At 36.1% G+C, this 144,179-nt stretch overlaps 2 protein-coding genes across 2 annotated transcripts in view; one reads left to right on the top strand and one right to left on the bottom strand.

The window, feature by feature from the left end:
* Nucleotides 1-22,660, top strand: part of dsx-c73A (doublesex cognate 73A) — a 144,459-nt gene extending 121,799 nt beyond the window's left edge. The window contains exons 5-6 of the mRNA XM_089086831.1: nucleotides 5,763-5,918; nucleotides 22,366-22,660. Coding sequence (XP_088942957.1) covers nucleotides 5,763-5,918; nucleotides 22,366-22,421 — 212 coding nt within the window. The 3' untranslated portion in view covers nucleotides 22,422-22,660. The remainder of the gene's footprint in view (nucleotides 1-5,762; nucleotides 5,919-22,365) is intronic.
* A 9,607-nt stretch (nucleotides 22,661-32,267) lies between these two features.
* mRpL44 (mitochondrial ribosomal protein L44) lies at nucleotides 32,268-118,349 on the bottom strand. The gene is made up of 6 exons (XM_089086830.1): nucleotides 118,226-118,349; nucleotides 112,160-112,298; nucleotides 104,817-105,074; nucleotides 88,863-88,947; nucleotides 64,801-65,104; nucleotides 32,268-32,503 (listed from the first exon to the last, which is right to left on the bottom strand). The coding sequence occupies exons 1-6, from the start codon at nucleotides 118,281-118,283 to the stop codon at nucleotides 32,376-32,378; spliced, it is 972 nt and encodes a 323-aa protein (XP_088942956.1). The 5' UTR covers nucleotides 118,284-118,349; the 3' UTR covers nucleotides 32,268-32,375.
* Nucleotides 118,350-144,179: the final 25,830 nt, after the last annotated feature.

The following is a 144,179-nucleotide window of genomic DNA, read 5'->3' as shown; positions in this document are numbered from 1 at the left end:
GGCTAGTTGCCCTCCAATAACTTTCCACTATTAAAAAGGGCACTAGCACTCCAATTTCCAATAGAATGAACCCTTTTCTAAGTTTCTACGACAACTCCTTCGATACGAAGTGCCAGGGTATGGAAACAAAATAAATAATACATTGTGTCAACATCGTTCTTTACTTAGGCAGCGCTATTTCACTGCCTATGATATAAATAAGATTTTACCCTTTAAAACTATAATTCCTGAAATATTCAGAAGATTTAAGGTCGTTTAAATCTACTAAATTTTTTTTTTGAATATTGTTCGAGAACAAATGTTGAGTATCTAAAACGAAACATAGTGCTCAAAGCCGAAGGTTAGAACTCATGCACAAACCCAGGGCACCTCAATGTTCCCTCAATTCCAAAACTGTATTATTTGTTCCATGTTTCTCATCAGAGTTGTCTTTTTTGGGAATTTTTGACGATTATACCCCCCTCCATACCAAGATGAACTGCGAACTCTGGTGGCGGATTCTGCAAATTTATTCTCAGTTCGGTTACAAGGTTGCACTTAAACTTGTAAATCAGAGGCAAAGCTATAGCGTTGCCTATAGTAAAGGCCATACGGCTCCAATGTTTCATTATTATTATTATTTTCTCCCAGAGACACTTCATATGGAAGGGGTGACTGTATAAACTTCAGAGGGGGGACATTCGATTGGAAATCAGAACTTCTAGTTCCCTTCTTAAGAGTAAAAAGTGATTGGAGGGCAACTAGCCCCCCAAGCCCTTTTTCCCTAAATGCATTAGATAACAATTTTAAGATAGCAGTTTAAAAAAAAAATAGTTCAAAGGTCAGATACAAAAACTCCGGTGTCGGCACAACCCCCAGGGCCCGGGGGTAGGCGTTGTAAGTTATGTCCAGGGGGCATATATGGTTCTCAGGGAGGGGATGCCCGTATAAACTTCAGAAGGGGCTCATTTGATTGGAAAATGAAAACTCTAGTTCATTTTTGAGCGTAAAAAAGAAAATGTGATCTGGCGGAAGTATTTTCTTTACCATCGATTGTTCTTGCCTTTCAAGTCCACTATCACCTGACCTGAAGCTTGTGGAGGCTACCTTTTCCAACATACTCTTAATTAGAAGGAACCTTGAATGATCTTATTTCGCTAGGTTTTTATTCGAACACTAAAAAAAAACTTTTCAAGGTCATATGCCTTACCAATCGATAAAAAACAATATTTGTGAATGTATTGGCTATTTATTACACCCCAACCCCGGAGTTTCCGTTGTTTGATCTTCAAAGTATTTTGAACAAAATGGCTATATCAGAATTCTAATCGGATGCATTTGGGAAAAAAGCGCCAATGACCTAGGTTTAAGAATGTTACAATGAGAAAGGGATGCGATACCCAAACTCTTGTTTGTAGTGGTTTCTGTTCGTTTCAAGCTTGATTTGCATATTCAATTTAAGTTTCACTCGTTTTAAGATTTATTTATACATTTATATTAGTATCTATTGTATGTTTGTTTGCATTTATTGTTTATTTAATTTCTTTTAGTTTTGAGTTTCATTTATACTTCAATAACAAAATTTTTTTTTTTTTGTTTTAAGCTTTATTTGCAAATTCAATTTAAGTATTGATCTTTTCAAGATTTATTTATTCATTTATATTAGTACGTGTTGTATGCTTTTTTTTTGGCTATGATTGTTTATTTAATTTCTCTTCGTTTTTGGTTTCATTTGTCCTTTAATAGTAATTTCTGGTCGTTTTGAGTTTGAATTTTATTAGGTATTCGTATCTGCTGATCTTAGTTTAATATGGCCTTTACTTTTCTTTGAGAAACCTCTTTTTCGGAAAGTTTTTTTTCACAAGATATGCATGAAGACAGTTCTCCAAACCTCGTCACATGTCGTCGCCCTTAGTCTCATTTTCAGAAAAATATTTCTCGAGGAAATGATAAATGCAGAAGGAGATAGAGAAACCGAAACTACATATTATCAAACAGTTCGTGGTAACGAACTGTAAGTAAGGAGCAACCCGGTTCAATGGTAACCGAAACTCTAGAAAACGGGTTTTTGATACCAATAGATACATCAAAAGAATCAGATTTCAATGCTGACTTAAAATATATAAGTTTCATCAAGTTTAGTGCTACCCATCAAAACTTACGCGCCTGAGAAAATTTGGCTGATTTTCAAAAATAGGGGGAAAGACCCCCTAAAAGTTATAGAACCTTAATGAAAATCGCACCATCATATTCAGCGTATCAGAGAACCCTACTATAGAGGTTTCAAGCTCCTATAAAAAAATGGGGGATTTTGTATTTTTTGCCAGAAGAAAGATCACGGATGCGTGTTTATTTGTTTGTTTTTGTTGTTGTTTTTTTCCCCCAGGGGTGATCGTATCGACCCAGTGGTCCTAGAATATAGCGAGAGGGCTCATTGGAACGGAAATTAAAAGTTCTAGTGCCCTTTTTAAGTGACCAAAAAAAATGGAGGGCAACTAGGCCCTCTCCCACGCTCATTTTTTTCCCAAAGTCACCCGATCAAAATTTTGAGATAGCCATTTTGTTCAGCATGGTCGGAAATATGATAAATATGTCTTTTAGGATGACTTAATCCCCCGAAGTCCCCGGGGAGAGGGCTAAAAGTTATGAACTTTACCCAATGTTAACATATAGTATTGGTTATTGGGAAGTATACAGACGTTTTCAGGAGGGTTTTTTTCTAGTAGTGAGGGGGGGGGGGGTCGGGGGTTATGTTGGAGGATCTTTCCATGAAGGAAGTTTTCATGGGGGAAGGTAAATTACCATGCAGGGGGCGCCGGACTTGCCAGCATTATTTATTGGTTATTGGGAAGTATACAGACATTTTCAGGAAGGATTTTTTTTCTGGAGCATGGGGCTGGAGGAGGGGTTACTCGGGATAATCTTTCCGTGGAGGTAGTTTCTTTGGCGTAGGGGACATTTCTATGAAGGGGGCGCTGGATTTCCAAGCATTATTTAAAAAACGATCAGAAATTAAATATAAAAAAACAAGTTTTTTTCAACTGAAAATAAGAAGCAACATTAGAACTTAAAACGAACAGAAATTATAACGTATATGAGGGGGTTCTCCCCCAAGTCAATACCTCGCTCTTTACGCTACAGTTTTTTTAGTGCTTTCAAAAGAGCTATCTATTCTAACTAAATGGCCTTTGTGATTCCGGGGTTTGTGAATTAAATTTGTTTTTAAATTTTAACGTAAAGAGCGAGGTATTGACTAAGGGGAGAACCCCCTCATATACTTAATAACATGTACGTAATAAAAAAACAATAAAAAAACAAGCGATACGGCTCAAAAGTAATCGAAACTTTTAAAAACGGAATTTTGATGTAAAAAAATGTATCAAAAGAATGGGTTTATAGTGCTGATTCTAAATATATAAATTTTATTAAGTTTAGTATTACTCATCAAAGGCTACGAGCCTGAGAAAATTTACTCGATTTTTTAAAGAGGGGGGAACCATCCCCTACAAGTGAAAGAATTTTAATGAAAATCACACCGTCAGATTCAGCGTATCAGAAAACCCTATTACCTAGGTTTCAAGCTCATATCTGCAAAAATCTGCAACTTTGTATTTTTTACTAGAAGAAAAATATACGAATATAGAAGTTAGTTACGTAAGTTAATTTGTAAATTACGTCATAACCAAATTTAGATACATCAATTTAGCAAAAGAAAAGTAACATTTTTATACAATTTTTTTTTACTCATTCAATGACTGTTAGCCAAAATAAAAGCTGAATTAACTAAAAACCGATCAGAAATTAAATATAAAAAAAACTAGTTTTTTAAACTGAAAGTAAGGAGCGACATTAAAATTTAAAACGAACAGAAATTATTCCCTATATGAAAGGGACTGTCCCCTCCTCAACGGCTACGCTAAAGTTTGACTTTGTATAATAACTTTATTTTTTAAAACAATAAAAAACTTTAGCGTAAAGAGCGACGCGTTGAGGAGGGGACTGCCCCTTTCATATACGGAATAATTTATGTTCGTTTTGAGTTTTAATGTCGCTCCTTACTTTCAGTTTAAAAAACTTGTTTTTTTTTATTTAATAATCTTATCGGAGCGATATAATCAGGACATCAACCACAAATGAACTCAACAGCTATATTGTAATGGTTCTATAAGAAAAATAGAGAGAAACGTGAGATGAAAAACAGAAATACAGTAAATAAATAACTTTTTGTTAAGCACCGTAACGTCTATGCTACTTTAGAACTGTCTTAGCAAAATATAGCATTAAAAAAGGTACTACCTGAATGGCAATCTACTCTTCACCAGCTGGTCCGCGTCTCCAAACGTCACGTGTTATAACACAATTGGTATACTTTTACCACACAGAGGTGCCAATTGGGTAGGGGAGAGTAACAAGGCAATTGCTCCCCTAAATTTTGAACAATACTTTTTCTATAATTTCCTTGAAGAAATAAAAAAAACATAAATAATCCCAATCCCTGAATATGATTTTACTCCCAGTAATCCCAGTGCGCGTAAACATAAGCATGTAGTACATAGTACATGTAATTGAAATTCTAGTTACTGCACAGGAACTGTTTTAGTGGGAGCTTCCAAAGAATTATTCAGAAATTTTTTTTAACTGCATCGGAATATAAATTTAATTATTTAGAGTTTCCAATTAGAATAACTATTAATATATAACTAAACAAAACAAAATAATAAAGGCAAGGCAGACAACATTTAAAAAAACTAATTCTGTGATTCGCCCTTCAACTTATTTACGGGATATAACTTACTTTTTCCTTTCCATTAGCAGATATTTGTGTTAGAAAAATGAAGTTGATAATTTTTTCTATTTAATATTTTATTAAAATCTTGCCAAAGAAGAAGCGTGAAAATAAAACCACTAAAATTATTTTAATCAACTTTAGGTGCATTTTTTCATCTGAGAAATGGCATTTTTGGCAAAAGAAACGGGTCTTTTAAATTTATTGCTGGCATATTTTTTTCTTTCTTTTTTTTGCAAAAAAGCTGTATAACAACAGCATCCGTTGTTTGTAATTTTCCGTTACGTTAGACTTCACCATTAATTCTCCCACGGTTATTCAATTGCTGAAGAATTTGAAATATTCTGAGTTGAGGAAGCAGAAAGAAGCTTATAGCGTCTTCGAATGACAACATCTTGTGATATAGGCAGGTTTTGATCACTCCACAGCCAATTCGAATCTTTTCTATTTCGTAATGCCCAAAAGTTTGGACAAGGAGTCTAAATCCATGAACCCTCCCCCTTCTCGAACAAATGTGCATTCAAATAACCTTTGGTTGAGGTAATAGTTCGCACTAGTATTGAACCGCATTTGTAGTACAGCTTTTCGTTTGATAGACAGCAGCTCAACCTATCACCTGAAGATATTCTGAAGCAATTCCTCAATTATTTATCATACTACTGGCAGTAAAAAGAAAAAAAAGATAACTAAAAACTGCGAATTTTAGTCAAAAGCCAGGCATCTTATAAATCATCCTGGTTATGAAGCTAAATATGCAGCTTCAATACTAGGAACATATTTTTTTCCAGAAAGTTTGCAATACTTTATTGGCATACCTTAAGCTCAAATTTATCAGCTACAAAATTTTACGAATTCCAATGCAGATTTTACAAGAATACATACATAGAAGGATTGACTGACAATTTTTGGCACTAAAGTTGTGTAAAAAAAAAAATTGCTGCTGCTTTAAACATTTTATTAATTTTTTTTTTTTTCAAAAATGAATTTTTCTTGCTAGAGGGTCCTATGAGCCATGATCAGCCAGCGTACGCCCACGTTCCAGGCATTAGAGTATACGGTATGATGTGCGTCACTGGAGGACGAAGGGCAGTTTTAAAAAGGAAACTAAGACCCAGACAAAAAAGACTTGCAGATCTTCATTCAGCACAACTAGGTAAGAATTTCTACATTATGCTCATTCATTTTAAAATACTAAGGACAGTGAAAGTGAAGCCTGATTCTTTGAATCGGTTAAGAAGAAGCATTACACATCCATATGTATCTAAAGAAATTAGGAAAAATCAGAGAATCAATTTCTAAAAAAAAAGACTTCCATAAGCATTTACAAAATTTTTCCTAGTAGGGTAGCTGCCACCAAATTCAACAAAAAAATAATAATGTGGATGAAAAGCAATAAAAAAAAAATGCACTAAAAAGATATGACACCAAATAGGTTAAGAAGGTGCAGCTTAGCTTCGAAAGTTATATTAGTCTTTGGGATTCAGCAGTTTGTTAATATTTAACTTTTTACGGACAGAAAGCGTTGTTAAATTCAACTAATTAGTTTTGCTGAGTTATTGTTTGGTTCAACATGACAACACTGACGAAAATGTGATACTGCCCTAATAGCTTCATAATATTGAAACAAGCAAAGGAAAAATCTAAGAAAATCGATGTTTTTAGTTAAGATGGTTGCAGGGTGCAAAAAAAAAATGTTTTGGTTTCCTTGGATACACGGGATTTCTTAAATAAAACTGTCTACAAATTTTAAACTGTATGCAATGCTTTAGTTTTTTCCAATATTGATAGTGTAGTTCTTGCTTGATGTAAACCAAAGTAGTTCCTAAGTAAAAATGCCAGAGCTTAACCTCCTTGGGATTTTACCAGGATTTGGGGATCTCGATTTTGAGTTTTGGACCTTTGGAAAAGCTTATATGCTAAATATCACCCCCTATAAGTTCTATCAAGTGGATAAATTATTTTTTACAATCTCCTGTGGTTTTTTTAAGCCTCAAATAGTGAATTTTGACATATTGTTAAAGTCTCAGAAACAGCCCTTCAAAATTCTCTCAAAAATAGGGTAACTTATTACAAAAATAGGTTCAAAAGGTAATTTCTAGTAACTTTTTTCAGAATATCCAAAATGTTTGAGACACTATGTGAGAAAAATTTGGAAAAACAATAAGTGTTAGAATAACAACACTAATTTCTTAAACCCCGTTTGTGCCATCCCTTGTAAAACCAGAATACATAGGAAGCTCATTATCTGGTAGTTTTTGCAAAAAGTGATGGTAAACAAATTTTTAAGCTTTGCTCCCCTTAGGAAAAACTTTCCACAACTTCACTACTTCATAAGGGTTCCTGTGGGTGCACATGGTGGTAATGCTTTTCAATGCATAACGATTTCACACTTATATATATATCGGACAAAATTGGCTAGTTAAGGAGTTGTTTGACTCTTAGCGCACTTTTAGGATAATAATGACTGCGTTATCAAATTCAAGTTAACATCGCTATCGACCAATTTTATAGAGCAAGCATTGACCTCACCTTAGACCTTAGTTCCTCCAGGCCAAGCGTGGCACAAAGGGCATCAACGAAGCCTCGCCAGACGTCTCGGAGCCGAGCAGCAGCCGTGACGTCCTCCCACTGTGGTTGTAACGACATATGTTTCGGTCGCCCTCTTTTTCACCCACCCTCGGGTTGACGCTTGTAGACAACATTTGGAAGACGGTCTCCTGACATTCGGAGGACATGACCAATATAGGTCCATCTTCTGTGCTTTAGAAGATCAGTGACTGGCCTGCTCGTCTATGTACCACTAAGTTTGTGACCCTGTCCTGCCACAAAATTTTAACGACTCTTCTGAGGCAGAAATTTTCAAATGTTAGGATACGTTTTTCCAGCTGGGCATTCTTCCAGCATTCCAGCATTCACTTGCATAAAGGAAAATGCACATGACGTTGCTAAAGCAAGGATTTAGCCAAAGACAAAAATAATCTGTCTACTGGATTTAGAATAAATGAGGTGACCAAACTGCAAGATAAGCGGCTTTCACATTACATACGTAATTTTCTACGCTAACTGGCTAAGTTACGGTAAGAACTAACTGGTTAAGTTACAACCTTTCACACTTAAATAAGTTCTTTCACACTAGGCTAACGTAAAGGATCCATAAAAATCATAATCATCGTCTAAAATCCTTACAATCACCATAAGCAAAATACTCAAAAATATGGAATGGAAGTGGGGATCCAAGCTCTGATAAAACATGAAAGGCTTTCTAGAAAAGGTTTAGCATTTATTCTTAAAATCTATTAATCATTTTCGAGATTCCATTTTATTGTTGCTTTACTGACTTTTCCATAACGTAACATAACCTTGCGTTACGTGAAATTGTAATTAGAGCTCGCGTCTACTTAGCACCGATTATGCAATGGACAAAATTTGCTCAAAGATTACATTACATACCGTAAAATCTTAAGCTATGCTAGTGTGAATATGGCATCTGGTTCTACGGCGTAGGGTGAAGTAATCCTTAGTCGTCACAAATCTCTTAACAAAAGTTCGTTTGGTAAGAATCATACTTAATTTAAAAAAAATTCCAAAAAAGGGGCTTTTCAAAAAAAAGTAAGAGCCATATTAAAACTTAAGACAAACAGATATACAGCACTATAAAAAGTCAAACATAACTTGACCAACAATTACTATCAAAAATAGATGAAACCCAAAACAAACAGAAATTAAAATGAATAATCACATCTAACATAAAAATGACAAGTACTGATATAGATGAATAATAAAATTCTAAAACTAGTAGAATTTAAAATGAATACTCAAGTCAAACTTAAAATAAACAGAAGTTTGGCTATTGCCCCCCCCCCCTCTAACGATAAACCCTTCTAAGTTTATTGCATCATTTGCTTTTTATTGAAAACTATGTATCTTGAACAATATGTTTTATTTTGAAGATGACTATAATATAAATCAAAATTACTATAATTTATAGATGAATCATCGATGACTGCAATTCAAAATCATAGATGGCTATTATGAATGACTATAATTCAAAATCACTATAATAATCAAGATGACTGGAAAAAAACTAATGAAAAGGAACTGAATATTTAATTTATAAATATATTAATTCTTGGAAATCTCTGCAATTCAATATTTTACTTAAGAGTATTTTAATTATTTTTGTTATAATTATTGAAAACTTTTGAAATAAATTTGATTTTCACTAAAGCGCAAATGACGCAATAGACTTTAAAGTGTTTACATTAATCAGGTTTGCCGTTTCAACTGAATATCCTTAGTAAATCCTTTGGTGTTGCAGATATGCTCTTCTGACCACATCGATGGACATAGTTTCTTTCGATTTAGCTCTACATCTTCCTAAATATTCTCAGAAAGTTTCAACTTAATACCCTTAGAAGTTCTTGAGGTATTGCAGATACTCTCTTTGGAGCACCTGGATGCAATAGTGTCTTTTGATTTAGTTCAGCACTCCATCAATATTTCCTTAAATATTCTACTTAATAACCTTAGTCATTCCTTATATATTGTAGATAGCCTCTCTTGCAACCTGGAGGCAGATAAACTCTTTTATTAGTTTAATAGTAATAGTAGTATTGGTTACAATCGCAGTCAGAGAAGAAGCATCCGCAAGTAGTTATGGTCGCAAGTACTTGCAGTTGCAGACGCAAGTAGTCGAAGTGGAAAGTAGTCAATTGTAACAAGTAATTACAGTAGTAGTCACAAGTAGTGGCAGTCGCAGGTACAAGTAGTCGTGGACGTAAGTAGTGGCAGTCGAAATCATAGGCAGCGCAATCCTGCTGCCTAAGTAAAGAACAATGTTGGTACAATGTATTGTTTATTTTTTTTTCTTTAGACCAGGGCACTTCGTATCGAAGGAGTTGTCATAGAAACTTCAAAAAGGGCTCATTTGATTGTAAATTTGAGTGACTTGTGCCCTTTTTAATAGTCCAAAGGGATTGGAAGGCAACTGACACCCCTTCCACGCCCTTCTTTTCCCCAAACACATCCAATGAAAGTTTTGAGATAGCCATTTTGTTCAGTGTAGTTCATTTTCAAATAGAAATTATGTTTTGAGCAGGGCACTCGCCCACAGCCCTCAGGGCAAGGGTTTTCGTTTATGCCCTGGGGGCGTTTAAGATTTTTATAGAAAGCGTTGTCGTAGAAACTCCAAAAAACGCTCATTCGATTGGAAATCCTAAGGGCTAGTGCCGTTTTTAATAGTCAAAAGTGATTGGAGGGCAACTAACCCCCCTCTCACGCCCACCTTTTCCCCAAACACATCCAATCAAAATATTAAGATAGCCCATTTTGTTCACGTAGTTGAAAGTTCTGAAAATTAGGTCTTTGTGGAAGACAAGCCCCCCCCCCAAGCCCCCAGGGCATGGGTTGTAAGTTGCGCCCTGGAGGCATATAAGGTTTTTATAGAAAGCGTTGTCGTAGAAACTTCAAAAAGGGCTAATTTGATTAGAAATTGAAATGGCTAGTGCCCTTTTTAATAGTCGAAAGTGATTGAAGGGCAACTAACACCCCGTCCATGCTCACCATGTCCCCAAACACATCCAGTCAAAATGTTTAGAGTGCCATTTTGCTCACCGCAGTTGAAAGGTCCAGATATTATATCTTTGAGTAGGACACTCCCCCTACAATCTTTAGGGCAAGGGTTATGAATATTGTCCTGGGGGCATGTAAGGTTTTTTTTTATAGAAAGGTTTGTCGTAAAAACTCGACAAAGGGATCATTCGACTTTAAATTCAAAGGGCTAGTGCCCTTTTTAATAGTTGAAAGTAATTGGAAGGTAACTAACCACCCTCTCACGCCCACCGTTCACCTGAACATTTTTGGGGCCTTCGTATCGAATTATTTTTTTCCCCTACGAACTCCCTAAAGGGCTCATTCGATTAAAATTTTGAATGGCTAGTGCCCTTTTTAATAGTCGAAAAGGATTGGAAGGCAACTAACACCCCTTCCACGCCCACCATTTCCCCAAACACATCCAATCAAAATTCTGAGATAGCTATTTTGTTCAACGTAGTTGAAATTTCTGGGAATTATATTTTTTAGCATATTTTTGAGAGGATAACAACCCCCTTCCCATAGCCCTCAGGGCAAGGGTTGTAAGTTATGTCGTGGGGGAATATGAGGTTTTTATAGAAAGCGTTGTCGTAGAAACGTCAAAAAGGGCTCATTTGATTGGAAATTGAAATGGCTAATGCCCTGTTTAATAGTCGAAAGTGATTGGAAGGCAACCTTTCATGCCCACCATTTATCCGGACACATCCAATCAAAATTTTGAGATAGGCATTTTGTTCAAAGTAGTTGAAAGGTCTGGAAATTATATCTTTGAGGATGACACTCCCTCCACAGCCCTCAGGGTAAGGGTTGTAAGTTATGCCCTGGGGGCATATACAGTTTTTATTGAAAGCTTTGTCGTGGAAACTTGAAAAGAGCTCATTCGATTGGAAATTCAAAGGGCTAGCACCCTTTTTAATAGTCAAAAGTGATTGGAAGGCAAGTAATCCCCTTCTCATGCCGACCTTTCCCCAAAACATATTCAATTGAAATTTTCAGATGGCCATTTTATTCAACGTAGTTAAAAGTTTTAGAAATTAGGTGTTTGAGGATGATAACTTTCTCAGAGCCCTCAGGTCAAGGGTTGTAAGTTATGCCCTGGGGGCATATAAGGTTTTTATAGATAGCGATGCTGTAGAAACTTCAAAAAGGGTTCATTCAATTGAAATTAGAAGTGCCTTTACCCTTTTTAAAAGTCAAAAATGATTGGAGGATAATTAACAACCCTCTCACACCCACCATATCCAGTCAACATTTTGAGGTAGCAATTTTGTTCAACGTACTTGAAAGTTCTGGAAATTAGGTCTTTGAGGATGACAACCCCCTTACCGCCCTCAGGGCAAGAGTTGTAATTTATACCCTGGGGGCAAATAAGGTGTTTATAGAAAGTGTTGACGTAGAAACTCAAAAAAGGCTCATTCGATTGGAAACTGTCGAATAATAGTCGAATAATGTTAATAGTCAAAAGTGATTGGAAAGCTAGACATTTTTATAGTATTAATTAAAAAACCTTTCCGAAAAATAAGTTTTAAAAAATAAGGAAAAGTAAAGGCCATTTTAAACTTAAGCTCGGCAGATACAAATACCTGTTAAAAGTCAGACTCAAACCAACCAGAAATTACTATTAAAGAATAACTGAAATCCAAAACGAACAGAAATTAAATAAACAATCATAGGAAAAAACATACAACAAGTAATAATATAAACAAATAAATAGATCTTGAAGCGGGTAAGGCTTAGATTGAATATGAAAATCAAAATGTAAATGAAACTTAAAACGAACAGAAATTAGATAAACAATCAATGCAAACAAACATACAATAGATATTAATGTAAATGAAAAAATGAATCTGAAAGCAACTGAAACTTAAATTGACTATGCAAATCAAGCTTGAAGCAAAAATCACAACAAACAAGAATTTTGGCATCGCCTACTTCTTTCATTGTTATATCCAAAAACCTACAGTGTCTATGGCACTTTACTGAAATCCAAGTTAACTACAAATATTTTCTTTTGTACCTAAAATTGAAAATAAACATTAAAATTATAGTAAAATTTTGAACTGATGAGCTTTGAGCAATTAATATCATCATACATCAAATATTCAGTTTAATTTATTAGTTCTTTCTAAATTTGTTCAAGACGAATATAGTTTCACTACAAACAAGATTTTGAATACTGCCCCCTCCTTAACTGCGAATAAAAACCAAAAGCCTACTGCGTCATTGGGGCTTCGCTTATATTAGAAATATTTTCTTTTCCTGTTCTTATAGCATTGAAATTAAAAATTAAATTAGAGTGAAATAAATTCTTGAACTGATGGATCTTTCAACAACTAATATCATTACATATAAAATATTCAATTTGATTTTGCTTATACTGTCCAAGACTGTTCAATACGGACGTACCTTTCAGTAAAGCGCCAATAACGCAGTAGGTTTTAGACTTTTACAGTGAGAGAGTGAGGCAATATCCAAGCTCTTGCTTGTCGTGATTTTTGTTCGTTTCAAGCTTGATTTACATATTTAATTTAAATTTCACTCTTTTTAAGTTTTATTTATTCCTTTACATTAAGATATATTGCATGTTTATTTGCATTGATTGTTTATTTTATTTCTGTTCGTTTTAAGTTTCATTAATGCTTCAATAGCATTTTTTTTCGTTTTAAGCTTGATTTTCATATTCAATCCAAGCATTACTCGCTTTAAGTTCTATTTATTTATTTATATTATTACTTGTTGTATGTTTTTTCCTATGATTGTTTATTTAATTTCTATTCATTTTGGGTTTAATTTATTCTTTTATAGTAATTTCTGGTCGTTTTGAGGTTGAATTTTAAAAGATATTTGTAACTGCTGAGTTTAAGTACAAAATGGCCTTTACTTTTCTTTGAAAAACTTGTTTTTCGGAAATTTTTTTTTAAATTAATTTTTGTTCATTTTTGATTGCAAAAACTTTCAAGTTTTTAAAAATTCCTTATTTCAAAATCAAACCTTAAAAAAAAAAATCAAATATTGATCAAAGTATCAAAACTGGTATCAAAGTAACAATATCAAAATGAAAACAGTTTGTCCCCTTTGAAATTTATACGAGGACCTATTCTTAATGAAGTGCGTCTGGGGAAAAAAATAAATGGAGTCGGGGAGGGAGGCCAGCTGCTCCCGAACACTTTTTACTCTTAAAAAGTGAATTAGAACTTTCAATTTCCAATCAAATGAGCCCTCTATGAAGTTTATATGAGCATCCCTTCCATAACAACCATATATGCCCCAGGGAATAACTTGCAACGCCTACCCTCGGGCCCTGGGGGGCTGTGTCGACACCGGACTTTGAACTATTTTTAACAAAATGTCTATCTCAAAGTTTTTATCTGATGCATTTAGGGCGTGGAGGGGAGGGGGGCTAGTTGCCCTTCAATCTCTTTTGACTTTTAAAAAGTGAACGAGAACTTTCAAATTTACAATCAAATGAACTCTCTCATAAGTTTATACGAGCATCCCTTCCATAAAAACAATATATGCTCCCAGAGCATTACTTACAGCGCCTGTCTCCGGGCCATGGGGGGTTGCGTCTACACAGGAGTTTTTCTTATCTGACCTTAAAATTGTTTTTAATGAAATGGCTATTTTAAAAATTTTATCGGACAGGCTTGGGGAAAAAAGGGTGTGTATGTGGGGTGGGGGGGGTATAGTTACCCTCGGATATCTTTTGACTCTTAAAGTGAACTAGAACTTTCAATTTCCCATCAAATGAGCCTTCTCTGAAGTTTATACGAGCATCCCTTTCATAAGGACCATATAAGCCCCCAGGACAACACTAACAACGCCTATCGCCTGGGCCCTGGGGGTTGTGTTGACACCCGAGTTTTTGTTATCTAATTTTTGAACAATTTTTTTAAAAACTGACTTTCCCAATATTTGTAGCGGATGGGTTTGGGGAAAAAAGGGCGTGGGGGGGGAGGGCTAGTTGTCCTTAAAAAAAGGTAACTAGAACGTTCAATTTCCAATCAAATGAGCCCTCTATGAAGTTTGTACGAACATCCCTTTCATGAGAACCATAAATGCCCTTAGGGTATAACTTAGAACGCCTTCTCCCGGGCCCTAGGGGGTTGTATTGACACCGGAGTTTTTCTTATCCAACCTTTGAAGTATTTTTTTTAACAAAATTTCTTAAAATTTTCATGAGATGGGTTTGAAAATAGAACGCGTGGGGGGGGAGGGCTAGTTGCCCTCGGATTTCTTTTGACTATTAAAAAGTGAACTCATACTTTCAATTTCAAATCAAATGAGCCCTCTCTGAAGTTTACACGAGTATCCCTTTCATAAGAACCATATATGCCCCAGTGCATAACTTACAACGCCTGCCCCCGGGCCCTGGGGGTTGTGTTGACACCCGAGTTTTTGTTCTACCAAGAACTCTCAATTTTGCAATCGAATGAGCCCCCTTTGAAGTTTTTACGACGACCCCTTCCATATAAAGTGCCTCTGGGAAAAAATTAATAATAATAAATAATAAAACACTGGAGCCGTATGGCCTTTACTATAGGCAACGCTATAGCGTTGCCTCTGAAAGAGCAATGTGGGTACAATGTATTATTATTTTTTTTTGTTTAGACCTGAGCACTTCGTATCGAAGGAGTTGTAGAAAATTCAAAAAGGGCTCGTTCGATGGAAAATAAAAAGTTATTGGAGGGCAACTAATCCCCCTCCCACGCCCACCCTCCCATTTGTCCATTAGGTTTAAAAACTAAATGTTGCCTTAAGATTAAATCAAAATGCACTGTGTGAATGCTAATTCCCAGTAAGGCATCTCAGGAGTATCCTAAGAACGACTGAGGGTATTATGTTCAATCTTTCGGGGCTACTTCTGCTCTTAAAATTTGACCAAATCAAAATAGCGTAAGTGTATCCAAGCTATCAAACAAAGTAAACAGATTTTTTTGCGAACGGTATCAAGTTTTCTTTTTCAGGTCAGCTAGAGGATGTATGAAACTAAATTAAACACTACTATTTGTGTCCAGATTTTTAAATGGGTATATGTGGTCAAAAATTGCTGAAAATTTTCTCCAGCATACAAATAGCCAAACTATAAATTCTTAAAAAATCGAAAAGATTTAAACTATTATTTTCTTTTTCCCTGAAAAGACTGTGTCAATATAATACGAAAAGAAATTAGTTTAAAAAAATTTCCAAAGAATAAGTTTTTCAAAGGAAAGTAAAGAACTCCATTAAACCAAAAATGAACAAAATAAAATCAAATAATCTACCAAGCATGAAACTACCGCAAATCAGCATCGATAAATAAATGAAACCCAAAACGAACAGAGATTACAATATATAACCGAGTCAAACTCAAAACGAGCAGAAATTAACATGAGTAGGGCTCAAAACCCCTATGCCTTCCCAAGCCTAGAACAATATTTACACTTTACTGAAAAAAAAAATACAAATGAATTTGCATTGTCAGTTTAATATGCATATACTGATATTTATTAATCTAAATGTTAATGTTATTTGATTTATTAAAGTTATAAAAGTAAAAACATATATATTTTTTCATTAAAGTGCAAATTATGTTCTGGCCTTGGGAAGGCACAGAGGCTTTGAGCCCTGCTCATGGTAATTTTTGCTCGTTTTGAGTTTGACTCGGTATTTATTGTAATTTCTGTTCTTTTTGGGTTCAGCGGTTCAGCGAAGGTGGGGCGCGAAATAGAGGATAAAATCAGTTTGCAGAAAAGTGTACAGAACTAGAAAAGAAAGGTAGGTTTAATAAGTATCTCCAGGATGGAAATTGGTTAAAAAAGTCCCAATTTTCTTTTTAAAAAATTTTATGACAGGAAAGATTCACTTTTTTAGCTTTTGCGACTGGTGAGATTAGACCTTTCAATCAAAACTAATCAGTTAAAATCGAAATTCTTTCACCAAGCTTCTCACTATATTAGAACCTGTTACCCTACGTGATGAATCTTTACCCTATGTATTTGCATTATAATCTCTCCACTGCCACCAGTTGTGGTAACGTAGTTCTTATGGTATTTAAGGTGATGTAGTGGTAGATGCCTTTACTCTCCCTTTATAGGGGAGATAAACTATGGCCCTAAGGTAATTAAACTTTGGTAGCGTGCCTTAGACTATGACCGGCCTAAGGAGGCGCACCAGCTGGGTATTTTCGAGGGACTAAATGTAGATTGAAGAAAGGTTGGCTATAATACAATACTTTTATTCAGTTAACATGTACTGATACAAGGTTTGATAATATATATATATTCTACTGGGACTGGTTGTCCCAAGTAGACCACAAGTCTCAGAAAACTACAATAATATGTAATAAGATACTTAGACACTTACAATAATCCGACAAGATTCCAAGGTATTTCTAAATCAATGGACCAGAGGTCAGTCCAGCATAAAGTTAGTATCAGTCTACCCCTTCCCATAAAATGTATCTTTTATACATTTTTATCAACCACACCTTCCTGGACCCAACCGACGCAATAGCTAGGAAGTGGCGATTTCTCAATTTCTCGTTAAGCAGAAACTTGGCAGGATATGTTCCTTATCTTAATAAAAAGTGGTATTTCGAAACTTTGTATTTGCGTCTTAATATTTTTTTTACTAAATTCCAAATTAACTTAATTAGAATGCTTTACCACAATACATACGCTTTACCACTTTACCACATGATATATGCAATGGACGTTCAAAATTATTTAAAATGCGACTCCATCCTTGCCATGCAACGCGACAAAGCATATAGTGCCAGCATATCATTAGACAAAAATCATACGACGGTCACACGGCTTCAGCTATGCAAAAATGTTCCAGGTTTTCGACCAGGTTATATTTCTGCACGGGCGGTGGATTTTGTTGTCAACTGAACCTGTCTTGTGCTGCCAACAGCGTTTTTGTAGTACCAGCGTACGGCGAGCTTCCATATCCACCGATGGCTCTAATGTAATATTTGCAAAGTGGGATCATCGAGTGGGACGCTAGAAAGCTTTCAGAGAAAAGAGTGTTTCCCAACTTTCTTGCACGGAAGGTTCTTACCTGATCGAGGTTGGTGTTCCAAGAGGGACATGTGGAGAACTGGATTCCCAGGAGATGAAGCTCATATCTTCAGTTGCACTGGACATGCACCAGTAAAAGCCTATGCTACATACTCATACCATAGATTCTGCAATAGGGTTTAATATCTTCGTGGTTAAGCACTTCTGGTAACATTTGTGATCCTTTAGTGATTTTTAGTAATCTAGTTTATTTAAGTGATTAAAATGTCCTGAAAAAAGTAGTATAGTCAAGCCTTACATAGTCATCCGGGTTGCAGCGGTATCTAGCAACCTAGTAAGAGACGATAACGTCCAATGCTAAGAAATACAATAGCCCATAGCTCTTGAAAAAAGTGACAGATCAAAACAAGAAGTACACAATTAGAACCGCCTTGTCTGAAACCCCTATATAGGAAACTTATCGTCCCTTGGCATGAACAACGGGGATAATCTTCTGGCTTGAAAAACAAGAAAATTTACTTGAACTACGAAATTCTGCATCGAAGGCATCTTTTTTTCCGTTCTTCCTCCTCAGTTAGCAGGGCACTGGATCATCCTAGAGAGCTTTCTTTTTGGCTCACTTGAAAGGAAATTGCCACACCTGGTGCCTTTTGTAATAACAAATATATTAATATATACAAAAAAACTATATTTTCATGAACAAGCTTGATGAATGACGTCATAACCGTAGGTTGTAATCATACATGACGTAATAAGCGAATGCAACATTTATACACGCTTATCCTTCGAATTCTAAATTATGGTTGCAGTTATTTTAAGGAACGAACTCTAGCCCATAGTAACTAAATATTAAAATATATATCCATAAGCACGATGATGGAAAACAATTATTTTTTTGACAAGATGTTACATTCAGTGAAGCAACTTAACTATAGTATAGGCTGGTATAGTTGTATAAAAGATCGGTATGGTTAATATGACAAAGGCTTGCTACAAACTATTTATCAGTTGTCCTTATGTCTCGTACCCACAGTATCAAGGGCGCCGACAGAAAATTTTCCAGGAGGGGGGGGGGGCAGACGCCAAAATGACAGTGGTGGCTGGGTGACTGGGAATATATTTCAGGATATTTTTTCGTAGAACAGGTTTATTTTGAAATACTTTTAGGAAAAAACTAAAATAAAAAGAGTAATTAAATTGCATGCAACATGAAACAAAATACTATAAATTTTAAACGACAAGGATTCCTGGCAAAGAGATCAATTTATTTAATTAATAATATATTTAATTATTATGCGTTTAATCTTACAAGAAAATCAAACTCAAACCAAAATGACAGAAAGATTTATTGCTTACGTAGATTATAAAAGATGTAGACTTGTCTTTATGCAATTTCCTACGTCTTAGAATAGTTTACAGAAGGAATAGAGATGCTCAAAAATCGTCCTGCCTGCATAGATACCAGTTTTTATTTTATAACGGCCATGTAAAATGTACCTCTTTCATAACAGGACATGTAGTACTTTAATGTAGTTAAACAAATAGGTGTAATGTATTTATCGATAAGAAAATCCTATTGTAGACGTTGTGATGGCTTCAATTATGTGGAAGATCAAATGATTCACAGAATTTCCATCCACACAAACATTAATACTCCTTTTCATCCAACCGAAATTCTTTAGTAGTAATATTAACAAGGACTTGTCACCAAAATTACTGTTCATTGCCAATTTTTTAAGTAAATTCAAAGTTTATCCAAAAATGAAATTGCAAATTTAAACATAGGATGGTACTAATCAATGTACAATTATTACTTTACACATTTAAAAAGTAATTAACCAGTAATTACAGGGACCGGTACCTCAAATTATATCTTGATTAGGCATGGGTATTATTTGGAAAACAATAAGAAATTGTATAAAAAAGAGCTTTTCAACAGAAAGTAAGGAACAGATTTGAAACCTTTTTGAACAAATTATTCTTTATATGAAGGGGGCTGTCTCCACCTGGCTCTTTACTGTGTAGTTTGGCTTTTTTTTAAATTTTGAAATATAATTTGCAATTGAAAAAAAAAATTTATTTTCAAAGCACTTATAAAACTTTTGTTTAATAAGCCTGGTATTGAGAAGGGGGCAGTCCTTCTTAAATACAGAGTAATTTCAATTTGTTTTAAGTTTTAAACCTGCTCCTTACTTTAGCTGAAAAACCTTTTCTATTTGTTTAATTATATTTCATGAAACTAAATTTAAATGAATACAATACTTATGGTAACACATAAAAAACGATCAATATTTCAATGACGTCTGTTTGGATTTTGATGAGTAATTAAACAGTTTGTGGTAACGAACTCTAAGTAAGGAGCTAACCGGCTCAATGATAACCGAAACTCTAAAACACGGAATTTTGATACCAATAGATATATCAAAAGAATTGGCTTATTACGCTGATTCCAAATATGTAAGTTTCATAAAGTTTAGTCTTACCGATCAAAGGCTACGAGCCGGAGAGAATTTGTCTGATTTCGAAAAAAAGGTGAAGACCCCTAGAAGTCATAGAATTTTACTGAAAATCACACCATCTGATTCAGGAATTTTTTAGTATTGGCCAGAAGAAAGATCACGGATGCGTATTTGTTTGTTGTTTTTCTCCCCAGGGGCGATCGTATCGACCTAGCGGACCTAAAACGTCGAAAGAGGGCTCATTCTAACGGAAATGAAAAAGTTCTAGTACTCTTTTTAAGTGACCAAAAAAATTGTACGACAACTAGGCCCCCTCCCACGCCAGTTTTTCTCAAAATTGTCCAATCGAAATTTTGAAACAGCTGTTTTGTTCAGCATAGTTGAAAGGCCCAATAACTATGTCTTTGGAGATGAAATGACCCTTACAGTCCCTGGGGAAAGGTTTTTAATTATAAAATTTGCCCTTTGTTTACGTATAGTTCTTTTTTGAGAAGTATGCGTACCTTTTTCGGGTGGGGAGGGAAGGACGAATTTTCTGCTGGGAGGATTTTGCACGGGTTGAATTTTTCACGGAGGGGGAAGTTTCTAAGGGGTGAACTTTTAAGGGAAAATTTTGCACTGGGTGAATTTGCCAGAATTCCTGTATGAAATTTCTTTTAAATGTCTTGCTTTCTCTTTACCGATTTAATTTTCGGCGTGGAGATGTTAAGGGTAATTGTCCGGGGTAATTTTTCGCCAGGATTAAACTATCCAACGGATATCTCTGTGGGGGAGGAGGATTTTACCGTGGATGTGGAGCCAGATATCTGGGCGTTATTTAAATAGCGATCCTAAATTAAATAAAAAACAATGAGGGGGCTTGCTCCCTCTTCGACACCTCGCTCTTTATGCTAAGACTTAAATTGTGTCCAAATTCTTTAAAAACAACTCCTGAAACACAAGGGTCGTTTAATTAAACAATGAGTAACTTTTTTTAAGTGCCTAAAAATAGTAGCGTGAAGCGCGATGTGTTGAGAAAGGGTACCCCCCCCCCTCATATATGCATTAATTTCGGTTCATTTTAAGTTTTAATGTTACTCTTTACTTTCAGTTGAAAAAACTTGTTTCTTAGTTATTTGATGAAGCTTAGAGACAAATTTTTTTTAGAGGCAATGGAAAAAGTGTGTCAATTAAAGTAAAAGTATATAAAAATCAAAAAAAGTAAGTAATTACAAAAAACACACAAGACAATAATCTACTTACAAAAACTAAGGTATAAACTCCCGGCATTCAGTTCTATTGAGCAATACCGAAGCGTTGGACGGATGTTTTTTTTAACAATATCGACAGTTTTGAACTTGGATATCAAACACCAAAATGTTTAATGCCTTTAGACTACTCAGTGTTTATAAAAAGTAACGCATTATCAAAGTAGGTTTTCAAAGTAAAACACTAAAACTAAGATTAGGAAAATCACAAAAAAAATTTTAATTCAATATTTTTAATTTAGTTTTGAATACCAAAAACCAATACATTTGACACCTTTATTCTTTATAACTGTAAAAAATTCAATCTTTTTCAAAGTGACAACTAGATACATACAATCATTCCTGAAAAAAAATAAATGATAATAAAACATACAAAACGTATCCGTTCAGGGAGAAAATGCAGAAACTCCCAGCATTCCGTTCAGGGGAAACATTTCTGATTATAGTGGCTTCATTTATCAGCTCATGGGTACTCTTGCAATGCAAGCAAAAGCTGATGGAATATTTTTAGGGAAATTTCCCCTTATTAAGTTATTTTCTATAATTATACGAACTTTCTTGTGTACTAATACCTGCACTAATTATTAATAAACAAATACATATTTAGGATCATCAGAAAAAGCTGATTCTTTGATTGAATGCTAGCAATAGTTAGGCCCTTATACTTTAGTTATTGAAAAGGATTGTTATTTACTTACCATTCATTACTGTGAAGAACTTGATTAAACTAGAAAGGGGCCACTCAGTCACAAATTAGAACTTATATTTTCCTTATTAAGGGTCAAAATCTATTGGCAGGCAGCCAACAATGGGGCAACGCACATTTTTTTCATGGGTTTTCCCTATTCTGCTCTCTTTATTTTTGGTTTCCTTGTAATTACTTTATAGTCCCAAATTTACAGGAGGGCACGCCCCCCCTCCGGCGCCCTAACACAGTATTGTATCTTTACTGTGTAATAAGTAAGCGTCCGTAACCTCTAGCAAGTCAATAATCTGAAAACAATTAAGTGATGCTATGCGACATAGCGAGTATTTCACATCAGTAATCTCCCTTACTCATAAGAGATTGAATACTTTTTGCCTTTTATGCCTGTCGTCCACCATACTCCGCTGCCAGTAAATGTCTATTCGGTATAGTAAAAGGACACAAACAGGGGGGTGAGGTTGATTTCCTCTTCAAGCATCCTCCTTATGAAGGATTTGAAAAAGTAAGGCCTCAAAATAAACTTAGTTTGCGACCATCACCCTTTCCCCACGTTTGACTGATTAGAGTTTAAATTGCATCTCTTATATTTCAGGTCTTCCAGAAATCCCCGAAGTGGAATTACAACGTCTGGTGAAAAGTCTAGAATGAAGATTATAGACAAAAAGAAAACAATAAGTAAGGAAACAGCATCTGCAGTGATTTTTTAAAGTTCAAAAATGCGCATCGATGTTGATCTAGAACAGCTGAGTGCAGCTCTAGACATTTTTGTTTACAAAACCAAAACTGTGCAAAAGAACTGTGTGTTTATATTAGTGACCAATGTGTAAATACAGTACAACTTATCGTTTGATATTTATTATATTTAACAGTTAAATAAATTAATAGAATAATTTTTCAACAATTTTCTGCTTGAAAAACAAAAAACAAAAAAAACACACACACACACAAGACAGTGACTTAATAGGTAAAAATGAAAACGCGGTAACAGACATGCGACATTTTGGGGGAAGGAATTAGCCCCCCCCCCCTGCATTCGTACAAGAGAAGTTGCTTTCCACTGTCATATATGACACAAAAAACCTTCCAGCAGCAGTAATCTAAAAAATACCATAATAAATTTCCATCAAGCGAGCTATAGCTACACCTGAGGACAAAGGGGAATCCCGGTCCATTCCAATTAGTTACATCAATATAGTTTAAAAAAAAAATTACAAATGAAAAATGTTGCTTGCACAATAGAGCAAGCAACTACCTTCTGGATAAACTTTTTTTTTAACATTTCAAAGAGTTGTAAAGCCAGAATGCCTCAAGTGTCTTCTAAATATAAATCCCAAAAGTCACTGGACGTTTCATTTACCTAGCTCAACTGCTTATCTTTAAAATATTCAGTAACGTTTGTCCGTAACACGATTTTTTTTTTAAGTGTGAGCGTAGTCTTAAAATTTTCTACTAAGAAGGGAACCAGGAATCCAAATTATAGTTTGATACTTATTGTATTTAACAGTTAATTGAATTATTAAAACAATTTCAAACTGAAAATGATAACAGAACAGTTGACAGAGACGGAAGGAGATTCCCCCTGTCCTCAGCTATGGATGTAGCTCACTTATTGGGATTTGTACTTACAAAAGCAAGTATATACAGAAATTTCCTTTCAGATGAGCCTTAAACAGCTCTCTATGATGTTCCAGTTCGCCCCTAGCAGTGGAAAAAAAACAGAAAAAAGAGGACAAACATGTGCTTTCCATGCAAAAAGATGATTTTCCCTGTTTTTCGAGCCAAGGGGCTGTAGGTTTCCAGTGAAGAGTTTTCGGCCATGAAGATTCCAATAGTGTACATTTTGTTTCGATCCAACGCCATTTTTTAGGGACTTCAGCAAGGGCGTACCCAGGATTTTTGTTCGGGAAGGGTTATTTTTTTTGGTGGGTTTTACAAAAAAAAACTTAACAAACGCATCAAAATTTATTGATATGCATTTTTGCTATGGTTTTACGAGTTGGACAAAAATTAAGGGAGGGGGGGTCAAATCCGGTAAACGGAGAGGATGTAAACAGATGTAAAAGGAGAGGGGCTGGGGCCATGGTCCTTTTTCCAAGGGAGCTACATTTAACAGTTGATCAAACTAGTAAACTAGTTCTTCAATAATTTGCTACCTGAAAAACCAACGGAACAGTAAGGTAATAGATAAAAATCACGTAATCAAAAGTGGTCAACCGATACAAATGTTAAACTGCTTAAACAAGATAGCATGAAGAAATTTGGTTATTTATGATTAAGAATAATTTCAAGGTGTTCCATTTTCAAGACTTTTTTTTATATATATTTCTATCCGTGAATCCAATATCAGTAATAACGGAGTAAATATAATGACATATAATGGAGTAAGGTAGACTAAAAAAAACAAAACAACAAAAAAGAAACAAAAATTCAGCATTTTGGAAGAAAGGAGTTCGAAACCTCCACAGTTGGGCTCTCTAACATGCTGTATTTAATGGTATGATTTTCGTTACGATCGCCTGCCTTTTTTTGGGAGGGGGGGGGGGGTCACCATTTTTCAAAAAATTAGGCAAATATACTCAGGGTCGTCGCGTTTGATGTGTAACATTAAACTCAATAAACTTTATATATTTAGAATCAGCATAAAAAGCCAATTCTTTCCTTGCACTAATTGTTATCAAAATTACTTTATTTTAGAGTTTCGGTTACTATTGATCCGAGTCGCTCCTTACTTACAGTTCGTTGTCACAAACCCTTTGACTTTACACCAGTGGTTCACAACCGATTTACCTAGGCATATCTAAAATACTGACCCCCCCCTCTTGATGTTTCAATTTTGTAAATTTTTACGTGTATTCACCCGAAGGAGCCTTAAAAGGTAATTAACTTGGTTTTTTTTTTCAAATCGTCCTCTTGGCATGTTTTGTGCTAATGAAAAATATTGTCTGTATAAAATATATTTTATACAATGCATTAAGTTATTGCAAAGCTATCATTTATCTTTTTGGCTCTTTAAATACAGATAAATGTGACGCCATTCACATGATTTTTTCCCCAGAATCAAAACTCTAAGGTATAGTCAGCTAAAGGGCGCACTACCTCCTTCTGACCCCTCAAAATGTTGCCGTGCCCCACCAGTGGGGCCTGCACCCACGTCGGGAATCACGACTCTACAGCATATATTCTACATGTATTTTGGAATGTTCTAGAATCCATAGAAAATAGAAAATAGAAAATCCATAGAAAATAGATGTTCTAGAATCCTTTCTTTTCTTCATTCTTTTTATTTGTATTTATTTCCCTCTGGCTGCTTAATTTCACATGTGGGGATAATTTTCTAGAGGGAATTGTCAGGAGGGATTTTTCTGCGGGGGAATGCACCGGAGGTTCCAATGTGCACCCATGGGAATTTTTCAGGAGCTTTTCATCACAAGAAAAGAATAATAAGAAGTGGAGGTTGATGAAAATGAAATACAGATGAGATTTTGTTGAACACAATGAATTTTCAACAAGATATTGAATTTTAGCATTTTAAGTCTGTCTAAAGATTGTTCACTACAACAATCACAATTATCGTCAATTTATGAAAGAATAAATTTTCTCGGGGGGGGGGGAGGGAGATTTGGAAAGGTGATGGAAAAGAGGCTCACTTTATTAATATTTTTTAAAGAATAAAATCCTTATAAACTCTGCAGAAATCAGCACCTTCTTCATTGATTGATGTGGATAAGGACAAAAACCTAGCGGGCTATTGTCCCTTTTCATTCCTAATTGGCACTCCAGTAAGTAATCACGCTTCATTACGATAATTTTGTTAATAATGGGTACTTTTTAATAAGTTAAATGCCAGCCAGCTAATGATAGTAGGTCAAAAATCCCACATGCTGTATTTTTCCACATATTGCACTTTCTCACTTGATCAGATGAACCGCAAAAGCGATTTTCAACCACTTTCATACAGCTAATTAAACAATTATAAAAAATAAGCTGATTATCTTATGTAGAATTAATATTAAAATAGAAACAAAAATGTAATTATTTGCCGTTACTTTTTTATATGGTAGCAAGCCGTTTTGCGTTAACAACTGACAATTATTCAAGTAGCAAATTTTTATCGCAAAGAACGAATATTTCTTGCACAAACATTCAAATGGTCTGAAGCCAAAACAAAATTTGAATTTTTTACCAAAATTTTTGATCCCGAAAGCACAAACATTGTGCTTCATTTGTAAACGTTACTTATCTCCCCTAATTTGTAAGTTAACTTAATCGCACACATTTGTTTTTCTAAAAATACGACAAACTAAACAAACATTTTAAGTACCAAGGACATTAAGATTACAACATTGTTTGCCCCCCCCCCCTGAACCGGTCTATTCATGCCCAAAACCGTGATTTCCTAAGATTTTTCTTTTGTTTGCATCTCAAATTATGAAGTTTTAAGGGCAACACCATATTTTCGTCCATGCCTCCGCGTCGAACCTCCGCGTCGATAAGAAAAACTAACTAGTTAAATTTGACGATGCTTTTCGTCCATAAAAATTTAAACATAAAAAATCTATTAATTCCCAAAGACAACTGAAAAAAAAGTAAATTTATATTTTAGCTGTTTGGTGTTAAATTTTTTGTATCTTTTTTTTCCACGTTACTATTTCTTAAAATTTGGCGCCCACTTACCAAAGACTACATAACGGTAAAAGGAGGTCTTTTTCATCAAAATTTAATTCCCGATTCTTCCCGATTTTTAAGATAACTATGTTGTCTAAGTTTAACCAATTTAAATAATTAGAACGGTGCTCTAAGGTCTTAGTGTGTAAGAATAAAATGAAATCTAAAAGAAACATAATCCTACATTCTAGTTTCACAAGAGGAACAAAAGCCTGTTTTTTTCTAGGCAGTTAAAGCTAAAAAAAAGCAAATAGTCAATCTAGACCGGTTGCTGGCGATTACCGTTGGGTCGCATATTTGGCAAACTTTATTAAGAAACTATTTTGTTGTTTAATTACAAGCCCCCCAAAATTTTGCAGCCTGGGACTGACCCACGCAAAGAAGAAAAAAAATATACTTTGGGAGGAAATGGCGATTAAGGAAACCAGAGTTGCGACTGATCCAAAATGCATTGCCAGACAAATCGTCAAAGACACTGAAGTAGAGAAAAAAAAAATCCCCTTATAAACACAATAGATAAGTAAGTCTAGAAATAGTCGAACTAATTAGAAACAAAATCAGAGGCAACGCTGTAGCGTTGCCTATAGTAAGGGCCATACGGCTCCAATGTTTTATTATTATTTTTTTTTTCCCAGAGGCACTTCATACGGAAGGGGTCGTCGCAGAAACTTCAAAGGGGGCTCATTCGATTGGGAATCGAGAGTTCTAGTGTCCTTTTTAATAGTCGAAAATGATTGGAGGGCAACACGCCCAACATTCCCCCAAACACATCCAATCAAAATTTTGAGATAGCCATTTTGTTCAGCGTAGTGAATTTCCAGATAGAAAATATAATTTTGAGGAGGACACTCCCCCACAACCCTCAGGGCAAGAGTTTTAAGTTATGCCCTGGGGGCACATAAGATTTTTATAGAATGCGTTGTCGTAAAAACTTCAAAAAAGGCACAATCAATCGGAAATTCAAAGGGCTAGTGCCCTTTCTAATAGTTGAAATAATTGGAAGGCAACTAGCCGCCCCCCCCAGGCCCATCATTTCCCTAAACTCATCCAATCAAAATTTTGAGACAGCCATTTTTTTCAGCGTAGTTGATTTCCAGATAGAAAATATGTTTTTGAGGAGGAAACTCCCCCGCAACCCTCAGGGCAAGGGTTTTAAGTTATATCCTGGGGGCAAGTAAGGTTTTTTATAGAAGACATTGTCGTAAAAATTTCAAAAAAGGCTCATTCAATTGGAAATTAAAAGGGATTGTGCCCTTTTCAATATTCGAAAATGATTGGAGGACAGCTAGCCCCCCCCGCCCCTCAGTTCCCCCAACACAGTCCCTCAAAATTTTGAGAGAGCCATTTTGTTCAGCGTAGCTGATTTCCAGATAGAAAATATATTTTGAGGAGGGCACTCCCTCACAACCCTTAGGGCAAGGGTTTTAAGTTGTGCCCTGGGGGTATATAAGGTTTTTATAGAAGGCGTTGTCGTAGAAACTTCAAAAAAGGCTCATTTGATTAGAAATTCAAAGGGCTAGTGCGCCTTTTAATAGTCGAAATTGATTGGAGGGCAACTAACCCCCCCACGCCCCTCAGTCCCCCACACACATCCAATCAAAATTTTGAGAGAGCCATTTTTTTCAGCGTAGGTGATTTCTAGATAGAAAATATGTTTTTGAGGAGGAAACTCCTCCACAACCCTCGGGGCAGGGATTGTAAATTATGCCCTGGGGGCGTATAAGGTTTTTATTGGAGGCATTGTAGCAGAAACTTCGTAAAAGGCTAATTTGATTGGAAATTCAAAGGGATAGTACTCTTTTTAATAGTCGAAAGTGATTGGAGGCCAACTAGCCCCCCCCCCCACGCCCCACATTCCCCAAATACAACCAATAAAAATTTTGAGATAGCCATTTTGTTCAGCGTAGTTCATTTCCAGATAGAAAATATGTTTTTGAGGAGGACAATCCCCCACAACCCTCAGGGCAAGGGTTTTAAGTTATGCCCTGTGGCCATATAAGGTTTTTATAGAAGGCGTTGTTGTAGAAACTTTAAAAAGGGCTCATTCGATTAGAATTTCAAAGGGCTAGTGCCCTTTTTAATAGTCGAAAGTGATTGGAGGGCAACTAGCCCCCCCCCCACCCATCATTCTCCCGAACACATCCAATCAAAATCTTGAGATAGCCATTTTGTTCAGCATAGTTGATTTCCTGATAGAAAATATGTTTTTGAGGAGGATACTCCCCCACAACCCTTGGGGCAAGGGTTTTAAGTTATGCCATTGGATGTATATAAGGTTTTTATAGAAAGCGTTGTCGTATATATTTCAAAAAAGGCTCATTCGTTTTTAAATTAAAAGGGATAGTGCCCGTTTTCCTAGGCAAAAGGGATTAAAGAGCAACTATCCCCCTCCCCCGCATCCATCATTCTCCCAAATACATTCAATGAAAATTTTGAGATAGTTATTTTGTTCAGGATAGTTGATTTTCAGATAAAAATGTTTTTGAGGAGGACACTCCCCCACAACCCTCAAGGCAAGGGTTTTAAGCTATACCCTGGGGGCATATAAGGTTTTTATAGAAGGTGTTGTCGTAGAAACTTCAAAAAATGCTCATTCGATAGGAAATTCAAAGGGATAGTGCCCTTTTTAATAGTCGAAAGTGATGCAGTGATGCCGGAGGCAGGCGTTATAAGTTATGCCCTGGGGGCATATATGGGTCTTATGGAAGGGATGCTCGTATTAACTTTAAAGAGGTATCATTTGATTGGAAATTGAAAGTTGTAGTTCACTTTATAAGAGTCAAAAGAGATTGGAGGGCACCTAGCCCCCTCCCTCCACGCCTTTTTTCTTCAAACCCATCAGATAAGAACTTTGAGATATCTTTTTTTAAAAATAGTTTAAAGACCATATAACGAAAACTCAGGGGTCAACACAGCCCCCCAGGGCCCGAGGGCAGGTGTTGTAAGTTATGCACTTGGGGAATATATGGTTCTTATTGAAGGGATGCTCGTAAAAAACTCAGAGATGGCTCATTTGATTGGAAATTGAAATTTCTAGTTAAATTTTTTCGAGTCAAAAGATATTGGAGGGCAACTAGCCCCCCACGCCCCTTTTCACCAAATGCATCCAATAAAAAGTTTCAGATATGCATTAAGTTAAAAATTTCTCAAAAGTCAAATAACAAAAACTGATGGGTCGTCACAGCGACCCAGGGCCCGTGGACAAGCGGTGTAATTTATGCCCTTGAGCATATATATTTCGTATGAAAGGGATGCTCTTATAAATTTCGGACAGGGATAAGTTGATTGGATATTGAAATCCAGCCCTTTTAAAGAGTCAAAAGTGATCAGAGGGCAACTAGCCAACCCCACGCCCTTTTCTCCAAAATACATCTGATAAAAAACTTGAGGTAGCTATTTTGTTAAAAGTAGTTCAAAGATCATATAACAAAAATCCTTTACGTATTGTCATTTCGTTAAAAATAGTTCAAAGGTCAGATAAGAAAAACTTCTGTGTCGACACAACCCCTCCAGGGCTGGGGCAGGCATTGTAAGTATTCCTTTGGGGGCATATATGGTTCTTATGGAAGGTATACTCGTATAAACTTCAGTGAGGGTTTATTTGAATGGAAATTAAAAGCTGTAGTTAATTTTCTCAGAGTGAAAAAGATCGGAGGGCAACTAGCCCCTCCCACCGTCCACGATTTCGGGCGTATCGGATGGATAAACCCATCTGATAAAAATTTCAGGTGACCATTTTGTTAAAAATAGTTCAACCATCAGATATTGAAACTCCAGGGCCGACACAACCTCCCAGGGTCGAGGGACAGTCGTTGTAAGTTATACTCTAGAGATTTATATGGTTTTTATAGAAGGGATACTCGTATAAACTTCAGAGAGGGCTCATTTGATTGAAAATAGAAAGTTCCAGTTCCCTTTTAAAGCTTCAAGAGTGACTTAAGCTTAATTTAGTCCCCCACACCCTTTTTCACCAAACTCATCCGATGAAAAATTTGAGGTAACAATTTTGCTAAAAATAGCTCAAATATCAAATAATAAAAACTCCGAGGTTGACACAAACCCATTTTTTTACTTTGATATTGTTTATTTGATATCAGTTTTGATACTTTGATGAATATTTGATTTTTTTTAAAAAGTTTGATTTTGAAATAAGGAATTTTTAAAAACTTAAAAATTTTTTGCAATCAAAAACGAAAAAATATTAATTAAAAAAAACTTCCCGAAAAAATCAGTTTTTCAAAGAAAAGTAAAGGCCATTTTAAACTTAACCTCAGCAAATACAAATACCTTTTAAAATTCAAACTCAAAACGACCAGAAATTACTATTAAAGAATAAATGAAGCCCAAAACGAACAGAAATGAAATAAACAATCATAGCAAAAACATGCAACAAGTAATGATATAAATGAATAAATAGATCTTAAAGCGAGTAATGCTTAGATTGAATATGAAAATCAAGCTTAAGACGAAAAAAATATTTTCCTATTGAAGTACAAATTAAACTTAAAACGAACAGAAATTAAGTAAACAATCAATGCAAACAAACATACAATAGATATTAATGTAAATTAATAAATAGATCTTAAAACGAGTGAAACTTAAATTGAATATGCAGATTAAGCTTGAAACAATCAAAAATCCCCAGAAACAAGAGTTTGGGTATGATCTCCTTCTCTCACTGTAAAAGTCTAAAACCTACTGCGTCATTGGCGCTTTACTGAAAACTATATGAGTCTTGAACAGTCTTGGAAAGTATTAAAAAAATCAAATGGAATATTTCATGCATAATCAAAATAAATTTTGAAAGATCCATCAGTTCAAGGTTTTATTTAGCTGTAATTGTGTTTTTATTTTCAGTGCTGTAAGAACTGGAAAAGAAAGTATTTGTAATATAATCCGTTTTCAGTTAAGCACCAATGACGCAGTAGGCTTTTGGTTTTTATTTACATTTAGGAAAGGAGGCAGTATCCACTGCCTTGTTTATAGCAAAACTATATTCGTCTTTAACAACTTCAAAAAGTGCTAATAAATTAAACTGAATATTTGATGTATAATGATATTAATTGCTGAAAGCTCATCAGTTCAAAATGTTACTATAATTTTAATGTTTATTTTCAGAGATAAGTACAAAAGAAAATACAAAAAACAAAAGAAAGTTTCATTTGTACTTCAATAGGAAAATATTTCTTCGTCTTAAGCTTAATCTTTATTTTCAATCCAAGAATTGCTCCTCTTAGGATCTGCTTACTAAGTTGGATTATTACTTTTTGCATGTTTTTGATATGACTGTTTGTTTGACTTCTTGTTTTTTTGGGTTTCATTTATTCTTTAATAGTAATTTCTGGTCGTTTTGACTTTGAATTTTAAAAGGTATTGTATTGCTGAGCTTAAGTTTAAAATAGCCTTTACTTTTCTTTGAAAAATTGATTTTTTCGGAAAGTTTTTTTTAATTAATCTATAGAAAAAAAAATCATGAGCTAAGAAACAAAATCCTTAACACTAAAGCTACACAGGGGAACGTCAAGTTAGCTACCTTCAAACTTAGTGTCAATTATAATATTTGATGGTATTTTGACCCTTGTTAAGCCACACAATGAGCTAAGAAGGTCAAAATGGTTCATAAAAATTCCAGCCCCCCCCATTCAAAATCACGGTTTCGTGATTTGGAGTCTACCTAACTTCCTTTTTTGCTAAGTCCCCTGTTCTAACCTTAAACCTAATTTTCATGGTAATGAAAGAAAATAAAAATAAAATCAAAGTAAAATGAACCAATATCTCCTTCAAACTTGTGATGCTAAACAAGACGAAAGAGGAAAGCAATTGAAAGAGAAAATTGGTATATTCTCAGAAAATTTCTTCTTTCGGCCAAACACAAAAAAATTAAAAGCAGTTGAAACTTAAGAGATCGTAAACAGTTTTATACAAAACACTAAAAAATTATAAAACTAGACGTTCTGCCTTTTTACCAAAAGGGAGTGGTAACATTTTCTCTTCTAGGCCATACATTTTTCTTAGAGCATCATGTGCAGACATGGTCTCTGCGATTTCAGGGGTTTCTCCAAATCCTAGAAAAAAAAAGTTTAACTAAAGCAATGGTTGAATTCACCATACCAGATTACATTATTCATCAACGTCTCAGAGAAAACTTCGCGAATTTCAAATGCGAAAGATAGCATAGTATGCAAAGCACTTCCTCCCGATATTTGGTCGGACCACGGTATCGCTACTACCCACCAACATCTCACAGTAGCACAAGGCCAACCAAAGACAAACTAGCGAAACAAAGCCGTAACAATTTCTTAGTAATATTTACCTTCAGGTTCGAAGCCACTCCGAGAGGGCGAAGATCCGATGCAACAGACAAGATGGAATCGCAGTTTTTAGAATCTCCAGGGCCTAATCAACCCACTGTACTGGCAGGGGAAATACCCAATCCACGAAAAGAAAATTTAATATTATATAATATATTATATAAATAAGACCTCTTTTGAAATAAAACCACTGGTATCCATTTGTTGGTTCGAATCTACGATTTTTATTTATTTCTTGTTTTTATGGGATAAAATTTACCGGTGGTTACTCTGTAGATTTCTTTTGGAATTTGATTTTCGTACCTCTGTTCGTCCTTTGCCTTTTCTTGCGCCTTTACATCTGTCCACCCCAGTGTCCTTTTCATATCAGCTTTCAGCAACTCACCAACCACTAGCAAGTCTTGTACCCGACACACCAACATTTTACAGTAGCACAAAGCCAACCAAAGACAAAACCGCAGGGCAAAGCCGATCAGTTTCTTGGCTATATTTACCTCCAGGGCCAAAGCCACCTCGTGAGGGTGAAGCCCCAATACGAAAGACAAGATGGAATCACAGTTTTTAGAATCTCCAGGACCGAACCAGCCCACTGTATTATCAGGGGGAGAATACCCAACCCATGAAAGTTATTATTACAATATAAATAAGTCCTCGTTTGAAAGCAAAACCCCAATAATTCCTTTTGTTGGTTCGAATCTAATTTTTTATTTATTTATTTCCTTTTTAAATGGAATAAAAATTACCAGCGGTTAATCTGTAGATCTCTCCTGGGCTTTCTTCTTTGTATCTCTGTCCGACCTTCGTCTTTACCTACACCTTTACATCTGTTCATCCCTGTGTTCTTCTCATATTAGTTTGCAGCAACTCAGCTAGCCCCTTACAAATCTATTAGTTTGCATGTTCTGTAATTGGCAAAATCACGACCCTTGCGCAAATGGCTGTGCTCTAGGTTAAAACCTAATAGTACGTTTGAGCACACCAAGGTTACTTTTCTGACAAGGCCAATTATTTATCCATAGTATTTTACGAGACGTAAATGATGTCGGAGACTAGAAGGGTTGCTACTTGAAACGATCTGATTGGATCTCAGATAAGTTAACCTATCAACCCCAGAAAACGCAGGATAAGCTAGGATAAATGACGTCACGTAAACCAACAATTCGTAAGCTGGTAAGTCGGATAAGGGCTGTTCGAACGAGGTATTTTTTTTGACAAGAAGTGGCTTTGTCTGCCCTAAGGGATTAAACGAGATAATCCAAGAAACTGAAACTGACAGTTTCTGTCACCACATTTCCAAGAAACTGACATCATTGTCCTGTATCAAGCCCCTACAACAGCTTCGGTTTGAGCCTGCCGGAGTGAGCACCATAGCTAAAAGGGATCCAAAGAAATAGAGGATACACATAATCAGACAAACAATTGATACAAGCGACAGTAGGGACAAATGATGATCAGTAAATGATATGTAAAGCATATTTGATATGTTTACATATCAAATGATATGTAAAGCATTCTATATATTAAATACATAACCTAACCTAACATAACCTAGGTACCTCCCCCCCCTAAACCCCAAAAACAACAGTTTAAATATCGTATAAGCAATTCAAACCACGCTATGCATTACATTACTTTATAGCGGTGTCTTGAATTAACCCGTTAAAAACGAGTTTTTCGTGACTGGTTTCCGTGACAGGGCCATATAATGCAAGAGTACCAAAACATTAAACATTTTTTATATTTATTTTTTGTTGTGTTTTTACGAGTCAGACAAAAAGTTCGGGTGTGGAGAGGGGGTTCAAACCCCGTAAGCCTCCTTCCGTGGATTGGGCCTTGACCATATTGTAGGAACTGTCGATAAAGTTACCCAACAGAGCATTTGAGAACACAACGAAGAAGAAGGACCCTAGGGTTATTCTGTCTAATTTGACAGAATATTCCTTGCCTATAAGCCACCCAAAACTAGAAGAAAAGTCCTGGGCCAGATACGATCTAAGATATTGAACATTTCAACGGACCGGAGACTCCCATAACAGCTTTCAGGCAAAGACTATTGGGTACTTGTCTATTATATAAAACACACTTGAGAAGTGAAGTTTGGTGAATGCTAATGTAATAAAACAAAATATGATGAAAATACAATGCTTTAGTAACAAAATTGTGAAAGCAACCACAAAGAATTATGGAAAACAAAATATACCTAACAAAAATACCAACTAAATGTTTAATTAAAAAAAAAACTATAATGTGGTTTCTCAACAAGCCGAAGGTCATTGTCTGGAATAGACAGCGTGAAAAACCGGGTATTCGTAAAACAAGTTCTCAAGTGTGTTTTATATTTTAGACAAGTACCGACTATTATTTACTCCTAGTATTCGGGATTTATTTGGCTGCTGATGATTTAAATTTCTATTTTGGTTTGTGTAAAACCACTACCAGAAAATTTTGCCAAAGTTAACCAGATTTTACTTTTAATTTTAAATTTATTTATAATTTTATAATTATAAAATTATAAATTGTAACTTAATTTTAAACCAGATTTACTTGATTCGCTAAGGCTACCACTGAAACCCAATAGGTATTTCTTTTCCAGCAGCTTCAATCGTTTTTCTATTAACCCTTTTGCGACCGACGGGATTTACAGGTCCCGGCTGAATAAAAGCTGGATTTGGCATCTCGGATTGAAAATAATGAGATATTATAGATACTGTCCAATACTCCTCTCAGAGACGATTAGATTAATACGTCATTCACCTGTAAAAATTGGATACAAATTGCGCGACATGATCAGTAAATTTGTCATTCGTACCAAAGTTAGATAGGGAAATATCTTATTTTGCAATTAAGCATTTTGGTTGTTGTGATATAGGTAGGTAAATGCGATTTTTTTTTCGCATTTAATAAAAACTGATTTATAGTGTGTGTTACATGAAATCGGGTCTTTTTTCCTAGGTTTGGGATAACAGAACTATTTTGCTCTGAGACCCCAAGGTCCCGTCAGTCAGTAAAAGTACTTATTGAGTCAAGTATGTTTTTGATCTGTTTTTGCACAATTAGTGACATAAGATCTTTTAAAACTAGCTAATATATAGCAAGATACCTGAGCAATAGTAGATGGGGCAGAGGGGAACGCACCATGCATTTGTCTGTCCCCTTAGATCAGTGGTGAATCCAGGTTTTTTTTTAGGGGGGGGGGCGCAAAATAGGTTGATACGACAAACTTGCAGTAGCATTAGGAGCAAGTTTAATTAACGCAAACCGGCGTTAATTAAGTAAATTACACTACTTTAGACCATGTTAGGGGGGCGCGCCCTCCCTTCTCCTGGATCTGTCACCGCTTTAGATTTTTATTGTTACCTTTTTTGTATCTTCTTGGAAAAATTACCTTTCTTGGCATTTCATTTCTTAGAAATATATTGAGCCCCTTTTCCCTCCTCAATTTTCATGAGTCTGCCATTTTGCAGGAGAATCCTTTGCTTAGAAAATCTTGTTTTTTATTTTATAATTCATTAATGTTGCTTTTAATAACTTTTTCGTCTTTATTATTATTTCCCCTATATTATTTCGTTGTTTACTGCTGCACTTTTTATATTTATTCATTATTTTTTTATTTTTAATGTTTAGATATATTTACATATTATTAATTATTAAGCTTATTTTTTTATATGAATATTTCCCTATATATTTCTCTATCTTATTAATGTCATTTATTAATCTTATTTCTTAAAATCAATTTACAATATCATGCATTACCTTACCTTAATTGTTGTGTACATTATTACAAGGGTTTCTTACCTTGTACAAGAAAGACTAATGGAACCTGTATGCATCCCTTGTAGTTAGTTACAGAATTTTTTTTTCCACAGCGAGAAGAAGAAAATAACCCCAGAAAATCTTTCAATTTTACTAGACAAATTGCCTTCTGACTATGACTCGGACACAGAATTAGTCAGATTGCAGCCTGTCTGATGATCAAGGCGTCTTTCCTGAGTCTGGCCTCAGCATTGAAGTGCTGGATGCAGTTTTAATACCAGAGATTGGTTCTGAAGAACCAAAAAGTAATACAGCAGCACCTAACTCCAAATTGCTCCAAAACAGCCGACCTCAAACCATACCACTGGCCATTCCAGTTGGTAATAAGTTTGATAGGAGCCCTGCAAAGCTTACCATAAGAGCTGTTAGATCTTCAGCTGTCACATCTACCTCTTCTATTGCCATGAAAACTGCAAACGAAAATTCTTCTTTCGATATGCTTTTACCCAAATTGAAGAAGCGAATTTTGGCAGCCCCAACTATGGGAACGTTTTCGGAAGAAAGTGGACCAAAATATGACTTTTTGATGATTGTAGCACACCAACAGACCTCTTCCTTTGGTTGTGGAACAAGAAGTTACTAGATCAGATTGTTGAGCAAACTAACCTGTACTCCCAGCAAAAGAGATAAATTGGCTTCAGCCAAGATCTTCAAGACCTCAAATGGGACTGAACTCTTGGGTTTCCTAGGCATCAACATAATCATGTCATACCATACAGTCCCAGACATGAAAATGTACTGGGAGAGCTCTGACGATGTACAGGTCCCAGCTATATGTAAGAGCATGACTAGAAACAGATTTTGCCAGATTCGGCGATTTATCCATCGCAATGACAACCGTGCAATACCCGAAGGGTGTAAGGACAAAAAGCTTTTCAAGATTCGACCATTGGCTGAACAGCTGAACATACAGTTCTCAGGTGCTTGAAATTAGGCAGAGGCTCTCTCAATTGATGAGAGTATGATATTATTTAAGGGTAGATCCACTATGAAGCAATATAACCCGATTATACCCATAAAGCGAAAATATAAAGTCTGGTGCTTTGCATTTATGTCTGGCTACATTTACAGGTTTGAAATCCATCCAGGAAAGGAAGAACAATCATGCGTACAGGCGCAATTGGGATTGGGAGGGAGAGTAGTTGTCGAATTAACTGCTCCCCTCGCGTCCAAACACCACATGGTGTATTTTGACAATTATTTCACTTCGATTGAATTATTGTACTAAAAGAAAAAAAAGGTATTCGTGCGTGTGGGACAATAAGGAACACAAGAAAGCACTTCCCTGAGCTTATAGAGGACAAGAAGATGGAGAGAGGTGATTCAGATTGGCGAGTTTCTCAGCAAGAAATTGTTGCATTGAAGTGGAGAGACAATGAAAGTGTCTTTTTGGCGTCCAATTGGCACTCAACTGAGATGACGAAAATTACTAGGAAGAAAAAGGATGGAACCAAATTGACCTTATCTTGTCCAAAAATGGTCAGCGATTATAACAAATACATGGGAGGGGTCGATCAGGCTGACATGTTGCGTGGAATTTACGGATACAATCGAAAGTGCTATAAGTGGTGGCATAGGTTGTTCTTTGGTCTTTTGGATATGACTATCACAAACGCATATACTTCTTATCAAGTAATGAAGCTAGAAGGGGAAAAATCCCACTGATAGACTTTAGAAGAAGATTAGCCAGAGGCCTAATACAGTTATCATTGAAGCCACCTATTGAAACGACAAGGGGACGCCCTCGTTACGGATCTCCTGTAGTGACTGATAAAAATCAGAACATGAGAAGAAGCAAGGGAGCTTTCACTGTACCGGATGATGTTCGTCTAGGGAATGTTGGAACACATTTACCAGTCTGGTCAGCTGAACGCTCCAGGTCTCGTTGCGAAATCTGCGCAAGTAAAAAGAAGGAATCTCGTCCAAACAGTTATTGTCGATCTTGTGGCGTTTTTCTATGCTGCAACAAGGAAAAAAACTGCTTTCTTCAGTATCACACAAAGTAAAGTTAAAATGTTTGAATAAATATTAATTTTGGATTATAAGCTGTTGTAAAGCATCATTCTTTTAATACAATAATAATTTTCAGCAAATTTGTATTTGGTAGCTAATAGACAGATGGGATCTGGAGATCCCATTTTGCTGTGGACCGAATAGTAAGAATTGAGTGTTTGGAAAAACATCTAAAAATAATAAAAAAAATGGTGTCAACAAGTTCCAAACTGAAAAAAAAATATTTGTCATCAAAAAATAAATGCGGTCCAAAGGGTTAAAATTATGTACAAAAAAAAAGAAAAAGAAAAACGGGCAAGACCAGCAAAAAATATTTTACCGTCGGTCGATTACAATTTCATCTTACTTGATTCACTTTGTTTAGCCAAAGATCCATGCGAAAATTCTTCTTATACGTTGGATTCCACCAATTATTTAGATCTGTCAATGGTCGCATAAACAACATAGCTCAAGAACAATAAAGGAAGAAGAAGAATCTCAAGCTCTGTTTTCATCTGGCATTTTATGACGTAACGGAAAGATAATCAAGAGACGACCCTTTTTTCAAAACAGCATAAAAACAATGGGGTTTCCAATTCAATGATTCATCTAGACGTTTTGTCTGCAAAGAGCCAAACGGGGCTTTAGTCGTCACCGTGAACCGCAAAACAGGGCGATCAAAATATTAGTGGTATTCCAACTTTTTTTTTATGGCGACACGGTAAATAACCCTTGTACTAATATCCTTACAAACAATAGGAAAACTCATTTCATGGTTTGCATGCTGAATAAGTTTAGTAAGCGTATATTGACAGAATGCATTATCAAGTTAACTTAAACAGTAGGCTATATCAGAATTAGGAAATTGTTTTACGGAAAAAGCAAAAATGAGCTGTGGGGTAGAAGGTCACATCTCAGACAAGATCGCTTTCCGGACACAAGTACAACCACTTCGGACTACGGTTAAAAATTAAATGTTGGAGCAGCACTGGTAAGAAGGATGCCACCATATTTGAGACGATTTAGGGTGACTTAGTCAGTAGAGTGTGATAAATTATTCTTCAAGTGTCATTAAATTAAACTATGTTTAACTTGTACCTGTTAATAATGTTAAAGGTGAAAATTCAGTCACTTGGATATTGGAGCTTTACTTTTTCAAAAGACAACGGAAGATTTTTAGGTACTGTTTTACTTAATGGTACAAACCGCTATAGACTCTCTCAAGGAAACTAGTCAAACGGGAGAGACAGATACCCGGTTATGCTAATAAAAAAAATAAAATAGGATGAATATATAATAGTTTAGAAACAAATTTGGGCTATATATTTGCATATTAGGGGGGTTGGGGGGGGGGGGGGGTAGAGCATAACATATATTAAAAAAGTAAACTAACATAACCTAACCTAGGTACCCCCCCCTAAACCCAAAAAAACAACAGTTTAAATATTGTAAATTCAATGAGAAACTACGCTTTACGATCAATTTAGATAGCAATTACCCGCTTTACGGGTATCCATTGATAGAGTCTATAGCGATGTGTACCATTAAGTAAAACAGTACCGATTTTTATACAAAGGATCCAAAATTAAATAGGAATAGTGTCGATTTATCTAAACCCAGTAGGAATAAACGGCGACTTATTTCCAAGAGCCAAAAGCTCTACTTTCATCTCGTAAATTAAAAAAAAGTTTATCTCCATATTGAGCAAAAACAAAAAATAACTTTTTTCCGTTATTAAAAAAGAAGATTCTTTGGGATAAAAATGAAAGCACAGAGAGGAACTGACAAATATAATAACTATTGTAGTTGATTTTTTTATATCAAGACCTTCGCAGGCTTTCATTTGCAGACTTACAAAATTCAGATTCTTACGGTAAAGAGAAGCAAATATTTTTCTGATTTTTGGTGCATTTGAAGACCAAACTATTTTTTTTTACTTTTTTTTATTAATTTTTTCAAGTAGTATCGGTATATACAATTCTAACCGTACATTCAACCGTACATACACGCCTACAAGAATATGGTCAAAAGTGTAATAGATTGAAACTGTACATTCAACCGTACATTCATGCCTACAAGAATATGCAGCGTAGCTTCACGTAGGTGCTGATTTGAACTGTACAAGAAAAAAGACATGAAATTGCTGTTGATTTGAACGGTACATGAAAAAATACATAGAAAACCCACGCCTTTGACACTATACTTAGACATGTGCATTTTAAAAGTTGGCACGCTATAATGCATGTTATGAAACAATTGGGGAGATTACGTTCAATGAGAGTGAGTATCCTCTCACACCTATACTTCCTTGGCACCTTTTCAGAGCATGTACTCGTGGATACCTTTCCAAGCAAGGTGATTAAACACGCTTTTACAATCGGAATTGTTTGATTGACATTTGCAAAAAAGGGGTAATCAGTGATTGGATAATTTTTTAACATGAAATCTCTGAATAAAATATTTTTGGAGGGATTGGATGATGGGAGCGAGGTGTCTTAGAGTACTTATAATGGTGTTATTTGGGGAAATTACGTCCCTTGGCACCTTTTCAGAGCATGTACTCGGGGATACCTTTCCAAGCAAGGTGATTAAACACGCTTTTACAATCGGAATTGTTTGATTGACATTTGCAAAAAAGGGGTAATTAGTGATTGGATAATTTTTTAACATGAAATCTCTGAATAAAATATTTTTGGAGGGATGGGATGATGGGAGCGAGGTGTCTTAGAGTACTTATAATGGTGTTATTTTGGGAGATTACGTTCCTTGGCACCTTTTCAGAGCATGTACTGGTGGATACCTTTCCAAGCAAGGTGATTAAACACGCTTTTACAATCGGAATTGTTTGATTGACATTTGTAAAAAAGGGGTAATTAGTGATTGGATAATTTTTTAACATGAAATCTCTGAATAAAGTATTTTTGGAGGGATGGGATGATTGGAGTGAGATGTCTTAGAGTTCTTATAATTGTGTTACTTTGGGATAGTAAGTTCCTTGGCACATTTCCAGACCACGTAATCGTGGATACCTTTCCAAGTAACGTGATTAAACACGCTTTTACAAGCAGTATTGTTTGATTGACATATGCAAAAAAAGAGGTAATTAGTGGTTGGATAATTTTTTCACATGAAATATCTGAATAAAATATTTTTTAAGGATGGGGATGATTGGAGTGAGATGTCTTAGAGTACTTATAATGGTTTTATTTAGGGGGGTTACGTTCCTTGGCACCTTTTCAGAGCATGTACTCGTGGATACCTTTCCAAGCAACGTGATTAAACACGCGTTTACAATCGGAATTGTTTGATTGACATTTGCAAAAAAAGGGGTAATTAGTGGTTGGATAATTTTTTAACATGAAATCTCTGAATAAAATATTTTTGGAGGGATGGGATGATGGGAGCGAGATGTCTTAGAGTACTTATAATGGTGTTATTTGCGGAGATTACGTTCAAAGAGAGTGAGTATCCTCTCACACCTATACTTCCTTGGTGTCTTTCCAGAGCATGTACTTATGGATTCTAGCCGACTATGTTCCTTCCTGTGCTATTTGGGGAGATTACGTTCCTTGACACTTTTTCAGGGATGTTCCTTCCTATGCTATTATAAGGGCTTATGTTCCCTCCCATGCTATTCTATAGCACTATGTTCCTTCCTACGCTATTATAAGGGCTTATGTTCCCTCCCATGCTATTCTATAGCACTATGTTCCTTCCTATGCTATTATAAGGGCTTATGTTGCTTCCCATGCTATTCTATAGCGCTATGTTCCTTCCAATGTTATTCTATGGGACCTCTAGACGTGATTAAACACGTTTTGCTTGCCTTTCCATGGTACCTTTCCAAACGAGCGGGGATCCCCCTCCGGTTCGTACACATTGTAAACAAAAAGCAGACAAGCCTTTTTACATTCAACCATACATTCACGCCTGTGAGATTAGAGTTACACGTGGATTTGTTGTTTCTAAGGGGAATTATTGATTCAAGAAAGGGGAATTAATTTGTTGTTTCTAAGGGGAATTATTGATTCACGAAAGGGAATTATAAATGACATCACTTGTTACATAGGAATTATACGGGGCTCTAAAGAGATAAATTAATATTTTATTTTTAAATAAGGCTTCATTGATCTTTAAGTCGGAGAGATAAACTGATATTCTAACGAAACTTTAATAGTGTAGCTAGGAACATTTATGAGATGAAGAGATTAACGCGGGAAAGGGTTTCCTAGGAATTTCAAATGTGACAGCGCAGTGTTGCCGAAACAAAAGGAACACGTAGAAATTACGTTTAGGGATTATTTGGGTGAAACCGTTTTAGGTATTTTAGGGAATTATTTGGGCGAAACAGTTTGAGGCATTATTAAACATGACTGGCTGAAACAAAAGCGGAACTTTGAAAATCACAACAACTAAAGGTCAGTAAATGATTCCTTTGTTTTTGTTAAAACACGATTGGTTGAAACAAAAGCAGAACTTTTAAAATCACAACAACTGAAGGTCAGTAAATAATTCCATTGTTTTTTTTGTTAAACACGATTGGTTGAAATAAAAGCGGAGCTTTTAAAATCACAACTGAAAGTCGGTAAATAATTCCTTTTGTTTTTTTTTTGTTAAACACGATTGAATGAAATAAAAGCGGAACTTTTAAAATCACAACTCAAGGTCAGTAAATAATTCCTTTGTTTTTTTTTAAACACGACTGGCTGAAACAAAAGCAGAAATTTTTAAATCACAACTGAAGGTCAGTAAATAATTCCTTTGTTTATTTGTTAAACATGATTGGCTGAAATAAAAGCGGAACTCTTAAAATCACAACAACTAAAGATCAGTAAATAATTCCTTTGTTTTTTTTTTGTTAAACACGTTTGGCTGAAACAAAAGCGGAACTTTTAAAATCACAACAACTTAAGGTCATTAAATAATTCCTTTTGTTTTTTTTTTGTTAAACACGATTGGCTGAAATAAAAGCGGAACTTTTAAAATCACAGCAACTTAAGGTCATTAAATAATTCCTTTGTTTTTTTTTTTAAACACGATTGGCTGAAATAAAAGCAGAACTTTTAAAATCACAACGTTGTTTTTTTTTGTTAAACACGATTGGCTGAAATAAAAGCGGAACTTTTAAAATCACAACGGAAGGTAAGTAAATGATTCCTTTGTTTTTTTTGTTAAAAACGATTGACTGAAATAAAAGCGGAACTTTTAAAATCACAACTGAAGGTCAGTAAATAATTCCTTTGTTTTTTTTAAACACGATTGGCTGAAACAAAAGAGGAAATTTTTAAATCACAACTGAAGGTCAGTGAATAATTCCTTTGTTTATTTCTTAAACATGATTGGCTGAAATAAAAGCGGAACTCTTAAAATCACAAAAAATGAAGGTCATTAAATGATTCCTTTGTTTTTTTTTTTTTAAACACGATAGGATGAAATAAAAGAGGAGCTTTTAAAATCACAACAACTGAAGGTCAGTAAATAATTCCTTTGTTTTTTTTTGTTAAATATGATTGGCTGAAACAAAAGCAGAACTTTTAAAATCACAACAACTGAAGGTCAGTAAATGATTCCTTTGTTTTTTTTTTGTTAAAAACGATTGGCAGAAATAAAAAAGGGTGTCTTAGACTAGTTATAGTTCAGCACTGTGGCACGAATTGATTGTGAAAAAGCCAAATGAATGACTTGAAATAGAATTTTTAACAAGAAATGTCCGAAAAGCGTTTTTGGGGAGATCGAGCGATGACAGAAGCGTGTCTTAGAGTAGTTATAGTTCTGTACTGTAGCACGAATTGATTGTGAAAAAGCCAAATGAATGACTTGAAATAAAATTTATAACAAGACATGTCTGAAATATGTTTTTGGGGAGATGGGGCGATGACAGAGTGGATGTCTTAGACTAGTTATAGTACTGTACTCTGGCATGAATTGCTTTCGAAAACCCGGATGAATTACTTGAAAATAAATTTTTAACAAGAAATGTCTGAAAACTGTTTTTGGGGAGATAGGGCGATGACAGAAGCGTGTCCATACACACAGAGACGACAAACACACAGAGACAACACACACATAGAGACGACACACGCATAGAGACAACACACACACACAGACGACATCCACACAGAGATGACACACACACACACACACACACACACACACACACACACACACACACACACACACACACACACACACACACACACACACACACACACACACACACACACACACACACACACACACACACACACACACACACACACACACACACACACACACACACACACACACACACACACACACACACACACACACACACACACACACACACACACACACACACACACACACACACACACACACACACACACACACACACACACACACACACACACACACACACACACACACACACACACACACACACACACACACACACACACACACACACACACACACACACACACACACACACACACACACACACACACACACACACACACACACACACACACACACACACACACACACACACACACACACACACACACACACACACACACACACACACACACACACACACACACACACACACACACACACACACACACACACACACACACACACACACACACACACACACACACACACACACACACACACACACACACACACACACACACACACACACACACACACACACACACACACACACACACACACACACACATCCCGACACACATACACAAATACACCCATATATACACACACACACAGATTAACAAACACACACAAACACAAAAAAAAACACAAAAACACAAACAAACAAACAAACACACACAAACACACACACACAAACAAACAAAAACACACAAACCCACATACAGACAACACACACATAGAGACAACACAGACATAGAGACGACAGACACACAAAGACGAAACACACACAAGACGAGACATTCACAGAGGCGACACACACACACACAGCGAGGACAAACATACAGAGAAGACACAAAAACAGAGACGACACAGCCACAGAGACGACACACACACAGATACGAAACACACATAGAGACAACACACACACACACAGAGACAACACCCACACAGAGACGACACACACACACACATAGAGACGACACATAGAGACGTTTAACAAAAAAACAAAGGAATTATTTACTGACCTTCAGTTGTGATTTTAAAAGTTCTGCTTTTGTTTCATCCAGTCGTGTTTAAAAAAAAGGAATTATTTACTGACCTTGAGTTGTGATTTTAAAAGTTCCGCTTTTATTTCAGCCAATCGTGTTTAAAACAAAAAAAACAACAAAGGAATCATTTACTGACCTTCAGTTGTGATTTTAAAAGTTCCGCTTTTATTTCAGCCAATCGTGTTTAACAAAAAAAAACAACGTTGTGATTTTAAAAGTTATGCTTTTATTTAAGCCAATCATGTTTAAAAAAAAAAACAAATGAATTATTTAATGACCTTAAGTTTGTGTGATTTTAAAAGTTCCGCTTCTGTTTCAGCCAATCGTGTTTAACAAAAAAAAACAAAGGAATTATTTACTGACCTTTAGTTGTTGTGATTTTAAGAGTTCCGCTTTTATTTCAGCCAATCGTGTTTAAGAAAAAAACAAAGAAATTATTTACTTACCTTCAGTTGTGATTTTAAAAGTTCCGCTTTTATTTCAGCCAGTCGTGTTTAAAAAAACAAACAAAGGAATTATTTACTGACCTTGAGTTGTGATTTTAAAAGTTCCGCTTTTATTTCAGTCAATCGTGTTTAACAAAAAAAAAACAAAAGGAATTATTTACTGACCTTCAGTTGTGATTTTAAAAGTTCCGCTTTTATTTCAACCAATCGTGTTTAACAAAAAAAAACAATGGAATTATTAACTGACCTTCAGTTGTTGTGATTTTAAAAGTTCTGCTTTTGTTTCAACCAATTGTGTTTAACCAAAAAAAAACAAAGGAATATTTACTGACCTTTAGTTGTTGTGATTTTAAAAGTTCTGCTTTTGTTTCAGCCAATCATGTTTAACAATGCCTCAAACTGTTTCGCCCAAATAATTCCCTAAAATGCCTAAAACAGTTTCACCCAAATAATCCCTAAACGTAATTTCTACGTGTTCCTTTTGTTTTGGCAACACTGCGCTGTCACATTTGAAATTCCTAGGAAACCCTTTCCCGCGTTAATCTCTTCATCTCATAAATGTTCCTAGCTACACTATTAAAGTTTCGTTAGAATATCAATTTATCTCTCCGACTAAAAGATCAATGAAGCCTTATTTAAAAATAAAATATTAATTTATCTCTTTAGAGCCCCGTATAATTCCTATGGAACAAGTGATGTCATTTATAATTCCCTTTCGTGAATCAATAATTCCCCTTAGAAACAACAAATTAATTCCCCTTTCTTGAATCAATAATTCCCCTTAGAAACAACAAATCCACGTGTAACTCTAATCTCACAGGCGTGAATGTATGGTTGAATGTAAAAATGCTTGCCAGCTTTTTGTTTGCAATGTGTATGAACCGGAGGGGAATCCCCACTCGTTTGGAAAGGTACCATGGAAAGGCAAGCAAAACGTGTTTAATCACGTGTAGAGGTCCCATAGAATAACAATGGAAGGAACATAGCGCTATAGAATAGCATGGGAGGCAACATAAGCCCTTATAATAGCATAGGAAGGAACATAGTGCTATAGAATAGCATTGGAGGGAACATAAGCCCTTATAATAGCATAGGAAGGAACATGGTGCTATAGAATAGCATGGGAGGAACATAAGCCCTTATAATAGCATAGGAAGGAACATCCCTGAAAAAGTGTCAAGGAACGTAATCTCCCCAAATAGCACAGGAAGGAACATAGTCGGCTAGAATCCATAAGTACATGCTCTGGAAAGACACCAAGGATCATAAGGCAATCAAATCCATAAGTACATGCTCTGGAAAGGTGCCAAGGAAGTATAGGTGTGAGAGGATACTCGCTCTCTTTGAACGTAATCTCCCCAAATAACACCATTATAAGTACTCTAAGACATCTCGCTCCCATCATCCCATCCCTTCAAAAATATTTTATTCAGAGATTTCATGTTAAAAAATTATCCAATCACTAATTACCCCTTTTTTTGCAAGTGTCAATCAAATAATTCCGATTGTAAAAGCGTGTTTATTCACGTTGCTTGGAAAGGTATCCACTAGTACATGCTCTAAAAAGGTGCCAAGGAACGTATTCTCCCTAAATAACACCATTATAAGTACTCTAAGACATCTCGCTCCCATCATCCCATCCCTCCAAAAATATTTTATTCAGAGATTTCATGTTAAAAAATTATCCAATCACTAATTACCCCTTTTTTGCAAATGTCAATCAAACAATTCAGATTGTAAACGCGTGTTTAATCACCTTGATTGGAAAGGTATCCACGAATACATGCTCTGAAAAGGTGCCAAGAAACGTAATCTCCCCAAATAACACCATTATAAGTACTCTAAGACACCTCACTCCCATCATCCCATCCCTCCAAAAATATTTTATTCAGAGATTTCATGTTAAAAAATTATCCAATCACTAATTACCCCTTTTTTGCAAATGTCAATCAAACAATTCCGATTGTAAAAGCGTGTTTAATCACGTTTCTTGGAAAGGTATCCACGAGTACATGCTCTGAAAAGGTGCCAAGGAACGTAATCTCCCCAAATAACACCATTATAAGTACTCTAAGACACCTCGCTTCCATCATCCCATCCCTCCAAAAATATTTTATTCAGAGATTTCATGTTAAAAAATTATGCAATCACTAATTACCCGTTTTTTCCAAATGTCAATCAAACAATTCCGATTGTAAAATTGTGTTTAATCACGTTTCTTGGAAAGGTATCCTCGAGTACATGCTCTGAAAAGGTGCCAAGGAACGTAATCTCCCAAAATAACACCATTATAAGTACTCTGAGACACCTCGATCCCGTCATCCCATCCCTCCAAAAATATGTTATTAATAAATTTCAGGTTAAAAAATTATCCAATCACTAATTACCCCCTTTTTGCAAATCTCAATAAAACAATTCCGGTTGTAAAAACATGTTTAATTACGTTGCTTGGAAAGTTATCCACCAGTACATGCTCTGAAAAGGTGCCAAGGAAGTATAGGTGTGAGAGGATACTCACTCTCATTGAACATAATCTCCCCAATTGTTTCATAACATGCATTATAGCGTGCCAACTTTTAAAATGCACATGTCTAAGTATAGTGTCAAAGGCGTGGGTTTTCCATGTATTTTTTCATGTACCGTTCAAATCAACAGCAACTCCATGCATTTTTTCTTGTACAGTTCAAATCAGCACCTACGTGAAGCTACGCTGCATATTCTTGTAGGCATGAATGTACGGTTGAATGTACGGTTTCAATCTATTACACTTTTGACCATATTCTTGTAGGCGTGTATGTACGGTTGAATGTACGGTTAGAATTGTGTATACCGATACTACTTATTCATAACTGACTCTTAAAAAAAGAGTTAATATTCTTCAAAGCTGTTGATGGAGCAAAGAGCGCCAAAAATTGTCAACATTTCAGTCGCTGGGTCTTTTTTTGGAGGAACAGGTGGCTAGCCTGTCATCCGACCTAGCGGCAGCTGGGATCGATCTCCGGGCCTCGCATTGCTACTATTACTAACAACTCACCACAGCCCCAATCCATCTGAGGCCGACACAGCTATGCACGCTTCTCCTCCAACCAAACCTATTCAAGGCCTCCCTCTTAACACCCCCCAGGAAGTTCCAAATTCCCTTAAATCTTTCCTTAACACTTCCTCCCATTCCAACTGAGGACGACCTGCTTTCCGTTTAAGAATAAATGATTGACCGAAAAGGACAATCTTTTCGCAATCTCTCATCCTTCATCCACAGAACAGGCCCTAGCCATCTCAACCTTTCTCTCATTATACCTCTAGAAAGCGGGATTGAACCATAGGCTACTTTTAGTCCAGCCTACTGTTTCCAATACGGCCAGTCATCGGGAACCCGAAACAGTCCGTAGACAATTTCTCCGGAAAACATCTAACGTTTCCTCCGTTTTTCGGAGTCCCCATGCTTCAGAACCACATTTGACCATTGCTATCACTGTAGCTTCCAATATTCTAATCTTTTTTCGCAGACTTTTCTTCCTATTCTTCCAAACTTTTTTCTACAGTGAAAAAATACCCTGGGCCTTGGCTATCCTACTTTTAACATCTGTACTGAACCCACCGTCTTTAGTAATTTACTACCAAGGAAAGTGAAGCTGTCCACTTGATCGATCTGTTCGTTACCCAACATCACCTTTTCATCTTCACTTACTCATAGCCTTAGCGATTTAGTCTTCTTAACATTAATTTTCTAAGCTATTCTAACACCCTGAACTCGAAAGATCCCTAAAAGTTCATTCATTTTGCTCACACTTTCATCTAGGATGCCTAAATTATCAGCATAATCTAAGTCCAGGATAATTTTTCTTCCCCATTTGATTCCGTGTTCTCTCATTGCCTTGCCTGTGCTCCTTATGACAAAGTCCATTAAAACGATCTAAATAAATATGGATAGAACACAACCCTGCTTAACTCCTGATTTTATACGAAAATAGCTACTAACCTCATTTCTGTTCTAATAACCACCATATTTAAGAAACTGCTTTACCACATTATCAGCGCCTAGGGCCCTATTATGTTTTAATCCTTTTAGTACTGTCACTTATTCTTCCTCACAAAATAAATCTTCCTTCTCACCCAAGGTGTCACAAACTTTTTCATTTTCCTCTATATCTTTTCCTGTAACTCAATCCCACTTTGGCACATTCTCAAAATGCTCTGCCCTTCTCTTTTTAACTCTTTCCTTATCACTAACTATGGTCCCGTTTCTATCTTTAACTAGGACAGGTCCAGATTGACTTCTCCCTCTCAATTTATTAACATGCCAGTACACGGCCTCGCATTGCCAATTATATATCAATCCACTGCGCTACCACTGGTTTTTGCTCTGATTTTAGTCACTGGTATATATCACAATCACTTTCCACGCTTCAAATTAATTATTTTTGCTTGCAATATTCCCAATTTACCTTTTTTTTATTTTTATTTTTTTAATTGTGATTCTGAAATATGAATTCAATCCAACTGAGCTTGTGATAGACACTTTTTTGAAAGATATCTTATCAACCCTGTATTGCGTTCAGAGCAACACTATTTTAGATATTGTTTGATATATTAGAATATTTTTGGTATATTTATTTTATCATTTGTTTTAAAGATATTTTGTAAACTTTGTATATTCTGTTGCAGAGCAACAGTGATCATCCACATATTTTAGATATTTTTCGATATTTTATATATATTAGATATTTTAAATATATTAGAATATTTTAGTTATATTGGATATTTCATATTTTTTTTTGAAAAAAATATCTTATCATCTCTGTATTGTGCTGCGGAGCCGCACGACTCATCCATAAGTTTGGCTCCCCGTTAATTCTTTATTGTTTATTTACACCATACTTAATACCAAAAATTTAGGGACATAGTTGAGTAGGCTTGTGTAATCAGTAATTAGGGCCTACTCTTAGTTACTTGCTTTTCGTTTCTGGTTGACGAAGTGGTTTACTCGTTATAATCAAATGCATACAAAAAGTCTAGCGGTCTGTTTCTGCTTAAATGAGAGGTGATTTCAGCAGATTTTAACTGCCCAAAGGACACTTTACAGTTTGAATAGCTGACCCGTTAATGCTTCAATCAAGATATGTTTACAAGCAAATCTGTTTGTGGTTAAATAAAATACAGAAAAATTAAGACTACCTTATTTCGATGTCCCAAATATACTGGATTATTAAAAGGGAGTACACATTTAATGCCTTTTGGTACAGTGATGGCAACGGGGGAGGATCAGATGCACAGAGAGTGAATGAAGGTTCCGAGGGACAGATAATAAGGTTGGAAATGCAAGAAGAAGCGCTATGACCGCAATCTGTGTTCAATGGGCTCACCTACCATAGTCAGTGATATAACCCCTTGAGCGATTCAAAAATAGCGTGTTTGTGAATCACAATAATTTATATATATATATATATATATATATATATATATATATATATATATATATATATATATATATATATATATATATATATATATATATATATATATATATATATATATATATATAGATTTGTATGTAAACCACAGAAACGGGACCAATTAAAAAAAATGCATTGAAAACACTGTTACTTTTTTCGAAATTTTTTTTTGGATTCTAAGACATTATTTTACAAATATGCTAAGTTTCTGTTCCGCTTGCCAGTATGAATAACGATCTGTCTGTGCGAATTGGAGTAGCTAGCCCAGTGACTGCTGTGTAGAACACAAGAGAAGAGTACCAAAGAGCATGAGAAGCTTGTAAGAGTATAAACTGACACTGTCGAAAAGAAAAATCACTAACACCATGTAGCGGTTGGCAATTTTGTTTTTATACTTGTCTATTTATAATTTAGGGGAGGGTAAAGAAAGCGAATTCTGTAACCAGTAGGCCTGCTAGCTTAAAGTCCCGAGTCTACTTAGCCTGGCTTTGAGGCTATTTGATAGTCGTGTGTCGTAGGACACCCATTTGAAGATCAGATAGATGTACTTTCCCATTATTTTTAAACTCTCTGTCCTTCCAACTCTGCATTAAAATAATAGTTTAATGCAGATTTAAATGTCTGATTTTTCTTTTTTGATATTTATCTGAGTAAACGGACAAATTTTGAAACTAATTTTTCGCAAGATCTTTAAAATTTGGCTTGAGTCAGTTTTGCATCGAAGTTCCACCGATAGCTACAACATAGAAAAGCATGAACTACGGCCCATTGTAATGACTTCTGAAGACCAGAACACAATTTGCACTTTACTGGATTCAAAATACATTTTAACTGTTTTACTTTTTAATTTAATAAATCTGAGACCGGGTTCAGTCTGATCCAAGCGAAAAATTTGGTCGAGGTAAAATCCGATCCAAGCGAAAAATAATCGGAGTAATGCCAAGACAGATCTCTGTGACAAATATAATCCTAAAGGAACTGTCTTGTGAGACCAAGTTCACAATTAATACTAATTCAGAAATGGTTACATTCCTCCAGATATAACTCCATAGTATTTTGTAATAATTTTGTTTTCAAAAACTAAAAAAAAAAACAAATCCCAAAATGGCGTCAGACAAAAATAAAAGAAAAAAAACGCCCTGTAGACTTCCATTGTCAAAAACCTTTCACCGAGACTTGCATGTACCTATTTAAATCATCAGAAAACATCTTATTTTAGTATTATAGCACTTTTGTAGCTACTATTGTAGGACTATTAGCCCCCTTTGCTTCTATTCCACCCTCTACCCCCTAAAGCATCCACGGGATAAAGTGCTTGAGCACACATTCTTCTTCAGGAAGTTATTTTTGTCAAAAATATAAAAATATTTGATTACCCCACCCCTACCCTACTGAAAAATCCAAGGATCAAGCACGTGAGCACATATTCTTCTTCAGGAGGTTATTTTTGTCAAAAATATAAAAATGTTTGATAAGGATAATAATAGGAAATTATGGAATATAGGCAGACTAAGTCAAGATAATTCTCAAGTACTTTTTTTTACGAAAGACAAACAAACTATATTTTTCGCTTTTCAGACGGTATTATATCTTAACAATATAAGAGTGTGATGTTAAGGGGATTTTCAGCTGAGATACAATTTCAACTAACGTAGCTTCTTGAACTCTGAAAAAATTTCAGACCAGCAAATGTAACTTTGTAAACTAACTGCATGAGCAACCATCATATGAATTTCTATTTTCAGACCACAAAAATGAAACAACGGAATCAATTTCGATAACACAAATTTTGCTTATATTTTTGTTATTCTTTACGATTCGTTAACTACAGATTACTAGAAATTAGCAAAAAAAAATGAAAGTAGTCACGCTTGTTTTTTTTTAAACGACGATTCAACTAATGATATTAATAACGTACAACGTAAATAAAAATCACACTGGGAGTAGTCAAACCGATACGTCCTCAGAGGGTTATACACAACTTTGTTTCGTGTACAACGCACTGGCAAACATACCATCGCTGTCACGCCTACAGATGGCGACTGACGTTCTCACACTTAAGAGGTATTTGCTAAAACCGTGATCTAGGGTATTTGCGAGGTAAACCAAGCGGCGCTCCAAGATGTACATCAGCTGATGAAGAGTAGACAACTCCTTGATATCAACATTCCACCGCACTTGTTTGTTTAAATAGCTATATATTATGCTATTGTATTCCAAGTTTCATTATAATGTAAAACCATAGTACACAGGGCCCTTTACGCGTTGAGTGATTACAACAATTGACAAGAAGAGACGTTGTTCGTATATTAATAATGAAAGACGTTGTTAGTGATCAATTATAACTTACAGGCAGGGGCTTAAGCCAAAGGGGGGGGGGCTGGACACAGACCTCCCGAAACACTAAATTTCCTTGAATTTCCGCGCACTTCTCATTGTAGTTATCAATATAAAAAAATATTTATCATTGTCTAGCCCCCCCCCCCCATTTTTTATTTCTGTCTTTCCCGAAAACAAAAATCCTACGTAAGTGGCTGATTACAAGCAATTAGTGAATAGAATTTCAGAACAGAAAATAATCGAATAGAATAGAATGAATCGAATTTCTGAAAATAGTTAGGGTTGATTAAAAAGTAAGGTATTTCAATTTAGGAGAAGGTTATTAGAAGATAAACCTCAGGCTACTTTGCGCCGTTATGAGTTGTTTATACGATAGTCTATCAGACTGGCAGGTTAGTCTAGCGGTGGTGGAGGCAATTAGCGCAGATCACATCCCAAAGTTTTCGGACCTTTGGACCATTCTCAGTGAGATACATATCTGAAAACTTGGTTCTTTTGCCACTGGGGGCTACAGCAATGTCCGCGGAAAAAGGGCACACGAAAGGGATGTTCGTCCTCGGATCACATTCGGTCCTCGAAAAGGGCCTTGAACTTTCAGTTTCCGATCTAATAAGGTTATAGATAATGCTGCTTCGTGTACATCACAGTGGCAGAAAAATTATTCTTTTTAGCTTCTGCCCTATTAGACGTAGGACCAGGTTTTAACTATGGAAGTCATTCCAAAGCAACTATTTAGAAAAAAGTAGACAATCTCAAATAATTCTTGACATTTCAGAAGGAATCTGGACTTTGCCCTTACAACCCTTCTGGCTTCCACCATAGTTACGCAACTGGTACATTTGGGGGTTTGAAGACCATGAAAGGAATCTAGAAGGTTGAGGATTAGGGTAAAGGAGGAGGAATCCGGACCATCATGTATAGGGTTGGAGTGAAAGAACTTCCTTTCGCAGTAGTTATGACCACTTGGATAAGCAAACTGATAATGTTATATCGCGCCATGAAGTACTGTTATTGTTCCAATTTCCTTGAACTAACAGATACTATGATAACTACAAATGAAAAAGCAATTTATAAAAACAGCCTGCCTGTTAGGATCCTTGCCTATCGGGGCTTGGCGAGCAGCCTGTCCCAAGCCCGGAAAGGAGGAGGGTTGGGCGATCAGCTAATCACTTATCCCTGTATAAAATTTTAGATGATTTTCGAAACGACAACGAAAAGCCTCGGACCTAATTTGATTTCTCTGGAAACGACTACTGACCGTCCCCGGACACGATTTTTGACAGCGAATGAACCTTTTCGTGTTGCTTTTTGGAATGTCAGGACTCTTAATCCTGACACACAACCGGGCCGTCTAGAGGGCGTGATTAGAATTCTTCAATCATATACGATTGAGATAGCAGCTTTTTTTGAAGCCAGGCTGACTGGCTCTGGTTCAATATATGTTGACAACTATGAAGTCTTCTTCTCAGGTAAAGAGAAGAAACGCGAAAGCGGAGTAGCCCTAGTTGTCAGTAAACAAGCAAAGAAATCGGTGCTGGAATGTGTACCTAAGAATGAAAGAATACTTGAGGCTCGTTTTGAAAGCCCCCAGCTTAAACTTACCGTTGTTGCAGCCTATGCCCCCATAAACGATGATGATGGGGACACCAAGGACAGGTTCTATAGTGATTTGAACGACATACTCAATACAGCACCTGAGCACTATGTATTAGTTGTGTGTGGTGACTTTAATGCCAAAGTTGGTAGTGATAACAGTTTTGCGCCTAATGTGCTAGGCTGCCATGGCCTGGGTGTTATCAATGATAATAGAGTGCGTCTGGTTGATATGTGTGCCAGCCGTAGTCTGATAGTAGGTGCATCATGGTTCCCCCCACTGTGAAGTACATAAATATACTTGGACTTCCCCCGACGGTGTTACAAGATGCCAGATTGACCACATATTAGTGAAAAAACGTCATAGACGAGTACTGGAGGATGTGCGAACTTACCGTGGTGCAGATTCATACTCTGACCACCAACTGATGATTGCCAGTGTCAAAATTAAGCTTGAATCGTGAGGAAGACCGTGAAGAAATGCATAAACACTATCAAGTCCTTTGACGTCCAGAAGCTCCAGGACATTAGTCTTCGACAAGCGTCCTGTGTAAATCTTGCTAATAGGTTTGCAAGTCTTTCGACTGAAGACACAACTGCAACAGTAAACGAGAGATGGGAGTCTATTGTAAAATGTGTGGGGGGTGCCGCTGAAGAAAGCACTGGGTATGCGAAAAAGAAAACTGAGCAGTGGATCAGCGACAAATCTTGGAAACACATGAATGACCAAAAAGAAGCTAAAATGATGATTGAATCATGTGAGAGTGAGTCCACTGTCGAGTACAAATAATTTTAGAAATCTAAATATAAGGACGCCCACAAGGCCGTAAAGCGGTCTACCAGAGCTGACAGAGGCAGCCGCCAGTAAGGATGACAGTCGGACAGTCTATCGTATCACAACGGAAATAGCTAGAGATTTCAGAAAGCTGGCACCTGCGATTGAAAGTAAGGCTGGCCAACTTCTTACAAAAAAGGAAGACATTGAGAAGAGATGGAAGGAATACTTCAATGAGGTACTAAACTTTCACCCGCCTACAAACCATGTATCCCCTCCGGCTGAGCTACCGTTCCTCCAGCTTGACATAAGTGAAGAACCTATAAGCCTGCTTGAAGTCACGACAGCATTGTATAAGCTTAAGAATGGCAAAGCTGCAGGAGTTGACGGCTTACAGCCTGAACTTTTGAAGTATGGTGCAGAAGTCATTGCCGAGCCCCTTCAAATGGCTCATTCTGAGATATGGGAAACTGAAAATATTCCCATCGATTGGAAGAAAGGGGTTATCGTCAAGCTCTTTAAGAGAGGCAGAAAAACCGACTGCAATAACTGGTGAGGTATCACTCTGCAGTCTGTAGGGAGTTTCTGCCAAGTACTACTGACCGCATTCAGTCAAAAGTAGACGCAGTGCTAATAGATGAACAGCATGGGTTTCGACCAGGGAGATCGTGCACTGATTTGATATTTAGTTTGAGGGTACTCATAGAAGAAGCAAACGAATGGCAGAGTGAGATTATTATTACCTTCATTGACTTTTTGAAAGAGTTTGACTCGGTCCACAGAGACTCACTATGATAATACTACGGTATTATGGATTCCCTGACAAGATTGCTTGTATGATTGTAACACTATACGAGAATCAGCTATGTGCTGTACGGACTGATGATGGGGACCATACCGAATGGTTCAGTGTTAAGTCTGGTGTCCGCCAAGGATGTATCCTCTCCCCAGTGTTATTTGCTATTCTCATCGACTATGTACTTCGAATATGTAATTTTAGAGGTGGAATTCAGCTGAACCTTCACCACACATTCTTTGACGGCGATTTTGCTGATGATATAGCCCTCCTATCTCATTTAAGAGAGGAGCTACAGAATAATATCGCTGTACTCTCCGGTATGGCCGGGCGAGTTGGTCTGTCAATCAGTACACAAAAAACAAAAGTCATGCGAAAAAACGTCAATAACCTACCTGCCCCACCACTCAAAGTCGAATCTGATGTACTAGAGGAGGTTATAGAGTTCAAGTACCTTGGTAGTGTCATTAAATGTGATGGTAGCCTTGAGCGGGAAATTACCAAACGTATTGCATGCGCAGGAAACGCCTTCAATAAACTAAGTAATGTGTTGAGGAATCCAGCATTCTCCCTAAAGCTCAAGCTCCGCCTATTTAATAGTAACGTCCTCTCCGTACTAATGTACGGCTGTGATTCTTGGGCGTTGACTAAGTATCTGGAAGAGAGAATCCAGGGTTTTGAGAACACCTGTCTTCGGCCCATCCTTGGTATCGAGTGGACTGATAAGCTCAGTAACGCCTCTATACGTGAAAAGACAAAAAAGCCACTCGTGATAGATAGAATTGTGACTAACTAATGGCGATATTGGGGTGACATGATACGGATGGGTGAGGGCCGCCTACCCCATGAGGTGTGGTGTTGGGTTGCTTCTGGCATCAGAAGACGTGGACGACAGAAGGCAACACTAGGCAAATGTCTTGAGAAGGATGCTGCGCTTTGAGATGGTCACTCGAAGAACTTTGGTTAAAAGCACATGAGAGATCGTCATGGAGAGGCACCGTTGTTGCCTTATGGGCCAGCCGGCGTGAGATGACCTAAGTTAGTAAGTACCACTCAAGATTTGGGTTCTATGATCCAAAGTCTCACGTGCTTCTATAAAAGACCACATGCAACAATTACAACACCCAGCCCCTTGTCCATCCTTAGCCAAGAAAGCAGTAAGCCAAGAAAAATTATTATTAAAAACAATCAAACAAAAGTTAATATAATAATATTGAAGAAAGAAATAATTAAATAATTAGACAAAATAAACTAAAAATAATTCTTATAGTTATAATTACTAGAAAACGGTTGTATCTGTTTAGATAAAGCTCAAACAAATCACCCAGAGAATCATAGCCCAAAGGTGGTTTTAAAATGTAAATGCGGAAAGGTGAACTTTCCAATAATTTCATCCAAGTTTCCGCAGGCGAAGATTCCTGTCAAAATATCTACATCAAAGAGTAAAACTATCAACTATGTGTGAACTTTTTATTAGGTGTTTCTTCTTTTTACGAATTTTTCCAAAAATTAGTACTGGCGTGTTTTTTTCATAATAAGGCCCACAATAAGGCTGAAACTGAAATGGTATATTAAATTCCACAAGTTCAAATAACTAAAAGGAAAGTGGTCTCCAAAAATAAAATTGAAGATTCAAAGAAACAACAGAATACTAACAAAGCAAAAGGCCCAAACCTTTATCTAGGTATTAATTAAAAAAAACTTTCCGAAAAATAAGTTTTTTAAAGAAAAGTAAAGGCCATTTTAAACTTAAGCTCAGGAGATATAAATACCGTTTAAAATTCAAACTCAAAACGACCAGAAATTACTATCAAAGAATAAATGAAACACAAAACGAACAGAAATTAAATAAACACTCATAGCAAAAAACATACAAGAAGTAACAATATAAATGAATAAATATATCTTAAAGCGATTAAGGCTTCGATTGAAGGTGAAAACCAAGCTTTATACGAAAAAAAATATTTTGCTGTTACAGTATAAATGAAACTTAAAACGAACAGAAATTAAATAACAATCAATGCGAACAAATATACAATATATATATTAATGTAAATGAATAAATAAATCTTAAAACGAGTGAAACTTAAACTGAATATGCAAATAAAGTTTGAATCGAATAAAAATAACTACAAACAAGAGTTTGGGTATCGCCTCATTGCAGAAGCCATAAAACCTACTGCGTCATTGGCGCTTTACTGAAAACAATTCTTTCATTAATTTAGATTTTAGGGAATAAATATCAGCATATGTATATTAAATTGACAATGCACATTTTTTTTCAGTAAAATCATTTGAATTTTTTTTTCAGTGAAGTACAAATTATATTCTGGCTTTTAGAAAGCATAGGGGTTTTGAACCCTACTCATATTAATTTATGCTCGTTTTGAGTTTGACTCTAATATTTATTTTAATATTTGTTCATTTTGGGTTTCATTTATTTATTGATACTGATTTGGGGTAATTTAATGCTTGGTAGATTATATGATAGTCCGGACGCCAGGTGTTGAAAGTGTGAATCATACCACGTGGGAATGGGGCTGCTACGAGAATTCGCCTACCCTCCACCCCCTAAATTGACCATGCGGAATCAAAAATACCAATGGCACTTTCTTGCGAGTGGTGGAACACTCCGAAACTTGACATTTTATTATATTTTGGTGTTTCATGCAAGAAAATGCATGTTCCACAAAGTAAAAAATGGCAGAACTATATGATTCTTGAACAGTCTTGGAAAGTATAAACAAAATCAGATTGAATATTAGAGATATAATGATATTAATGAAAGCACCAATGACGCAGAAGGCTTTAGGTTTTTACAGTTAAAGAAGGGGGCAGTATCCAAATTTTGTTTGTAGTGAAATTATATTTTTCTTGACTAATCTTGAAAAGAACTAATAAATTAAAATGAATATTTGATGCATAATGATATTAATTGCTAAAAGCTCATCAGTTCAAAATTTTACCGTAATTTTAATGTTTATTTTAAATATTAAGTACAAAAGAAAACATTTGTAATATAATTCGTTTTCAGTAAAGCGCCAATGACGCAGTAGGTTTTATGGCTTCTGCAGTGAGGCGATACCCAAACTCTTGTTTGTAGTTATTTTTATTCGATTCAAACTTGCTTTGCATATTCAATTTAAGATTCACTCGTTTTAAGATTCATTTATTCTTTTACATTAATATATATTGTATGTTTGTTCGCCTTGATTGTTATTTAAGTTCTGTTCTTTTTAAGTTTCATTTATACTTTAATAGCAAAATAATTTTTTTAGTTTTAAGCTTGATTTTAATATTAAATATCATAATTGATCTCTCTAATATATATTTATTAATTAATATTATTAATTGTTGTATGTTTTTTGCTATGATTGTTTATTTAATTTCTGTTCGTTTTTGGTTTCATTTATTCTTTAATAGTTATTTCTGGTCACTTTGAGATTGCCTTTTAAAAGTTATTTGTATCTGCTGAGCTTAAGTTTAAAATGGCTTTAATTTTTATTTTAAAAACTTATTTTTCGGAAAGTTTTTTTTTAATTAATTTTTGTTCTTTTTTTATTTCAAAAAGTTTCAAGTTTTTATGACATGGGGGGGGGGGGGGGTGCTTACTCTCCAATTATTCTTGACTTTAAAAATCGGATCTAGAACTTTCAATTTAAATCGAATGAGGCTTTTTTCAAAGTCTATACGATTACCTCTTTGATAAAAACCTTATATATGAACAATAAACAGCCTGCATAACTTGTGGACAGCGATTGACAAAAATGAATGGATTGAAAAAATAGCTCCAATAAGGGGGTTTATACCATTTCACTTGTTGACACAAAGGACTAACGACTATTTGGAATTGACCTTAATAGGATTTTCTGTGCCAAAGCAATTTTACATCTATCTCAGAGTATGTATTTTAACCTTATAATTGGATAATTATAATAGATTTCCTAAGTATTCTTCCCATACAAAACCCATTCCCATAAGTTAAAAACCCCCTTTAATAAGTTATGCCCAAGGGCATAACTTACAAAGCCTACCCCCGGGCCCTGGTGGGCTGTGTCGACAGCGGAGTTTTTTGTTATCAGAACTTTGAACTATTTTAACAAAATTTCAATCTCAAAATTTTTATCTGATGCATTTCGGGCGTGGAGGAGGGGGGGGGCTAGTCACCCTCCAATCTCTTTTGCTCTTAAAAAGTGAACAAGAACTTTCAATTTTCAGTCAAATGAGACCTCTCCAAAGTTTATACAAGCTTCCCTTCCATAAGAAATAATGGGAAGGATTCGGAGAATCCTTAAATTTCAACTCTTGCCCTGAGGACTGTGGAGGGGTTGTCATCCTCAAAGACCTAATTTCAAGAACTTAAAACTACGTTCAATAAAATGGCTATTTCAAAATTTTGATTGGATGTGTTTGGGGGAAAGGTGGGCGAGAGAGGGGGGTTAGTTGCCCTCCAATCACTTTCGACTATTAAAATGGGCACTAACCCTTTGAATTTCCAATCGAATGAGCCTTTTTTGAAGTTTGTACGACACCACCTTCTGTAAAAACCGTATATACCCCAAGGGTATAACTTAAAACCCTTGTCCTGAGGGTTGCGGGGCATGGTCCGCCTCAAAAAAATATACTCTGTCCTGAAATTAACTACGCTGAACAACCTGGCTATCTCAAAATTTCGATGGGTGGTATCGGAGGGAATGATGGGTGTGGGGGGGGGGCTAGTTGCCCTCCAATCCCTTTCAACTATTAAAAAGGGCATTATCTCTTTGAATATCCAATCGAATGAGCCTTTTTTGAAGTTTCTACGACAAAGCCTTCTATAAGAACCTTACATGCCCCCAGGTCATACCTTAAAACCCTTGCCCTGAAGGTTGTGGGGATTCTCCTCCTCAAAAATATATTTTCTATCTGGAAATCAACTACGCTGAACAAAATGGCTATCTCAAAATTTTAATTGGATGTTTGGGGGAATGATGGGCGTCGGGGGGAGGGGGCTAGTTGCACTCCAATCACTTTCGACTATTAAAAAGGGCACTAGTCCTTTAATTTCCAATCGAGTGAGGCTGTTTTCAAGTTTCTACGACAACTCTTTCTATAAAAACCTTATATGCCCACAGGGCATATCTTGAAACCCTTGCCCTGAGGGTTGTGGGGGAGTGTCCTCCTCAAACATATATTTTCTATCTGGAAATCAACTACGCTGAACAAAATTACTCTCTCAAAATTTTGATTGGATGCGTTTGGGGGAATAATGGGCGTGGAAGGGGGGGGGGGGCTAGTTGCCCTTCAATCACTTTCGACTATTAAAAAGGGCGCTAGATTTTTGAATTTCCAATCGAATGAGCCTTTTTTTGAAGTTCCTACGACAACGCCTTCTATAAAAACCTTATATGCCCCCAGGGTATAACTTAAAACCCTTCCCCTGAGGGTTGTGGGGGAGTGTCCTCCTCAAAAATATATTCTATCTGGAAATCAACTACGCTGAACAAAATGGCAATCTCAAAATTTTGATTGGATGTGTTTGGGGAAATAAATCCTTAAATTACAACTCTTGCCCCGAGGGCTGTGGGGGAGTTGTCATCCTCAAAGACCTAATTTCCAGAACTTAAAACTACGTTTAATAAAATGGCTGTCTCAAAATTTTGATTGGATGTGTTTGGGAAAAGGTGGGCGTGAGAGGCGGGTTAGGTGCCTTCTAATCAATTTCGACTTTTAAAAAGGGCATTAGCCCTTTTGAATTTCAAATCGAATAAGCATTTTTCGAAGTATCAATGACAATACTTTCTATATAAACTGTCTATGCCCCTAGGGTATAACTTAAAACCCTCGCTATGAGGGTTATGGGGGAGTGTCCTCCTTAAAAATATATTCTCAGTCTTGAAATCAACTACGCTCATCAAAATGACCATCTCAAAGTTTTGATTGGATGTGTTTGGGAGAATGATGGGCATGGGGGGGGGGGGGCTAGTTGCCCTCCAATCACTTTCGACTATTAAAAAGGGCACTAGCCCCTTAATTTCCAATCGAATGAGCCTTTTTTTGAAGTTTCTACGACAACGCCTTCCATAAAAACCTTATATGCCCCCAGGGCATAACTTAAAACCCTTGCCCTGAGGGTTTTGGGGGAGTGCCCTCCTCAAAAATACATTTTCTCTCTGTAAATCAACTACGCTGAACAAAATGGCTATCTCACAATTTTGATTGGATGTGTTTGGGGAAATGATGGGCTTGGGGGGGGGGGGGGGGCCTAGTTACACTCCAATCACTTTCGACTATTAAAAAGGGAGCTAGCCCTTTAATTTCCAATCGATTGAGCCTATTTTGAAGTTTCTACGACAACGCATTCTATAAAAACTTATATGCCCCCAGGGCATAACTTAAAACCCTTGCCCTGAGGGTTGTGGGGGAGTGTCCTCCTCAAAAATATATTTTCTATCTGGAAATCAACTATGCTGAACAAAATGGATATCTCAAAATTTTGTTTGGATGCGTTTGGGGGTATGATGGGCGTGGGGGGGAGGGAGGCTAGTTACACTCCAATCACTTTCGACTATTAAGAAAGGCACTAGCCCTTTAATTTCCAATCGAATGAGCCTTTTTTCAAGTTTCTACAACAACACCTTCTTTAAAAACCGTAGATTCCCCAAGGGTCTAACTTTAAATCCTTGCCTTGAGGGCTGTGGGGGAGTGTCCTTCTCAAAAACTTATCTTCTCTCTGGAAATAAACTACGTGGAAAAAAATGGCTATCTTAAAATTTTGAATGGATGTGTTTGGGGGAATGATGGGCTTGGGGGGAAGGGAGGGGGGGCGGGGGGTTAGTTACACTCCAATCACTTTCGACTATTAAAAAGGGAGCTAGCCCTTTAATTTCCAATCGATTGAGCCTATTTTGAAGTTTCTACGACAACGCATTCTATAAAAACTTATATGCCCCCAGGGCATAAATTAAAACCTTTGCCCTGAGGGTTGTGGGGGAGTGTCCTCCTCAAAAATATATTGTCTATCTAGAAATCAACTATGCTGAACAAAATGGCTATCTCAAAATTGTGATTGGATGTGTTTGGGGAAATGATGGGCGTGGGGGGGGGAGGGAGGCTAGTTACACTCCAGTCACTTTCGACTATTTAAAAGGGCACTAGCCCTTTAATTTCCAGTCGATTGAGCCTGTTTTGAAGTTTCTACGACAGCGCCTTCTATAAAAACCTTATACGCCCCCAGGGCATAACTTAAAACCCTTGCCCTGAGGGTTGTGAGGGAGTAACTTCCCTAAGAACATATATTCTGTCTGGAAATCAACTACATTGAACCAAATTGCTGTCTCAAAATTCTGATGGGATGTGTGTGGGGGAATGATGGGCGTGGGGGGGGGCGAGTTGCCCTCCAATCATTCTCGACTATTAAAAAGGGCACTAGAACTCTCGATTTCCAATCGAATGAGCCCCCTTTGAAGCTTCTACGACGACCCCTTCCATATGAAGTGCCTCTGGGAAAAAAAAAATAAATAATAATAATAATAAAACATTTTAGCCGTATGGCCTTTATTATAGGTAACGCTACAGCGTTGCCTCTGATAGCAAATTACGCCACTGTATGCAACCCTTTTATTTAAGACTTCAAGTGATTTAAAAGATTACTACCTTGTCCAATCAGTTTTCTATCTGAATAAAGGCCAACTTGAAATACACCTAAGATTGTGTTTCCTCCAGTTTGTCTCATCAGCCGTGACTCGGGTAAGGCTCTCTTCTGAGATTCCAATTCCTGGCAAACAATCCCCATTGGATTCTTCGGATCCCATATTTCATATATATCTTTATGAGCAATTTGTACGATAAGGAGATCAACCACTAATCGTCGGGCTTTTTCTATCCCACTGGATTCTTCTAAGGCAAATACAATAGCTTTGAAAGTGTTTGCCAGTAGCTCCTCACTGGGGGGATATTCCTGAAACATTAAAAAACAATCATAAAAAAATCAAAAAGAAATTCCACAGCCATTGCCGGCGCATATTGCGTCAAATCAGCGTTTCAGTTGCTGGGTCTTTTCTACAGGGACAAGAAGCAAGCGTAAGTAGTATTGCTATAACTGTTTCTACAAGCCAGTTCTCCCACCATACAAGCGGCCATACTCCCACAATAGCCTACCATTGCGAGCGCACACATATCATAACATTCCAAGAGGCCTGCAGTTGTTATAAGAGAAAGACTTCCCAAATTATTGTATGCACTTAAAGCGCACATATATCCCATCATCCCTACGCCACATCTGGTCTTATCGTACTTCCGCTTTGATAAGGAATTTCTGGAGTTGCATTCTTTCTGTGAATTCAAAGCGATATACATATGTATATATATATATATATATATATATATATATATATATTTTATATATATATATATATATATATATATATATATATATATATATATATATATATATATATATATATATATATATATATATATATATATATATATATATATATATATATATATATATATATATATATATATATATATATATATATATATATATATATATATGTGTGTGTGTGTGTGTGTGTGTGTTCAATAATAGAAGTGAGTTTGAAGTGACATTATGTCTAATAAACGAAGTTTTTATATGGATTCTAATGAACAGTTGGATGATATCTTTATGTATCCTAATGGTATCGAGTCGATTATCGATTATTGACTATTGAAATTAAATAAAAAAAAACAAGTTTTTTAACTGAATGTAAGGAACGAAGTTAAAACTTAAAACGAACAAAAATTATTCCGTATATGAAAGGGGCTGTTCCCTCCTCAACGCCTCGCTCTTTACGCTAAAGTTTTTGTTGTTTAAAAAAAAGAGTTGTGAGATAGTCAAACTTTAGCGTAAAGAGCGAGGCGTTGAGGAGGGGACAGACCCTTTCATATACGGAATAATTTCTGTTCGTTTTAAGTTTTAACTTCGTTCCTAGCCAAATGTTTTGATATAAAAGAATGCTCGTTACATAAGGTGACATGTTTTCTTTTCCAATGAGACGTTTTTTAAGCTTCTAAGCAATTTTCCATTGATTTTATGAAATTTATGTTTGATGTAGGAATCGAAAGCGCGACCCATGATTACCTATGGCAAAAGAACGACACGTTACTCGACTGAGCCAACAAGTCATTGAACATATTATGTCCTTAGAAATACACTCTAAGGCAATCAATGTATTGTTTCTGAGACTCTGCCCAACTGATGTTAGGGGTCAAAATATCATAACAAGTTATTTACGCAACCGATTTCTCATTTGGATTTTTCGGTATGTGTTATCAGTGATCTGTTTCCGGGCACCATTTTTGGCATCATTCCGAGAATATGCATACCACGGTCATTGGAGATGTATGCTGGACAGACATATTCTTTTGATGGTTAATGAAACTTCTCCCGATTTCCAAGAAATTGTTTTCATACAGTTTTGGTTTATCAATAGACATTTAGAATCTTCTTTGGTTACCGAATTGTACGTATATTATCTTTAGTTAAAAAAAAACCTGCCTAATTGGCATTCTTGAACTATGGCATTCATTTCATGGAATATTTTTTCATCTGGACCTTCAGGGGACGGTAAAGAGCAATACCGAAACTATAATGTGCATAAACACTGCCATCGGGTGGTTTACAGTACGTGCAATATTAGTACAATATTTTTTCACCTTGAGGTGAATCATTTATTTTTTATTCTGAACATTTTTTTCGGAACAGAATTTTTTAACTTGGAATTTTTTATACGGCCCTTCCATAGTACTCTGTGGTTGGACATCGATCATAAATGGTTTACTATGTGTTTTGGTCAATACTAATTGTGCACTGGAAGGATAAACACTTACATCATATTAAAAACAGTGAAGATAAAATATTCGAAGAAAGTATGTATACATGATATATCGTTGCGTTGAATACTGAAAATGATAGATCTATGAACTATGAGACAAACATTAATGGAGATCATATCGGAAATGTATGCGTGTTTTGTCATGACAGTGAGAGATTAAATTCCTTTGGTATGTCGAAAAAATTCAACATTGCTGATGGTGGATATGCGAGAGTGACATTTGCAGAGAATCTAGTGCTCAAAGATAATGCACGTCTGAAACTAATAGTTGACGACGAGGGCCAACTTCTTACCTAAGGTCTTGGTAACAGATTACCCGTTGATAGATCCTATCGTTATCTTCCCTACATTAGCATTCAAATGAAAGCAAAGAGGAAAAGAAAAGCGTACTGCTGCACTAGTGTAATAATGCATATCATGCCTATGTGCCAAAACTGCAAACTATATAAAAATAATCTCGAAATAGACAGTGAAATCGAAAGCAAAATAAAAATGGTTGGCAAAAAGCATAACAACAGGGCTATAAAGATGAATCACGGAAAAAAAGCACCAACAAACATAACTACTATCATCGACGGTATACCAACAGATACAGTCAATGATCCCAATAATACCAATGATAAAATGTGTGATGGTTGTAACTGAATCCATGTTAACACTCATGTATGACTCAGGAAATGGAATAAGTGACATGTCGAGAAAAAAAATATGAAATATTTAATGGAATAAACTAAATCAATTAATCAATCAATTTATTCGAATAAAAATAAAACATAAAATAAATAACAATAAAGATCCTAGAAGAGAACTTGTTAAGGACCATAACACACAAAAAAAATAAAGTGACATTGAAACCGGACAAAAACAAAAAAAGAATAAACCATGTATAACTGAAGCAAATTGGTTAAGAGTTGAAAGATTAAATTATATTGTCAAGTTTTGTTATATTATTGTAAAGCGAGCGAAAACTTGTGACTAGCTCAACGCTGGAGGGTATTTGTTCCATTGAATAATGAATTTGTAAATAAGGGAGAGAGAGAGAGAGAGAGAGAGAGAGAGAGAGAGAGAGAGAGAGAGAGAGAGAGAGAGAGAGAGAAAGTGAGAGAGAGGGGGGAGAGGGAGAGAGAGAGAGGGAGAGAGAGAGGGGGAGAGAGAGTTGGAGAGAGAGAGAGAGAGAGAGAGAGAGAGGGAGAGAGAGAGAGAGAGAGAGAGAGTGTGAGTGTGAGTGAGAGAGAGAGAGAGAGAGAGAGAACTGATACCTAGGGTTCTCAGTACTTTCAGGCATGTTGAATTTCATTGCCCAGGTTTTATCAAAATTGCACCCCTTTTTTAAGTATTTTACTGCTTTTTCTGAAATTAATGAAATTTTGTTAGACTAGTGACTTGGCAAAATAATTCGTGCCAAGAAAATTTTGTGTTTTAAATTAAGATTGAGCTTACTTCGCCATGGACAGGCACATGTAAAGGGCATTCTTTTTGAAAACCTTGCAAGTTCACAACAGAAACTCAACTCTTAATGCCATTTTATAGATAAAAGTTGATTTTGAGTTACGGTAATTTTCAAATATTTGGCATTTTGCCGTTTTTCGCCTTATCTTACATCACACGATTCTACAGACACGATTTTGTCTCTCTCTCTTTCACTATGTTTGTATGTCTGAGCGGCTGTTTGCTTGTCTTTTTCACTATGCCTGTGTGTCTTGGCGTGTATTCGCATATTTGCGCGTCCATCTTTGTGTGTTTGTGTGTCTGACTCTGTGTTTGTAAGTTTTTCGTATTACACGAATTTGTGTCGTATTTCATGCCTGTGTGTCTAAGCAGGAATTTGCATATTTCTGTGTCTGTCATTGAGTGTCTGTGTGTCTGACTCTGTGTCTGAGTGGCTGTTGGCTTGTCTCTTTCACTATGCGTGTGTGTCTAGGCGTGTGTTTGCATGTTTCCGCTTCCATCTTTGTGTGTTTGTGTGTCTGACTCTGTGTGCTGGTAGGTGTTTTGTATTACACGAATTTGTTTCATATCTCATGCCTGTGTGTCTAAGCGGGTGTTTGCATGTTTCCGTGTCTGTGTTTGTAGGTGTTTCTGTCTGTCTGTCTGTCTGTCTGTGTCTCTCTCTCTCTCTCTCTCTCTCTCTCTCTCTCTCTCTCTCTCTCTCTGTCTCTCTCTCTCTCTCCCTCTCTCTCTCTCTCTCTCTCTCTCTCTCTCTCTCTATGTCTGTGTGTCTGAGTGTATGTTTGATTGTCTCTCTCATTATGCCTGTGTGTCTGAGCGGCTGTTTGCATGTTTCCGTGTCTGTTTTTGTGTGTTTGTGTTTTTGACTCTGTGCGTTTGTAGTATGGCTATTCTTCCTCCACTATAAGGGTAAATTCAAATTTAAAAAAGAAGAAAAATAAGTCTACATGTTTTTGATTTCTACATGTTTTGTTAATAAGTCTACATGTTTTGTTTTGATTCTTATCCTACTAACAAATTAATAAACTATTTTCACTACCCACTGCACAAAATATTCATACAGAAAAATCATGTGCTTACACAATCCGGGGACAGTAATTTAATAGACGCTATGTAACAATTTTTTGTGAAACTTAGACTTACAAGTCCCTCAAATAAAAAACCAGTTTCATCAATTAATTTAACCGTAGGCCTACCTTAGTTCACAAAACATATAGAATTTTCAGCTTTTTTTTACAAATAAGTTTTAGTATTCTAGAAATACTTAAGAAATGGAGCTATTGGTACCAGGATCGCTTTTATCATACCTAAAATGCCTATAATACATTCCTGGTATTAACAGCTGATAATAAGGATACTCATCTTACCCGAAAGGAGTTTTTATTATCACTGTTTTTTTTTTGTGTTTTTTTTTGCGTTTCGCTATCCTGTAGAGTATCTCAATTTTTATGCTCCCTGTGAAACATGCGATTTCACGACGCGCCCAGCTGTACTTCGCACGAAAAGCACAGGATCCTTAGATTATTGGATTCAACAAAAACTTTATTTATTTTTTTTCTTAAATAACAATCTAAACTTGCGAACAAGATCAAACAAGAATTCATAGACCAAACAAAAATTCGAGGCTGAAGTTCAGCCTCAAACAAGAGCTGTGTTTATATTTTTCCTTATGGAACCATCTAAACTTGCTTTAAAAGAAAGGCAAATTTTCCAATTTTGCAATTTTTGGAATATTTTCTCTACGTTTTTCAATCTGAAAAAATGCAAAGCTAATTTTAAAATGTCATTAAGTAACCTCAGCTATCGTATGATGGTAAAAACGTCGTTCTATTTTAAAACTAATGAAAAATAACCCACTGACAATATGCTCAGGGTGAATAGACATCAAACTATCAGATTTGTAACCTGAAATTACAAACTGTGATCCTGACAGGGAAAACTTGCATTATCAGGGATGGTCCGACCAGTGGCGGATCTAGGATTTTTTTATGAGGGGGGCGCAAAATAGGTTGAGGTGATAAATATGCGTTAGGAGAAAATTTAGTTAAGGCAATTTTGCGTTAATTAAGTAAATTACACTACTTTAGACTATGTTAGGGGGCGCGCGCCCCCTTGCCTTCTCCTAGATCCACCACTGGGTCCGACATCCCGAAGTAAGAATTAAGATTTTCAATGACAAGGTCATTATATCACTTGTTTAATATTGTAATAATCCGGAATAGAAGAATAAATGAAAGGTAAGAAATGAAGATTCATTGCTTTCACTAGCATTTCAGCGCTAAAATGGCAATTTGAGAAGATGACTAACAAAATTATAAAAACAGAATACATTATCTATCCTCAGATATATGCTTTCACTTTTAACTTGGGAGATGACACTCTTCCGAATGAATGGATAAAATACACATCAATTAAAATCAAAAAAGAAAATTCGAAAATGTATTGACTCAATACTGCAAAAAGCTGAAAGGACTGATGGACGTGGTGATAGTGACGTCAATTGAGGGAAGGTGAGGCAATGCCCCCTAGAATTTGAAAAATACCTTGTAATAATGTACATAACCACTGTTTTAGGTATATTCGCTAGACGTATTGAGCTTCTTTGTCAGTTTATTGAAAAAAAATAAAAATCGATAAAATCTCCCCTCTCCTAAGACTTTCATGAATTGAGCCACCCTGTAGCTATTTGTTCTTTCGGAAAGTATACTGTGGTTCTAACCGATAACGCTGTATATCAGTATAACTAATCAACATTGCATTGAAGCCGTCTGCCTCTACTGCATCTTACTAAGATGTGTTTTGTTTGTATCTTTTGCAGTGGCGGTTCTAAGCCTGGGTAGGGGAGCAGCTGCACCCCCCCCCCCCCGTTTTATCTGGAAAGTGAAGTCTGTCAAAGCCAAATATACTATCACAAAACAAGTTGAAAAAAAAATAAACAAAGATCAATACTGAAAAACACTAACTGAGAAGAAAAGCAGCACTTAGAATACAACACTGAAAGAATATGAAATATATTCACGAAGAGACACTACATTATACACAAATCTAAACTTTTACCATAACATTTCTTATAACAATTACATACCTAGACGGTGGTGTCTAGAAATCTCAAGAATCCCTTCAGCCCCAAATTAGGGGGATATATTAAAAAAATATCTGGCCTATAAAAGATTTCTTTTAGCATTAACGTCCCTTATCCGGATAATTCACACATATTTTTCTTTCACAATTAAAAAAATATTGGATAAAAAAACTAAATTATTCATATTAATACAGAAAAATGTAATTCTGTGGACTCTTACTGACTTATGCAAACTTAGGACTGCAAGAGCCCCCTCCCCTCCCAAAAAGAGTAGGCTATCATCCATTAACATAAATATTTTAAAATGTCCATTCTTGTGTCGTATTTGTTTTAAAAGTAACATATTGATGTTCAGCACTAATAGTGAAGTACTTCGGTCAATTAAACAAATTTATATTGTTTAAATAATAATAATTGTTACATTGTTATTGTTATATTATATGTTATATTGTAATTGTTATTGTTACATAACACTGGTGTTTATAGATGGATTAACAGCTTTATTTTGGACCTTTTTATAACATGACAAAATTACTTGTCCATATAGAGCAATAATAGCAAATGAACTGGTGAAAATAGCAAAATAAAGCAATCGAGGAATTTTCTGTGAAGCTAGGTTTCTCACTCTGTGAAGCACTGCCAGAGATTGGCAAATTCGATGTTACAACATCTGAATGTAATTTCCATTCACGGTAAGTTTTCATCAATCATAAAATCCAAATGCTTTGTCACCTTCACTTTTTTATTTTCATCAGAGAAAATGTATTTGATGAAAATTAGTTTAAATTAATTTTAGCGTAACTTGATGTCATAAGATTGAAGCATTCCCATTCAATAGATCCGGGAATGTTTTTCTCATTTGACCGTCACCTGATCTACTGATGTGCCCTCTTCCTTACCCCCAATTTACTAAGATTCCCCGTTTATTATGTCAATTGCTAGTCTAGGGGTTTTTCGTTTGGATACAACAACACTGCTTAGTGAGCTCCCCCCCCCCCTAGAAAATGATTTTTTTTTAAAGTGCCTTTCTACCTTTTATAAATTATTTGAAAGGCACGACTTTCAAATACAACTGAAAAATAAAATATTCAAGAAAAAAATGCAGATTCATGGCTTTCACTAACAACAAAAAGTTTTTCAATGCTAAAAATAAAGCAATTTTCAAATTCGAAAAACAAAATGATCAAATACAATGTCTACTATAACGCAGGCTTTCACTTTTTATTCTGAAGACAGCAATTTCCGATTGGATAAAAGAATGCAAATATCAATTGAAAAAAGTGAATGTAGAACTAATACAAAAAGATTTTGCATAATCTTCTTTGCTAGCGTAATATTTGCATGTTGATTTTTTTTTTCTATTTTTTTTTTTTACATAATGGTCAGACAATCCATCAACTAGGGGCGCCAATTCATGAAAATGTAGGAGGGAGGGTAGAGATAGGGATTTTTTAGAATTTTTTTCCATGAAGATACAAACAAGGTATTTTTCAAAATCTAACACAAAAAGATTTTGCGTATTCGTCTTTGCAAGCGGAATATTTGCATGTTGATTTTTTTCTTTTTTTACTTACTGGTCAAGCAATCCATCAACCAGAGGCACCAATTCAAGAAAATGTAGGGGGGAAGGAGGAGGGGGGTAGAGACAGAAATGATTTAGAAATTTCTCCGATGAAGATACAAACAAGGTATTTTTCAAAATCTAGCGGGTGGTGGTACTTTTTTCGATTTTTCCATGAAAATACCAAAAAGGTATTTTTCAATATTTAATTGCAATTGCCCCCCCCCCCCAATTGGAGCCTCTGACATCAACTTCACTCGCTAATAGAAATACCACTCCATTCTTAACAACTATTCAACAGCACTAGCGAAATTATACATAAGCTGAGTGGCTTTGGTAGATGGATTCAATAAGACGGTTTGGAAATTAGCTAAGGAGCTTGACCACCGTGCAACTTCAATGGTCAATCTAAGGGAAAGACATCTTTTTCAATTCTCTTAAGGCCTGTCTTCAATATGCCTTTTTCAGGCGAAGTCGGCCGATTAAAAACAGTTTTTTGTTAATATAAAAAAAAAACTTCTGAATAAAGCCACTTCAAATGCCCTGATTTGCGTTTTTGATCCATATAAAGAACCAATGGAGACAGGGGCTGCCTGAAAAAGTAAAAACGCACGGGCGACATTGCCTGAAAAAGCCACAATGAAGACCCAGCCTTAGAAGGTGATTGTCAAAATCACGATGATTTTGAGACACAACAAACCTTAATTTTAATATCATGATGGCAAGAAAAAGAAACACTTCCCTCATTAAGGTCACACCAAGTCTATGTCCCCAAGAGACATAATTATGACCCTAGTTCCAACTTCTTATAAAGTTTTGCTGAGATCTAACTATCTTTTCTATTAGTTGTCCAGACAAAACCATACATAAATTCTTTAGTTTTTTTCTACATACTAGTCAAATTGTCTACTGACCCCATTCGCTGACATAAAAGCCTTACCAACCTTAGAGCCAATTCGAAAAGCATTAACAGTTGATGGAGTCTTATTAACATGATTTGGGAAATAGCTGAGGACTCAACCGACCTCATTCACAATAAGGAGTTAAAAATTATATTCCACAAAGTAGTACTCAAAACTTGTAAGGTATACATGTCTTAGTTTAATCACTACTAAAAAACTACGCCTCAGAAAGCAGGTTAAACAACCAAGGCCGTATCCAGGGGGGGGGGGCGTTAATGGGGTTTAACCCCCTCGAAATATTTTTACAACCACCAAAAAAGAAACAAAATGCATATAAAAAAATTTTTGATGCGTTTTGTAAAGTTTTTCCTGTACCCCCCCCCCCCACCACCACCCCCAGGCAAAAAAACTGGATATGCCCATGTAAACAGCACACAGTTTTTCTTTATAAGCAATAAAGTATTAACGCAACATGATTCACAAAATCAGAAGTTCAGAGTATCCACTTTTCAACCAATACATTCTGCTAGAAGTTCTAGTTAGGAAAATTCTTTCCAATCGGTTTCTTACACTTACTCGAAAGCAGTGGGAAGGTTATGCCCCCCTGCCCCTCCTTTAAGCAGGAAAATAAGCTTCCTATGCAACACTGAAAAAGAATACCTCAGATCAAGGACGTATGCAGGATTGGTGTTCGGGGAGGGGGAATTTTTCGGGAGGGAGGAGGGCGGGCTACACAAAAATTCTTTACAAAACGCATGAAAAATTTGTTTTTATGCATTTTTGTTGCTTTTTCATAGGTTGGACAAAAATCTCAAGCGGAGGGTCAACCCCCCCCCACCGGATACAGCCTTGTCTCAGATATACCTTTAGCCCCAAACTTTGTCGGTATTAAAAGCTATTTAGAGTATAGTATCGTTTCTATACCAAAGAGCGTATCTGACCAGGGCCGTATCCAGAATCTTTCTTCGGGGGGTGTTTTAAACAAGGATTTTTTTTAGGGGGGGGGGTTACACAAAAACACCCACGCATAAAAAATTTGTTTATATCTATTTTTGTTACGTTTTTACTAGTCAGACAAACATTTCGGGGAGGGTGGGGGGAGTTCGTCCCTAACAAGTTTATGCTAAGTTATGTAAAATGACAACGTAGCACCAACAAAGTGGAATTCTGAGATGAGGAATTAATGAATTTTGAAGAGAAATCGATTAAGTTTTCCTAGAGAAACTTTTATGCATAATCAGAGCTTGAACCTCAACTCCTTTCCACGTTTTTAATTTTTGAATAGCTTGCTTATGATGATTATGTTCATGTTAGAGGATGGTTATGATGCTTTTATGGATCATTACGACAGCCTAGTAGGAAAGGACTTGTTTAAGCTTGAAAAGTTATACTTCGCGTAACGTAACAACCACTTCGCATGAAAAAATGCGTGCGTAGTGTGAAAACCACTTAATCATTAAAATTGCATTTTTGAAACGTTTAAAAATAAGAATTGAAAACACAGTCTTTTGTCAGTGGATATTTTTGGAGGCGTGAGGGGGGGGGGGGAATGAAAAAAGGCTCAAAATCTGCGTTTAGTAGAGCCAATATTTCCAACTTTTCGTGATAAATCCTTCAGATGGAAGGTTATATATCCTCTACTATGACAAGAAACAGTTCGATAAAAATATGGGAAGCACATATTGTTTTTGGACATGACGATTTTGAAAAAATTACATACAAGTTATAATTTTAACAAAAATTGCTATGTGACTGGAGCTGCAGGGTATGATCATCGCAGCATCAACTAGCGACAGTATCAGAATTAGGCAATTCATCATGAATAGAACAAAATAGGAGCTCACATTGGAAAACAAGAAAATATAAAGGTTATAAAGTGCCAATTCATTGCTTTCACAACTATAAGCAAAAAAGCACTTAAATGACATTTTTGAGTCTGAAAAACAAAATGATTGAAACACTGTCTATCGTAAAAATAGGCTTTCACTTTTAATTTCGGGGAAGAAATTTTTCCAATTCAATAGATAAAACATGTATCAATCAAATTTTGTGAAACGAGCACCGAAAGGGCATTAAAGTAAATATACGCTTCCTGACTCTTGACATGACCAAGAGATGAAAATGAAAGTCTAAAATAATAAAATACATCTTGATAGCACTTTGATAAGTACCTCTTTTGACCTTGAATGAACAATCCAATTTAGAAAAAAAAGAAGCTAATTTGTTGTTTGCATGTCAAAGAGAAGAGGAGTCCTCTTCCAAATGTTTCAGATATATATCATTTGTTTTGTTGTTGTTGTTAAGGAATTAAAATTCTTCATAAATCTTAGAATTTCCTTTCTTGTTCTATTACAACCTCTTAGCCTTAGAACTATTAGCTAACTGCCTCAATCCCTCTGAAAACAAACGACTTCTCCTTGTTCTTAAACAAAAAATAGTTGTACAACCAAAAACAAGCAAAATCGCAGCCTTGCGAATTCCAATCAGCAATTCCTGGATCGGGGTTGCGGCAAAAGCTTGCAACAGGTGCAATATAATAACGAACCACGATCCATAGCAACCAAAAGTTTAAAACCCCGCTTTAAAAAAATCCTTATGGACTCGCTGAATTACCCTTACTGCATGCCTTTCTGCCTTAGTTCTGCCCTGGGATGATTTCTTCCTAAAATTCCTAGAATTAAAATTCTTCATAAATCTTAGAATTTCCTTTCTTGTTCTATCACAACCTCTTAGCAGTAGAACTATTATGGAACTATCAGCTAACTGCCCACATCCCTTCGAAAACAGATATCCTCTCCTTGTTCTTAAACAAAAAATAGTTGTACAACCAACAAAAAGCAGTCTTAATAACTCCAACGCAAAGTCCCATATGGTGGGAAAGTCTCCCCTCTCTTGTATACTCCCCCTCACCTTTTTCGTAAGCGAAAACTAAAAAACGTGTCTTGAAAAAAAGATTGCGCGATGAAAAACACCGTTTATCAATTTTCATGAATAATGATTGAATTCCACATATTGAATCCGCGCAAATCAAACAGTTCGTGGCAATGAACTAAAATTAATGAGCGAAGTGGCTCAATAGTAAACGAAACTGCAAGACAAAGAATCTTGACAATAATAGATATGTAAAAAGAATTAAATTTGGATACTTATTCAAAATTAATATAATTCATGAAGTTTCATTTTACCCCTTAAAAGTTACGAGCCTGAGAAAATTTGCCTCATTTTTGAAAAAAGAGGGGGAAAACCCCTAAGAAATCACGTGATCATAATGAAAATCACACTATGAGATTCAGGAAATCAGAGAACCCTACTGTAGAGGTTTCAAGCTCCCATATACAAAAATGTGGAATTCTGAATTTTTTGCCAGAAGCAAGATCACAGATGCGTGTTTATTTTTTATTTATTTATTAAGTCACCAAAAATATTGGATGGCAACTACCCCCTCCCCCCCCCCTTTTCTACCCAAAACTATCCGATCAAAATTTTGAGATAGCCATTTTCTTCAGCGTGGTCGAAAGATCTAATCACTATATCTTTGAGGATGACTTGACCCCTCACAGCCTCCGGGGGAAAGGCTGCAAATTATGAACTTTGCTCATTGCTTACAGTATTCGCTATTGGGAAGTGTAAAGTTTGTTTGTTTTTTTTTGGGGGGGGGGATTTTCTGGTGGGGTTGGTTACATTGGAGGATCTTTCCATTGAGGAGTTTTTGTGGGGGAAGGGAATTTTCCATGAGAGGGGGAGCTGGATTTCCCAGCATTAATTAAAAAACTATCAGAATTAAAAAAAACACGTTTTTTCAACTGAAAGCAAGAGGCAACATTAAAAGTTAAAACGAACAAAAATTATTACGTATATGAAGGGGCGTGCCCTCTCATCAGTACCTTGCTCTTTACGCTTAAGTGTTTTTTGAATTTTTAAAAAGCTTATTATTCTACTCATATGGTCCTTGTTTATCAGTCATTCTTAAATAATTGGAACAAAATATCAAACTTATGCGTAAAGAGCGAGGTACTGGGGAGCGGGTAACCCCCTCATATACGTAATAATTTCTTTTCGTTAGAGAACATACCGTTTCTAGGTTAATTTTGTGTTTTCAGTAAAGCGCTAGTTTCTGGATTTCTACAGATATTGAGAAATATCTACTTTATTTAAGCTAGATTTATAGATATATCTTGCGTAATCAGCAAAGTATATTTTTTTCACAAGAAAACTTCATATATTTTTCTAAATTAATATGGAGAAATCGTCGTTTGATACCAAAGTATCATCAAAATATTTTCATTTAAATTAGAACAGAAGCGCAAATAGGTTTTTCGGCACCCGGATGCAACAGTTTTTGTACCCCCCCCCCTTATAAATGCCCGAGGGATTAAAAAACGTCTTTATCTACACGGTACCCCAACAGAAGCTGCACTTGGGAGAAGAGTACCTACTTACCTCCCTCTAACTGAACCACTGAATTAGAAAGTTTGAACAAAAATATACACGCCCTCAATATTTTAGGAGAATATTAAGATAGGAGGTGAATATAAGAGCGATTAGATGATCCGATGCTTCTAAAAACTACATTTTGGCACAATGCTCGGCTTTAGCTAGTCTAATGTGTTTTGACGACATTTTGCTGAAGAGTTGTTGAAACAGTTCCTGCAGAGAATTAGTCGTGTTTCCAAGTATCTTGTAATCTGCTTCAAACTCGACGAACATAAGGAGCCATAACGTTTTTTTTTTTTTTTTTTTTACCCACTAATGGCAACAAGGTAAATAGCGGAATAATATATAAAAAAAAGAATAGAAAATCGAAAAAAATACCAACCAAAAAACAACAAAGGTATATACACTCAAGAGAAAAAAAGTAAGAGAGAAAAAAAAAACAAAAAAAAACAACACAAACTACTAAAAAAACATATATTCAATACTTGAAACGGCGGTAGTTGGTTCTTATTTATATCTGACAGCTTTATGCTCAAAACGGCAACTTTCCCAAAAACATAATTCAATCCGAATTTTGACATTATCTTACCATCGCGGTACCAAGGAGCGCGGCATTAAGCAACGGCATTTTGCTGAAGAGTTGTTGAAACAGTTCCTGCAGAGAATTAGTCGCGTTTCCAAGCATGTTGTAATCTGCTTCAAACTCGGCGAACATAAAGAAACGGTTCCATTGTAACTGAACCCCAAGCAACTGAACCACTGTAACTGAACCACCGTGCAACTGAACCACCGTGCAACTGAACCAGAGTGCAATTGAACCACCATAAAACTGAACCACCGTGCAACTAGACCCCCATGCAACTCAACCCTCGTGCTACTGAACCCTCATGCAACTAAACCCTCGTGCAACTCAACCCCCCTGCAACTCAACCCCTTTTAACTAAACCCCCGTGTAACTGAACCACCATGTAACTGAACCCCTGCGGAACTGAACCACCGTGCAACTGAACCGCCGTGCAACTGAACCACCGTGTAACTGAAGCCTCGTGTAACTGAAGCCTCGTGCAACTCAGCCACCGTACTTACATTGGGTAAAACACACGTTAGAACCTACATGTTCAACCTTGTTGGAATTGTTTGCTTTTTTAAGCCTTTATATAAATTACTGTCAAGGTGATTTATAAAAATGCTGTGTTTTGTTGTCACAAAAACAAAGAAAATTGGACGTCATAAACTCTTTAATCCAGATTTATTTCTCTTTTATATGTCTGTTCATGGGGGTTCCCTTCACCCTGTCACTTTCTACGGTTCTAAGCGTTTATCCCTCTCCCCCGCAGAAAACTTCCCCTCCTCCACCCACGGAAACTCCTCACCTGCAAAATACCCCTATCGCAGAAATTATGGTTTTCAAAATTTAAAAATCTTCTTTGAGTCGTGTTATTTTCTAGTTTAATTGAGAAGTTCTAAGGGACGTGGAAAAGAGGAATTTATGTGTAAATCTTCCCCCCCCGCCATGCAAATACTTTCTTCTCATAAAAAATCCTCCAGAAAACACCCACGCAAAAATTTTCGCATATTTCCCAATGACAAATACTGTCTGTAAGCAACAGACAAATCATAAAACTTAAAAAGGAACTGAAACTTCTGCAATGGGGTTATCTCATTGTTTTGTAGCTAGGAAGAGAGGGAGATATCTCAAAGGGCGCATTTTGATGTCGAAACATCTCAGCTCTTATTCAGTCTTCAAATAAATACAGAATTAGCTCTAAGGGAGAGACGACAGGAGGCTGGAGGAAGAAATTTTTTGATTATCCCCAGGCATTTCTAGTCTTTTTTTTATAAGCCGAAAGTGATTGGAGACTATTTTTTTGGGAGGAGGGGGGGGGAGATTTTCCACGGGTAAGCATTTTTTGGGGGGAGGGGGTATTTTCCGTGGTGTTATTTTCCGCGGGGTATTTTCCTCAAGGGATGTTTTTTTTTGGGGGGGGGGGAGGGGTAAACGGCAGCTCTCACCGTCTACATACTGTAATGTTTTTTTTCCCACTTTGCTTATTGTGTTGTTTTCATTTTGTGGCATTTTCTACGCTCGTAGTTGGTTATCGTTTGGTTTGAAAAAAGTGAATTACCTGCTTCGGTGGGGCCGATACAAAAGCAACTTTCTCTTAGTGTTTAAACTTTTGGTTCGATTTTCTTTTTTTTCTTAGATGATTCAGGCCTTTCCTGAACGTTGAGTAATAAAAATCTTTACGGACAATATCAGAACTTTAAGAATTTAGATAACAAAAAGTAACTTTTTGTTATGCTTCATTTAAACTGATCTAACAGATTATCTCAATAAACAATTTGTCAGGGAAAAGTAAATAGCAATTTTTAAACAAAGAAAAGTATAAATAAAATCCTACGATCATTCAAACCTAAAATTATAAGAATTTACTACAAAAAAAAAGAAACCCGAAACCAAGAAGTTGAAACAAACGATCATAGAAAACATGGGAATTTTGGGGAAAACAAAAAAAGGGGCTATAGAGTTACATGCTGAACCCCCGTTCTAACAAACCCCCATTTAACTCAAGCCTCCTTTAACCCAACCCTCATTTAAATCAAATCCTGGACCTAAGTCAATGCCTAAAAATAAGTTTGAACTAAGGCTAATTAAAAGCTCAAAATCTATTTCTCGCTTCATTTGCGGTTTCTAACTTGTATTACTCATCAGTGTAACCCCTAAACCCTCTAAATTGAATGAAACTTTCAGGATTGGGCCTATCGCCAAAAGCATGGCCCGATAAAGTATTTACTTTGGTTTTATTGCAAACTTTGAACTTTTCATTAGTTCGAAGTCCTCCACTCACAACTTATCGTGAAAGGTCCAACTTATTAATGGAAGCCGTTCTTGAGATATTGCTGTGTAACCCTTTTGAGAATGTGCATAATCATAGTCAATTTGATTCAGTTCAATATCCGCCGAAATATTTCTTGACAGCTTCACCTTAAAACCCTTAGCTTGCGTAGTAGCATAAGTAGAATTAGTAACAGTATGCACATAGCACCTTTTATTTTCTTCAACATTTTTTTCAACACAACAATCTGTCCCTAGGATATTGTTGATGCGCCCTTTTGACAACCTGTATACAGATGGCGTGATGTGATTCAGTTCACCTTCCACCCTCAATATTCCCTGAAAATTCCACCTCCATACCGTTCATTACCGTTATGTACAGCTGTAATGGTAGTCCCAGTAATATCATTAGCAGTAGTATTAATAGTAATAGCACTAGTGCTACTAGCAGCAGTAGTATTAACATATTGCCTTTTGGTCAGATGAAGATTCCTCTCATCAAGTTCTAGAAGCTTCAACTTAATACAATTAGCTGTTGCTATCCCATTGCCCATATATCTTTTTGATAACCTATATGTTCCTGTAGTTCCTTAATTTTCATCTTAATACTTTTAGCTTACAAATGGTTGCAATAGAAGTAGCAGTCGAACCTGTAGTAGTAGTTGTTGTTGTAGTAGCAGTAGTAGTAAATGTAATTACAATAGTAATAGCATTAGCAGTAGCGTGCACAGGGCCGGATTTAAAGCTTTGACTCTTAAGAACCAAGCGTTTTTGCCGCTCCGTTTTTGCAAGATTTTCAGGGTTAATCCCAAAAATTCGGGACTAATGGAAGCAATTAACAGAACACAACTGATGAGCGAAAAGGGATGAAAGAGAGGGGTAATACCGAACTCTCAGCTACCATTCTTGGGAGAAATCAGACAGTTTATAAGTGACCATGGAATTCCTGTGTTGTTTTAAAGTCACTTTTCTGTGAATAGGCAGCGTGGCGGGAGAGTGCACCTGGCGACGATAAATAAAATCAGCCCTGTTTTTGTCAGGAAAAAATTACTCAGTGATAATTTGTTGCTCCTCCTGGCATTATGCGCCCCTTGGTCCGGGCCTAGAGACCTAGGGGTAAATCCAGGCCTGAGCGTGCACATATTTCCTTTTGGTGAATTGACTTTTCCTTTAAGCACTGTCTGAAAGTTCCAACTTAATACACAAATCCCTTTTTAAGATACGCCATTTTGAAAATCTGCATGCACATAGTGTCTTTTGATTTAGTTCAAGTTCCCCTTCAAATCCCCCATTCTGTCAAATTTTCAACTTGATATGCGTAGCCTTAATAGTGCTAGTTTAATAGTAGCAGATGTCGTAGTAGGAGCAGTAGTAGCAATAATAGTGTTGAATTAGTAGTAGTAGCAACAGTAGTAGCAGCAGTATTAATAGCAGTAGTAGCAGGTAGATGCCCCAGAAGTTTCATCTTCATACGCAATGCCGTTCCAAAAAAAAATTGCTGATACGCCTGTATCAGCAATCTGTATGTTATTAAAAGTTACCAATTGTTAAAATTAAGGTTTTTATAGAAGGGATGGTCGTAAAAAAATTGAAGGGGGCTCATTCAATGGTAAATTCAAAGTTCAATTTTAATTTTGAAGAATCAAAGGTAATCAGAGGACAATCAGCCTTTTCCTCTTAACCAACATTTCCACCCCCAACTACATCCGATCAAAATAAAAATAAATATTTTGTTCAAAATAGTCTAAAGGTCAAATAATCATGCCTTTGGGGTTAACAACCCCACCAGCAGCATCTGGGGCAAAGGCTGTAAGTTAAGCTAGTTGCTCATTGCTAACCCATAAGGTTTTTGTAGAATTTTTTTTTGTATGAACTTTGGAAGGGGGGGGGGGGCGCATTCGATTGGAAAACAAATTTCCAGTGCACTTTTCAGAGTTAAAAGTGATCGGAGGGCTTCCACCCTACTCTATTTTTTCCTAAAATACATTGACGGTCATTTTATTTAAAACAGTTCAAAGGTTAAATAACTATGACATAATTAAATAATTATGGTTCACAACCCTCAGCCTCTGATGCAAGGGCTGTAAGTTATACAAGTTTCCTATTGTTAACATATAAGTTTTTTATCAAGAAAAGATGGCATGTCTAATCCTATAAAGAAAAACATGCAACATTAAGGTCAAACCTTAAGGAAATGTCAAGAAGAATGCCAAACACAATCAAAAAGCATTTATTCTTTTATTGGCTGTGAAAAGAAAATACAAGGAACATTTATAATGGCTGATGGTATCAGCCGTCACTTTGTTTGGAAAATATCTAGGAGCATCTTCAACTAAATCAAGAGGTACTATGTGCATCCAGTTTTAAAAGACGTTGCATCTGCAATGTGTCGAGAATAGCTAAGGGTATGAGCCTGAGGGTATGAAGTTAAAACTTTCAGGGCAAGTTGAAGGAATGTTGAAAAAAAAGGCTGGAGTGCAACCAGCCCCCCCCCCATGTCCTTTTTAGCTGCAATCTCTTCAAAGACATCTGATCAAAATTCGTTATCTAGATTCACAAAGGTCAAATATTTTCAACACATATGCTTACTACTTAACCTCCAGAAAGGTCTGATTCGTCTGAAAAAGAGTAACAAATCAGCTTTAATAGTTTGTGACATCGGATCTTCTTTTTCTTTTGCAAAAATAAACAAAGCTTTTTCATGAATACTTTTGACAGGCGTTTATATCATGAATTTAAGAAACAAACAATTTCAACAAGGTTGAACATGTAAAAATTCTAACTTGTGTTTTACCCAATGATATTGCCTAATATTTTTGAGGACTGAAAATCTGAGTTCAGTGGTTCAGTTATACGATGGTTCAGTTACACGAGGGTTTAGTTGCACAATGGTTCAGTTGCACGATGGTTCAGTTACACGGTGGTTTAGTTGCGCAGTAGTTCAATTGCACGGTGGTTCAGTTGCACAGTGGTTCAGTTATACGGGGTTCAGTTACATGGGGGTTTAGTTACATGGGGGTTGAGTTGCACGGGGGTTTAGTTACATGAGGGTTAGTTCAATTGGGTTCAGTTGCCTGGTGGTTCAGTTACACGAGGGTTCAGTTAGATGGGGGTTCGGTTATACGGAGGTTCAGTTGCACGGTGGTTCAGTTACAGGAGTTAAGTTGCTTCTGGTTCAGTTACACGGTGGTTCAGTTACACAAACACCAAAGAGCCATAACGTATGATCAACGGCATTTTCTTGAAGAGTTGTTCAAATAGTTCCTGCAGAGAATGTGTCGTGATTCCAAGCATGTTGTAATCTGCTTCAGACTTGGCAAACATATAGAGCCATAACCTATGAGCAACGGCGTTTTTCTGAAGAGTTGTTCAAACAGTTCCTACAGAGAATTAGTCACGTTTCCAAGCATGTTGTAATCTGCTTCAAGCTCGGCGAACATAAAGCGCCATAACATATGAGCAACGGCATTTCACTGAAGAGTTGTGCAAACAGTTTCTGCAGAGAATTAGACACGTTTCCAAGGATGTTATAATCTGCTTCAAACTCGGCGAACATAAAGAGCCATAACATATGAACAACGACATTTTGCTGAAGAGTTGTTCAAACAGTTCCTACAGAGAATTTGTCGCGTTTCCAAGCATGTTTTAATCTGCTTCAGACTTGGCGAACATAAAGAGCCATAACATATGAGCAACGGCATTTTGCTAAAGAGTTGTTCAAACAGTTCCTGCAGAAAGTTAGTCGCGTTTCCAAGCATGTTATAATCTGCTTCAAACTCAGCGAACATAATAAGCCATAACATATGAGCAACGGCATTTTGCTGAAGAGTTGTTCAAACAGTTACTGCAGAGAATTAGTCGCGTTTCCAAGCATGTTGTAATCTGCTTAAAACTTGGCAAACATAAAGAGCCATAACATATGAGCAACGGCATTTTGTTGAAGAGTTGTTCAAACAGTTCCTGCAGAGAATTAGTCACGTTTCCAAGCATGTTGTAATCTGCTTCAAACTCGGCGAACATACAGAGCCATAACATATGAGCAACGGTATTTTGCTGAAGAGTTGTTCAAACAGTTCCTGCAGAGAATCAGTCGCGTTTCCAAGCATGTTGTAATCTGCTTCAAACTCGGCGAACAAAAAGAGCCATAACGTATAAGCAACTCAACATGTAACACAGCAGCTGCGCACAAACCAATTTTAAAGGTTTTACCTTCACATAAAACTCTACATGTGCAGCTCAATCTAGGACAATTCAATGCATACAATCAAACATAGCGGAACAAAATTGAACAGTGCATCAAACTGAACATTTGATTATTGACATGCAAAGATTGACCAAAATATTCCCATCAAATCGAGTAGAAGCTTCCTCTACTGTCATCCTAAATTTAGCATGCTAACTTGGAAAGAAAGAAATAAGCATAAAAATAGAAGTAAAATATTTAGCCAATGACAATTAATGTTAACCTTTACAAGGTGTAGTTATGTCGGATGTCAGGATAAAAACTACAAGAAAAGGCAAGAGAGTAAGTTGCTAAGGAGTATGGAGGGTGGACAATCGTTTATTCTGATGTCTGTAGCTCTTTCTTAGCCCCGACTTTACATAATTTCTATTCCCTTTAATCAGCGATGTTAATTAGGTGTGAGGAAAAGGGGGAATGTGCACAGCCAAGATATGCATTTTTTGTATTTTTATTTAAAAAATTGAAAAAAAACGACAAATTTACTCCCCCTAGATTTTGAAAAATACATTTTACCCCGTCCCTAAATTTCTTGGATTGACACACCTGTATTTAATATTCACTGATATGAGTTGTTAGTTTTGGCTCAGGTTTAGTCAGGTACATGAAGCACCAAAACTAGCTCCTTAATTTCAAACATCTCTCAGCATAAAAAAGGAAAATAATACATATACTAAATCCACAAGCCTACCCCCCCCCCCACACCAAAAAAGAAGAGAAAAAAACATACATTCCTTAATTTTTCACCTAACCACATAATCACTCCTAGTCCTTTTTGGACCACTTTATTCAAATTAGATTGGGAACTTTTCCGTTAATTCACAACCCTGTTTTTTATTTCCAGTTTACTCAATACCAACAGAACTATTCCCCTCTTATTTCATTGTGCACCATGGTTTTTCATTTAAACGTGGAACTGTTTCATCGCTTCCCGAAGCCCAATATGGCCCCCAATTCTTGGCACTAGATGGCCAGTCCAGTAGCCACTTTCGTCCGACTACTCATCCTTCTTACTTTATCCGTCCACAGTTTTTCCTGTACCAGTGAAATTGTTCAATCGCTTGCCGGTACGCATAGACATATCTTATCACAAAGAGCATTGTGTATGTACCGTCGTATATTAAACAGCTGCATCATTGAATACATGTTGTGTAAACGTTATAATCCTTAAAATCTACTTAAAAAGATGCATATTTCATGCCACCAAAGTAAATCAGAAACTTTGCGTAGATTAATTATATTTCATACCTTTCGTTAAACTGTCGTTATTTTTGTGTTGCATTCAAAATGTTATGTGAATTCTGCATTGAGTTTTTTTTTTAATTCTCTTAATTATTCTGTTTTTGGTACGTTCACGTGTTTTTTTCATTTTTACGCCTATTTTAATAATTAAACAAACTATTTCTGAAACTATAACTTTAGTGGTTTTGAGTTAATGGAATTACAAGTAAAAAAAATTGTGCTAGTGAATTAATGGAAAAGTTCCTTAGACTTAATTAACAAAGAATGAACATAAAATATCTAGTCATTGGCCAATAAGGCAAATAGGGTATCAAGTCATTTCAGGGAAGATATGTTTTAGTTCATGATCTTTCAGAATGTGCCTCTAAAAACAGAGGAATTAACAATAATGACAAACTATAGACACCTAGATTATCAGCCTATAATTTTAGGCTTAGGTAGATGTCACTTGCATCGTACGGCTCGCAAAACATCTTACCTCAGTTTAGCCTTATATTTTTGAGCGAAAGTTGTTTTTTTGTGTTGAAAATAATATTTTTAATTGTCATTTTCTACAATTCAAAGTCTTGTTTTAGGCTAATAAATATAAACTTGATTAAATTAACCACGGCAAGAATCACTCATATAAAATGCAAAAGCTCACGTCAACAAGACCCGTTGCGTTTACATAATTTTTTTTTCTTCAAAATACGTTATGTCCTCTTTTTCGCCTTACAGAGGAAGTTTGAAATCAAATCTTTGGACATTAGAATTGGTTTAATCTTATCCTAGATCCCTAAGATATTTGTAATTCCTTTTTTGTCAACAAATAATATGGTTCGCGGACCATGTGTCAAATAAGACTAACACCCTCTAAGCCAATACTATTTCCAGGCTAAATTGTAAGGGGAGGCTCTAGGAAAAAGAAACAGCCAAACAGGTTAAAGGAGCCACCAGTTTTGTTATTTATTTTAACCTAAGAATTCAAGGAACCTGAGTTGGTTCTTCAAACGAAAATTGAATCAGCTGTCTTCTCCTGAATACGATTACTCGGGTTGACAAACTACAGCAGTGTTTATTTTACAACCTGTAGACAAATAACTATTACATATTGAGATCTTGCGTCAATTTCATTCATTTCGATCAGACTGTAATTCAAATAAATTTCTTTTTCTTGATATTTATTATGGAAGTCAAAAATAGGTGACCTGTTTCTCCTTTCTGTTCTTTTTTTTTTTTGAAAAACAGAAACAGGTCAGATACAATCAGAAATAAAAACAAAAACAGTGCCGATGCTTAGTATCAAACAGCCGAAAAGGATGTAGCTTTCCTGTGAAGGTGTAGCTATCTTTAGGAATCCACAAATTCTTAATTTTCGAATTTTAGGGGCTAAATTTTTACCAATTTAAATTAATTATTAAATAAATTAATTAAATAATTAATTAGTTTTGGTTGATTTTTTCATGGTTTAAAGTAGCACCACTGGAGAACTGACCAAGAATATTAGTGCAGTTGATGTACTGCCAAAAAATCGTAAATTTGAAATAACAGAAAAAAACCTTAGGAACTCGCGGTTTTCAGGTATGAACGGACCTAAGATAGAGCCTAAAAATGAATTTTCAAATATAATATTTTCTTTAAAATAGATTGGTTTATGGTCCGGTATAGTTTGGTTTATGGTTTGGTTCATGTTCTTTTTTTTCTTTTTTTTTGTAAAATAGATTGGTTTATGGTTTGGTATAGTTTGGTTTATGTTTTTGGGTTTTATGTGAAATAGTTTGGTTTATGGTTTGGTTTATGGTTTGTTATAGTTTGGTTTATGTTTTATGGTTTAATGCGAAATACTTGGTTTATCTATATATTTTGAATGGTTACACTATCATTTCAGTTTTCTAACGAATGAAGTTTAGTAAAAGTAAGGATTTCCTGTCTTTGCTTTTCTGAGGTTGGAAAGAAGTTTCCAAACTGGATTAGTCTCTTGGAGACGGAATCACAAACTTAAGTAAATTAAAAAAAAGCCTAAATTTTTCGTATGTTTTTTTCCTTTCCAATCAATAAAATCAATTCACAATATACCGCATCATCAACATAAAAAAGGCAAAAGTTACTTACATTAGAAAGAATAATATCCTTGCTACCAATTAAATTTGAGCTTGTTGCAAGGGTACCGGTTGAACAGAGATAGGCTTCCAGGGATCTGCAAGAAAAATCACATTAAAATAATACTACACAGTATGGCTGCAAAAATATTTCAGAAATACACAAGCGCTGCACAGAGGAAACCTGCATATAGGTAATAATACGATTTAAAAAATTCAAACAGAAAGCTTTAAATTTTACACGAGAACAAAAAAAAAAAAAAAAAAAAAAAAAAAAAAAAAAAAAAAAAAAAAGTAATAAATATTGGGTTTTGGGTTGACTTTTTTTTTTACTATTGAAAACTATTTGGTAGAAAAGGGAAGGTTTCCTATGCCTTGGAGACACATCAAAAGAATATTGGTGTTCAAAGGCTTTATTTCTAACTATTTTTGCCAGATAGAAAAAGAGACATAACCACCTCCGAAATGTCAGTAACTTCTACTCATTTTAAGAACAAAAAAACATGGCACATTAAAGTAATGTCTAAATTGTTAAAGCTCTTAATTTACAGGGTGAATGCACAAATATTTCATCGATACACAAATGGTCCTCATAGACGACCTACACACAGACGCAAAGACAACTCAAAAAGCATCAAACAATAATCTTTAAATTTTACACTAGAGCTAAAACTTGAGGTGTTAGGTTTTGACTGTTATTAATGATTATTGGCTTGAACAAGGAAGGCTTTGTTAGACCTTGCAGAAACACCAAAAGAATATTAGTCATCAAGGGCCACATTTCCAAGTATTTCTGCAAAAAACAAAACAAAACAAACAAAAACAAAACATAACCAGACCTACAATAGCGAAACTCTCTAATCATCTTAAGAACGAAATGGGATTACACATTAAAATATTATCTGCATTTTAAAGTTGTTAATATGCAGTGACTGCACACGCACTGCACTAATTGATAAATGCTCAGCACAGCTGACAAGCACATAGATGCTAAGACAATGCAAAAGCATCAAAAACCAGCTTTAAATTTTACACTAGAACAAAGAACCTACAAATTATCTGTGTGGTTTTGAATATTATTAATAACTAGCTTAACAATCGCCTGTTACTGCCATCTCAAAAGTAAGGAAACTAATGGACAATTCCACTCTGTGGAAATTCCCCCTCCCACAGAACCCCCCCTCCCTACGTATTAATAACGATCGTATTTTCAAATTTAAAAGTATTTGAAAAATATCCCCCCCCCCAGAAAATTCCCACACCGCAGAAAATCTCCACCTCCTACATTACCCTCCCCCAGATAATCTCCCTACAGTTCCCTTCATTGGAGAATTGAGTCTATAAATCGAAAAAAACGAATATGCACTGAATCAATAAACACGAACACCGACTTTTTTCAAACGTCATGCTTTACACAACAGTGAATCCCAGAATGAATACAGAATATAGTTGTACTTTGCCCTACATTTATATAAATTGTCGAATTAATTTCTTTGATTACACATGCAAAGGGTCGGAAAATTATTTGTAAATGAAATTCATTTCATATGGAAGATTCCCCTTCCTCTAGGAATTCTCCCTGACATTCCCCCATCATGGAAAATTCGCCCCCGGAAAATTCAACCTTGAAAAATTTCCCCCACGTGTAAAACAGCGATAGTATTTTCAAATTGGTAAAGTATTTGAAGTTAACAAAACTGTTCAATACCAAATTAAGAGAATTTATAGAAAAAGAAATTTACAATTTCGGAGATGTGTTAATTGACAAAGTTCTTCATAAACTAGCCCATCAACTGGATATCCTGAAAATGTGAATACTATGACCAGAAGGGACTGTCGATTATTTGTGTTGATGGGCCTCTAATTTCAGTCAGCGCAAAAAGTGTTAAGGAAGTCTTGGGGGGGGGGGATTTATACCTGAAACCTTCACAGGAGTGTACCCAATAACTTCCTAAAGTTTCTTGAAGATCGGACTAACAGTGTACTAATGCATAAAGGTCATTCACACAAAGATATACATTCGATTACGCATATATAATTCGATTATATAAATAGGACAATTTTCTAGACTTTGAAGACGCACTAAAAATAAAATTGGTTATCGAATTATCCATTTCGCAAGATAGAAAGAGACATAACCATTTCGAAATAGCGAAATCCTCTAATCATGTAAAAACCAAATGAGATTGTACATTAAAAAATATCGACGAGATAAGACATGTTTTAAAAAAAAATCGACTTGCACAGGCCTGAGAGGGCGAAATCCATGTTTTATCGTAAAAAAAAAACACAAACAAAACAGACAATATCATCTAAAAAAAATTTCAAAAAACGAAACACACTAAAAACTGGCTAAAAGATGCAATCAAACAGAAAGAGTGAACAAACCATTCATTGACAGTATTTAGATGTTTTATTAATGATTTAAGTAATGTATGGGGACAAAGGTTTTTCATATATTTTCATATAGTGAATGGGGTTCAAGTCAGTTACGGGCTTAGAAACAGCTCGTCTCTACCCGTTTGCCCGACTTTTTAAAGCTCGTCTCTACCCGTCTCACCCACATTTCCAAGTTTTCAATACGCAAGGTCGCTGCACAGATATTTCAATAATATTAATTAAAAAAATATTTTCCCACAAAATAAGTTTTTCAAAGAAAAGTAAAGAACTCCATTAAACCAAAAATGAGCAAAAATAAAATCAAATAAGCTACCAGAAAATTAAAAAATATAAATGTTTTTACTTTTATAACCTCAATAAATCAAATATTATTAACATTTTGATTAATAAATATCATTATATGTATATTAAACTGACAATCCACATTCACTTTTATTTTTTGCAGTGAAGTACAAATTATGTTCTGGCCATGGGAAGGCATGGGGGTTTTGAGCCCTACTCATGTCAATTTCTGCTCGTTTTGAGTTTGACTCGGTTATTTATTGTAATTATTTGAAAAAAACTACGTTTTCTAAAGAGTTAAAGAGGCTGAGTTACAATGTCGAACCTTAAAACGTACAGGGATTAGGAGGCACAGTTGGGGGGCTGCCGCCCCCAAACCCTCTGCTTTCGCAGCCTTTAAATAAAAAAACAAAGTTTTTTAAACTGAAAGTAAGGAGCGACATTAAATCTTAAAACGAACAGAAATTATTCCGTATATGAAAGGGGCTGTGCCCTCCTCAACGCCTCGCTCTTTACGCTAAAGTTTGACTTTCTCACAACTCTTTTTTTTAAACAATAAAAACTTTAGCGTAAAGAGCGAGGCGTTGAGGAGGGCACAGCCCTTTCATATACGGAATAATTTCTGTTCGTTTTAAGATTTAATGTCGCTCCTTACTTTCAGTTTAAAAAACTTTTTTTTATTTAAAGGCTGCGAAATCGGGGGATTTGGGGGCGGCAGCCCCCCAACTTTTCCTCCTAATCCCTGTACGTTTTAAGGTTCGACATTGTAACTCAGCCTCTTTAACTCTTTAGAAAACGTAGTTTTTTTCAAATAATTTCTGCACGTTTTTGTACAGTTTATTACTTATTATTGCTTGACTAACTGTTAGCTGATCGTGTCAGGAGTTAAAGATGGGGGGCTGCCGCCCCCCAAACCCCCGCTCTTGAACATTCTTGTGTTAAGGCTTTTAATTCCTGAATACTCAAATCACGTCCTACAGGGTGCCTCCTAATCCCTGTACGTTTTAAGGTTCGAACTTGTGACTCAGCCTCTTTAACAGCCCACCAACTGTTCCTCCTAATCCCTTTACGTTTTAAGGGTCGACCTTGTAACTCAGCCTCTTTAACTCTTTAGAAAACGTAATTTTTTTTCAAATAATTTAAAAAAGAAACTGAGTTTCTTTTTTAAAGTTTAAATTCAGTATATAAAAAATTTACTCTGACGGTGAATCGACCCCAGGTTTTCCGCCTGACAGTCTGGAGTATCAACCGCTGGACTAAAGAGACACAATTGTAATTGTTTTTTAGTAAATGGAATCTATTTTCGACGCAAGCAAATCCTCACAAAACTTGATATTTGTTTTTTGGAAAACAGAAAAGGAGTAATTAGATTGAGCTGCAATTTCGAGGATAAGCTCTCAGGCCCCAGGAAAGATCATTCTCTAAATTTCAGCCTGATAAGATAACGGTAAATGGGGGTTGTGGTGGGCAAAATTAACATGGGCTATTACAGGAAAACGAGGTTTTTCGTCAATGTAAATTCGGGGGATAATTTTTTCGGTCTGAAAATATCAAAAGGCCCTAACAGGTCGAATTCTGCTTCGAATGAGTCCTCATTCACCCGGATCAGTTGCCAACTGTGGCCTGTAGGCGTGGAAAAAAAAAAAAGAGAAGAGAAATGAACTTTAAGTGGCTATATTTGGTTTTTTGAAAACAGGGAAGAAGTGATCGGATTGAGCTGAAATTTCGAGGATAAGATCCCGGGCCCTAGTAAAGCTTAACCTCTAAATTTCAACCCAATCGGACAACGTTAAAGGGGGATTGTGGTCGGAGGGTCGAAACTTCCGGCCCACTTTACCCCATGAAGATAAAGTCGGAGGGGGGGTGAAATTTTGCACGTTTCTTAGTTTGAGCTTGGGCTACAAAATGCGATTACCGCTGTCTCTCTGCGACCGCTAGGACCAGAAATCACTTAACATTGTGGTGGGTCGCCTCTTTATAGAGGCACAAGTGTGCCTCCTTGATTTCTGTTCGTTTTGGCTTTCATTTATTTGTCGATGATGATTTGTGTTTGTTTTACGCTTGGTAGATTATTTTATTTTATTTCTGCTCATTTTTGGTTTAATAGAGTTCTTTACTTTTCTTTGAAAGACTTATTTTGGGGAAAAGTTTTTTACATTAATTTCTGTTCGTTTTATATTGTCTTTACAGGGAGTTTACATAGTCTTTACAGGGAAAATGAAAATAATAGTTTAAATCTTTTCGTTTTTTTTAAGACTTTATAGTTTGGCCTGCTATTTGTATGCTGAAGAACATTTTTCAGCAATTTTTAACAACATACACCCTTTTAAAAATCCGGACACAAATACTAGTGTTTAATTTAGTGTCACACCTCCTCTAGTTGACCTGAAATAGAGAACTAAATACCATTCGCAAAAAAATCTGCTTACGCTCTGTGATAGCTTGGATACATTTACACTATTTTGATTTGGTTAAATTTTAAGAGCAAAAGTAGTAATAGAAGTAGCCCTGGAAGTTTGAACATAATACCCTCAGTCGTTCATGGGATACTGCTAAGATGCCTTATAGGGAATTAGCATTAACACAATGCATTTTGATTTAATCTTAAGGCAATATTTATTTTTTAAACATAATGGGCAAATCGCATAACTGTGGGGGGTTGACCTACGCATTAGCCCAAGAGATACAGTAACAAGACCGTTCAGCTATGGTGAACAAAATAGCTATCTTAAATTTTGATTGGAAGTGTTTGGAAAATTATGAGCTAAAGAGAAGGGCTGATTACCCTCCAATCCCTTTTGACTCTTAAAAATGGTACTAGAACTTTGAATTTCCAACCAAATTAGCTCACAAATTCGGCGGTGGCACGCCAATTGATCGGCGTTTGTTCTATTTTTAGAATTGTTTTGCTCGTTTTTTTTTAAACTTTCGAAAACCAAATTGGGATTAACTTTTTTCGGAATTCCTTCTAAGCAAGAATTCTTGGGGTCCACAATTCCTTTTCATGTTCACTGCCATGACCAAACTTCTGACAAAATAAGGACGAGACATCAGTCTTAACTTATCTAAAACATTGTTTGAATCCGAATGATCGACAGTGAGAACTTAAACTGCCTAAAAATTGAATTAATCCGACGAAATAGGGAATTAAAAATTTAACTGAATTTAAACTCCAAAACTTCAACTAAAACAAATTTTTTTGCACCATATCTGGTGGAAGAAACCTCAAGGGAAATCTCAATGGAATCTGATGTATATATCTTACTCCATGTCAAGATTTTCTGGTTTTGCAACCTATATTCCACTTCTTTGGCTACCCTATACCTATTTTGCAATTCCCTAACATCCCTTCCCTTTTTGTTCAACGTAGACGAAAGTTTTGGAAATTAGGTCTTTAAGGATGATAACCCTCTCAGAGCCCTCAGTGCAAGGCTTGTAAATTATGCCCTGGGGACATCTAAGGTTTACGTAGAAAGTTGTTGAAGAAATTTCAAAAAGGACTCATTTGTTTAGAAATTGAAATTGCCCGTTTTAATAGTCGAAAGCGAGTGGAGAATAATTTACCCCTCCCCCCTCACGCCCACCCTTTCCCCAAACACATCCAATCAAAATTTTTAGATAGCCATTTTGTTTAACGTAGTTGAAAGTTTGGAAATTAGGTCTTTAAGGATGACAAACCCTCCCCCCCCCCACAGCCGTCAGGGCACGGGTTGTAAGTTATGCCCTGGGGGCATATAAGGTTTTTATTTAGAGCGTTGTTGCAGAAACTTCAAAAAGGCTCATTAAATTGGAAATTGAATGGGCTAGTGCCCTTTTTAATAGTCGAAAGTGATTGGAGGGCAACTAACCCCCCTCTCACGCCCACAATTTCCCCAAACAAATACAATCAGAATTTTGAGTCATAGCCATTTTGTTCAACGTAGTAGAAAGTTCTGGAAATTAGGTCTTTGAGAATGACACCCCCCCATCACTCAGGGAAAGAGCTGTAAGTTATGCCCAGGGGACATATAAGATTTTTATTGAATACTCTGTCATATGAACTTAAAAAGGACTCGATTTAATGGAAACCGAAAGGATAGGTGCCTTTTTTAATGCTTAATATGCTTGAGGAGCGACTAACGCCCCTCTCGCGCCTACTATTTCCCCACACATATACAAGCCAAAGGTTGATACAGTTATGTTGCTCGACATTGCGGAGGGCCCGGGTTGTTATATTTTTAAGGATCAACCACCCTAACAACGTTTAGGGTAAGAGTTGTACTTCATTACAACCTTAGGGTTGGGTGTCTGTTCATATCTTGTAGAGCAAAGTCCAAAAGGTTAGTTTTTTGTTGTTTTTTTTTTCTTTTCTTTTTTGCTTAGCCCTGAGGACGACTTGGCGGAGGTCCTTTTCGAAATATTTGCTTGGTTTTCGTCTTCATGTTTTTGCCACTGGCTAACAAAATCCTCGTTTTGTCACCCTTTTTTGGTTTATTTTTCATTTATTATTTTGTTTCCTCTGTTAACTTCATATGTTGTAATTTATGCCCTGGGGGCATATAAGGTGTTTACAGAAAGCGTTTTCGTTTCAAAACGGCTCATTCGATTGGAAATGGAAAGGCCTAGTGCCCTTTTTAATAGTCGAAAGTGATTGAAAGGCTTGACATTTTTATAGTAAAGATCGATGTGGGTATAATGTATTATTTTTTGTTGTTGTTTAGACCAGGGCACTCCGTATCGAGGGAGTCGTCGTCGGAACTTCGAAAATGGCTCAATTGATTTAAAATAGAAAGGGCTGATGCCCTTTTTAATAGTCAAAAGTGATTGGAGGGCAACTAATCCCCCACCCATGCCTACCCTCTCATTTTCCCATTATGTTTAAAAACTAAATATTGCCTTAAGATTAAATCAAAATGCACTTTGTTACCCAATAAAGCATCTCAGCAGTATCCCAAGAACGACTGAAGGTATTATGTTCAGACTTTCGGGGCTACTTCTGCTCTTAAAATTTAGCCAAATCAAAATAGTGTAAGTGTATTCAAGCTATCAAAGAAAATAAACAGATTTTTTTCCGAATGGTATAAAGTTTTTCATTTCAGGTCAACTAGAGGAGGTATGAAACTAAATGAAACACGACTATTTGTGTCCAGATTTTTAAAAGGGTGTATGTTATTAAAAATTACTGAAAATTTTTCTCCAGCATCAAAACCCCTATGCCTTCCCAAGGCCAGAACAAAATTTGCACTTTACTGAAAAAAATACAAATGAATGTGCATCGTCAGTTTAATATACATATACTGATATTTAGTAATCAAAATGTTAATATTATTTGATTTATTAAAGTTATAAAAGTAAAAACATATATATTTTTTTTTCAGTCAAGTGCAAATTTTGTTCTAGCCTTGGAAGGCATAGGGGTTTTGAGCCCAGCTGATACAAATTTCTGCTCGTTTCGATTTTGAGTCGGTTATTTACTATAATTTCTGTTCGTGTTGGGTTTTATTTACTTATTGATTCTGATTTGAGGTAGTTTCACGCTTGGTAGATTATTTGATTTTATTTTTGCTCATTTTTTGTTTAATGGAGTTCTTTACTTTTCATTGAAAAAATTATTTTGTGGAAAAAGTTTTTTTTAATTAATCCTCAGAAAAAACAATGTTTATGCCCCCTTTACCGTCGTTTTTCCTTTAATGGCATTGCAACGAAAACTGAACGTGAAGGTAAAGAGTGCGGTATTGGACTTTACGATTCCTACTGACGGTGTTGATATACGTTTCCTGGTTCTCCACCCAAGACGTACAATGGGGGGGTTTGGGCCCAGCCATTCTTTGCTTTCACATACCCTTCCTCTTTACCTTCCCCGAATTTCTCCATGTACCAATTTAGAGCTGGTTCGACTCAGGCTAAGCATACAGAATCACACCACTGACCCCCGTTCCAAAGTAAATAACCTGCGACACCATGATTTGAACTCCTGTCCTCAAGCACAAAGAATTTTAAGTCTAGCCTGCTAATTTTGACCCAACTTTGGCAGACAATAACACATACCATTTTTAAACAATGAACAATTTGCCTAACTTACAGCACTTGTCCTGAGGCCTCGGGGGGGGGGGGGGGAGGGGTTGACATCCCCAAACGCATAAATACTGAACCTTTCAGCAATGCTGAAAAAAATTTATGTCTCAAAGCCTTGTTTGGATGTTTGTATTGGGAAATAATGGACGTGGGGGGGGGGGAGGTTGGTTGCTAGCAAATCCCTTTGACTCTTAAAAAGGGCACTATAACTTCCAATTTCAAATCAAATGAGACCCATCTGAATTTTATAAGACCGCCAATTCCATAAAAGCCTTATATGCCCCTAGAACATAACTTTAAGGCCTTCCCCCAGGGCTCTGCGGGGTTGTGTCAACCCTAAAGGCATCGTTATATGTTCTTTGGACTGTTTTAAACAGAATCGCCGTCGCCACCAACCAAATGAGCCACCTCTAAAGTTTAAACAACCATCGGTTCCATAAGAACCTTAAATGCCCCAGGGGCATAACTTACAACCATCGCTCCCAGGCTCTGGTGATTTGTATCAACCCCAAAAGCCTTGTTACATGATCTTTGGACTATTTTGAATAAAAGGACTGTCTCAAATTTTATGTTGAACGCATATCAGGAAAACACCATGTGTGTGTGTGGGGGGGGGGGAGAGGGTAGCTGCGCTCTGATCACTTTGACTCTTATAAATGGCACGAGAACTTCTGACTACCAACCCAATGAGTCCCCTCCAAAGCATATACGACCGCCCTTTCCATAAAAACCTTATATGCCCCCAGGGCAGGACTTACAGCCTTTGTCCTGAGAGCTGTGGGGCAGGGTGTCTTCCTCACAGACATAATTTCCAGACACTTGAAGTACGATGAACAACACTGCTATCTCCAAGTTTAGATTGGAGGTGTTTGGGGAAATGATTGGTGTGGAAGGGGGGTGGAAGTAGTTGCTCTCAAATCACTTTTGAGTCTTTAAAAGGGCACTATAACGTCCAATTTCAAATCAAATGAGCCCCATCTGAAGTTTATACGGCCACCCATTCCATAAAAACCTTATATGCCCCCCCCAGGGCATAGCTTAAAGCCCTATCCTCAGGGTGCTGGGGGGGGTCAACCTTAGGGGCACTGTTATTGGACTATTTTGAACAAAATCGTTACCTCATAATTTCAATCAGATGCGTTTGGCCAAAAAAGGGGTTGTAAGGGGGGAGTGCTAGTTACCGTCCATCACTTTTGCCCCTATTAAGGGAACTAGAACTTCCAATTTTCAACCAAATGAGTCTCCTCTAAAGTTAAGCAACCATCCCTTCCATAAAAACCTTAAAAGCCCCCGGGACATAACTAGCAACCCTCGCCCCCAGGCTCTGGTAGTTCGTATCAATCCCAAAAGCCTTGCTATGTGACTTTTGGACTATTTTGAATCAAATGAATGTCTAAAAATTTCTATCGAATGCATTTCGGGAAAACCCGACGTGTGTGGGGGGGGGGAGGGTATCTGTCCTCTGATCACTTTTACTACTAAAAAGGGCAATAGAAATTCTTATTACGAATCCTATGAGTCCCCTCCAAAGTGTATATGATCAACCTTTGTTTAAAAACCTTATATGCCCCCAGGGCATAACTTACAACCCTTACCCTGAGAGCTGTGGGGCGGGAGTGTTCTCCTGAGACATAGTTTCCAGACCCTTCAACGACTGTGAACAAAATTTCGATCTCCGAATCTTGATTGGATGTTTTTGGGGAAATGATGGGCGTGAGAAGGGGGGGGGGGGCTGGTTTCTCTCAAATCACTTTGACTATTGAATAAGGCACTATACTTCCAATTTCAAATCAAATGAGCCACATTTGAAGTTTATACGACCACTCATTCCATAAAAATCCTTATATTCCTTGAGGGCCTGAATTACAATCCTATCCCCAAAGCAGTGGGGGGTTGGGACAACCCTAGAGGCATTGTTATGTGTTCTTTGGACTGTTTTGAACAAAATCGCTATCTTACAATTTCAATCAGATTCGTTTGATGAAAAGAGGGGTAGTTGGAAAGGAGGGGGGGGGTAATTGACCTCCATCACTTTTGACTCTTAAAAGGGAACTAACACTTCCAATTTTCAACCGAATGAGCCTCCTCTAAGGTTTATACAACCATCCCTTCTATAAAAAACCTTGAATGACCCTGGGGCATAACTTACAACTCTTGTCCCCAGGCTCTGGGGTTATGTTTCAACCCCCAAAGCCTTGTTATATGATATTTGGACTATTTTGATTAAAATGGCTATCTCAAAATTTCTATCAGATGCATTTCGGGAGAATACAAGGAGTGGGGGGAGGGAGTTATCTGCCCTCCGATCATTTTGAATCTTAAAAGGGGCACTAGAACTTCTGATTACCAATCCAATGAGCCCCCTCCGAAGTTTATACGTTCACCATTTCCATAAAAACCTTATATTCCCCTAGGGCATAGTTTACAACCCTGGAGGAGGGGGGGGGGGTTGTCATCCTTAAAGACTTAATTTCCGGACTTTTAAACTACGTTGAACAAAATGGATATTTCAAAATTTTGATTGGATGTGTTTGTAGAAATGAAGGGCGTCGGATGGGGGTTCGTTGCCCTCCAATCATTCTCGACTATTAAAAAGGGCGCTAGCCCTTTCAATTTCCAATTGAATAAGCCCTTTTCGAAATTTCTACGACAACTCCTTCGATAAGAATTGCCCTGGTCTAAAAAAAATAAAAATAAAAAATAAAAATAATAATAATACATTGCGCCAACATCGTTCTTTACTTAGGCAGCGCTATTGCGATGCCTATAATGTTAAGAGAACAGTTTTTTTAGGGGCTTTTATCAGTTTCGAAGCATTGAAAACGCAAAAGTCGAACTTTGGCGGAAAAACTGAGGGTACATTAAAATGAATATGATAGTGAAAATGAATGGAAATAAAAAAAAAATTGTACAAAAGTAGAAAACAACACTAGACCTTAAATAATCAGTAATGAACTTATATAATAAGGGGGGCTGATACTTCCCAAAATCTCACTGTCTATGCTACAGTTTCTATTGTTTCTGGGTCTAGACGTTTTTCATCCGGACCCCCTTCCCCGCAGAACCCCCCCCCCCATATTTCCCCTGGACAATTTCGTATATTCATTAGAAGGGAAATTGAAAGTCCTATTCACCTGTTTAAGTTAGAGGCAATGCTATAGCTTACCATAAAAAAGCCATAAAGGTTCAATGTATTAATACTTTTTTCCCCAGAGGCACTTCATATGGAAGGGGCGGTCGTTTAAAAGGCTCCTTCGATTGCAAATTAAAAGTTATAGTACCGTTTTTAAGAGTCAAAAGGGACGGGAGGGTAACAAGCCATTCCCCACACCTTTTTTTCCCCAAACGCATCCGATCAGAAATTATGTATAGCCATTTTGTTCAAAATAGTCCAAAGGTCACAAACCATGCCTCCAGGTTTGACAATCCCCCTTCAAGCCCCCGGGGCAAGGACTGTAAGCTATGCAAGTTGCCCATTGTTACGATATAAAGTTTTTACCGGAAGGGTGGTCGAATAAACTTTGGAGGGGGCTGATTCAATTGGATATCGAAAGTTCCCTTTTGAAGATTTAGCCTGCTTCTCAACCAGGTGCTACCGAATGAGTTTTACCTAATACAGTGTTTTATAAAAGTTTCTTATTCCAATTCAGCGGCCAGCAGTCGTTTTTAAAGAATTGTGACAAAATTTCCATCTTTAGCATACAAAGTGAGGTTTCAAGGAGGGGATATCCCCCTCACGGAATAGTTTCGGTTTGCTTTAAGTTTTAATGTTACTCCTTACTTCCAGTTAAAAAAAGGTTGTTTTTTTTTTAATTTGATTTCTGACTGTTACTCAAATCATGCCCAAGCTTAACCAAAATACGATGTACGCTACCAACCAAATAAATACACGATTTATTGCTGTTAAAGTATATATTTACAATAATTATTATAGTGATATTATAATAATTATTATAGTATTTACATTAATAAATATAGTGATTTATTAATGTTAAAGTGTATAATTTACAATAATTGTAAATTGGTTGGTGGTTTCTTACTTTTTCAGTTCTGTTTGAGAATTCAAATACTGGATTGTAAGTAAGATTTTGGACAAGATTTGAGTGTTTAGTCAAAATTTTCGATGAAACGTAGTTCCGTTGATGAAGTTCTTTATATAATTTTACTTAAGAAATTCTGGTGGACAGAGACGGACATTATTGTTCATGTGGATGGCAGTTTTGCGTGACTTGGTCTTCTGCGTGGCTGAAGCCATCACAACCTTCACAATAGTGTTCTCTGATGTTGTATACATATATTTAAATATATTTAAACATTTTATACAGTAAAAGAGGAAAATTACAATCGGCGAAACAGAGCTCCTGGTAGTACTCGTCATCACCCCTCCCCCCTCCTGCAGAACCTCCTTCAAGGCCCATGATACCCTGCTTTGCCTTTTCCTCCTCTGTGCCGATAGTCATGTGAATACAATATTTATACTACATAGAAAAAAGATTGTAGCAATGAGACTTATACTATTACTCCACCCCCAATTACCAATAATAAAGGTGCCACTCCTTTATATAGCTCATGTCTGGCCTACTTACACATCGCTTTATATGATTTTTAAGAAATATGAGGCAATTCAGTTTAGTTAAATGAAGCTTTAAAATAAATATTAGAAATGTTTTGTGAAATAAAAAGGGAGGCATCTCCCCGCAGTACCCTTATCAAAGCTAGTCTCAATGAAAGAAGATGATAGATTAACTCTTATCCCCCCCTAGACCCTTCCCTATATTTATTTGAAGGCTCATGGAGAATTTGAGCATTGAAATTTGCTCTTTTAGGTATGTATTTTGTACTTTCTATTTTGAGTTCTCAATTTTGTTTTTGGGGGAATTTTCTATGCTGGGACTTTTCGGCCGGGGGGGGGGGATTTTCCGGCGAGAAAACGCCGGCTCCGCTTGTTTCTCATTGCTTCACGATTGAATCCTCTCACTTAGGAGCAACGTAATAAATTTTTGAAATAGAGTGCGTCTTAGCCCGTCAGCCGATGTTAGCTATAGTATGGGCCAGCGGGTTGAACGCTTGTGATCTAAGAAGTTTGGAGAAGATTTTACATACATTTGTTTAACCAAAAGAAGAGAACATTTATAGAGAAGATATTCGAGGAATTTCAGGGCTAGCTGAAACTCATTTTAATTAGAAACAATTATGTTGTAGTGAAGAGGAGAGAAGTGAAAGATAATCTTAAATCTATAGTAGACGAGTAATTTCAAAAACATTTTGAAGTGAACCTAAAATTATTGCAAGCGCCATTGAATAGTGGATTTTGCCTTATATTTTCCTCTCAGTAATCTCAGAAAATAATTCGGCACTAAAAATATTCGGCGGCATGCCACCACTGACCGTATTGGCGACGAACCGGCAGGCCAAAGCCTTTTGTGGAGGCAGCGTGCTGAAAATATTTTCGACGGTGCTCTATCAGTTTTCGGCGCGGCTTCAAGAACTACTATCTTCATATATACGTTAGTGTGGAGGACATGAATTTTTAAGTAGCTGGAGCTTATAAGCTTATTTTTACCGAGTCCTCTACTATCTAACAATACAATAGTACACCACACTTTGGATGCAACATCTTTTAGAATGAGGTACTATTTCCAAATAGTGATTGTATTTTTACTCGTGTTTTTTGTAGTTTGAACAGAGGACAACGAACTATTTATTGTATTTTATAAAATTAAGATAAGTAAAGACTAAAACTTTAAAACCTGTTGGTTTTTGTTTGTATTTTTACTCGTGACAGGACGCATTTTTACAGGACGTATTGTATTTTTACAATACAATACCTGACAGGACGTATTGTATTTTTACTCGTGACGTGTTTGTATTTTTTACTCATATATTTTCGTAGTTTGAACTTTGGCCAGTGAACAATTTATTGCACTTTATAAAATTAAGACATGTAAAGATTAAAATTTCAAAATCTGTTATTTTATTCTGTAAATTTTATAAGGAGTGTTCAGGGTCCAGACCATGCGAAGTATCAGAATATTTTTCTAGCTATTTTTCTAAAAATTTTGTTAGTTCATTTAAAAATCTAACAAATCCTACTTCAGATTCTAACTTAAAATCAATGTCAAAACTCGAAGTCTTTTGGTCCTGAATTTACCACTAACTCTGACTTTCCAGTCCTGGTTGAAAGCCAAATGTCAATGGCCCCTAGGTATTGGCCAAAAATGCATCTTTTTATTTTATTTAAACCCTTATTCTAAAAAATGTTCTAGCTCCATCCTCACCCCAATTCCAGCGTATGACTTCATGCATATAAATTCCTCCTTTTCTCTGAGATTGGATCAAAGGAGTTCTGGAAAATCAAAATAGTGACCAAAAAAAGTACTTTTTCTGATATTGATCCAAACCCATAGAATAACGACCTATCCCAACCCACACCACGATTTTGGACTCGTGTGTACATTTACTTTGCCAAAACTCATATACTATTGCCCAGGATAGGCTATGGGTTATGTTAATTTAAATGTAAAGTACTGTTTCTTCAAGGTATGGTACCTTAAAGGATAATCCTATCTCGTCCAATATAAGCCTTTTGTGTGGCCTTTTAGTGTATAAGCCTTTTAGCCTTTTTGTGTGGCCAAACTATTTAGTATTGATTGGGCGGTCTCGTCATAACTTGTAGAGCTTGAATAGTAGATCCGAATAAACGAGAGCAAACACAAAGCTGATATTTAATTTCCCAGGTATTTTAGAAAAAAAATTCATTTCTCTTACTTTTATCCCGGAGATAGAAATATTGAGTTTTAATGAAACTTACACCATCAGAAAGTATGAATTTTGTTGTTTTGATTAAACAGAGAAGAATTTTCTTTTTGGTAGTCCCTAAAAATGTTCTAGCACACCTGTTCAAAAACACTAAAACCATTTCAAAGGAATTATAATTTGACCGCTTATGGAATTCCCTGTAGTGCCACCCACTTTGATTGACAAACTCGCCAACAAAAGGAAAAAAAAATTTCACTGATTTTTCAGTCCAAAGTCAAACCGCGAATTCTCTACAGCTTTCTGATGGTAGCTAATCCCCTGGGAGAATGCACTAATGGGCCCTTTTTCTTTGAGACGGTCAGCTAACAAGACGGAAAGGATGTGACTTGGCAAATTATTTTAAGACACATCATATTCTTAAGAGGAGAGTCTCTTACCAAGAAAAATTGTTTTAAGATAGTAAAAGTCATACTTATGAAAGTCTGTTGAAGCTCTGGGAAGTGCGTTTTTGATATATTTGGCTACTGTGTCAGATACAATTCTATCCCCTTTTTTGATAAACTCTTCGTTATCTTCAAGAGCCAATGACGAGTCCTCTATTCCAAGGGATTTTCGTTGCTCCAGCTCCTGCTGTATGTAAGACTTGTGCGTAAAAGCTCTCTTCAATAATTCCAGATCAAACTCTTCACCCAACCTCTTTCCAAAAGCATAAATTTCTGCCTGAAGGTTCCTGGAAGGACAAAAAATAAACATTGCGATTAGCAATATTTTGTGTTAAATGGCTGCAATACAGCTTCACCCAAATCAAAGCAAGTAATACCATCGAAATTTTCAATGCAAGGTCCTGCAAAAAAGCCAGGATTGCATTCAAGTAACAATGAAGACAACACTGCCTTTCAACCTTACATGAAGAAGAAGATACACAGAAAGGAGGACTTTACGGTCTTCACAAAATCCTCAAATGCTCCCATGGGGGGAATTTTCTCCCCCCCCCCCTTTAGATTATTAAAAATAGCTTTCTTTATATTTTTACTTAAAATTGACTTCTTTGCACTAGCATTAAAAAAAAAAAAAAAAAAAAAACAGCCCCCCCCCCCAAAAATTTTGAAAAAACTACATTTTTGCCCTCCACCCCCTCCTTAAATACTGTAAATTGACGCCACTGCAAGGATTGTGGATCTTTTGAACTGCAGGAATTTCACACGCAAACTACAGCATAAACACTGAGTCACATTATTAAAAATAATGTTCAATGTGTATTCCATTTTCTTTCCTTCTTATTGTGTCTTCTTTTCTGATACTGGAGGTTTGTTTGCTTTATCTCAAACTTCACTTATTTAAATTTTCCTCTTTTTAAACTAAATAAAGATGAATTTCTTTTCTTAGTTAATGCTGTCTCTTTCATCATAAAGTTTTATAGGAGTCTTAAGCACAATTTTACCTGCTGAATGTGGAAATCAGGAATGAAAATTCTTCAGGACTCCAGAAAATCTTACAATTCCATTCTTGTAGGTTCAAAAACTTTAAAAAATCAAATTTAACTTCAGGAATTTTAACCCTATGTTATTTTTTATGTTCATAGGGGGGGGGGTCTTTGACCTTTCTCAGGGAGGAAATTTGACTCCTTCTATGATTTATTTATTGTCTTGTATCTAACTGACTATTTGTTAGTGCTAACTGAGTGATTAGTGCTCCAGACTTGAAATCCTGAGACCAGGGTTCGAGTCCTGGTATTGCTGGTTATTTGGTTTGGAGGTCAGTGGTGCAACTCTGTAAGCTTAGCCAGAGTCAACCCAGCTCTAAATGGGTACCTGGAGAAATATGGGGAAAAACACAGGAAGCGTTGGATGATTTGCCCCCAACCATGCATTGCACTCCCGGCTAAAGGCATTGAATCAGGAGATTGGTAACTGCACAGTGCAGACCATTGGTCATCATACAAAAAAAAGAAGAAAAATATGCTCAAATAACAAGGGGAAGAAAGAATGCATCAGAAAGAAAATCAGCTTTTCAGTTCCAGACAGCTCCACAGTCTGTCCATCCTAAAAATTTGCTCCTGTATGAGTATATTTTCCAAAACTGCAAACAAATTACTTAAAAAAGCAGCATAATGTGGAACAACAGCAACCTTATAAGAAAATCGAAATATATTTTCTTGTGATTATTATCTCTTCTAATCAGCAGTTGTACCAAACCAATTCTGCTCAAGTCATCCTCAGGGCTATACTGTGGTGTTTATCCTCCCCATAGTATAGTGCAGACGGTTTTATATCATCTATTTTCCCTTCTTGTTTTCAGTTTTATTTTTGTGTTTTAAAGCTTTTTCCAATAGGCAATGATTAGAAGTCCTCCAAAAAAAAAGTCCCCCCAGATCCCCAATCAAATTCCAGTGAAAGTGTCATAGTGAAAGATACCCATCTTGGCTGGTCAAGCATACTTTCTCAAAGTTCTAATGATAGCTCCAATTTGGAAAATAGGACAATGATAAGTGTAGGGGCTAATGTAACCATAAACAATGATAATGGGTTTCAAGAGGTCCTCTCTAGAAGTTCTAAAAAAGGAAAAAAATCTCCCCAATTAAAAGCATTTCCCCTCTCCCTGCCCAAGAATCTCCCTCCAAAAACTTAGGAATTTACCTTAAAATTACTCCCACTACCCCCTTTGAAATTAAAATGATCACTGCAATAACAGTTGCAATTTTTAAATTGCTAAAATCAATGTTCTCTCTTAACATTAACCGTGATGGATCTCTACTAATAGCTGTAGAAGATCGGAAATCAGCAGATACAATAATTAACCTTAAATCCCTTCTGAATACCCCAATTATTGCATCTAATTGGAACCCAAAACAATCACCAACAAAAATAGTAGTTTATAATGTTCCCCCAGAGATATCTACTCAGGAGTTAAAAGAAGGCCTCTCAGATAGGTCTGGAAACACAATCCCAGTTGAGGATGTTACCCAACTTGGAAAACCTAACTCTAATGGCATAAAAACTAGTAGATCTTTCTTATTCACACTAAAAGATAAAATTGATATCCCAGAAAAATTATTCCTATTTGGGCAGATCAAACCACATAAGGAATACAAACCTAAGCCTATTCAGTGTCAGAAGTGTTTCAAACTGGGATACACGACTAACAAATGCAATGAAATTCTCCAAGAGTGTAGTAATTGTAAATCTTTCCATCCTAAAGAGCTGACAACTTGCAACAACACTCAGCCTACATGCATCAATTGCAAAGGCCCACATGAATCTACAAATAAATCATTATGCCCTGCATACAAGAAAAGAGCTCTAACACTCCAAATATCAACAGAGAAGGCCATCCCATACCGCTTTGCAGCAATGGAAGCAAGTGCTGCCCAACGATACCAAATACAGCAGGCTGTGAAACCAACCAAACCCCCCAAGTCAAATGTCCCCAATCAATGAAGCATCCCATATAAAACGCCATCTTCTCATCCCCCTAGCTCAAATACCTATAAGAAGGAATCACCATGCCGATAAGCCTCCTTTTCTGGTGAGATGAGTCTAGCCTGGCCCTCCCTCCCAAGAAGAAACAAACCAGAAACACTACCAGGAATCAATCCCTTAACCAACAAACAGGATGCACTACCAAAAATGCAATCCCCAAATATATGCTTATTCATTCTAAACTGTAATACAGTTCAGGCCATGAACATACATCAACTACAGAAAACAAAAATTATTGCAGAATTGGCAAAAATCTATATCCCAGATGATATGCTCATTCAAGCAAAAAAAGATCTTGCTTTACTTTTAACAAAGCTGAACATTGATACACAGTCATATGAAGAATAAATCAACAACACAACATTTATCAATACTCCAATGGAATGTAAGATCACTCACAGAAAATAAGCTAAATGAACTAATATCATTTATGAATAATAATTCGATTAATAGTGCTTGCCTCCAGGAAACTCATTTAACCCAAAATCAACAAATTAAGTCTCTGGGATATACTATCCTGAGAAAGGATAGATCTTCAGAGAGAAAAGGAGGTGGGGTAGCTTTATTAGTTAATAATAATGTAAAATTTTGTGGCATCAATTTTCCAGATTTTGAAAATGATGTTGATGTAATTGGTATAAGTGTTTGGCTGAATAATTTAAAAACCTACATAATAAGCTTTTATAACCCTAATGGCCAAACTACAGATGCCAAGGATTTCTTTAATTATATAAATAATTCTAATATGTTAAAAAATATCATTATTTGTGGTGATTTCAATGCCCACAGCCTTTTGTGGGGGAATAAACCAGCAAATAAAGCAGATATAAATTTATTGAGCATATGACTTCAAATAAAAATGAATTAGCTGTTGCTACCCCTCCTAACCTGAATACATATTTCAACCCCAAAAGTGGCAAATTCTCCACAATTGACCTACAAATTGTGTCTTTAAATTTTTTGAACAAAATTTACATAAATAAAATTGATAGTCTATGTACAGACCACTTTGCTATAGTTTGCTCCCTAAATGAACCTGCTGAAACTTCATTTCATACCTCCAAATATATCAACACTAAAGCAAATTGGTCTATTTTCCAAAATAAGCTAAATGATGAAATTACAAGTTTCACCCAAAGTTCATGCCTTTCTAACACAACAGTTGACACACATGCTGAAGCGTTGACATCTTTACTAATAAATACAGCTAATCATGCTATCCCCAGGACAACACCTAAGAAAACATTCCCTAAACAAATTCCTAAAGCATGGTGGACAAATGAGTGCCTAAATAAATGGAGGATAAAAAAGGCAGCTAGGACAGAATTGATAAAAAAACCCATACCTACTACATATTTAAAAAAATTACAAGCAGAATCTAATCTAAAAAGGACTATAATAGATGCTAAATATAAATAGGCCTACTGGAATAATTTTGCAAATAATCTCTCCAGAGAAACGCATGAGCCAATTATACATAAAGTCATAAGCCACATATGTGGGAAAAAGACTTATCCCAACCCACTCCTTTATGAGCTTATACATAATAATACCCATTATGAAAATGATACTGAAAAGGCTAACCTATTTGCAACTCTTTTTGTTAATAAGCTAACATCCAATAATCAAAGCAAACTGTCCACAATTCCTATGAACCCTAGTTACCAGCCACGCCCAGGATCCAAGTACATAACTAATCCATTTTCAATCCAGGAATTGAATAATGCAATACATCTTATTAGGTCCAAAACTAGCAGCAGCTAAGACAATATACACCCTACATGGATAAAGAATCTCACACCTTCATACAAACAAGAACTGCTAAATTGTTATAATCACGCTTGGGCATCTTCTAGGTTCCCCAATATATGGAAATGTTCGTCCCTCCTACCAATCTTAAAGAAAAATAAACCAAAAGATAACCCTGAGTCTTATAGGCCCATAATGATTACACCTGTGATGGGGAAAATAATGGAGAAAATGATTTATCACAGACTCCTCTGGTTTGTTGAGAAAAATAACATGATCCCACACACTCAAACTGGATTCAGGAAATACCACTCCTCAACAGATGCTTTCATTTTGCTAACAAATGCAATAAATGAATCTTTCTCAAAAAATAATATCCTAGTGGCAGCTTTCCTAGATTTTGAAGGAGCATATGTCAATGTGAACCACCAAATCCTTTTAAATAAACTTGCAAACATTGGCGTACCTCCTAAGCTAATATCTTTTATTAAATCCTTCATAGAAGTGCGAAGTTTCATTGTTTGTGTTGGTTCAGCCTCTTCACCCCAAAAAACAATATCCAAAGGCCTACCTTAGGGAGCAGTCCTCAGTTGCCTCCTATTTACCCTATATCTCTGGGACATGAACCTACCCCACACAAATCTACAATATGCTGATGATCTGGTGCTATGGTCATCTGGCAACACCTTTGAGATAGCACAGTCAAATCTGCAAAAGTCACTTTTCCAGTTTGAAAAATTCTCTCAACATTCAGATTTACCCATTGCACCCACCAAGTCAAAAATAATCAAATTTCACCGGAAGCAAAACCATATTAATGCAAAACTAACTCTAAATAAAAAAACTATTCCAGAAGATAATAATATTAATTACCTAGGTCTCATGCTTGACCAAAAACTTAATTTCCACCTCCACATTTCAAACACAATAAAAAAATGTTATAGAAAAGCAAATATACTAAAAAGACTTCTTTCCACACCCTGGGGTTGTAAGGAGAAAACCTTACTCCAGTTTTATAAATCACATATAAGACCCCATATTGACTATGGGCTCATTGTCTATGGTGCATGTGCAAAGACCCAGATGCAAAAAATTGAAACAACACAAAATGATATAATACGTCTCATATTTGGTCTTAGGAAACCCACAAGCACCAAGTCTCTGCTTATGGAGAGTGGATTAACAACAATAAGGGAGAGACGTAGCTTTCTCTTGATAAAACATCTTACAAAAATTGAATCAAATAGCTCACACACATTACATAATTGGTTAAGAAATCCAGCCATGTATAGAGGTATTGCAGATGAGTATGCCAATATTCAAAAGAAGTTCCCTGTACCAGCAAAGTCTATTGCACCTACTTTCCCCCAATCCCCTCCATGGAATTGGTCATTTCCCATAATAAATACTGAAAATTCAAAATGGAATAAAGATTTAACCCCCATTGCTTTTGTTCAGAAAAAATTTGCAGAACTTAATACAATTACCTATAAAAATCACTCCCAAATATTGGTTGATGGGTCAAAAATGAATGAGAAGGTTGCAAGTGGTGTTTTCCTTCCTCACCTGAAAATTGCAATGGGCGAGAGATTATTTAATAATTTATCTATAATGTCAGCTGAATTAAATGCCATAATCATGGCATTAGAACACCTTAAGCAAAACCAATCTTTGATTGAAAATTTGAATAATATTATCATCTATTCTGACTCTTTATCAAGCCTTGAATTGCTGGCCTCAGCTCCTCAATATAAGTTGGACATTGACACTTATCATTGTCACAGTATTATTGATAATCTTGCTTCAAGTGGCATAAAAACTTACTTTCAGTACATTCCTAGCCACTCTGGCATAAGTGGTAATCATGAGGTTGATGAAATAGCAAAAAATGCTATAAATATTGACCAGCCAAGTGGGAGACCAATCCCAATTAGAGATATTTACCGATAGAGGCTATCAGATATTAATTTTAATAAGATTAATCCTATCCTTTCCCCCTTTCCCAAGAAGTATCTTTCTAAAATTTATCATAGAATTCGTTCTGGAACAAATGGACTAAATTTCCTTGCATTCTCATATGAGCTTTCTAATTCAAGTGGTTCAATTCCCCTGTCCCCTCTTTGCAGGCATTGTAATATGAATAATGAAACAATTTACCATTGCCTATTTGAATGTAATATGCAGACGTCTGCACAACATACCTTGCTTTGTAAACTGTTAAAATACCTCAAACACCACAAAATCCCACTATCAGCCAAGAGCCTAGCCAACTATACCTGCACACAGAGCATAGAAATCGACATCTATCATCTTATATTTGAACTCCTAGAGTCGAAAGATCAGCTGAAAGATATCTGAATATATCTAATAAATATGAGGCAATCAAGCCAGTAGCTCTTTAGCCCACAGAGTGAAGCAAAACGAAAAGGGCTAAATAGTTTTACTGAAAAGCCCGCCTGCTGTTAAATAGAAGAAGAAGAAGAAGAGTAAGAACATTTGAATTGCCAAAAAAGCTGTTTTTTAAGGGAGATTGGTCCTGGACTTTCACCTAGAACCAAAAACCAAAAATGTAATTACTCATCCTTACCATTCAATATACTTTGAACGTGGTGTACTAAAATCTCCCAATTTCTTTAACTGAACATCCTTCCTTCTCTTGAGTTCTCTTAAATAAGGCGCAACATACATTGGTTTATAGCACCTCCTTGAGATGGCAACATTATTTCCTAAAATATAAACATTGATCAAAATTCTAATCTTCTTTTCTTCTTCTTTTTTTTTGTGTGGGGGGGGGGGGGATATTGAATTTACTGTTATTCAGACATTACTTGAGCTTAGTTAAACCCAGCCCTATACCCCTAGACATACTCACAGGTAAAAACAGAGGACTATTTGACAAAAAAATTGCAATTACTCCTTTGCAGAGGTCATATGACCAACCCCCTACCCTGTGTATGCAGATATGCAAATAATCTTCAGTTGGTCATGTGGATAAATGCATTAGCATGCTTAAATTGAGAAATTTAGGCCTAAACCCCTTTGTGGTACCCTTGGATACCCCTTCTACCACAGACATCTTCTGATAACCCCTGGCCTTGAAGAGAAGGGGGCAGTCCCCCTTATATACGGAGTAATTTATATTTGTTTTAACTTTTAACCTTGCTCCTTACTTTAGTTGAAAACCCTTTTCTATTTGTTTGATCACGTTTCATGAAATTGTAAAGTTTTATGAATGCATTACTTTTGGTAATGCAGAAACAAGATGAATATTTCAATGATCTCGGTTTGAATTTTGAGGGGTAATCAAACAGTTTGTGGTAATGAACTGTAAGTAAAGAGCAACCTGGCTCAATAGTAACTGAAACTCTAAAAAACTGATACAAATTTTGATACCAATTGATATATCAAAAGAACTGGGTAATTATGCTGATTCTAAATATATAAGCTTCCTTAAGCTTTGTTTTACCCATCAAAAGCTACAAGCCCGGGAGAATGATGTATAGTTGATTGAGAACAAGGTTTTATAAGAATTTTTTTGTGTATTGTTAATGTATTTCCATGATGAAAGGGGTGCCCTATGGCAGAAGGGCATCCTGCTAAACCGGGAATGGTACTTTTTTTGGAGGTTTTGAATTTTTTATTTTGTAGTATACCTTGTCTTTGTCAATTATGTTTGGCTACCCAAATCCAAAATTTTAAAAATAAAAGTTGTTTTTAACTTAGTGTATGTGACATTAAAGTTTGAAATTCAGTGAAAAAGATTATTATGTCACCAAGAGGAGAGGAAGTGGGATTTAAAAAAAAAAAAAAAAAAAAAAACTACAAGCCTGAGAAAATTTGTCTGATTTTCTAAAAAATGGCGAAAGACCCCCTAGGAAGTCATATAATCTTAATGAAAATTACACCATCAGATTCAGCGCATCAAACAACCCTGTTGTAGAGGTTTTAACCTCTTATCTACAAAAATGTGAAATTTTGTAAGTTTTGCCAGAGGAAAGATCATAGTTGCAAGTTTATTTGTTTGTTTGCTTTTTTTTTCAGGGGTGATTGTATCAACCCAGTGGGCCTAGACTGTTGAGAGGGCTCATACTATTGGAAATGAAAGTTTCTAGTGCCCTTTTTAAGTGACCAAAATAATTGGAGGGCAACTAGGCCTCCTCCCACTCCCCCTTTTTCCCAAAATTGTCTGATCAATATTTTGAGTGAGCTTTTTTCTTCAGCACAGTTGAAAGGCCCAATAACTATGTCTTTAGAGATAAAATGACCCCCTACAACCCCCAAGGAACGGTTTTTAAGTTATAAATTTACCTTCTTTTTTTTATTGGGAATATGAATACATTTTTTGGGTGGGGAGGGGAGGAAGAATTTTCTGCTGGGAGGATTTTACATGGAGAGAATTTAGAGATTTTAGCCAGGTGTCCTGACGTTACTAAAAAAACAATCAGAAATTATATAAAAAAACAAGTTTTTTCAATTTAAAGTAAGGAGCAACATTAAAACTTAAAACAAACAGAAACTATTATGTAAATTAGGGGGGCTGCCCCCTCCTCAACCCCTCGTTCTTTACGCTAAAGTTTAAATTTTGTGCCAATTCTTTAAAAATAACTCTTGAAACACAAGGGCTGTTTAATTAGAACAATAAGTAACTTTTTTTTAAATGCCGAAAAACTCTAGCGTGAAGAGTGAGGTATTGAGCAGGGGGCAACCCCCCTCACAAACCTAATAATTTCGGTTCGTTTTGTTTTAATGTTCCTCCTTACTTTCAGCTGAAAAACCCTTTTTTTTTATTTAATAAAGCTTAAACCATTTTTCTAAAGGCAATGAAAAAAGTATGTCAATTAAAGTAAAAGTATATAAAAATCGAAAATGTAATTAATTAAAAAAAAATTACATAAAACAATAGCCTATTTACACTAACTAAGAAATGAATGCCAAGCATTCAGTTCTGTTGAGTAATGCTGAAGTGTTGGATGGATATTTTTTAACAATATCAACAGTTTTGAACTTGATTATCAAACACCAGAATATTTAATGCCTTTAGACTCAATTGTTTATAAAAAGTGCTGCATAATCAAAGTAGTTTGGTCAAAGTAAAACATTAAAATTAATATTAAGAAAATAAAATAAATATTTTTAATTACAATATTTTTAATTTAATTTTGAATACCAAAAAACAATATATTTGACACCTTCATGCTTCATAACTTTAAAAAATTAAATATTTTTCAGAGCTACAACTAGATAAATACAATCACTCCTGGAAAAATAGATACATGACAATAAAACACAAAAATGTATCATACAAAAATTCCCAGCATTCTGTTCAGGGGGAAACATTTCTGATTATAATGGCTTTATATATCAGCTCATGGGTACTCTGGCAATACAAAGAAAAGCTGACAGAAATTTTTTACCAAAATTGCTCTTATTAAGTTGTTTTCCTTGTGTTTTCTTTAATTATACAAACTTTCTTGTGTAATAATAATTGCACTAATTACTAATAAGCAAATACATATCTAGGATCAATAATGGGGTACCACATATTTTGTCCATGGTTTTTCCATATCCTGCCTTTTTTCTTTTTGTTTCCTTATATTTACTTTAGAGTCCCAAATTTCCAGAGGGGGGGGGCATTCCAACCGCGCCCCCCTTACTGGCACCCATGAAGTTCATCTAGCCACTTACTACATCATGGGTGCACATAGGCCCACTTAGATATAGACAAATTAGTGTCCTAGTTTTTATCCTCTTCTCTCCTTTTCATAAGAAGAACCTTCTAATCCCCCTTCCCCTAAATGTTGGAACTGTATGAACCAATGGGTAGGCCTTTCAAGAGCCAAGACTGAGCCACAGGGGCAAACTTCTTCATGAGCCCCCTACTAAACCTTTTTAGAACATTGGAACATGTGAATTGTATGTACTCATTACCTTAAATTACCTTAAATTGCACTAGCCAGCAATAAGGACAAATCCTGTAGACGCCAGTCAATGATGATGGTGGCTCAGCTCATCAGGCGCATCCCAAACTGTGCGCCATGGCTTGCTGCACCAATCTCTGTCAACAGCTGACTTGAAAGCTTCAGTATTAGGGGACATGACTGCATTCTGGCTAAGGGAATTCCATAAGCCACCCACATGGTTGGAGAAAATTTTTTTTTGCAGCCTGGTATTAGCGCGTTTCCGGTAGAGCTTTAGGGGGTGCCCTCTTGTTCTTGACGAACTATCTAACTGGAATAAGTCAGGGATGATATCGTGGTTGCAGATCAATTTGAATGTCATCAATACATCTCCTCGCTTATGTCGGTATGTGAGAGATGGTATTTTGAGCCTCTGGAGTCTGGTAGAATATGGCAAATTTTGAAAACCCCTTATGCATTTTGTTGCTCTCCGCTGCACTAATTCCAGAATCGATTGGTCAAGCTTGTTAACTGGAGTGGCAATGGATATCCCAAATTCTAATTTTGGTCGGATCAGGCCCTTTAGGAGCTTAGTAATCACTGCTGGAGATCTACTGCAGAACGTTCTCTTTATTATACCGAGAGTTTGGATGGCTTTGGCTACTGCAGACTGCGTGTGTAAGTTGAATTTGAGCTTATTATCAACCAAGACTCCCAGATCTTTTTCGCAGTGACTGGTTGTAAGTGGCTGTTTAGAACCACCATTGGATTCCATAAAATACTGGCTGAGAGGGTTGTTTGCTCCAAAGTGTATGACCTTGCATTTCTGGATATTAAATTCTAGTTACCAGGTTTTTGCCCACGTTGAGAGTGCGTCGAGATCTGCTCGGATATCTTTGGTACTTTGGGGGTCATAAATCGGACCGATTATTTTGGAATCATCAGCATATAAGCACATTTTATTTTTTATGATTGAAGATGCATCATTAATATAGATGTTGAATAGAGTTGGGCCCAAAACCATGCCTTGGGGTACTCCGCTTTCTACATCCGCTGATTCTGAGAAGAAAATTGATCCACCATCCCCAAATACTCTTACCACCTGCTTCCTGTTGGTAAGAAATTGCATCGTCCAATTTATGACTCATTTATGTTAACTATTCATTATTTTTGTTTGATAAAAAGATAAAGAAGTGAGATGATACTAGTTAGCATAATAATTAAACAGAAAAATCAAAAACAAGGAACACTATCAGCCAGAGAAAATAATAAAAAGAAAATTAGCATGTAAGTTTGCACCACTGCCTCTTCAATTAGTTCCACAGCCAACCCTCTTTTTTGTCTGTTGTCTACAGTCTGGTAAGACTAAGATCCCTAAATTCTAGTGATCTTGGCATCTGCCAAGAGCATTGTGAGGGAATTCAGAATTAGGTTATTGTCCTTGTTTTAGAAGTAAACAAAAAGTTCAGATAGGGAAATCCATATAATAGACAGTGATAAATTTCACAAAATAATACACTAGATATTTCAGTCGCATATGCAGTGACTGTCATCTTTAGTAACCATCATTTATTTATTATCATGGAAATGTGGTCTTCAAATTTATATTTTTTTTTTTTAATGAACCTAGCCCAACCACTATGAAATAGAGGAGAATAGGATGAATCAAAGCATTATTTTACCCATCTAAGTACCAAGCACTATGATACTGTCAAACTAATTACTATGATCATCTTCAACCAGACCTGGTCAACAGTTATGGTCTCAGGTGTCTGAACTTTATTGAACCTTTGTGCCATTTGTGTCCATAAAAGTACCTACTTGAATCTTGATTAAATTTGGGATCTTGGATAAGAAGCTGGAATGTCTGTTGTATATTGAAAATCTAAGAAATCTACCTAAGGATAATTAAACAAGGCATATCTATGGTTTATATAATTGGCCTACTATAGACAGAATAAAAAAAAGTTTAATAAATTATTCCTTTTGAAACTATTCCTTTTGAAAATCTCTTTTCAAATTGATTAAATATTATGAAATAATAATATTACTTGGACTATCTGTTTTGGCTTTTCTCTGTCTACAATTAGCCATGTCCTGATGCAACCTACAGCAAAATACTTGATAACTTCAATTCAGTTGATTTTGAATTGAAGTTATCAAGTATTTTGCAGAAGGTTGCATCAAGATATGGCTAATTGTAGACAGAGAAAAGCCAAGACAGATAGTCCAAGTTATTGAGAGGCAAATGTTTAAATGGTGGTCAATATCTACCAAATCATGTTATTGAGTTAGGACTAAAGTGAATACACCATTTGATGCCTTTTTTATGCTGATTATCAATAAAATAAGCATTTCTATCGGAGATTATTTCCAGCCCCCCCCCTATAGATGCCAATTCAGGGTTAGGTTAGGTTAGGTATAGCCTATATGGGGGGGGGGCTGAAATTCTTTTCCAATAGAAATGCTTATTATATTCGTAATCAGCATAAAAAAAGGCATCAAATGGTGTATTCACTTTATTCCTAACTCAATAATATGATTTGGTAGATATTGACCTAAATGGCTGGGACATGGGTACTCTGCAAATCAAATACTGGTTACCACCACTTTTACAAATTGAAAAAATTACACCATCAAGGATTTTACTGGGCACAACCCCAGGGGTCACACAACCCAGCCTGCTAGCCAAAACAAGCAAAACCGAAGGAACATGTTCAGTAAATGAGAACTCTGACAAAATAATTTAAGATTACCAAAAACGAAGGTTAAAAGCTCCACATTAATAACTCGAAGAATTTGCTTTGAGAACATCTTTAAATTTTCAAAACACGTGTTTAGGATTTCAAACAGTTGTGAAGTCCCGAACAATAGGCCCGTTTTTTAGCACTAAGATCTTACATCTTTCTGCAAAGATTATCGTTTTTTAACTCATCTTTGTTCTAAGATCCTACAGCTCACTGATGTTAGCAAAAAGTGTGAAGACCGCCGCTGTTTTGCCATATAGAACAATGATGAGAGAACTTTGATGATAAACTCATCATTGTTCTCAGACCGCTGATCAGAGCAGAATGATGAAAGACGTTTGCACAAAAACGACCAAAAACGTAAGATCTTCGTGCTAAGATTTCACTTTTAAGCGTTTTCTGACAAAAGATGTAAGATCTTAGCACAAAGATGAGTAAAAGAACGGCCCTATTATGCCTGGAATAGCAGGTCTTTGACCAATTGACTTAAGAGTGTAACTTTCCTTCTTTGTTAGGCAGTTAAAAAATGAAAAAACATTTTCGATGAGTGAAAAAACAGGCCTTGTAGCTGCGTTCGTTTTTGTCATTCTATGGAAATCCAATCGGTAAATTTCTACCAAATCATATTATTGACTTACGCATAAAGTGAATATAGCACTCGATGCCTTTTTTTATGCTGATTACGAATATAGTAATCATTTCTATCGTAAATGAATTTCAGCCCCCTCTATATATGCCAATTAAGGGTATATATTTTTACATTAGGGGGGGGGGGCAAATTTAGTTTCTGATGTAAATGGGAGGTAAGTTTATATTTTACCCCCACCCCCTACCCCCCTAATGTAGAAATATATACCTTGAATTGGCATATATAGGGGGGGGCTGAAATTCATTATATTCGTAATCAGCATAAAAAAAGGCATCGAATGGTGTATTCACTTTATTCCTAACCCAATAATATGATTTGGTAGAAATTTACCATCCAATCCTCGGTTTTACAAATGAAGGGCTAGGCACACGTAGCTGATTTCGGGAACCGATTTCAGCAATGGTGTATTCCACGTCGAGATATTCTAATTAATGATGCTAATAGGCGGGGCTTAGTGACGGTTTTTCGGTGATTAATCATCATTAATTACGTTCTAGACAAGGATCATCGAAAAATGTCAATAAGCCCCGCCTCTTAGCATCATTAATTATAATCACTCGATGTGGAATATACCCTTGCTGAAAATGGTTCCCGAAATCAGCTACGTGTGCCTAGCCCTTAAAGGGCTAGGCATATGTAGCTGATTTCGGGAACCGACTTCAGCAAGGGTGTATTCCACGTCGAGTGTTTCTAATTAATGATTGTAAGAGGCGGGGCTTAGTGACGTTTTTAGGTGATTAATAATAATTAATTAAGATTAATTTAAAATAATAATTAAATACGATTAATTACATGCCTAAAGCTTCAAAGCCCTAGTACATTCATTGTCTAGAACGTAATTAATGATGATTAATCACCAAAAAACGTCACTAAGCCCCGCCTCTTAAAATCATTAATCATAATCACTAGACGTGGAATACACCCTTGCTGAAATCGATTCCCGAAATCAGCTACGTGTGCCCAGCCCTTAAGCTGTTCGGTTTTCTTTTGTGCTTATAAGCCGTTCTTTGAAATGCTGTTCTTCGTCCTTAGTACGTCGGTTAGGTTAAAGCCAGTCTCCATTTGGCAGATTCTGCCATTCTGCCATCTTGCAGAAAAAGCACGTCGAAGGTTGCAGTATCTGCAAACTGGCAATACGGAGCCGGAAAAGAAGTTTCTATTGAAATAAAATTTGCAGATTGGCGGTGCAGATTAGTAGAATCTGCCAAATGGAGACTGGCTTTTAGGTTAGGTTCATACTCCGTTACCCTACTTTAGTTTCATTTTTGAGTGCCATTATTTAAAATTCAAAACAATGCAAAGGATCTACTAGCCAGTGAATTAATTTATTCAACTTTGTAAATCTCATGGTTAGGACGTTTCATCTAAAAATGGTAGGAATTTGTTTTTTAGGTGTGTCAGAGGGTTAATATCTTTTAACAAGTTTGTCGAAGCAGTTTTAGCATCAAGTGCCTTCTAAACTTACCCACAAAATTTCTGAGGTGTACTTTGGAAAATCTTAAGAGGAATTCTTCCATATCATAGATTACAATTAGTTTCTAAAACATATGGGAGGTAACCACTGGTTCTCCTTTTCCTAACCCTCCCCCCTCCAAACAAATTTGCAATACTTAATTCCAAAAACTTATAGAGGAAAACATTTTATTCTAAAATATACTATGCAGAATAATTGTAGCTAACACATTTTGCCTGTAACCCTGCTTTATTTTACCCAACCCTTATAATGTTCAATTCTGTACCTGAAATTTCACGTTTCCCATTTTTTCAGCCAATCTGTCTCTCTTGTTTTACCCCTGTACCTGTAAATTCAATCTACTGTGACAAAATAAGAACTAGAAAAACTGTGACAGGCAGCAGAATGCATTTGAAATATATAATTTTGGCTATATATTTGTACATTAGGGGGGTTGGAGTGAAGTATGGGAGAGCTGCATCATTTCCCCCTGGATATGTAGCCTAAGTGGATAGTCATTTTTACATGATGTTGTCCCTACTTCTTTTAATTATATGGGGAAAAATCCAAACAAAGTCTCCCTGGAGAAGAAAGAGCCCAACAGTGAGATTGAATATGTCAAAGCTTGAAGATTTATCTCTTCTGTCTGTTTAAGGAACACAGATTCATAATTGAAGCTTTGTTCATTTCTATCTTAAGTGTGCCCTACATTTCACCAGCGTTATGCAAAAACCATCTAAGTCACATTGTAGCAATAAAGATTTTATGGCCGTCCTAATAGCGGTAATAAAGATTGATCGCGTCAAGTCTAAAATTATACCTTGAAATTGTGAACTTACACCTTATAAGTTCTCCGATTGCGCCGCTTATAGCGCTAAAGATTGTGCCATCGAGCCCGGTGCCATAACAATGGGGATTGAAGTAAATTTATAACCGCACCACCCTCAATTATTGAGAGAAAATAACATGTGTAGCCATATATATGTGACTTCTTTTCTTCGAGCGATCTGAAGATCAGTTTCCCTGGGAACTTCCTTGGAGATTTTGCGAACTAATTACCTGCTACTAGGCTAGATGCAGACAGTCAAAGTTAAATAAACACAACTAAAAAACAATATATTTATTGGAACTTGAATATTTAGGTGCACATCAGTGAGTCACTTCAAATGACAATAATGGTGACAGAGGTACAGCAATCAAAGAATGGTCACGATCGTACGCCGAGTAATTCTGTCTAAGCGGTCCTGATTCTCAGATACGAATACCTTCAAAAAGCACTTTTACCCCACTACCAAACGCAGTTCTTTCGTCCTGCGCTGTAAGGACTGGTTTACAATTAGCTCACGTGGCCCAAGGTTGCGAGCCCTCGTTCAATTATAGGTCTTAAATGTTTTTGAGGATTCAAAAGTTCACACGACTCTTATCGTTTAAACTTCCTTAGAAATATTGTGCGTAGCATTTTTTTGTTACTAATTTTTGTTACTAATTTAAACCGACTAGCGTCGTTGTTTGACTGAAGCTAGAATCAATTTCTCTTTTTGCTGATTAAGAATTTAGGCTCTTGGAAGCGGTATTTGAACTCAATTAGGGGAAGTTTAATTTCTGTCTGAATCATCTTTAGAAGGAAAAAATATTTGTATTTTAAATATATTACATTTTGCTCACGGTACATATTACCCGACCCAATAATTAATGACGTCCCGTCATTATGACTTGCTTGCCTTTGGGCTTTTGAAATGTTCGCATTTTATGAACTATTTCTTCTACAAAGTCATTTTATATTTATGTTATGGCTTAATCAGGAGTGCTAAAAATTTTCTCTATTACTTTTCTTATTTTATTCTACATCCCTATCTAAAATTCATCTACCAGACTAAGATTATTAATGGTTAACTACTAGGCTAACTACTATACTAAAGATTTTTTTTTTTTTTGAATTGACTTTTTACAAGGCTTTTTTTTGCTGTTTATATGGCACACTACTTTCTATCTACGCTACATTAATTGAATAGCTCGACAACGCTACACATAACTTTATCTGGACATCTAACACTACATACAAAAACGATTTAAAACACACAATATTGGGTTTACCATATTCACTGGTAAAATTAAAACACTTTCACTGGGGATGTTTTGCTACGCAACGTTAATTATGGGATATTGGGATTTTTGAGTTATCAAAGTTATTAAGAAGTAATATATGTAAACTAACATCTATTTCAGTACCTTCGAGTCTTTTTAGCGTACTCAATCCTTCTGTTGTAAATTACTTTCCTTCACTCTTTTCGTCTTGGCAAAATTTTTAAAGCACTTACGTTGTGGTTTCTTCATGGGACAGTTCAAGCACGATTGCGTTCACACGACAGGTTTTCTCTAATTGTCAACTGGGAAATGATGCGTCCAACAACAAATGTGGGAATATGTGATCAGAGTTCATTCTCACCTGCTTTTCGATAGTTCAGAGGGTGCTTTATCTTTTGCGATATTTTGAGACACATAGAGAATGTATACTCGTATAAAATTGTTCTTTTGTGTCTCTTATAAACTTGTTAGCTCATGGCTTGTGTCTATTAACCTTTGCGGTGATTCCTAGGTTAATCACGAGGGAACTGAAGTTTTGGATTTGGACGGGTTGACATCGAACTATAGTGACTCCTTTAAAATATTGTCTTTAACTTGTGGGAGGGGCATATTGTCACTGGCTTGATCACTGGGGTTAGTTTTGGTTTCAAGGTCCTTTTTTCCGAAATTATCTCGTACATTTATGGCATAACAGAGATATGAACTTTCCACACAGAGAGGATAGGATGGATTCCGAGAGATGGTCGAAAGGGATTCGGCGCGTAAGTCTTTGACACATAAATAGTTTTTGGGGTCATCAAATATCGTGACTATACGGTCATATGGTATATGGATCAATAATGATTATCAAAGGCGATATTTATGTACTTATATCTTGTACTGATCGATGGGGTTCTCAGCATTTATGTGATTATATAGTTCGATAATGCACTCGATACTGAGATTCAAATATAATGTTACCTGATACGTAATATGGTTCATGGTCGAAGAAACAATGATCAAAGGTAACTGTTGTTTTCGTTGACGAAGCTGGGATGAAAATTGCCTGGAGTCTATGGTGAGTACTCTTCGTTGGTTGAAGTATGATGAAAATAGATGCTACTAGGTTGTATCTGCACTGGGCAACTCATTGTAATGGTCGATATCCAATATGTCAATCCACTTCCTGTAATAAAAATAACGAGGCAGAATCACACGTTCTTTAAAGTAAATACTTATAGTACAAATAAGTCACGTATTGATCGGGTACATGAATTTTACGCTATGAGACAGAGTTAAATAAATACACTAATATTAGTACAGAAAACTAAATTTTTATCGTGTTGAACACTTTTTCAACACTCAGTTAATTTTACATTAGATTTAAAATAATCATTTAAACAGAGTTTATGTTGTATGTTTAATTTTGAGGTCTTACTTTATAACTTGTTTCATGCCTGAATTGTTCCCGCACGCCCTTGCTGTCCAATACAGGCATGTTGCCGTGTCATAACCACTTGTTTTTACTTAAACGATACTAAAATGAGGGAAAAAGACATAGCGAGGACGAGTGGAGACCTCTATACCCACTCGTTTTCTATTGTCTTCCCTACTTCTTGACGAAGACGTTCTCATGGGGTTCCGGGTTTAACCTCTGGATTTCAGCTGTTTCCCCGTGTTCTTCTCTTGGTTTTCGCCTTCTTAGTCTCAGGATTTTTCTGTAATTACAAGTCAATAGGGTTCTTATGGTCTAGGAAGGCACAAATACGAGACAAATGGCCAATAGTATGTTCCACCGTAAATTGGTCAATTCTTTGAGTTCATTTGTGTTTCTTTCTATTCTTTTTACTTGTTGAAACAAGGTCTCGAAGGGTTTGGAGTCCAATTACATAAGGGTCTTCTATGCGTTATGGCTAGCTAGCAATGAATTTTCCTGTTTGGATATTACTTCATGTTTTACAATGTCTTTGGCCACTGCGTGAACAACGAGGATTATGATGATATTCTGAAGCATCATCTTATTTTTTGTTTCTAGAATTAATTTATCATTAATTGTACCAATTTTTTGTAAAATTCGTTTGTCTACTGCTTTGTTATTATTATATTTTTTCAAACGCACTTTAATTTTCATTTCGGTTATTTCTTATTATGTAATCATTTTGTGGCATTGGCCAAAGAAAACTGATTTGTAGGCGTAAAACAGAATAAATATTTTAGGATTAGATAGGTTAGGAAAGTAAAGTTAGTACTCCCGAGCTTTATTGTGGTCGTGATATACCTCTATGACTGGTTGAGATATAACTTTAAAGCGTAGCTAGTAATCGTTATACAATTTAATTTTACATTATATTTCTCGAGTAAGAAACACATGAATAAGCAAGCGTGCAGCACGTAATTACACTGGTATCCTACTTTATGTGTAGGCTTAAAATAATTATAATCTGCACTAAGACAAAATATTTCATATAATTAGATGCTTCTGTACTGGTAATTTCTTGTTTTGGATAATATCCATCTTGGTTAGGACATGGGCCGATTTTTCATAGAAAATCCGAGGGTAAGCACGCCCACAACAAGTTAAAAGCTGCATGGGCTTTGAGTTCCTCCCCAGGCTTCCCACAAAACGTGGTCCAACACCACTTGTCGTTCTCAGTCGACCACGAGATTCCTACCTTTGGTTATTTTCTGTTCCCACCTTTCTCACTGATCACCAATGTTTTGACATCACTCGTATTATATGTATATTTTTTTTCATTAATATTACTTGGTTAACTTTACTTGCACACGGTTAGATTTATTATGGTGAATCATAAGTTGATTTTTCATAAGGGATTTGAATTTGTCTTTACATTAATTAGGGATATTTCCACCTGTCAGGTTTTTTAACCGTTCTGCCTGACTGTGTCGTTATTTTCTCCTCTGTTTATTGCGGTTTTTTCTTTTTCGGTTTTTCTAGCGAAACAAGGTCAAACTTTTTTTATTGTTTTTCAAAAATTCTTGCCCTTTTAATTATGTTTGTTTCTCGTGTGCGGCTGCTGAGGTCGGTCTTGATTTTCCTATTTCTTTAGCTACTATATGGTCTGATTCACCGTCAGACTCTTCTGAACTGGTTTCCGATGAATCCGGATGAGAACTTTTAGAGGTAGCACTTTTTTGTGGTATTACCTGCCATTCCTTCGTAAATTTCTACTCCCCTGGATGTAGAAGGTTTATTCCCTAAGTCCTCGTCTTGAGTTTTCAACTCGGGAGATTTGAAAGATTCTTGAGAGCCTTGGGAGGAATCAAGAGTTTTTGCGGGGTTCCTCCACTGTTTGAAGGCCATGTCCTCAGGGGGAAGGGACATTTTTTGCACTAGGGTTTCCCTCCATGAAGTCCACTGTTTAGGTTTGACCTTGGATACAGTTATATCATGATATTGACCTTGCTGGTCATCCTTGGGAGTTCTATTCTCGGGCAATGTACTTTGACTCGTTTTTTTGGGAAAATTTATTAAATCCATGGCTTCTCGCAGGTTTGTTTTAGTTAAATATTTGGGGGGAGTTTTCTTTCCCTTAATACTGGGGGTTTCTACAGCTCTGTTTAATTCTTCCTGTAAAGACAGGGGCCTTTCTATTGGTGTTGCAGGGGAAACCATATCGTCTGGAAATCTTTTGGGGGGACAAGGGGTCGAAATTCTATCGGGGAAAAATTGGGTTTTTGGAGATATTGTATAATCTAAATCTCCTGCGCTCGCCGATGAATAGCTTTTTGGATCTTTTGGTGTTTTTATTTCAGGAAAAAATCCTGGTATTACGGATTTTTTCTTATGAATAACTAGATTTTTCATTGCTACAAATTCTTCAAAGTTTTCCTCATCACTGTCATTCTCGAAATAGTCTTCCTTGAAATTAAAGGATTTTAGCTCTGCCAATCTTTATCTAGGGGGCTCATTGTCTGCATCTGACAAATCAGTGGAGGAGAGATGGGATACCCATATCTCTGGAAATTTGGCTTTTTTTATTCGACAACCATGCACTTTATAAGTTCTTCTATTATCGGGATTTTCCATTTTAAAAGTATAATCGTTATCATACTTTTTGACTATTCTGTACGGTCCAGAGTATTTGTTGGAAAGTTTTTTGCCTTCCGTTTTTGCTTCGTTCTTTAGGCAGACGCAGTCTCCTACTTTGAAATCTATACTCCCCTTGACTTTGGGTTGATTTCTTAGCTCTTGGCTTATTTTACATTTTTCCAACTCTTGCCTAACTATTTTATAAGTTTTCCTCATCCTATTTATGAATTCTTGTTTGTAATCTTCCGAGCTATTATAATACTGCCGAGATTCAATAATTTCATTATACGGTATTCTAAAATCAGGACCAAAAAGTAAATAAAATGGATTACCTTTAGTTGTTTATGAATAAGCAGTATTGATTACGTTAGTTAAATAAGGTAAGAATTGATCCCAGTCGTTCCTATTGTATTTTGTACAAATACTTAATACGTTCGAGAATATTTTATGCCTATTTTCTATTTTACCATTAGCTTGTGGGTGGTACGGATCTGTCACCATTTTCTCTATATTAAGAAAACTCATTAAGTCTTTTGTTACCTTTGAAACAAAATTACCTCCGTTGTCACTCAAAATTTTATTAGGAATGCCAAATTTTAAAAATAATTCTGCCAACGACTTACTAGTGGCGTAAGCACCTTGATTTTTTAATGCTTTTGCAGAAGTAAATCCGGAAATATGGTCTATAACTGAGAGAATACAAGTATGGCCTCTGCTAAAAACGGGCAAGGCTCCACTTGTTTAGTATAAGTCAAGTTAAATAATATCAAATTATTCATTTGCTACCAAAGTTCTTTCCACTAGTGGATTAGGATAAGCTGGGGGGAGTTTTCCTAATTTGGACGCTTCGATTGTACATACAAATTCTATAAGTTTTATTATTTCCGACGGCACATAAAAATATTGTTTTAATTTATGGAACGTTTCCATTGTCCCTAAATGTCCACTTATATCTGAATGAAAATATTCAACTGCAGGCGCTATTAAGTTTTGTGGTAATACAGATATTATTGAAGTTTGATTTCTTTTTGTCTCAGCAGTCACGATTCTACAAAGTATTTCTTCATCAAGATTATAGTAAACATTATCTATCTATTTTCTAAGACTTCTGAATTTATCCGGTAACACATCGTCATTTACAAAATAATTAATAAGCGCCGAACACATATCGTCCTTTTTTGGCTTTCTTTTTATATTTTCTAAAGACAAGGGACCATGGTTAATCTTATTTTCTTTTACCGTGTCCTTGACTTTTTTTTCTTACGTCCATATTTGCTCTTAGCATTGATAGCGTTAACTTCATTTTCTTCAGCTTCCGACGGAATATTTTCTGGGTATCTACTCAAAAAGGTCACAAGCTGCGTTTTGTTTACCTTTTAAATGTTAAAACTCGTAATCTAGGTCTTGGATTTTCATAATCCATCTAGCTAGAATGCCCTTGGGGTTTTTAAATGTGCGCAAGTACTGCAAGCTTTTATGGTCTGATCGTAGTATAAATTTTCTACCAATTAAATAGTGTCTAAATTTGTCTGGCGGAATAGTGGTTTGTGGAATAGTGTCTAAGTTTGTGGTGGAATAACTACTTTCGCCTTTTGATAAGGTTCTACTCGAATAGCATATAACTTTTTCTATTTTTTTTTTATTAGAAGGTCCTTGTAAAGGATCAGGGTTTCCTATGGGAATTATTTGTGAAAGAATAGCCCCAATGCCTTTTGAACTAGCATTGGTTGTAACCACAAATTCTCCGTTTTCGAAATCAGGAAGTGATAATATTGGTTCAGAAGTGAGCGCCTTTTTGAGACGGTCTAGGGAAGTTTGAGCTTCCTGGGACCAGGTAACATTTTGGGAGTTCCCTTTAGTTAATTCCGTGAGGGGTTTTGCAACTTGGGCGTAATTGCACATGAACTTTCTAAAGTAGCCAGTGAGGCCCAAAAGTCTTCTTAGAACCTTCATAGCTCTGGGAGTCTTGAGATTTCCAGCACATTTTATTATATCAGGATCTGAGGATATCTCTCTTTGGGTTACTACATCTCCTAAAAATTATGTTTTAGGTTGAAACAAATTTACTTTCTCGGTCTAGCATATTAAATAACATTGTCTGAACCTCTCAAACACCTTAACTAATGTTGCTAAGTGTTGTTTAGTGTTTTGTCCCACGCATATAACATCATAAACAAAATGATTTATATTCTTGAATCCTCTTAACAGGGGCAATAGGGGTCTACATAGCGCGCTTGAACTTGTTTTCAGTCCAAATGGCACCCTTAAGTATTTATATGAACCAAAGTAAGATGCTGAAAATGAAGTTTTATGGACATCCTATTCGGCTTTTTACACTTGTTGGTAGCCTTGGGTATGGTCCAAAGAATTAAAAATTTTGTTTTTGCTTGAAATTGAGTCAAGAATTTCATCTATTCTTGGTAGAGGAATTTATCGCTAACTACTTGTTTGTTGAGGGCTCTGTAATCTACTACGAGTCTAAGATCTCCATTCTTTTTTGGTACTAAGATCACTGGTGCACTATACGGGCTTTTGATTGGGCGTATAACTTAATTTTTTTCTAGTTTCTGGAGTTTATGTTTTAACCATTCTTTTTACTTATATGGCACACGATATGGCTGTTTCGCTAAAGGATTACCGGTCGTTAAAAATTTAGTATTCATACAGAGGTATAAGTCCGATGTCATCTTCAGATGCAGAAAACACATCTTTAAAATTCCATAATAATTCACATAATTTTTTCTTAAGTTCCAAGTCCGTAATATGATCCATATTAAATTTGTTTAAAAATTGTGATTTAGTTAAAGGATATTTGTTATTTGAAGTTTAAATACCGTTACCTAGGCTTCTTTTAGAATTTTCCCATGTATTTAAATCATTCTCCGTTAAAACCTGGATTTGAAATAAACACTTCCCCTTTTTAATTGTAATTGTATCATTTTCGTGGTTATTAGTTACCCAAATAAAACCTCCTCCTTTTTCATAAGATATAGTCTGTTCCTCCCATAACAGATTTACGGGTATTTCAGATGGGGTCGCAAACCATATTTCTGATTTGCTAACCACTGGCTCTATCATCTGTGATATTTGAATTTTTCGCATCGTTTTGGGAGGTACTTTTGTTTTCCTTATCGCGATTCCGTAATATTTCTCTTTATTCTCGTTGTTTATTAGATTCATACTGGCGCTATGCTCGCGCCATTGCGGCATCTTATGGCGTCACGTTGGGTTTTACTATGTTTTTCCATAACTCCACTATTTTCTTGATTTCGTTTGACCTGTACTGTCGCATATCTCCTATTTTCATTTTCGCAGATTCGATACCCTTATTTTTTAAATTTACCTCATCTCTGTAATGTCTTTCAGAATAATTGGACAAGTTTCTGATTATTTCATTTCCTCCTTGCGAGACATAAGGTTCAAAAGATTGCAACATTATACCGTCGGAAATTTTGTTTACTGTTACGTTGTTTTCGTATCCTCTGTTACGATTTCTTAAGGCAGAAATTTTTTCCCCCACTGTAGCCGGGTAGACAAGCCTCTCATTTGTTACGTCGAATAGTACTCTATTGGAACTTAAGACAATTGCGCCTATTATTGCTTCAAATGGAAATTTATCGTATATTATAAAATTTGTCTGGAAGATCCTATTGTCTCTTTTTACGTTTGGGCAAATTGAACCTTTTGCATCCAATTTATGGCCTGTCACACTAGTTAAATTAGGATTATTAGGGTTTTTCTGTCGCCTAATATGCAGAGGCAACATATTAAATACGCAAGAGTTTATGATACTAATCGTTGCACCAGAGTCAATCAAAGCCTTAAAATAAACATTTTCTACACAAGAATCATTAAATATAGGTAACTTGTTATTAATATCACTACAAGATGGCACCACCGTTGTTTTGGACCTATTAAATATTCCGGGCACCCTCGGGGTCCAATTCATATTTCTGAGGGGCCTGAAACGTTTGCCTGAGGATTTATTTCATGTGTCGGTGCCTGTAACAGATATTCCGGCATATGAGGTTCCGTAGGCATACCTACTTCATATATATCTGTCTGCCTTCGCCATATATTATTATGGTAGCTTGATTGTTTTTTGTCCGTGCCGCTTACTAGCGCTGACTGCTGATGCCGTTCGCTTTTAAAATTTTCATGTCCCGCTGGTAGGTTTTCGGGATTTCTATATAGCATTCTTGCTTTATATTGGGTTTGTTGATTATTTGGGGTTTCAAATCGGTAATTAATTTGTCTATTGGGGGGAGGTTTATACAAATTTGGTTGGTACGTGTTGTAAGGTACTGCTTGGCGCAATCTTCCCTGGTTATAGCCTAGCGCACCAGCGGCGCTAAAATGTGTTCGTCCGAACAAATGGTTGCCATAATTTTGCATACTACCGTCAACAATTCTTGGGATGCGATTGGGGACATAACGGCACTCTCTCGCGATATGTCCAACACGATTACAAATATAGCACCTTATTATTGCAGGGTTATTTCCGTAATTAGATTGTTTGACAGGCTGAAAACGTACTGTTTTCTGCCTAGCGGGTTCTTGCGTTTTATTTCTTCGCGGTTCTGGGGATTTATCCCTTGAAAAGAAATTGGGGGACGCCTGATCGCACTTGAAGATTAGGTTCGCGTTTGAATCGCCTAGGCTATTCATTTTTGTTTTATTATGATTAGTAAGCATCGTATTAACTTCGATCAATCGTTCTACCTCCTGTACTGCAAGATCCAACGTCTGAATATTTTTGGATATTACCATTATATAGTTTTGGGGGTAGCCCTTGCAAAAAGGTATTTAGTATGACTGTTTCATACAGTTGCCCCGAGCCACTTCCGTATTTTGCCTCTACATAAATGTGTATATTATCAAGATATTATCTTATATTTTGTGAAAAGTCAAAGCTCACCGTTCCATGTTTTAATTTATTTATGGAACTGGTTTCTATAAACCTATCTTTAAATGCTTTTAACAAGTTATCAACCGTATTTATTGGCAAGTTGGCGTTATTGCCTATGGTATGTTCAATCTGTTTTAGAAAGGTTAAGGCCTGGCCTTTTAATCGTAGTAGGAGCATTTCTTTTAACGCTCCTAGGTCTGTTTTGTTAGTTGTACAAACTGGGCCAATTGGATATTGAATTCGTCAACATCTGATTGACCAGTGTACTCGGGTATATATTTCGCTATTTATATACTTTTCGCGACTAACTTTTGCACTATTAATAAGTCATTAAGGTCGTCCGTCATTTCTTTGAATTAATTCAAGATAATTTTTTTTTCACTTAAACTATTTTGGGGGAGGCTTTTATCTCCTAAGAGATATTTTAAAGAGTTTTCTGTGGTAGATTAGCGGTTATAGGCCTAATCACTTTACTTATATGTCTGTATCCCTCCAATAATTAAATTTGAATTAAAAAGTTTTATAGCCTAATTAGTTCGCAAGTTTTCCTCCAATTTCCGACCACGCCATTTGTAGCAATAGAAATTTTTATGGCCGTCCTAATAGTGGTAATGAAGATTGATCGCGTCAAGTCTAAAATTATACCTTAAAACTGCGGACTTACACCTTATAAGTTCTCCGATAGCGCCGCTTATAGCGCTAAAGATTGTGCCATCGAGCCCTGCACCACAACAATGGGGAGTGAAGTAAATTTATAACCACGCCACCCTCAATTATTGAGAGAAAATAACATGTGTAGCCATATATATGTGACCTCTTTTCTTCGATCTATTTGGAGATCAGTTTCCCTGGGAACGTCCTTGGAGATCCCTGGGAACGTCCTTGGAGATTCTGTGAACTAATTACCTGCTACTAAACTAGATCCAGACAGGCGAAGTGAAATAAACATGAGTAAAAAACGGCATATATATTGGGAATTGAATATTTAGGGGCACATCAGTGAGTCACTTCAACCGACAACAATGGTGACAGAGGTACAACAATCAAAGAATTGTCACGGTCGTACGCCGAGTAATTCTGTCTAAGCGGTCCTGATTCTCAAATACGAATACCTTCAAAAAGCACTTTTACCCCACTACCAAACGCAGTTCTTTCGTCCTGTACTGTAAGGACTGGCCTACAATTGGCTCACGTGGCCCCAGAGTGACGAGACCTCCCCCAATAATACGTCTTAAATATTTTTGAGGATTCAAACGTTCACATGACTCTTATAATTTAAACTTTATCAAAAATATTGTGCGTATCATTTTTTTTGTTACTAATTATCTTAGCAAAATTGGAACCGACTAGCGTCGTTGTTTGACTGAAGCTAGAATGCAATTTCTGTTTTTGCTGATTAAGAATTTAGACTCTTGGAAGCGGTATTTGAACTCAATTAGGGGACGTTTAATTTCTGTCCGAATCATCTTTAGAAGGAAAAAATCTTTGTATTTTAAATATATCGCATTTTGCTCACGGTCCAACATTTTTTACGAAATTGAGTTATGGGCTCCACCTAATGTAAAATTTCACGACAAGTCCTTTGGTATAATCAGAAGCGATCTACGTCTTCAAATAAGGTCACTGCTAAAATTTGAATTTTCAGTCTAAGTCTCTTTACAGCAATTTGTAAATCGCAAAAACAAGCCAAGTCCTTGGATCCAGCGGTAACTGGACTTGGCATGTCTTTGCTTCTTGTCTGTTGCTGCAGGATTGGACTTTTACTGTTTTGATTCACCCCCATCATCTGTGTTTACAAACCAAATGGAATTTCTGGAAGGAGAAAAGGGTGAAAAGATTAAACTAATAAAGCATTTTGCTAAATTTAATTTTCTTTTGTTTATTAGTTTAAAGGTTAATATTAACGTATTTAAGCCATTCGTCTTTCTCTTCTTTTCATCTTGTGACTGGTAGTGGTGAATTGTTTTTTTGGCGTTTTCTGTAGTTTTTGGTTAGCTATTATGAATGTCCGACCCTCCTTACTCAGGAGGTTCAGCTACATCTGCTGTTATCTACATCTGCTGTTATCATTATTATGAGGACAAAATCATAAGAGTCTGGTTAACAAGCAATAATCATCCTTATCTCCTCAATCCCACTCTGGGGATAATCATGAAAGCAATCATGCTTTTAAGAAAGCAGACTAAAGATTTACAAAAGGATTCAATATTGGTAGGGTCAATCAACAGTGTTAACTGTTTGAAGGTAAACAATCAATCTGTGTTGAAAAAGGTTCTGGAGATAAGGAAGCTAGATTTGGCTGATGATCTAATGCTAACATTTTCCTGTGATAAGGGTTACCCTTTCCCAAGTTCACAAGGATTGGAGGAGCCCCCCCCAAGTGCTACATGCCTGAGGGGCTTGTCTTTTTTGATAATATACCCTCAGTAAAATTTGCCCTGTACGCAGATGACTTAGCCATTTTGAACAAGGGCAGATAGACTCGGTGACAGATTCTTTGCCTGACCAAGACAGTGAAGTTACTGTAGAAGAAGCACATTCTGGTTGAAAGCGTGGCTGAAGTGCGAAGTACTTGAGAAAGAGAGAACGGACTGAAAGAAAATACAAAGGCGAAGAATTTATGAGTGGCAAAAATATTATTCACCCTGCTAGAAAACAGAAGGAAGCTTTTAGAAGTTGCAGGATGAGTTGTTCTGAAAAACTTGGTAGTGAAAAGAAGGCCAGTCTGTTTGAATCGTATTGGGCTATAGGTGAAAAGAAGCAGCAGTAGCAATCTCTTCTCAATTGCGTGAACAGAACTCGACGGAAACAAACCAGGAAAAGAAAAGATGATAGTAACAAGGATCGCTATGCCTGTTACTATTAAGTGAGTGTTGAATTGGAGAAAGTTAAAATATGCAAGTCCTGTTTTATGTCTGTCTTTGCTCTAACCAAAGAAGAACTCGCAACGGTTCAGGGAAAGCATGGAGAAATGTTTGACTTTATTGAATTTTTCAGGAATAGTTGTATCAAAAGGACAGTGGACACCATAAATCAGCCATTCTCTTGGTTGGCTGTCCGTTGGTTGCGGTACGAAAAAGAATTTGGCATCATCAAGTTCAAAACTTGTCTAGATGAAGATGCACCTTTCAGAACAATGAAGTTTAGAAAGAGAGGATCCCAGAAAATTTCATTTGCAGGTATGAAGACAAAGTAACCCAACGGAAAGACAATTTCCAATGCGAAATAAGACGACTTGATGTCACTTCTGTCATTTGTGCCTGAGGACTATCATGCCTTCTACAAAAGTTTTCTTTATGACAATACAGTGGTGGACTACCTCGAAAATAAAAATAAGGAAGAATGAGCTAATATTCTTATGTTATACAATTTTCTTTTTACCATTTCTTACATAAACGATGTTGACTTAGATTGAATTTGCAATTTGTTTTTTGAAAGATTTTGAGAAAATTCAATTTGCAAAAACCAGTTAAGTCCATTATCTCAAAATATACTCCATTTTAGCGAAATCTAATGGCAAATTTCAATTCCTCGATGCTTTTTTGCATATATTATTTTTCCCAGGCAGTTTTCGTTCATAATCGGATTCAAGAGACGCTTTCAACCAGAAAAATCACTCTCCTGTAAAATTTGGAAAATGTGACTTAGGCGGTTTTTGTACAACGCAACGGATTTATGACCTTGCATATGACGGGTGAAAAATGGTACTTTTTCACCCATCATTTGTCCTGCTTGTTTTCTACAAGAGTGTTTTTTTACAAATGACTTGTTTTTATCAGAAGTTCATTTTCATGCTGATGACCAACTTTAGAATCCCTAGTCTCGAAATTACATTTGAATCTTTTGAAGCTAGGAGCTATAGACCTCCTGTCTGTTTAAAGAAAATGGATACACATAAGTAGGTTTTATTGCACTAACACCCTAGGGTATTCACATTACAAAACAAAAAATGAAAAATAACTTTTAATTATTTCACATTGCAGAAACAAAGAAAAGCAAGAACCAAAATGGAAACAAAGAAAAAAATACACAATTCTTCATCTGTGCTCCATTGCCAACTTGAGCAATTGTCTTAAGTTTTTAAATCTTGCAAAATATTCATTCCCTAAATACATTCACAAGCCATCTCCTATCAAACATCTTCTTTCACTACACTTCATTTCTCAATTCACTCAATTATACATACACATACATCTCATGACCCACACTCTCATTTATACTTTCACAGATCAGGCTAAGGTAAGGACCATCTTACTTACAATTCAATCTTATATTTAATGGGTTTAAAAGAAGGCTTCTATGGATAAGTCAGTACTTTAAATAAAAGTTCAAATAGGGACAAGATTCTTTTAATAAACAGTGATAACTTTCACAAACAGTGATAAAATTTCAAAAAAAATACTACATATTTCGGTCCCATGCATATGTAAGCGAAATATCTAGTGTTTCTTGTGAAATTTTATCACTGTTTGTGAAAGTTATCACTATCTAGTAAAAGGAGTTTATCCATATTTGAACTTTATTTATCGTTATGGAAAGGCAGTGTGGTCTCCAAAATTATCTAAGTCAGTACTTAAATAATTTTTTTTATCTTTGAGCAGCCTAAAGGTGGTAAAATAGGGACGCCTGAGACCAAGGAACCAAGTTTATTAGGCTTAGTAATTTGTTCCCCTTTGAGTCCAAGCAATTTCTGTCCAGCATTTTGCATACAAGTCCAGTGGATATTGTTTGTCTTGAGTCAAACTACAAATCTTGATCATCCCTTAGTTCTATGACTATCTACCTTAGTTCTGCCTTAGGATGGATCGATGGATAATAGACTGTTTATCAACAAGTAAAATAACATCATTTTTATCTGATCGTGAAAAAGGCTGATGCCAGATTTGCCCTCCAATTAGCCCTGGCCTGATGTCAACTTCATTTTAATTAAAGTTGGTATTAAACTATCTCCCGAATCATTCGTAACAGAGATTTGTCCATGGTTGGTTTAGACTCTTTCAAAAATGTTTTAATACAACAAAGATTTTAAAATCAAGTTTGCTGAATCAACAATATGAATATTTACATCATTTTCTAAACGTAGTACTTTTTTAAGAACAATGTTCAGTAAAGCAAATGCACAGCTTTAATTTTATTCTATGTCAGCTCTAAAAGATTCCCCAGTAGCAGGTGCAAAATATAGCTGTGAGGTTCCTGACGTCACATTGTCTGCTACAGTTTTCTGGATTTCTTTGTCAGAATCACTTTCCTGCTCTAGCAACTCTAATGCTTGTTTTGCTGCATTCAGAACTATTGTTTCCATTTTCGTTCCGGTTGGAATTCTCTCTGGCCGATTGAAATTCTATCTGTGGTTTGAAATTAAGGAAGCTCTTATAAGCCGTTTTCTTCAGCTAAAACGACGTTCTTAGAACGGCAAAATAGAACGCAATTTAAGAGTAAAACCGAGAATATTTTCCTACAACTAACAACGAGGAATGTCGAAAACAAACGCAGCTATTATCTGAGTTGCAGCGATAGCTAGCAACCTAGTAAGCTACGATCACGTCCAATGTTAAGAAATAAAATAACCCATAACTCCTAAAAATAGAGTCAGATCAAAACAAAAAGCCCACCAATAGAACCACCTTGTTTTAAAATCCCTATACAGGATACTTTCTGTCCCTTGGCTTGAACAGCAAGGGCAATATATTGGCTTGAAAATCAAGAAAAGTGGCTACTACTATAGCTTTCCGCCTAAACTGTATGTTTTTTTTCCAAAAATAGCTTGGCACTGGAACATCGTAGATAGTTGTTCAATCGCTCATTTTAAAGGAAATTAATTGGGTTAAAAACCTTTTGTAATTAAAACAAATTATTTTTAAAATAGATTCAATTTTTTCCACTAAAAACTGCATTTTTATGACGAATCTTGGTGAACGCCAACTATCATTAATATATTGAACTTATTTTTAAATAATTTTAAATGTTTAACCCGGATTATGTAAACGCTGATTATAAACAGGAAAACGCATACGGCTTTTTCTTCTTTGGAGTAGTAAGAGACGAACCTCAAAGAACCAGGCAGCTAACTAAGTCTAATGTATGCAATGGTTTGTTCTACTAATGATCGTGTTTTAATATAAAAACAAATAAACAATAAACGATCCGTGATCTTTCTTCTGGCAAAAATACCAAATTCCACATTTTTGTAGATCGGAGCTTGAAAACTATACAATACGGTTCTCTGATATGCTGACTCTGATAGTGTGATTTTCATTAAGATTCTATGACTTTTAGGAGATATTTCCCCCTTTTTTCGAAAATAAGGTAAATTTTCTCAGGCTTGTAACTTTTGAAGGGTACGTCTAAACTTGACAAAACTTATAGATTTAAAATCAGTTCAAAAATTTAATTCTTACTGTGTATCTATTGGTATCAAAATTCTATTTTTAGATCGGTAACTATTGAACGAGTCGCTCTTACTATACAGTTCGTTACCACGAACTGTTTGATTGCAAACAGGAAAAAACCTATGGTTTTTTCTTAATTGCAATAGTAAGAGACGACCTTGCTACAACCTACGATTATGACATCATTAATCAATCTTTAACATGATTCCTTATGTCAAACTAAAATAAAAAAAAATTGAACTTCTTTGTATGGAAATACACATTAAATCTCGAATCGGATAGTTAGAACCTAACAAAAAATAAACTGATAAATAAAACTAATTAAAACTATAAAATTTTAATATATTTTTCTAGTTTGAATTGAAAGATTCAAATTAGTACTCGGATACTATAAATATTTTGGCAGTTTACATAATAACTTTAGTAGCCCTGAATTGAGAACAAACCACATTTTTGTGTTTTTTCCCCTTTTTGTGTTTTCCCCTTGTGTTTTCCAGTTTTATGCTTACCATTGTACCATAAGAGACTTATGAAAAATTGCATTAAAAGACGATCATTTGGAATAAAAACCATTGCATACATTGAACTTAGTTTTCTTCGCTTAAAGGCCGAATAATCACTGGTGAATATCAGGCATAAGGGCATTTTTTTTATCTCAACTGCATATTGTAAGATCCAATCCTATTTTTCTTTTCTGTGTTTTTTTTTGTGTAAATTTTACACACATGTTAAGTCCAATTATGTCCAACCCTAAAAATATGTTTCTAGTCATAAACATTTTCAACAGTTGGCTTAAAACAACAACTGGTCTAGCTCTAGCAGTTTTTGAAACCTAGCAGAAAATTATTGGCGTGCGACCGAAAAATACCCGCAAGCTTCTACCAAAAATGTTTTAGCAAGATTTGAGCCGCTGAAATTTTTGTGGTGATAGCCCACCAAAATATAGTCATGCTGTTAACGCTGTTTGCAAATTCGGCTAATTGAAATATTGTTTCGCGCAATATTTACATAAAAATATTATTAACACTGAGGCTGTTGGCTTCATCATGCAGGAAATATCAGAAGTCAGAGTTTGTTACATAGTGAAGAAAAGGGAGACATTTTTTGATTTGATAGCTGTTAAAACGAACGAGTCTATAGCTTGGCTTTACTATAGTACATCTCAATCTGTCTTAATCTGTTCTCTAAGGATTTATTGGTAAGAACTATTGAATTTCGAGACATTTTATTTGAATTTATTCTGTACATATTATTTTCAATGGGTCTCAATTTAATCAAACTTAATCTGAATTTCAAGAAATCTCAATCTGCTATTGAAGTCACAACCATGTTGATTAATATAGCCTATTTACGTCGAAAATTATTTCTTTTAAATTTAATAACTTTAATAATCCGTTGGAATTAAACAGCAAGTCGCAATTTCAAAAGAAAAATTGGATTTTTCTTACTTGTTTGAAGTCAAGGGTAACATTTTGTTCGAAATCAATTTTTTTTTACAGTGAAAGACAGAATTACCAAATTAGGTAACATGGAAATAACTGTAAAAAAAAAACAATACAAAGAGTTGAAACAAAATTTTACCCCTTTAGATTTTGAAAAATACATTTTTTCTTTATCTTTATATTTAAAAAGGGGGGTTGCTCACTCTCAGAAATCATGTTTTCATTCACTAAGTGACACGTGCCAAGACCTGTGCCAACGGTGACGGTATTGTGCCAAAAATGACGGAACTGTGCCAAGTGGGGTGGAACTGTGTGGCACACCTTGTGTTCCGTGATGTATACCAGGTGGTGGGAAGCGAATAACCCCTCGAAAAGAAATTATAAAACTTGTCTTCCTCCCTGTATGTATGTCAATTGGCACCCCTGCTTATGAATTTGAACGGGAAATCTGAATAAGAGTAATAACAAAACAACATACTGTTAATTATAGCATACAAAATACAAAGAACAATTTTCAAAATCTAGTGCGGAGAGAGTCCAGGGGGCATATGACTCTTTGTTATATTGTTTTTTTTTGTTTGTTTTTTTCTGTTCAACTGTAGACAATTGCCTATTTTGGGTAACCATAAGAAATTATGACTCTAAAAAAGTTTTTAAAAACTGTTTCGCTTTTAGTATTTTGTAGGCTATGCTGCAATTATCAGTTAGTTGTTTTATTATCACTTTTATTAATATTTTGTTTTAATTCATAAGCAGGGCTGCCAACTCATATATATATGGGGAGGAAGGCAAGTTTTACAAGAAAATCGAAGGGTTGCTCAATTCCCGTCACCTGGTGAACATCTCAGAACGCCATGTGTGCCGCAGCGTTCCAGCATACATGGAAGAGTTCCGCAATACTTGGCAAAGTTCCACCATGATTGGCACAGTTCTGCCGCATTTGGAGTTTTTGTAAAAAAAAATCCAAATAAATTTAATGAAAAAATGTGCATTGTAAGTTTAACATACATATGCTGATATTTATTCCTTAAAATCTCAATTGATTTTTGATTTCTTAAAGTTATAAAAGTGAAAACATTTAAAAGAATTTTTTCAGTAAAGTAAAAATTATGTTCTGGCTTTTAGAAAACTTGGGGTTTAGAACCCTACTCATATTAACTTCTGCTCGTTTTGAGTTTGACTCTGTTATATTTTAATTTCTGTTTGTTTTGGGTTTAATTTAATTGATATTGATTTGTGGTAGTTGTATTCTTGGTAGATGATTTGATTCTATTTCTGTTCATTTTGGCTTAATTGAGTTCTTTACCTTTTTTTTAAAAAAGACATATTTTGTTGAAAAAGTTTTTTTAATTCATTTATGTTCGATTTATATTGACATAGTCTTTTTCAGCGAGAAAGACTGAGCCTCTTCTAAAGTTAAACAACCACCCCTTCCAAAAAAACCTTAAATACCTCCTGGGCATAGCTTACAACTCTGGTTCCTAATATCTGCGGTTTGTTTCAACCCCAAAGGCCTTGTTATATGATATTTAGACTATTTTGAATAGAATCACTACTTCAGGACAATCACTACTTCAGTGTGTATTTGGGGGAGAGGGGGTTTAGCTGCCCTTCGACAACTTTGACTCTTAAAGAGCACTAGAGCGTCTGATTACCAGTCCAATGAGCCCCCCCCCCCCGAAGTTTATATGGCCACTCTTTCTACAAAAACCTTATAAGTCCCCAGGGCATAACTTACAACCCTTACCCTGAGGGTTAGGGGTTTTGTTATCCTCAAAGGCATAATTTACGGACCGTTCTGGTACGCTAGTAGTAAGAGAGGTGCTGATTTCAAATATACATGCACTTTCACAAGCCTGAGGCATGGATATGTGTGTGGATTTTCAAGTAATTGGGTTACCACGGCCATTTCCCTATTACTATGAACGATACATGGCTTGGCAGACAGGTTTTCTATTGTGACACCCATTTTTTGGAGGTCAAACTCATGGATACATGTTTATTTTTTATTTTTTTTTTTTAACTGGTATTTTTTCAATGAAGCCCATAGCACTTTGCAGAAACCCGTGAATGTAGGACTGAAAGTCCATTCGTAGTATATCTGAATACAATTACTAATCAAGTTAGTGTGACCGCCATTTTTTGATCTGGTTAGGTGGGTATAATCTGGTTTGGTTCGTTATTGCGAGAGGATTACTCAATTTACATCTCAGTGTTAACTGGGCGATGAATTAGTCTAATTGCGTAGGTACTAAATGGAACATTTGAAGGTGGAGAAAAAAAAGGGGTAATTAGTGATTGGATAATTTTAACAAGAAATGACTGAAAAGTGTTTTGGAGGAGATGGAATGAATGTGTACTGTATAATACACAAGTGATGATTTGCACAGTGTTGTCAATTTTAAATAGTTTAGAAATAAAAAAAATTAACAAGAAATGGCTGAAAAGTGTTTTGAGGGAGTTGAGGTGCACGAGGGTTGACTTGCAGGAGGGTTCAGTTACATGCGGATTCAGTTACACGGGGATTAGTTAAATGGGGTCGAGTTGCACGAGGATTCAGTAGCATGGAGGTTCAGTTGTACGGGGTTTCGGTTATACAGGAGTTCAGTTACATGGGGGGTTCAGTTGCACGGGGGGGGGGGGGTATCTGCTATAAAAACACTTCATTCTATACAAATTGTAGGTACAAAAAGATTTATAGGCCCTTAATTTAGGTATCTGACTATAAGGCTTTATTATATCTTTTCAGAACAAATTATTATTTTAGGAAATTATTTCGGTGAAACAGTTAGAGACATTTTAAAAGATGATTTTAGAAGAGGAATTGAGGGTGAAACTCTGTGGTCGTTATAATACACAAGTTCCATTTGAAAAGTGTTGTGAGGTCCCTTACCACAACCCCAAAGGGCTCCGATCCCCCACCCAACCCCGAAGGAAGCCCACGGTCCTCAAAGGTTCTCTGGACCCCCAAAGGACCCCCGGCCCCCCAATGCCTCCTGAGTCCCCCATTATAATACTTTTTAAGGCTTTATTATATCTTTTCAGAACAAATTATTATTTTAGGGAATTATTTCGGTGAAACAGTTCGAGACATTTTAAGAGATGATTTAAAAGATGATTTTAGAAGAGGACTTGAGGGTGAAACTCTGTGGTCGCTATAGTACACAAGTTCCATTTGAACAGTGTTGTGAGGTCCCTTACCACAACCCCAAAGGGCTCCGATCCCCCCCCCCCACCCCAACCCCGAAGGAAACCCCCCGTCCTCAAAGGTTCTCTGGGCTCCCAAAGGGCCCCCGGTGCCCCAATGGCTCCTGAGTCCCCCATTATAATACCTTTTAAGGCTTTATTATATCTTTTCAGAACAAATTATTATTTTAGGGAATTATTTCAGTTAAACAGTTAGAGACATTTTAAAAGATTTCTTTCGGATGTTTGTGTCTCTTTGGGACCGTGTGTGTCTCTTTGGGGTATGTGCGTCTCTTTGAGGCGTTTGAATCTTTTGGTCTGTATGTGTCTGTATGGGCGTGTTTTTGTATTTGGGCTGTGTGTGTGTGTGTATGTGTGTGTCTCTTTGGGCTTTGTGTGTCTCTTCGGGCTGTGTGTGTGTCTCTCTAGCCTGTGTGTGTGTCTCTTTGGGCTGTGTGTGTCTCTTTAGGCTGTGTGTCTCTTTGGACAGTGTGAATCTTTTTGTTCTTTGTGTGTGTCTCTTTTGGCTTTTTGTGTCGTTTTGGGGTGTGTGTGTATCTGTTTGATGTGTGCGTCTCGTTGGGCCCGTGTGCATCTCTTTGAGCTGTATGTGTCTCTTGGGCTGTTTGAGTCATTTTGGTCTGTGTGTGTTTCCTTTGGCTGTTTGTGTCTCTTAGAGACCATTTGTGTCTCTTTGGGCAATGTATGTCTCTTTGGGGATTTTTGAATCGTTTTGGTATGTTTGGGTTTGTAGGGACATTTTTTGTCTCTTTGTGCAGTGTGTCTGTCACTTTGGGCTTTGTGTGTCTCTTCGGACTATGTGTCTGTCTATTGATACTGTGTTTGTCCCTTTGGGTTGTGTGTGTCTCCTTAGACTGTGTGTCTCTTTGTGCAGTTTGAATCTTTATGGTCTGTATGTGTCTCTTTTGACTGTTTGTGTCGTTTTGGGCTTTGTGTCTCTCTGTTGGATGTGTGCATCTCTTTGGGTCATGTACGTCTCTTTGAGCTGTATGTGTCTCTTTGGGCTGTGGGTGTCGTTTTGTGATGTGTGTCTCTTTAGGCTGTATGTGTCTCGTTGGACTGTTTGTTTTTTTGGAGTCTCTGAGTCTTTTTGGTCTGTAAGTGTCTCTTTGGGTTGTTTGAGTCTTTTAGGTCAGTGATTGTCTCTTTGGGTTGTGTTTCTCTTTGGGCTGTCTGTGTCTCTTTGAGCTATTTGTGCCTCTTGAGGCTGTGTGTGCCCCTTTGGGCTGTGTGTTTCTTTGGGCTGTTTGAGTCTTTTTGGTCTGTTTATATGTCTCATAGGGCTGTTTTAGTCTTTTTGGTCTGTGTTTGTCTCTTTGGGCTGTTTGTGTCTCTTTGGGCTGTTTGTGTCTCATTGGGCTTTGTGCGTCTCTTCGGGGTGTGTGTGTCTCTTTAGCGTGTGTGTGTGTCTCTTTAGGCTGAGTGTCTCTTTGGGGCAGTTTGAATCTTTTTGCTCTGTGTATATCTCTTTTGGCTTTTTGTGTCGTTTTGGGCTTTGTGTGTCTCTGTTGGATGTGTACGTCTCTTCGCGCCGTGTGCATCTCTTTGAGCTGTATGTGTCTCTTGGACTGTAATTTATCTTAGAAATGATATTTTTCATCAATGATAACACTTTTTCTGTTCGAACTAGCAAGTTTTCTACCAAAGATACCAAATATTTTCATAGAAGTAACATTTTTGATTGTGATAACGACTTTTCTGTCAGAAGTAGCAAGTTTTGAATAACACTAACAAACATTCTCATCAAAGTAACGATATTTTACTTTAATACTAACATACTTTTACTGAACACACATAAA

This window comes from Artemia sp. Qi Xiang Cuo, chromosome 3, assembly GCF_049724085.1.
Source record: "Artemia sp. Qi Xiang Cuo chromosome 3, ASM4972408v1, whole genome shotgun sequence".
Classification (NCBI taxonomy): Eukaryota; Metazoa; Arthropoda; class Branchiopoda; order Anostraca; family Artemiidae; genus Artemia; species Artemia sp. Qi Xiang Cuo.
This window is presented reverse-complemented; position numbering and strand designations above follow the sequence as displayed.

Excerpts from the sequence above, each read along its gene's own strand:
- mRpL44 (XM_089086830.1), bottom strand. The coding sequence starts at position 118,283 with ATGTTCTCAAAGCAAATTCTTCGAGTTATTAATGTGGAGCTTTTAACC. Across the intron at positions 65,105-88,862 it reads AGGATATTATTCTTTCTAAT|GAATATCCCCCCAGTGAGGA; the intron begins GTAAGTAACTTT and ends TTAATGTTTCAG. Across the intron at positions 32,504-64,800 it reads TAGAAAACTGATTGGACAAG|GATTTGGAGAAACCCCTGAA; the intron begins GTAGTAATCTTT and ends TTTTTTTTCTAG.